Raw genomic sequence first — 142711 nt, 5'->3', positions numbered from 1 at the left:
ATTGTTTATTGAGTGCTTACTATGTGCCAGAGATTTTTTGAACATGGTTTACATGTTTTGCCTCCCAAATCCTCACAATGAGCCTATGAGGCAGGGACTGTCTTTATCGTTACTTTATGAATAGGGACATTGAGGCCCAGAGAGGCTCAGAAACTTTCCTTTGCTCACACAGCCAGGAAGTGCTGCAGCCAAGATATGAACCCAGACAGATTGGTTGGTTTGCTTTTTGAAACTATTTCAGAACATTTCAAGCACATAGAAAAGTAAAGTAGAGAAATTGCACAATGAACCCTTCTGTGTCGCTCACCAACTTCGAGCATGATCAACAGTCTGCCATCTTGTTTTATCTTTCTTCTCCACATTTGTTGTTGTTTTCTGGAATATTTCATTCCTGGGTATCACATCATTTCACCTGTAAATACTTTAGTGGGTTTATGTAACAGATAAGGACTTCTCATTTTTTATATGACAATAATACTATAACCCACCCCCATAATTCCTTCGTATCATCTGATACTCAGTCCAGTTTCAGTTTTCCCTGACTCCCCCCAGGATGTCCTTGTGCAGTTGTGTGTGTGCTCAGTTGCTTCAGTCGTGTCCAACTCTCTGTGTCTCCTGTGGCTCCTGTATTGGCAGGTGGACACTTTACCACTGAGCCACCTGGGAAGCCTCCTTTTGCAGTCAGTCTGTTTGAATCATGGTGCAAGCACCAAACATTGCAATTTCGTTGATGTTCCTTGTCTTCTAACCTGTAACTGTTGCCCGCTCCCCTTCTCATGTCATTTATTGGTAACATATTCTGGATTTCGGTATTTATATCTTGGTGGTGTCATGTAACATGTTCTTCTGTCCCTTATGGTTGTGGTTTAGTCGCTAAGTCGTCCAAATCTTTGCAACCCCATGGACTGTAGGCCGCCAGGCTCTCAAACTGTCTCTCCAAGAAAAGAAAGAGATTAGATGAAATTTAGCCTTTTTACTAATACTCTTAAATTTGGAGAGAAACAGGATCTGTAGCAGAGTAGACAAGAGTAAGTGTTATTCAGTCACTCAGTCCTGTCTGACTCTTTGCGACCCCGTGGACCACAGCACACCAGGCTCTGCTGTCCTCCACTATCTCCTGGAGTTTGTTCAAATTCGTGTCCATTGAGTTGGTGATGCTATCAAACCATCTTATCCTCTGCCACCCACTTCTCCTTTTGCCTTCAATCTTTCCCAGCATCAGGGTCTTTTCCAACAAGTCAGCTCTTTGCATCAAGCTGAAACTCCAATACTTTGTCAGCATCATCCCTTTCAGTGAATATTCATAGTTGATTTCCTTTAGGATTGACTAGCTCTGTGAAATGGACAATGCAATGGTACCCCCACTCCAATACTCTTGCCTGGAAAATCCCAAGGACGGGGTAGCCTGGTGGGCTGCCGTCTATGGGGTCGCACAGAGTCGGACATGACTGAAGTGACTTAGCAGCAGCAGCAGTAGCCCTGTGAAAGGATCCCTTGAATTTGGAAAGCCCTAAATGTCACCTTTAGAGTAGGAGTTGCCAAGGATCGCAGCCATGCAGGAAGCCAGCAAGCACAGAAGTGTGATACAGCCTTGGCTGGTTGCAGTAGACCTTGATTTATGACATGGAGTGGCACCCCAGAAGAGGGAGCAGAGCCCTGGTTTCCAAGAGAAGGCTACTGGCCATGCTCCCTACCCCACAACCCGGCTCCTTCCCCATATTTGTGTCATCAGACTACAGAAGAGTGAAGCATTTAGTAAAATAAACCACAACACAGCTTACAGGATAGTGAGCCTCAGATAATGCAAAAAAGGGGTCAAGGAAAATTCCCCTGCTATTCAGAGGAAAGGTAAGACACAGTGCGGCCATCATGCAAGCTTATTATAGAAAACGACGACAGCAAATGAAAGAAAAGGAACAGAGCTGGGAAAAAAAAAAGATGAAGGGCCTGTCTTGAGTGAAAACCTATTCCAGGAACCATTTATGAACATTCTGGATAATAGAACTTAATAAGACTATAAATGCAGTAAGACAAGACCTTAAAAGTAGGATGCTATACAGTAACAGAATGAGATTTTTAAAAATTTCAGAGCACAGGAAACACACTAAGTTTAAAAAGACAGTGTTGATGACTTTAATAGATTAGAAGTAAGGAATAATAAAGGCACCACTGGAAATCAAATTACTGACAAGGAAGAATTACTGAAATTATTCATGGTAAATACACAGGAAAAAAGGCAAAAGATTAAAGTAGGTTGGAGGAGATATGGTAATAAAGGACAAAGATGATCCAATATAATGATGAATGATGTCTCTGAATTAGGGACCCAACAAATGAAATAGGAAAAACACCACTCAGAGAGAGAAATCATCAGAAATAAAGTCCAACCTGCAGATCAAAAGGGCATAGGAAAAAAAAATACGTTAGTTCTGACATTAAGCTGCATCCTGGTCAAGATATTGAACTTGGAGGGTAAACAAAGACTTCTCAGACGTTCGGGCAGCAGAAGCCTACAAGGGGAAAAAAGTCAGGTGTCCCAGACTTATTAAGACAATGGAGCAATGTCTAGAGTGTTCTCAAGGAAAGAAAGCAAAATCCAAAAGTATTAAACCAACACAAGTTGTTGTGTAAGCAGAAAAGCAGCAGGCACACACGGAAAGAGTCTCTGCTGCAGATATTTTTGCCCCGTCTTGTTTGTGTATATGTTTTTATCATCAAAATAATCTTTTTTCTTTATAAAAACACACGATTATTGCAGAAAATCAGATAATGTAGAGAAAAAGAAAATGTACAATTCCACCTATTCCAAACCAACTTCTGTTAACACCTTGGAGTACACATGTGCAGATGTGTATAGATTGTGTGTAGATGTGTGTAGATGTGTATAGATGTGTAGATTTTCTATATCGATACCAGTTGGGATTTTTTTTTTTTAACACAAATGTCACAGTACCATACCGTTTGCAATGCTGTATGTTTTTCTTCACCTAATTTACTGTGAACCTCTTTTCATGTCATTAAATTTTTCCCTAAAGTGTAACAATTATGTACTGTTTTATGATTTGGCTCTTTATTTTTTAGTTAATTCACTCTTGGCCCTTTAGATGGTTTCCTGTCTTTCACTATTATAATCCACAATGCAGTGAATGTGCTTTATAAATACATTTTTGTGCACACCCATACTTCTTTCCATGTAAAGTTGCTGGGACCAAAGCTAACGATATTGTTAAAAGACATTTGACATATATCAAAATCTGCCATCTAGGAAGCTTGACCAAATTTCAGTCCCACCAGAATATTGGGCTGTTAAAAAGGCATCCTGTTGGTTTCTTAAACCTTCTGATTGGTGAAAAATTGTGTCTGAAAATTGATTATGTTTTCACATCCTTTGATTACTAGGGAGGTTGATTTTTTAAAGTATGTATGCATCATTTATATTTCTTCTAGAAGAACTTCATTTTCATGTTTTTTTGCCATTAAAAAAAAGTGGACATCTGTTTCTTCTTGTCCTGGAAGAACTGCTTATGTCATAAAGATAGTAGCCCTCTATTACAGATTTTCTAAATCACTTTCCTGATGTGCCATTTAATTTTTTAAATTATCCTCTCATCTGTTTTTTCCTTCTTTTTTTAAGTTATGAAAATACGATAACACATTTACAGGAGACTTGAAAAATATAGAACGAAATTACATATAGTTTCACTACATATGCGACATTTAACGTGATTATGGTCTTCTCTATACAGAAATTTTATTTTTTTCCCTACCACCAAATCTGTCAAAATTCTCCTTAAAAAACAACAGGGAAGTATACAGTATAATATACACATTTCTGTTTAATCAGCACGGAAATGGAAAAGCTCAAGCACTTGACCTTGAGGATTTGACCCTCCAGCTCTGTTCTCTGTATTGAGGTTTTAGATCGTCTGGTTCCACGGCAGTTTGCCTTCATCTCTCCCAGCGCCAGGTTGTTGATGACCTGCCCTGATCCATTTCTCTTTTCTGGGGCACCCGCGGCTCACCAAGACCCTGTGGATGGAGAGATTAGAGATGAGCCCTGTGCTTTGGGCACCAGAGCTCTATGCCAGTCCGGTGGAGCTGCCAGCAGGTACCAACCTGAGTGCTGCAGAGGCAGCCCTTCCCCATGGGGATGCCTGTCGACATTCCCACAGACGGGAGGTGTAGGCTTGGGCTGCTGAGGGATGTGACTCTGGATCCAGACTCCATCCCTGGGAGACCCAATGGGGGGCAAGGTGACACTCTAGTGTCACCTTGAAACCCTGGGGGAGAGTAGGAGTTGCCAAGGATCACAGCCATGCAGGAAGCCAGCAAGCACAGAAGTGTGATACAGCCTTGGCTGGTGGGAGTGGACCTTGATTTATGACTTGGAGTAGCACCCCAGAAGAGGGAGCTGAGCCCCAGTTTCCAACATGAGTGTTGGAGAACTCTGGGGATCTGCTGAGAGCCCTGGACCAAAAGAATGACCTGGGTCCCTGCATGGACAAGGAGGTATGAAGAAGCTTGGTCATGAGGAAATAAGCAACATCCTAGGTCCAGAAACCAGGGGTGGTTAAGTTGTGGCATGTGGGCTCAGCAGTTGCTGTGCACAGGCTTGTCACCTCATGACATGTGAGATCTTAGTTCCCAGACCAGGGATCGAACCCAGATTCTTAACCACTGGGCCCCCAGGGTAGTCCCTCCCGACCATGTCCATCTTGTAACTACCAGATTAGCAGCTGCTACTGCTACTTCTCCTTCTTCTCTTCATTTTGATGATAAAGACGACTTCATCGGTCATGTCGTTCATCCAAGCTGGAAGTTACAATGAACTGGAATCACTGAAGAAATGGGGTTTCCCTAGCCATTCATTTTTGTCCCCAAATGAAGTCTGTTGTAAATAAGGACTCTTGGTTTCAAATTAAGAAAACCTGATCCAAAATTATATTTATCTGTAGGCTTTCCTGAGGCTCAAGCTCCAGGCAGGAGCTTACAATAGTACTTCCTTATCAGTTTCCATAGGACCAGCCAGGACTGTCAGTCAAACGTGATGCAATAGTTAAATGAAAATGGAAAGCTTGTGTTTTGCTTGAGCAGAGGCCCCGGGGGACACTTTGCTCCAGGGATCCACTTTATAATGTCACAGAGGGAAGCTTACTCCCTGCAAACTGTGGAGGCCGAGCCAAGACCCCAGGAACAAGCACCCTCCAGTTAGGACCTTGCCATCTCGACTCCTGGGGTGGGCGGTTGTGAAAAGGAACGAGTCTGGAAGACACGGCAAAAGACAGGCATGCCTCAGCCCCTGCCCTGGGGTCTCTGTTTCCAGCTTTTGAAAATGAACCCCAACTATGTATTTTCCTGCATATGAGCTCTGTTTGCCCTTCTCACCGGCACTGACCTAGAAGAACGGGCTGTCCGGCTACATTCACAGTTCAACTCAGGGAGTCAGCGTGCTCTGGTCACTGCCAGGCGTGCATGAGGCTGACCCCCACCCTCCAAGCGGGCCCCTATCCTGCCAGCAGGGGCGACCCGAAGGAAAGCCCACATGTGTGAATTCTGGAGAGAAGAAAGACAGGGGAAAGGCTGGGTTTGCTGAGAAGCCAGTGCTGTAAACCGGAGATCCCCTCGGCCACCAGAAAGGAACAGAAGAGCATTTGTTATTCTTTTAAACGTGTCTTTTAAGCATCTGGCAAGTCACTGTATATAAAAGTAATGCATGTTCCGATGAAAAGAGGGCTTGAGTGAATAAAGCTGCCCATTCACGGTCTGGCCCGGTGTGTTTGACTTGAACGACAGTCAGAAGGACGAGTGCGTACTTGACATTTCTTCTCAAGCCCGCGCGTCTAATGCGTTGCCAATCGTCTCCAGGATGGGCCGCTGGGAGAGACCTCCCCACTGTTCGTTCCCCAGCAACAAAGTAACTTCTACTGACTCACTCCCCATGGAACCACTTTGGGGGGAAAACTCAGGGATCTGAACTTCTCTGTTCTGGTGAACAAGCTGGGGGGTGCGGATTCCCAGCTGCCCGTTTAAGGCAGGCCGCTTGCTATGTTACCATGGGCAGCTTGCTAGGCCTCTCTGTGCCTTAGTTTAAGGACTGGCAAAGAACAGATGGTCAGACCTGCATTTGTGAAAACCTCCTTTAGATCAGGGGTTGGCAAACTATGGCCCACAGGTCAAATCTAGCTTCTGTGTAGCAGGTGAGGTAAGAAAGATTTTACATTTTTAAATCATTGAAAAAGTGCAGGGCTTCCCTGGTGGCTCAGTGGTAAAGAATTCGCCGGCCAAGGCAGGAGACACAGGTTCGATCCCTGATCTGGGAAGATCCCACATGCCACAGAGCAACCAAGCCCACATGCCATGACTATTGAGCCTGTGCTCTAGAGCCCGGGAGCCGCAGCGATTGAGCCCACGTGCCGCAACTACTGAAGCCTTCATGCCCTAGAACCCGTGCTCTGCAACTAGAGAAGCCACCGCTATGAGAAGCCCGCAGCAACTAGAGAGCAGCCCCTGCTCCCCTCACCGCAACGAAAGAAAAGCCTGAGGAGCAACGAAGACACGACACAGCCAAAAAGCAATCAATCAATAAAATTATTTTTTAAAAAGTCCAAAGAAGAATAATATTTTGTGATATGCAAAAATTGCATGAAATTCATATCACACTTAGTGAAATAAGCCAGACACAAAGGGACGAACGTTATGTGATTCCACTTATCCGAGGCACCTTGAGTTGTCAGACTTACGGAGACAGAGAGGTGCAGGGCCACTGCCAGGGCTGGGGGAGGGAAGTGGGGAGTTACTGCCGAGTTTGGGTGGAGTTTCAGTTCAGGACGATGGAAAAGTTCTGGAGCTGGACGGTGATATGGTTGCACAACAGTGGGAATGTACTCCAGGCCACTGAACTGTGCACTTAAAAATGGTTAAAAACAAGAACATCCCTGGCAGTCCACTGATTAAGACTCTGCACGTCCAAGGCAGGGGGTACAGGTTCAATTCCTGGTCAAGGAACTAAGATCCCACATACCATGCAGCACGGCCACAAAAAAAAAAAAAAAAAAAGAAAGAAAGGAAAAAACTGATGAAAATGGCAATTGATGTCACATCTATTTTACTGCCACAAAACAGTTGTGTAGAATTCAAATTTCAGTGTCCATAAAGCCAAGTTCTGTTGGAACACAACCACATGCAGTCATTTCTGGATCTTTTTGGCTCTTTTTGCTATGACTGCACAGTTGAAAAGTGGCACCAGAGATCACATGGCTCACAAAACCTAAATTATTTCTATCTGGGCTTTTGCAGAAAAATTTTGCCGAGCCCTGGTTTAGAGACATAAAATCTGCTGCTCTTTATCAAGGGCGGGAGGCACAGCTCTGTATCAGAACACTAACTCACAAGCTGTATCTCCCCCTATTCAGACGTCTCTGAATTCAGAGTGTCATTCATGGAGGCAGAATGCTGAGACCGAAAGACATGCTGACACCGGGGGCCGAGCTCTGCCATGATGGTCTGGGTGACTTGGGACAAGTCCTTCTTTTCTCAGGACCACAGTCTACTTAGAGGGGTGGGTGTGCATGTGCACCCTGGGTTTGTCCCTCATTGGAGCCACTTCAGAGCTGTTTTATAGTGGATTAGTTACGGCACTAAGTAACTAGAAAGCCGACCACCGAAGAATTGATGCTTTTGAACTGTGGTGTTGGAGAAGACTCTTGAGAGTCCCTTGGACTGCAAGGAGATCCAACCAGTCCATCCTAAAGGAGATCAGTCCTGAATATTCATTGGAAGGACTGATGTTGAAGCTGAAACTCCAATTCTTTGGCCACCTGATGCAAAGAACTGACTCATTTGAAAAGACCCTGACGCTGGAGACAATTGAAAGTGGGAGGAGAAAGGGATGACAGAGGATGAGATGGTTGGGTGGCATCACTGACTCAATGGACATGAGTTTGAGTGAACTCTGAGAGTTGGTGATGGACAGGGAGGCCTGGCATGCTGTAGTTCATGGGGTCGCAAAGAGTTGGACACAACTGAGCAGTTGGACTGAACTGAACTGAGTTAGGGCACTACCCTGTGCCTCAGTTTCCCTTCTGTAAGTGGGGTAATGGTAATCTACCTCTGGGATTTTTTTGAATTCATTGATTTTTCTTATTGGCATGTAATTGCTTTACAATGAAGTGAATCAGCTATATGTATTCATATATCCCCTCCCTCTGGGACCTCTCTCCCATGTCCCCCATCCCTCCTCCTGTCCCACCCCTCTAGATCATCACGGAGCACCGAACTGAACTCCCTGTGCTTTATAGCAGGTTCCCACTAGCTATCTATTTTACACATGGTAGAGTATATACATCCTTCATAATCTCCCAGCTTAACCCACCCTCCCCTCCCTCTCTGTGTCCACATATCCATTCTCTATGTCTGTGTCTACATCTAGAATTTAAAAAATAGTTGTATGTTGTTTGGGATAGTAAGTTCTGAAGATAGGTGAATGTGCTTGGATTCTTTTTCCTGGGTAACACCCAGGCGGCCCAAACGCAGCTTCTGCCTCCCATAGTCCTACCCAGGCCTTTTTCTGAAAGACTCAGAAATCAGTCAGGCCCAAACGACCCTACATAATGAGCTTACAATGCAGAGCTAAAGCGAGATCCTTGTTTGATTTCTTCTAGTACCATGAGCAAATAGTTTCCTTTAGAGATGATTAAGAACATTACTGCTGCATAATTAATTGTCTTAAAGCCAGCTCTTGCAAAGCAGTGACTTACTATTTTTAGTGAGCTTTCCTAGTCTCTTCATTTTGTTTCCAAAATAACTGAGTTACAGATAAGTTATAAGGAGTGACTGGTTCATTGCTTGAAGAGGCTTGCATTGTCTTATGAAAACCTATGCAAGGCCCCAAACCGTCATTTCTAACAGAGTCAGAACAGCAGGAAGGTGGTCAAGTTTCATAAGATTTCTTGTCAAGGTCAGCTTTATCTCTGGTTTTTAAAACCGCTGTAGAAAAATGTTTATGGAGAAGGACAGTTGCACCCTAGCCTTAATGTACTGTTACCTGGAACCCTCGTGCATGGAGACTGACCAAGATGCACGGTAGTGCTGAGATGCAGGGTGGACGATGGAATAGACTCGCTAGAAATTGCACCGCACATGTAAAATGGAAGCTCAAATTTTAGCCTCAGAGGTTTGCCCCAGTCTGGGACCATCCACTGAAACAGTCAGGCTGTAACTTAATTCTGTAAATGAGCGTTCTGTGGAAAGAGCGATTTTCAGCTGGTGGGGGGGCAGGGGGGTCTCTGTGCGTCCGTCTCTCTGCAGCCCCACTTTGTCAGATCTTTAAAGACAGAATTGAGAGCTGGGAAACTTATCCTGTTTAAAAGAAACTCAGTCCATATGTGGACCCCTGACAAGACCCAGGGCATGCTGGAGATGCAAAAATATGTGATGATCACACTTTGTGTGGGACTTGGGAGCGGGGAGTGGAGGAAAACTGGATAACTTTTTTAGCAAGTGAAGGCATGTGTCGGGCATGGATCTGAAAGAGATTCTGTAAGCGCAGTTTTACAAGCAATGGACTAAACAGACTCATATGGGTGGAGGGGGGGGGCGGGAAACGTAGTTGTCAAAAATTCTGTTCTGGATGATACTTGTATCTTTTGTAACTGTGGTGTTTTGACTGCCCACAATCACCAGGCAAGAGCAGAGGTATTGGGAAAAGTGGTAGAAATTTGGGAAGACTGAGTTGATAAAAAGCATGTGACATAAGCAGCCAGGCGGGGTTTGGATTCGGTGCCATATATGCAGTGGTGAGCTATAAACGTCAAACCACTGGTTCTCCAAGAAAAAAAAAAGAAGCCCTGATTTATAGTTTGCTGATTTCTGTGGTGCAAATATTCCCACCATGGCCGAGGCCAAGTTCAAGCCATCCAAGTGAATTCCCTGGACATGGCCTTGGCAACAGGAGCATGGAGTTGACTCCTGCCAGCCAGGCAGAGCCTGCTCCCTCACATGTGTGAGATAAATGGTGATTCTCCAGGATTTAGGAGAGAAATGCAAGCCTGCACAAAGAAGAAAGACCAGGAGGAGGAAACCGATTAGGTGTAAACTAGGCTCTGTTATTTAGGAGGAAATGTCACCCATCACTTTGCACTGGAGGTAGGTCATTTCAGCAGGGGTGTGTGGAGCCCTTTCTGAGAATTTTTTTTTCTTAGAAATTAAAAAAAAATTATTTATTTATTTGGCTGTGGCAGGTCTTAGTTGCAGCACTTAGGATCTTAGGTCTTCATCGTGGTAGGTGGGCTCTGGTTCTCTGACCAAGGGTGGAACCCTGGGCCCCTGCATTGGAAGCACGGACTCTTAGCCACTGGACCATCAGGGAAGTCCCTGAGAATTTTCATGTCTTGAAAATTGGGAAAGATGGGTCCCTGGTGATTCCTGTTGGATTGTCAGCAGTGTGATGGATGCTGAAAATGATAACCTTCAGCACACTTCTGTGTGAGAGGCAACATAATACTGTTGCACTCTCTACAGAGCACAGTCTTTTAGAAACAGGAACAGAAATGGATGTGGGAGCGTGGGGAAAGAGTAGTGAATTGTAACCAGAATGTCTGTGTCAGGCACCAGTAATCAGGATGATCACTGAGCTCTGAAACACAACCAGGGAAGATGCGTGAACTAAAAGCATAAGTTGTTGATTTCACAAATGATGTCAGCGTGCAAACCAGCACTTGTGCTGTTACAGACCACGTAGCTTACACTTCAGTGGGAGAGAGTCTGGGAGATGCCTGCCATCCCGGCATCTGAACATACTGCTGCGTGGCCTTGGGCGAGGTTCTTAACTTCTCTGAGGTTCACTGTTGTCCTTTGCAAAATGAGATCTTGCCGAAACACAATGACAGAGACCAGCACCTCCCAGTGTCTCTCAGCCTTGCTGTCGTTCTTGAGGAAGAGGAATTAGCACCTGCAGTGTGACTCTGAACCTGGAGTCTGCTATGAGGCCATGTCACTTCAGGTCACTCTTAACCTCCCCAGGGCTTCCTAGCTCACTAGCTTCATGTGTCAAAGAAGTAGGTTGGATTTGATGATCTGTAAAAACCTCACATATTAGATAGGAACAGCCAGGGTGACCAGATGCCCTCGCTTGCCTGGACAGTCCTGGTTGATGCCTGCTGTTGTGGTGTAATTATTATAGCTCCATATTCACTGCTAAACATGTCCCTATTTGGGCAATATGGTCACCTTTTAGTAGCTAACATTTTTCAAATACCTATGACTTACCAAATAGTGAGTTATGTAAATGTGATTTAATTTAATCATTTTACTTGCATTTAATCAGTTAAGCTGATGAAGACACAAATGAAGAGAACTTAAGGTCGCACGAAAAATGACAAACAGAACTGAGACCCAGACCTGGATCCTAGATCTTCCTGAAGCCAGTGTCTCCAGCCTTCTTAGCCAGCATGCTTGACTGCACCCACGTTATTTAGTCACTCGACAAATATTTACAGAGTGCCCGTTATTCTATTCTAGTCTTGTGGTTCAGAAGAGGGTTCCAGAAACAAGTTCAAAAAGCTGTGCATGTGAAGTTGGTTATTGCTAATAAGTAAAAGCATCATTAATTAGGCTTGTGCCCAGCACGCACTGGAAGCTTTTGTGCACGTATGGTACATACGAGGCCCATCTAGACCTCAAGGAAGCTTTCACTAAACGAGCTCTGCCTTTTCAGCTTGATGCTTTGGGGAGGCCCAAATAATGTGAAACGTTAGCTTAAGAAAAGCACGAATTAAGTAGGTGTGTTTGGTGCGGGGCATGTTCCAGCTTGATAATTGTTCTTTATCGCACCCAGATGTGGGTCAGATTACCAGAGATGCCCAACCCAGATGCCAAAGAAAATCAGGGAGACCTACAAGAGGCTTAAAGAAATAGCACTGCTTTTCAGGTACAACTGGATGGCTCGGCCAGGGACACGGGACTTAGCAAGGGAAAAAATAAAGGGTCCTGTAAGATCAGTAGGAGGGTGAAGAAGAGAGGTGGGGACATTAGTTCTGTGCTCACGCAGAGCTTGTGTATCAAGCAGTATTCTAGACATCGATTTTGCATGATCTTTATACAAGGCTTCTCTATGACTCTCCATCGCTGTCTTTCCAACTGCTGCAGATTCATTTCTGCTGCACTAAGTTCCTTAGAACTATATGCCATGGCTGACTCTCAACCACCTTCGTTCAAATTCCCAGTGAAGGGTTCTGGTCTATTTCAAGGCTGGGTAAACCATCCAGGCTTCTAGATCTGACTGCTCCTTATGTTAATGATGTCCATTTGCTCTGAAGGGAAAGCAGAGTAGGTGGTGTTGGCTTCTGCACAGTTGGGCCACCAGGACCAAGAGGATGGATGCTTGTCAATGATGTAGCTAGGGCTTGAGTGCCGTGGAGTCCAAACTAGTGCGCTTTACACAGCAGCCTGGGGGGCCCGGGGACTGAGTATAGGTCTCAGAGTCTCAGGAATACAAAGAGACAGATCCAGGAGAATAAAATGGCTGGTGCAGAGATGTGTCTCATGGCTTCAGTCCACACAGACAAGTCCATCACATATCTTCCTTCCATGGTTCAGGTGTCCATCCACACCACACACCTGGCTAGAACAGAATATTTTTCAGGGAAAGGTGGTCCTGGCAGTTGATAGAGGCCCCTCTGAGCTCTCCTATAGCCCCTGTGCTGGACAAGGACAAGTCACTTGGTCAGGGTTGCAGGGAGTGCTCTGTGTTCTGTGGTCCCTGGACCAGCTGTACCGGCATCATTTGGAAGCCAGGGAGAAACGCGGCATCTCAGGACCCAGAACAGCTGAATCAGATTCTGCATTTTTACAAGCAGGCGCTCCACGTGCACACAGCAGTTTCAGAGGCTCTGCTGGGTGAGTGGAGACCTGCTCAGACTGCGGCTGCCCACTTAGATGACTGGGGCTCAGAGGATGACAAGGACAAGGCCTCTCAGGTACTCTTAACTTTCATCACTTTATTTTCCCCCTTATTCCGATCTGTAATTATTGTGTTTATTTATTTACTTGCTTATTGCTTTGTCTCCTCCAGAATGTGAATTTTATGGGGCAGCAAAGATACTGCCCTATTTAATGCTGGATCCTTCGTGCTCTTGGACTCACCGGAAAAGACCCTGATGCTGGGAGGGATTGAGGGCAGGAGGAGAAGGGGATGACAGAGGATGAGAAGGTTGGATGGCATCACTGACTCGATGGACGTGAGTCTGAGTAAGCTCCGGGAGTTGGTGATGGACAGGGAGGCTGGCGTGCTGCAGTCCATGGGGTCACAAAGCGTTGGACATGACTGAGCGACTGAACTGAATTGAACTAGTGTCCATGGGAGAGCCCCGCACAGGGCAGATGCACAAAAATTATTAGCGGGTTGGCTAGTTGGTTGGTTGAATGAATGATTATGGAGAGTGAGGACTAGAGAAGAAAGAGGTGGATCGGCTGCTGTTCCCTAAAGCACGTCTCGTTGACTACACTCACCTGTGAACTGTTTGTCACTATTTGTCGCAAAGTTCCATTAGTAGAAATGTGTGACATTAACAGGTTGATTGGAAGGGATGTAGAACTGTCAGAAGGATCCTTCAATCACCCAGTGCTACATGCCTGTCATGTTGGTTTTTGCAGGGAAAGCCTTGGTAAGTGAAGTCTGATGTAGAAACCCAACCTTGATGACCCACGTAACTGGATGTTCAGTGCCCTGGGGTTCCAGATCAGGGGACGTGGGCAAACCGAGCTGCCACCTGGCCCCCCAGCAGGTGCCCTGCATGGTTGCAGGGTCCTGCTTCTCAGGCTTTGCTGGGGGCTGGCCTGGACACACCCTTGCCTCAAGCCTTGTTCTGATCCTTGCCTTCTTTGGGACACAGCCCAAAGTTCTCCTACTCCTCTCCTTCATCTTTTTTTTTTTTTTTTAATTTTATTTTATTTTTAAACTTTACATAATTGTATTAGTTTTGCCAAATATCAAAATGAATTCTCCTTCATCTTTTAAAAATATATTTAAAAAATATTTTATTTGACTTTGCTGGGTCTTAGCTGTGGCCCTTCTCTTTGTTGTGGGACCTTTTTAGTTGCAACACGTGGGATCTTTAGTTGTGGTGTGCGAAATCTTAGTTGCGGCAAGTGGGATCTAGTTTCCTGACCAGGGATGGGACTCAGGCCCCCTGCATTGGGAGTGTGGAGTCTTAGCCTCTAGACCATCAGGGAAGTCCCACCCCTCCCCTTTCATGGTGGGGCTCCATGGTCAGGGATCTGCCAAAAGCAATCCCACTCTCCCAATGGAGGGGGTCACAGAGTGAAACAGGCAGAGGAGCCTGCCCGAGCCACACAGGGTAAGCTTGGGGCTTCCCTGGTGGCTCAGTTGGTAAAGAATCTGCCTGCAATGCAGGAGACCTGAGTTCCATACCTGGGTTGGGAAGACCTGAAGGAGGGAATGGCAACCCACTCTAGTATTCTTGCTAGAAGAATCCCATGGACAGAGGAGCCTGGACAGCTACAGTCCATGGGGTCGCACAGAGTTGGATGCAACTGAGGGACTAACACATATAAACAGGTGACAGCAGAAGGGTCCCTAGGTCAGCAGTGAGGCTGGGAGACCAGCGCTTGCTCCCCAGGAGGAACTTCCCTGCCTGATGCTGCTCCTTGTTGCTTCTGAAAAGAACTGCTGATGAGAACATGGTCAGCCAGTCGGCGCTTTCCCCATCCAATCTGCAGATGAGAAAACTGCACCCAGAGAAGGGCTGTGATCTGCCTTTAGCTCCCAGTGGCTGAGCTGGGCCAGCTTTTCCTTCACCTCCCTGGGCCAGCCCTGTCTTTCAGCAAAAGAAAAATATGAAGCATGGATGAGTGCTATACAGACTGGAAGTTTGGGTCCCCTCTGCCTCAAATTCATATGCAGAAACTTAATCCCCAGGTGATGTTAGGAGGTGGAACCTTTGGGAGGTGACCAGGTCATGAGGGTGGAGTCCCCATGAATGAGATTAGTGCCCTTATGAAAGAGACCCCAGGGGGGTCTCTTGTCCCTTGTGAGTTTGAGGAGTCGGTGGGGGGGGTGTGGGCTGTGTGGGTGTGAATGACGAGAGGCAGCAGGTCCAGACGTCCTTCTGGGAGCAGGACCCTGGTGGCCTCTGCTGCCTGGGTGTGTGGAGTGGGAGGGGTTAGGTAGGGCCTAAGGTTAGCACTGAAGGGGACAATTCAGGTAAAACAACCCTTGGAGACGCCTGGAGAAGGGTTTGGAGGCTGCCCTGCTTCTGTAAGTCCTCCACCACCAGGCTGTCCTCAGAGGCTGGGGCGGGTCTCTACTGCTTTGAGCACCAGACGGAGTGGTCAGTTTGTGTTTCTAAGCCATGTTGCCAGGAGAAGGAGAAGGGGGTTCCTTTCAGGACCAAGAGGTGCTGGCACTGTGGTGCTCGCTCAGGATTGTGATGGAGGGAGTGGTGTTACCTGCCTGTGACCTCAGGCCTGAAATGCTGGGGAGTGTAGCCTGAGCCACTGAAACGGTCTCCCCTCCCTTCTTTCTCCTCTTCTCACTTTTTCTCTCTCTTTTCTGACCCTGCTCCCTGCTCCCCCTGACCCCGTTTCCTAACTAGAAACCCTGAACCCTAAGTTAATGTGGGGATAGGATGCAGCTCCCCTGAACGGTAGGAAGAGCCTCCATCTGGGAATCAAACCCAGACCCTGGGTCTCTGTCTGTCGCCTACTAGGTGAGACCTTGGCCAAGTTGCCCAAGACATCTCTGGGTTTCTGTTTCCTGAAACCTGGCTTCTGTGTGCCCCGGACTCTATGCCCCTTGAAGGCAGCTGCTGTCATGCTTGGCGTCAGGACCAGGACCAGGTCCTGAGTGGATCACCAATCTCCTGATTCACCAATGAGTGAGTGAATGAATGAATGAATGAGCGGCTGCCTTATGGGTCTCCTGGGGGACCACTGGGAACTGGCTTTGTGAACTGGTGCCATGAGATAAGCGTACTGTCTTTGTGATGGCTGAGATCAAGGGAGGAGGCGAGAACATCTCCAGGTACCTTTTGGACGGACAAGGGGTGGAGCCCACAGTCAAAATCTTCTCCCTTCTTCTCCTGTGCAAGTGTCCCACGGGAGGATGGAGGCAGGGGACATAGGCAGATGCTGTCTAAGGTGCCTCAGAGTCACAATAAAGCGGGGGTGGGTAGGTGGGGGGTGGTCCTGGCTTAGAAGACATGGCTGGCTTCTCACCTGGCTCACCTAACCTCCCTGCATTAGGCTGAGCTGAGGCTCAGGGTAGCGGATGCCAGTGGCCACCTCCTGGGTCATCCAAGAGTCACCTGGCTTGTGCCGGGGCCTGCCTGGACCCACCAGAAGAGATACTAGAAGGATCTGCTGCTCACAGTCTCCCTCCCCCACGTCCTAACAGGGAGCATTTCCTCTGAGCAGAACTTTTACACGCAGGCCTCTGGGAGGGATCCATAAACTGGATTTATTAACCAGCTGAAAGGCGAGTAGCTCGGGACCCAGGGCCCTGACGCTAGGAAGATTCAAACATCACCACGTCTGTTTATTTTTTTTAGGTTTCTGAGCGAATGTATATTCCTGCATGTTTAGAGATTGGCAGCCCTGGAAAATGAAGTTTATTTATCCACCGATACACATCGCATAAACAGCTGCAAACGGTTTCCCCACCCCACGCGGCCATGGCACTAGGCTCTGACCCGCGGGCCTGCGCTTAAAAGCTGGCTGCATTTCTTGAGCGCTCTGCCCCAGGCCCGGTTCCAGGCGATGTCCCTGGGAGATGGAGGCCTGAATCCTGGGACTCAGGTGGGGTTGAGACCCAGCCTCAACTGCCAGCGGGGACAGCTTCCACAGTCCTGGTCTGGCCGCCTCGAGTCCACCAACTTCATTCATTTGTTCCTTCTGCCAACCCATGCTGGTCTCTCCCAGGCCCTGGGCTAGATCCTGGAGGTGCCAAGCTGATCCTCTGCCTGGCCCTTGGGAGCCCCTCCCCAGTAGGTGAGAGCCTCCAGGGACCGTGTCTGGAGGGAGACAGTGACTTCCCTCTGGGGCATCCTTCAGCCCCAAGCGAGGCTGCCTATCTCTTCCGTTCCTCCGGCAGTGACAGCTGTCCCTCGTCCACCCAGCTCCGTTCCCATCTGTGCTGGGGGAAACGAGCTTAAGGACGTTTCCGGAAACGAGGCGAGGTCAGGACGCTCAAGTGTTTGGAAGTCATCCTAGAGAGTGAGTGCTGAGGCCAGCTCTCTCAGCAGACGAGGCTGTGTCTGGGGACTGCTCTGGGTGTGCACGTGCTCTAATTGATTAAACGTGGAGGTACTAAAAAATGGTGTGAGATTCCTGGACTGCTGATGGAATGTATCAGCCCTTTCCTACTTTGCATTTTAGTTCAGGCCAACGTGATATTAACAAATGTGCAAGGGGAGGGTAATCAGACAATGCTCTGTGTGTCCTGTAGACGACCCCCCCCCACCAAAAGACTTATGGCCCCTGGAAGGCTAACTTGGCCAGGGTGTATGGATGTTATTGTTTTTCTTTCTAGGAAGAACAGTTCATGTTTACAAGATGGATTATTATCAGACCGGATAGAGAGACGGTGCAATTTCTTGCTTGAAAATTACTCTTCTTCTGAACCTTCTGAGCCACTGAATCAGCATCTTGCTTTATCTTCATTTCTCCCTTGAGTTTTTGATCCACATCTAATAGGAAGGCTCGTTTCCAGCCAGCTGAGCAGTGGGACTTGCAGGGTGAAATTAGCCTTTCCAGTTTCTCTTTAATTGGCCCAGCCTTCGGAAGGGTGCAGCCACCTGAGAGATGGCCTTTCAGAAAAGGTGGGGCTTGAAGAGCGACCAGGATGCCAATTTGGAGAAGGGAGAGGACATCACAGGCAAGGGGGCAGCCTGAGTAGAGGGCGGGGGTGAAGCTGACCACAGAATGGGGGAGAGATGGTCAGGAAGGCAGGACGGAAGGAAGTGCGGTTTCCAGGCTCCTGCCACACACGCACCAGCTGGCCACATCCATGGCCACGGTCACCCAGAGTGTCTGAGACGTCACTCGTGCATGCCAACTGCTACTGTTTTCTTTGGTTTGTATTTTTATTTACTTATTTTATTTTTGGCTGCATTGGGTATTAGTTGAGGCACGCAGGATCTTCATTGTGGCGTGTGAGCTTGTCTCTAGTTGAGATGTGTGGGCTTAGTTTGTCCCACGGCTTGTGGGATCTGAGTTCTTTGACCAGGGATCAAACCTGTGTCCCCTGCACAGGCAGACAGATTCTTAACCACTGGACCACCAGGGAAGTCCCCCAACTGTTACTGTTGATTAAGCAGAGACCAGAGGTCAGGCTCTATGCCTGGTACCTTTCTGGCATTACCTTGTGTTTGGGGTTGAACTATGTCCCCTGCAAAATACTTGCAGAAATCCTAGCCCCAGTATCTAAAGGGACCTATGAATGGTATGGGACCTAATTTCAAAATAAGGATGGGATTGGGTTGAGGTCATTTGGGTAAGACCCTCATTCAGGATGACTGGTGTCCCTATCAGAAGAAGGAAATCTGGACACAGATACACGGGGAGAGGCCACGTGGCGACAGAGGCAGAGACTAGAGCGACGCAGCTGCAACCCAAGGAAGCCAAGGACTGCCAGTCACCACTGGAAGCGAGGACAAGAGAGAAAGGATTCTCCCCTAAGGTTTCAGCGGGAGCATGGCTCACTGAAATGGTTGGATGGCATCACTGACTCAATGGACATGAGTTTGAGCAAACTCTGAGAGATGGTAAAGGATAGAGGAGTCCAGCATGCTGCAGCACATGGGGTGGAAAAGAGGCAGACATGACTTAATGACCGACCGACAACAACAAAAACAGCGGCTCACTGACACCTTGATTTGGGACTTCCAGACGCCAGAACTGTGAGGCGACAAATTTGTGACAGCAGCCCTAGGAAATGAATATGCCTTGTTTTACACTGAATATTCATTGGAAGGACTGATGCTGAAGCTGAAGCTCCAATACTTGGGCCACCTGATGCGAAGAGATGACTCATTGGAAAAGACCCTGATGCTGGCAAAGATTGAGAGCAGGAGGAGAAGCGGGTGACAGAAGATGGGATGGTTGGATGGCATCACCGATTCAATGGACGTGAGTTTGAGCAAACTCCAGGAGATAGTGAAGGACAGGGAAGCCTGGCATGCTGCAGTCCATGGGGTCACAAAGAGTCAGATATGACTTAGTGACTGAACAACAACAAGTAGGAAATGAATGTGCCTTGTTTTACCCTAAAGCATCACTACCCCATCTGTGGTAGGCAGAATATGCCTCCATCCTCCCCGCTCCAAAGACATTTGTTCTCTAATCCCTGCTGCTAAGTCACTTCAGTCGTGTCCGACTCTGTGTGAATCCCTAGAACCTGGTAATAGGACTTTGCAGATGGAATTAAAATTTTGGACATAAAAATAAGAAGGTGACCTGGGTAGACCCAGTCTAATTACATGAGCCCTTAACAGCAGAGACTTTTTCTCTGTCTTGAACAGAAGAGATGCAGGAGAGGGAGAAGTCAGAGGTTTACTTGCTGTGTTGTTGCTGACTTTGCCAATGGAAGAAGGATGAGGAGAGAGACTCCTGGTGATTGGCCAGCCAGGAAACAGGACCTGGAGCCATGAGGAACTGAATCTGCCAACAACCTAGATGAACATGCAAGCAGATTCTCCCTCACAGAGTCTTCAGAAAGGAGCGAAACTCTGCCAACACCTTGAGTCCAGCTGAGCCCACTGGACTCGAACCACAGAACCACGGCATACTAAATTTGCATTGTTTCAAGCCACTAGGTTTGTGGCAGTTTGCTATAGCAGCATGCGTGCATGTGTGCATGCTGTCTCTTCGGTCATATATGACTCTTTTTGACCCTGTGGACTGTAGCACGCCAGGATCTTGTGTCCATGGGATTCTCCAGGCAAGAATACTGGAGTGGACTGCCATTTCCTCATCCAGGGGAACTTCCTGACCCAGGGATTGAACCTGCAGTTCCTGTGTCTCCTGCATTGACAGGTGGATTCTTTACCCCATGATCTCTGGGGCTTATGTGGGGATGGTACCCACAGCAGATGGCTGACACTGATGGGCTCATAATGAATTGCTGGAAATTCAGCAGGCTTGAGCAGGAGAATCAGCTCTGAGAAACAGAGCCAGGTAAAGTAGCAGGGGCCAGCACTAAACAGCAGCCAGAAAAATGGCCCAGGTGTGTGGGGATATATTCTTGGCAGAGGGTCTGTCCGCTTCCATCTTGGACAGAATTACATTTTGCCCATCAGCTAATCCCTGTAGGATGGCACAGATCAGGTGAGGAAGCACAGGGGCTCAGAGGCCTGTTCTGTCATCACAGGCTTTGTGACTTGTCCACCATGGCGAGCCTCTGCCCCTGGCACTGACCGTAGCCATACATTTTACATACACACTTGATGACAAAGCCTCATGTCTTTTCCAACAATGCAGTCAATACCATAGTTACTATTTAACTCAAGAGGAGGCATGCTTGTTTTTTAAAATATTTATTTATTATTTATTTGGATACACTGGGTCTAAGTTGTGGCATGTGGGGTCTAGTTCCCTGACCAAAGATCGAACCTGGACTCCTGCATTGGGAGCTTGGAGTCTCAGTCACTGGACCATTCGGGTAGTCCTGGAAGCATGGGTTTATAATAGATTATCTTTATCACTGAATATTCAAATAACACTGTCAATACACAAATTCATCAGAAGGAGAAGGCAATTAGTTCCCAATGACCTCTGGAAAAAGGTCCATCTCTCTTGGACTTCCCCGGCCAGGCAACTTGTGGGCGTGCCTTCTACCCAGTGTAGGGTTGCCATATAAAATATAAACCATTCACCTCAATCTGAATTTCAGATAAACAATGAATACTTTTTTCATGTAAGTACATTCCATGCGGTATTTGTTCATGCAATATTAGGGAGTACAAAGAAGTATTCATTGTTTATCTGAAATCCCAATTTAACTTAGTGTCTTGTAATTTATTAAATAGCTAAATTTGGCACCCCTAACCCAGTGGTGTTCTGAAGTGACGCCTTGTCTTGTTTGGAGGAGGCTAACAAATGTCTTGATTCCTGTTTTGGAGCACTCAGAGGACTTTTTACAATGGGTCTTTTCCTTGTCCTGAGAGGATGGGACAAAATGATGCCTCAGTCGGATAAAACAAAGAATCTGCTAGTCGTCATGATGAGCCCACACTGGGATGAATTTCTGTGTGATATTGAGAAGATCTTTAGAAGAAAGTGAGCGATACTCTGCCCTAGACGGCTTGAGCTGCTGTTGGAGTCAAGACTATTAGAGGTGAAACTTGAACTTAGTGACATTCAACGTTCATTACCTATAAATAAGGACACAAGAGGCTCAGGGAGGTGGAGTAACTTGCCCATGGTTTCACAGCAAAGAGAAATAGCAGGAAACAAAGCCAGGGTTAGGGCTTCAAAGAGATAGGTCTTAATGTCTCTTCATTCAGGCTGGAAATAATAATACTAGCTAACACGGACTGATCATTTGCCATGAACCAAGCACTTTACCTGAAGCCTCCCATTCAATCTGTACAAAAACTCTTCTAAGCAGGTGTTAGTATTATCTCTGTCTACAGAGGAGGATGTAGAAAGAGGATGCAGATGATAAGCCCATGGTTGGCAGAGCTGGACTCCAGGGCCCATGTCCCCAGCACTCCAGGACAGCAGAGGGTACAATCTGCGGACCCACTGGCTAGCTGAAAGAGGGGCCAGTCCAAAAACAGGGACAGCTGTCATCATCTGAATGGGATGGCCAACTTCTCTGGGAGCTTCAGAAGAATTGGCCCCACTGGCTTGCATTTCCATCCATTGGCTAAAGCTGCTGCCCCTCCCCTGGACCTTCATGGACCCCTGGATCTTACGTGGCCCCCACCACCAGCTCAGGGTGCTGGCAGCATAAGGCACAAGCGTTTGCTCCAAACCCAGGCTCCCTCCCTCATGACTGTATGACTTGGCAAGCTCTTCATGTTTCCACAGCCTGATCTGTAACATGAGGGTCAGAGTGGTACCTGACCTGTATGGGATAACCTGTAAGGCCACGATCACACTTGCTTGGAACAGAGTAAGCGCCCGGTAAATGTCAGCCACCAAGTACCCTGTCTGTGCTAAGAGTGCAGGGTCATGGTTTTTGCAAATAGGGAGCCACCAAGGCTCTGAGTTTTGAAAGAGCAGGGCGGTGGTCCCCACCTCCTGGGAGAAAACAGACCTGAGGCTGAAGCTGCTCCAGAATCCTAAGGGACTGGGGAGCCAGGGCAGCTGTCCTGATGCAGGAGAAAAACCCAAAAGGAGGGGTGCATTGTAAGGTTTTTCCAAAGACAGTTCAGATCTGGGACAGACTGGCTTTGTTGGGAGGGGAGCTGGAAACTCCCACACTTTAGGGTGGCAGTCCAGGTGGGTGCTGTGGCTGGAAACCCAAACAGTGGGGCGGGAGGTTGAAGCTGAGCTGTAAGGATCAGGGTGCGGAGGCGCTTCTCAGGCTTGAACCAGGTGGAGAGATGCGGCCACAAGCTGGAAATGTGGGGCCAGGCCCCGCTGGGGACAGAGGAAGCCGGATGGAGGGGACACGCCAGCCCAGACCCCAAGGGAGGCCGCCCCCTGCCCTTGCAGGATGCCGGACCCACAGGTGTCAGGGTAAGACATTCTGTCCCAGCGGGATTCCTGCTGCAGACACAGCTCGACATGAATCGCTCGTCAACTGCACAGCCGGAAGGGCTTCAGGGTGAGGCCGGGCGCAGGCCAGATTGCCGTGCTCCCGGAGCACCCCCTCATTTATCCTGGGGCGCTGCCCGCCCACCCATCCACCCTGTCTGTGAGCGCCCGGGACGCGCGTGGCCACACGGGGGCGCCGGCGGCTGCCGCGCGCCTCACAGCGCAGAGTCCGGAGAACAAAGGGAGCCCCTGGAACCTCGGCCTCCCGCACCTGGTCTCACCTGCTCCCCGGGCCTGCGGACCCCGCGCCGCGCCGGCCTCCGGCTCCCGCGAGGGAGTTAATTTTTGCTCAGCTCTGCTCTTAGAAACCTGTTAAAGAAATCGCTTGCCCCTTGATGGACTTTCTCCCCAGTCTGGGGACAAAATACGACCGCGCTGGGACGCTGAAAGTGTTACTGGGTTTGTGGTTTTACGATGAGTCCTGCTCTGGATTCCCCCGCCCGTCTCCTTCCCTAGTTCAGCAGGATCCTGGCCGCATCACTCTTCTCCACTTGGGTTTATTAAAGTGAACTTTTCACTTTTGGACAAGTAGACACACCCTCGGGAAATAGGGTAACAAACGAAGGGCAAAAATCAAGGGGAAAGAGGAAGGCACTATGGAAATCAGGTCTTGCCAGGAAAGGTAACTTCCACTGCAATAACTTCTAAATTTACTTCAGGGACTAGGTGCAAACTCTATGTAAATATTCCCAGATGCCCTAATTAGGAAGCCCCCCAAAGAGGCTGTCACCATCACCATCAACTACCTAGTATCTCCTGAGGACACGTAGGCACAAAGCAGCTCATGAGCTGTCCACGACTAGCCAGCATGTGTGCCCGGCCCTGGACCACAAGAGGGGAGAGGCAGGCTGGGTTTTTCTGGGCCATACGATTTGTGTATGTGTGTGCTTGCTGAATCACTCAGTCATGTGCAGCTCCTGGTGACCCTATGGATTGTAGCCTGCAAAGCTCCTCTGTCCATGGGATTTTCCAAAAATACTGGAGGGGGTTGCCATTTCCTCCTACAGAGGATCTTCCCCACTCAGCGTTCAAACACCGGTCTCCTTCCTGTTCTGCGTTGGCTGGCAGATTCTTCACCACTAAACCACGTGGGAAGCCCTGTTATGATTTAGGGGTCCCCAGTGAACTCTCCTATTTCTGCATTGTTGTCCAAGGTCAAATTCCACAGGGCTTTCTCCTTGGGCACTGCCATCTTGGTTCAGCTGACCTTTCTCCCTCTGGTTCACGGCTCTGGGCACACAGATGTGAATTCCTGGGGGTTTGGGGGATCTTCAGTCCTCACAGGGAGGGACTTAGGGCTTGCAGAAACCCGCACTGGGACTGCTTCAAGTGGGTCCTGGAATGAGGCGGTGATGCTGCAGGCCTTTTCCATCCAGCCAACGGTAATACTGTATCGGTGATCAAAGACCGTCCTGGCTATCTCTGACACTCTTCCATTCTGAAGAGGACCTGTCCCTAAACCCTGCTGGCAACACAAGACGATGGAATGCATGTGGGAGCTGGGGGGGAGATGGGCAAAAGCAGCCCCTGGGGACACCCCTGGTTGAGGAGATCTTCTTGGAAGAGGAAGGGGAAGGCAGGGGGCCTCTCCAGTGAAGTCCATCCTGTACAGCATTCTGCCATGGTGACAATTTCCTCTAAAATCTCCACCGTCCAATGTGACACGTGTGGCTATTGAGTACTTGAAACAGGGCTTGTTCTATCAAAGAGCTGAACTTGAGGTCTTATTCAATTTTAACTTGAAATGATCACATTGGCTAGGAGCCACCGTATGGGACTGTACAGCTCTAGGCAGCGATGGGGAGGGGTCTGAAAGAGGCAGGAAGACCTGATGCTTGATCTCATCCTCATTTGCCCTACACCAGCTAAAGCCACCTGTATGCTTTCTCTCCAGTCCGCTGGGAGGCATTGTTGTGGTGGAGGTGGTGGTTGAATGTGGGATGGGAGTGAAAGGAGAGAATGGAGTCTTGCAGCCAAGCAATGGTGGTGGTGGTTTACCAGCTAGCTAAGTCGTGTCTGACGCTATGCAACCTCATGGGCTATAACCCACTAGGCTCCTCTATCCATGGGATTTCCCAGGCAAGAATACTGGAGTGGGTTGCCATTTCCTCCTCCAGGGGCTCTTCCTGACCCAGAGATCCAACCTGTATCTCCTGCATTGCAGGCGGATTTTTTACCAACTGAGCCAAATGCAGCCAAGCAATGGTGTGCGGTATGTGGTATGTTGCCCTTAAGCAGCTATGGACCAGGGCTTAGAGGACTTTTCTGGGAGATACCATCACTAGTAGATAGGGGTGAAAAGTAGGGTTCAAAATACTTCAGAGTGGATGTAGGCTTTCTGTAACCAGTTCGCTCTTCAGTGATAAGTAAATGACAAGTTTCTCTGTTTCTCTAGAGGCTAGGAATGTTCAGAGCTGGGAGGGGGTGGAGATCATAAACAAATTTGTCTTTTCTGCTTGAAAGGTGAAACCTCAATTATGCAGAAGTGGGTGATGCCAAGGATAGTGGTGGGCGTGGGGGAGGGGCAAGGTGCACATTCAGTGACTTTGCCAGAATCACACAGTCAGTCCTTGACAATGTCAGGATAAAAACCCACGTCTTGCTCTGGTGGCTGCTGAAATGAATCCTAGCCTGATGGAGAGACCAGATTTCTGGGTTTCTCAGCCATCAGCCGGCGTGGTGGCCCTGAGTCCATCACTTCCCCTTTCGGCATCCTGATTTCCTCCCCTGTAAAATTCAGGAGTCAGTATGACGGTAAATTTTTTTTTTTTCCTTTTCTTTTTTGCTGCACCAAAAAGGCAGCATGTAGGATCCTAATTCTTTGACCAGGGATCAAACACATGCCCCCTGCATTGGAAGGCAGATTCTTAACCACTGGACTGCCAGGGTTTAATATATACTGCCTCATCTTTGGACACTGTCTCCCTAGAAAGACCTATCCATATCCCTCAAGCCATTTGGGAATCTAGTAAACCATCGGAGCAAGGCATAGTGCCAGTTTTTATTCAGATGCTTCTCCCATGTTCAAAGATGCTCTTTTTAAAGCCGTTCTCCAGTGTTAAAAGTGTTTTCTGCTCAGCACCATCCCCTCAACCTCCCTGCCACTCCCAGGGACTGCTTCTGGGCCTTGGGTACCAATGAGTGTTGTGATGCTTTCCAGTTGGATGGCCATTTGTATGACTCAGCCATTTCATCTTGGGCTGGGCCTTGGGTAGACACCACCAGGCCTTTCAGCGGGGGCAGAAGTTGTTGTTGTTGTTCAGTCGCTCAGTTGTGTCCAACTCTTTGCGACCTCACAGACTGCAGCACGTCAGGCTTCCCTGTCCTTTACTATCTTCTGGAGCTTGCTTGGACTCATGTCCATTGAGTCAGTGATGCCATCCAACCATCTCATCCTCTATGGTCCCCTTCTCCTCCTACCTTCACTCTTTCTCAGCATCAGGGTCTTTTCCAGTGAGTTGGCTCTTTGCAGCTGCTGCTGCTGCTAAATCGCTTCAGTCGTGTCCTACTCTGTGCAGCCCCATAGACGGCAGCCAACCAGGCTTCCTGTCCCTGGGATTCTCCAGGCAAGAATACTGGAGTGGGTTGCCATTTCCTTCTCCAATGCATGAAAGTGAAAAGTGAAAGTGAAGTCGCTCAGTCACGTCCGACTCTTCGAGACCCCATGGACTGCAGCCTACCAGCCTACCAGGCTCCTCCGTCCATAGGATTCTCCAGGCAAGAGTACTGGAGTGGGGTGCCATTGCCTTCTCCGTCTTTGCAGCAGGTGGCCAAAATATTGGAGCTTCAGCATCAGTCCTTCTAGTGTGGCAGAGGTGGGTTGGGGAATCCAGCAATGGTGGCTCCAGACTCTTTGAAATCCAGGTTTTCATATTATTATTTCATAATAATATCCATGTAGTGCTAGTGGGTTCTCAGCTCTTCACTTAATCACTTAACTTTTCCAGTAGTCTCAGGAGGTGGGAATAATAATTAACAGCTAATGATAATCATTGCAAACACACTGCATTTCTCACGTACCAAGAGTTTCTCCAGAACCACGGGCATCTGGATAAAAAGGTCTAAATGCTGTCACACCTTAATTCAGTGAATGCTTTGCATGACCCTATTAAATTACTACAAGATAGTGCTGCCAGTGTAAGAGACATAGGAGACACGGGTTCAATCTCTGGGTTGGGAGGATCCCCTGGAGGAGGGTAAGGCAACCCACTTCAGTATTCTTGCCTGGAGAATCCCATGAACAGAGGAGCCTAGGCTACAGTCCCTAGGGTGACAAAGAGTCGGACATGACTGAAGCAACTTATCACACACACACACACAGACACAGACACACACACCATTGTTTTCTAAATTTTATAGCTGAGAACCTGAAAGACTCAGATAACTTAAGTTTTTCTCCAGGGAAGTCTTGGCTTGGAAATTCAAGCCCTGTTCTAAGTTTAGAATTATTGATGATGATCAGTACTGGGACTCATGATTCTGTTTAAATGTCATAAGCTCCCTGAAGACGGGTCCTGTCTCTCCTATCCTCCCACCCATTCTGATCAGCACATCCTAGGATTAACAACTCTTAACCATAGTCTTTGGACTATTGTAGATTTCTCCTTTCAAAAGCTTCTTTTATGCTACAGACATTCTTGAGATGTAGCTTAAAGAATGAAATTCAAAGTTTTGCAAGGTGCTCAGAATCACATTAAAAGGGCTCATTAGCACTTAAATGTCAGTAGCCTTTTTATTCCTCCAGCTTTTCCATCGGGTGAAGGGCCAGCCACCCATTAGAAAACAAATTATTAAAAGAGAAATTATAAATCTTTAAAAGAGAGAGGCCCGTGGCAGCCGGGGTCCCCCCACCCCACTGTCTTCTTCCCGGAACGAGTGGGTGAGCAGCAGTTTGTTCTTTGAAACTTGTGGGGCATCAGAGTTCTGGTGTCCTCATTTTCCTTCCTTCCATTGATGTATCATTACTAGAGTGAAAAAAGAAGGACGTCTCGAGGGCTTTTGGAAAAAAAAAAATGCGTGACTACTCAAGACATTTTGTAAAGGGGGGAAAATTGCTAGGAAAAGGGACCTCGGTGGGGGGTGAAGGGCTGTGAATGTGCCCTTGTCCGGAGGCTCTCTCAGCTGAAACCTGGTGCAGGCGTTGGTTGTCCAGTTCAAACTGTCATCTTTAGTTCTCGCTGGCTTTTCTGCCCTCGGCCCTGAACCTCAACAGATTGGGGCTTATTTACCTATTCACACTCGGCCGTGGAAGCTCATTAATAAGCTTATTAGCTACACCATTCACAGGAGGCCATTGACAAAAGGGGTTCCAGCCACTTGAAGAGGGAAGAGAAAAAAACTGTAAAGAGATTATTTTCTCATTCAGAAGCCTCACTGGTGTGAAAGCTTTCCTAGACCCTCTGAGGTCACTTGAAGCCTAAATATGATGACAGGATTGTTTTTTTCTTTTTTTTTTTTAAATTCCAAACATGGTTTTGCTTTTCTCTAAACCAAAGAGTTTGCTGTTGTGGGCTTGTGGGCTTCACTCACTTAAAAATGGACACTCTTAAGGGAATAAGGGGCTTTTGATGGATGGGTGTCTTTTTATTCCTATAAAGAATAAATTCTGCAGACTGCATCTGGACACTGAAGTAGGTGTTCTTATTTGTCATTATCAGCAGAAGGCTTCCTTTTCATTCAGGGTACACAGAGCCACTGATGAACGATGGGTAGGGATGGCAGCTTCCTGCACCAGTAATTTATGTGAGAACGTGTTAACAGCATTTTCAATGGCTGATGGATTCCTTGCAGGATGGGAAAGGAATCTGTCCTGAGAGACTTGAGTTCCCCATTGGTGGGGAATATAAAGTTGTAAGTGCCAGCCTCCAAGCAGGCAGACACTCAGCCTGGTCTGAGACATTGAAAAGCACTGATGTGGTCAGAACAACTCGGGTGTGGTAGATGGCTGAGGTCATCTGGCTAAGGTGTCTAAGTGAATTAAATGATTCTGGGACTGATCCAGGTTAAAAGACTTGACCAAAAACCATAGCCTGCCCCTAAGCATGGGAACTTATTATTTTATTTTGCTTGAGACTCAGACTATTACTTTTGCTGTCACATTTCCAGAACAGAATTTCAGAGCCATTTGCCTGAAGCATTTCAATGGATCTGTACTCCTGGTGTTTCGGTAATTTTACATAAAAGTTCTCTGAGAGGTATTGTGAAGAAGAATGATTTTCTAATGATGTGGCACCATGAAAAAATATTTTCGTAAATGTTGTGAAGTGTGCAGTGTCAATGACCCATAAGCAACTGCCTTTCTAAATGCAGGAAAAGTCGATTTCCCAGGTCAATTTGGTACTGCTGCGCCATCCATCTTTAGGACTCCAAAGCACTTCTGGGTTTAATGACCTTTTCTAAGGAAAAATAATTAAGGTTTTTATCTATATTGTATTGGACTTAAGGCACCACTTCTTGGGAGCTGGATGAGTGGGGAAGGAGAGCAAATATGTTAAAGAATAAATTATCCTGTAGACACAGCCTAGTGGAAAAGGTAAATGGAAGATATGAACTTTAACCAGTTACAGCTTGGCATTTAGTTGAAGAATCTTAAGATTCAGAGAGGAAATGCTTTGCTCAAGGTCATACAGCTATTTATAGCAGAGTTGAGTCCTTAGAATCTTCCGAATTTATTAATCCAAAATTTTTCCCCCTCAGTTTTGAACTTTTCCCTAAGGGAGCCAGATTCAAAGTCAGGCTCAGCTGCTGCCATTACTCAGCTGGTTAACCCTGGACAAATAACATCTCTCACCCTGTTTCCTTAGCAGAAACTGGGAATATTACTCTGCAGGGTGGCTGTGCGGTTGAAAAAGAAGACTCTATTCCGTGTGCCCTGCCTATAGCAGAACCTCCGTAAATACTCGCTTCTTTGCTCATCGTTATCGTTTTGATGGACAGGCAGGCATGCCCCAGGTTACTTTCTCTCGTCTCAAAGTTTCAGTTGCGTTCTATTTCTCCCCCACGCGCCCCAATACCACGCAGATGCATTTTAAAGTCTCTTGGCCGGGGTGGGGGTGGGTAGAGAGCAGGCTTTCTGTCATTTGTTTTGACTTGAATCGAGACAACGTAACGTAACCACCCGGCAAACCGTGGATCAGGCGAACTGCCCAGGGAAGGAAGGGGGCGCGGGCCCCGGCCGCATCCACGGAGGATGCTGCCTGCTGCCCCTCTGGGTCCCGGTGCTGCCCGGGCCCCCTCGCCCTCCCCGCCGGGGTCTCGGGCCGCTTGCAGGCGTCGGGAGCCGCGCCGAGTCGGGGCGGCGGGGCGCGCGGCGCTGATTGGCAGAGCGGGCGCCGCCGTCCAGGAAACGGCTCGGGTTTCAGCGGGGGCGTGACCCGCCGGGAGGGGGCGGCGGCGGCGGCGGCGGCAGCGGAGAACGCCGCGGAGAGCCGAGCGGGCGGGCGGGCGAGCAAAGGAGCGAGCGCGGCCGCCACAAAGCTCGGGCGCCGCGGGGTCTGCGCGCGGCGTAGCTGGCCCGGCGCAGCGACTCCTTTCCAGGCTGGCGGGGCCCGGGCGCCCCGAGGCCGCGGCTTTCCTCCGCGCTCCAAGCGTTCGCAAGTTGCGAGCGAAGTTTGGTGGAGGAAACGCCAAGCCCGACTCCTTTCTTCCTCCCGCTCCCCAAATCCGAGCGCAGCCCGCGGGCGTCATGCCCGCGCGCCTCCGCAGCCTGGGGTGCGCGTGAAGCCTCGAACTTTGGCGCCGGCGAATACCACATTTTTTTTTTTTTTTTTTTTTTTTGCGGGGAGTTGGTCGTTTGCTCCATCCCGACCCACGCTGGGCGCGGGGACAGACCCGATCGCCGGGGATCGTTGCCATTCAAGGTAATCGCCGAGTCGGGCGCCTCGGGGGAGCTTCGCGGGGCGGGACAGTGGGCGCGGTGGAAGCCCGAGACGCCCGGTGCACGGACTCCCGAACGGAGGGCTGGCACTGTGGAGGCGGCTCCCTGTGCCTCCTCTTTGGCTGCATAGGCGATGGGGGAGCTGGGTGCCTGCTGACGGCTGGCGTTTGGGAAGTTCTGCCGCTACCACCCCCATCCAGATGCTGACATCTGCCTCTGGCGTTGACACCCCCCCCGCCCCCGCCCGCCTCCCTGTCAAACTCTGGCTGGCGCACTCCCGCTGGCCGGGCGCGATCCTCCGACCCCGGAGCTGGCGGGCGAGCGGCGGGGCAGCCTCGCTGGTGGCACAGCCCGATAGGTCCCGGACTCGGAGGGGGCATCTTCGAAGGTGCCTCGTTCCGAGGCCCGGGGAGCCCCCATTCCGTCTCATCCAGGCCCGGGCCGGGGACCCTTCCCCGGGAGGGGTCCGCTGAGGTGGGGCTGGCAACACCTCTGTAGGGTAGGCGAGGGCTCGGGGCGGGGGGTGGCGCTCTGGGAAGGGGGCTGCTCCGGTTTCCCGATTGCAGTGCCCTTCGGCTTCCCTGGCCCGCAGCCGCCGTCTCGGCTGGAGGGAGCGCGGCTCGCCTGGGGCTAGGGGGCGAACTGGACCGACTTTTTCTAGTTCGCTGCCTGCTCTACCGGCAGCAGCTCGGAGATGTCGAAAGCACAGGCGAGTTCTAACTTGCGCGCTCATTCTTTCAGCGCCGGGGCCGCGCCGGGGAGTCAGCCGAGGGCCGGGCCAGGCGCTGGCTCCGACCCTCGCGGCCACGGGGCCAGGCGCAGGGGTCCGGCCCGGGGCCGTGGAGCCTCAGTCCCCCTCGCCTCCCGCTCCTTTGCAAACTCTTCTCCGGACCTTCCTTTCTCTCGCCCAATTCAATAAAACCACCCTTAAAGGCAAACCTTCTTTCACCCATTATGTGTTTGGTGTGAAACGCTATCAACATTTAAAACCCCATTGTCCCCTGGGTCCCAAATCCCTGTAAATCTTCCACCGGCCTCGACTCATTTTCATCTGAAAAGCCTGTTTAGTTTGAATAGAAAAGCAATCGGGCGCCCCTCTCTCTCGCCCTGGAATGTCAATTAAAATGCAGATTTCTCTGAGCTCTTTAGCGCCCCGAGAAGGGGGAGAAAATCACTATGTTCCTAGCACACAAATGAAAGAACTGCTACAACTGAAACCGGGTTGGTGGTGTTGAGTTCTCCCGGAGCTGCTGCAAGTTCTCGTTGGCTTGCTGGGGGTTAACGGGGAATAGAAGTGGTCCTGGGTCAGCCTGTATTTTGTCTTGAGATTTCAGTGTGTTGAGGAATTCCCACCCCCACCACATTTGACCCCTTGAGAGCCCCCTGCTCAGTTCAGGCCTGGGGGCCCTAGGGAGGCTTGGAGCCTAGAAGGTGGGTCTGTCCCCTGGGGGCCTGGGCACCCCTCACCTTGCCTGGCACTTTTGACTGATGGGAAATCTGCCGGGAACAAAGCTCCCAAGTGCTTGGGTAGAGACTCAGTTTAGGTGGGTGCTATATTGACTTGTCTTCTTGAAGGGTGGAGGGTTTGGGAATGTACTGTAAACTGCATAGATCTGGTATAGGGACCACTCCCCAGCCAAGCCCTCTCGCTTGTCACTTTGCCTGTCTTTGGGGGCAGGCTTGTGCTGAGGTGAAAATGGACAGGGGGGTTGGGGAACGGGTGGCCAGGAAGAGCCATTCATCACTGGGAGGGTGACAACTCCTCCCGCGCCCAAGCAGAGAAGAGAGTTCCCTTTCAAGGGGAAAAATAAACACGCTGGGGCTTTCACTGAGGCTCAGACTCCAGGAAGGATTATGGTATTGAAGGCAGGAAGCTGGGATTGTGGCCGCCAGAGGCACGCTGGGCCTGTGTTCCCAACACTGAGCCTGGGGACCTCATTATCCCGCCCAGGAGGTCCCTCTGTACCTTTGTCCACTCGGGTGAGGAGTTGTGCAGACCTGCCACCCTCCACCTCCACTTTCCAGAGATTTGGGAAGGAAGCGGGGCGGCCGCGGAGCCTGGATCTGGAAATGGCTACATAAGTCAGTTGCTGGTGCAAGCTGATGGGGTGAAGGGATGGCTTGAGATTTTGCTGAGGTCACTCACTGTCCGCCTCTACCTGCAAAGGAAGCTCCTTAAGGCTGGGACAGGTGGGTGAGTCGGGCTGGGGAAGCAGTCTGGGGCCCACTCTCTTGCTGGGGTTTTCCTGGAGTTGTGTTAGAGGCAAAAAAATTCCCATGCATTCTGGAAATGCTTCGTAAATCAGTGAGAATGTTTGTGTGTTCTCCTCCCATGTGTATGTAGAAATAGATACGGAGTTATCTTTTGAGGCTCTTACCTCGAAGAGGAAAGAAAAACCGGCCAAAGAAATCCTTCAAGCAGTCTGAAAGCACGGGGTGGACGCACGCGCTCTTCTTTTGCTGTGAATCACATGGTTTCACGTGTGCTTTCTTTTGAAGAAGAGGTTTTCTTTTTTCCTTCTCTGAAAGTGGAGCAGCGTCCTCTTTTCCCCTTACCCACTCTAATCCTTAGTCAAGGCTGAAAGTTTTTTTCTGATGTAGCTTTGGGGACGCTCGAGCAGTATTGAAATCCTACGTCATAATCTGAAACATGAGGTCCGCAAGCAGAAAGCATGGGGTTTCGAGATTTGTATATTAAAGGTCTCACCTCCACCCTAAATCCTATAAAATGTGGTTCTTTCATATATAATTCACAGAATCTGATTGGATCAAATTCTCTGAAGCTTGTGCATTTTGGTTCTTATTCTTAGTAATTGATACCGAACAAATGTAAAGTCTTGGATTATCTTAAGCTTGGAAATTTCTCTTTGCTTTTGAATTAAATGGGTGAGCAGACCCATTGAACACCCCCTGGTAACTTCTGTTCTGAAATTTTAGCCAATAAGTTAGCATATTGAAAGTTATTGGCCCAATCACCTACCCTGAGAATAATTTACATATCATCGTCACCATCATCATCATTAATGAACACCCGTGTTATTCAAGGAGCTTGCATCTGCTCCGTTTCTCTCTCTGGTTTGAAGACCTCCACTAGGCCTGGGCTGCCGTTCGTCACAGTGGAATGGGATTCAAGCTTTGAATCTCTTTTTGGATCAGCTGCTTTGAATGTATCGCAGTCTCGTTCATTCTTTGTAAGTGGCTGCTTGGCGAAAAGATTGAAATACATTTCTGCATTTGAAAATGAATCTTGACAAGTGTAAACTGGTGGGAATTTTTGGTCGCCTTCCTGGGGTTCTTTTTATTTTGCTGGTCTCCCTTCCTCCCGAGGGCTCCAGGGAGGGTGGAGCAAGCCACTTAGCTCCAGCCCCCAGAAGCAGACGCCTCTGAAGCCCAGTTGGCGTGAAAGAAATTAACGAGAGGCTGGCTATGCCAGCCGGAGCATCGTTAACTTGGCTTTTGTAGTTGCCCTTGAAACTAAGGTCACGTAGCTTTGGCTTTTGGAGGGCGGGAGAGGTGACAGTGGGTAGGAGGAGAGAGTCCACTTGCCCAGCTGAAGTGGCTGCACGTATCTGGGTCCTATAGCTACTCTTTTTATCTCTGTTTCCTAAGAGTAGGCTTTCTCAACCATCAGCCTAACACATTTTTGTGGACCGGTCTGGTGGAAACCCCTGGGACTCAGGTGTGGATGGAAGGTATTTGCAGATGATGAAAGAGAACTGGGTTGAACTAAATTGGTGTTGGGGAAGATTTCACTGACTCGCAGTGTCTCTCTCCTCTAGAGGCTGCAGCAGCAGCAGCAGCGGCAAGGCCAGCGAGCGGCCGCCGCAGCACCTTGGTTCCTGAGCCCACCGCCGGCTGAAGGCATTGCTGCAGGCAGTCCATGCTCGTAGAGGAAGGGTGCAGATGGGATTAACGTCCACATGGAGATATGGAAGAGGACAGGGGATCGGCACTGTAACCATGGTCAGCTGGGGTCGCTTCCTCTGCCTGGTTGTGGTCACCATGGCAACCTTGTCCCTGGCCCGGCCCTCCTTCAATTTAGTTGACGATACCACGGTTGAGCCGGAAGGTAAGTTATCTCATTTCGCTCTCGGGGTACCAAGTTTGTTTGGGGATTTGTCTGGGGGAAGTGGCACTGAGGTCAAGGCCTGTTTGAGAATCAGCTGCCCCTTGTGTTGTAAAGGAGACCTCCAGGAGCGGAGCTTGTGGCTCTCTGCCCCCTGCAAGCCAGGGATTATAAGAGAAGGTTCTCAGCTGTCACACTGTGGGCCGGGTGGTGTAGTTGGTGGTTTCTTGGCGTGTGCGTTTTCCTCTGTGCTGGGTAAGGGAGGCGGCTGGCAGTTCATCCAGTGCCAGGAGAGCCGTGGCAGGCAGCTCAGAGTTGAATACCATCTACCCTTGCTTACCCGAGAGAGTTTTGCTCACAATGTAAAGGATTGCAATTTGCCGGCAAAAGGAGTCACGCAGGGAAATTGCCAACCTCTGAAATGCTGACATTTTATTTTCATTGTCTAAGGAGAGAAAGCTTCTGAACTTCAGAGTGGAGAGGGTTGAGACATTACATTCTTTTTAGCCCTTGTAATTCATAATACTTAAGCCACACGTCACAGAGCGGCAGATTCTATTTTAGGTCAATTTGAAATGTACCTGGGCCTTTCCTGAATCTCTGAGAACTTCCAGATCTAACAGGGCGTGCGTTGGTGTTTCAGCTATGGAAATTGTATGCAGGCAACACATTATGCCTTTTGGAACATGCAGAAAGGCATGAGGCCAGTTGTGAGCACAAAACTCACAAGGGCTGAATTTTCCCGCCAGGCAGACTTGGAACCTCTTCTCCCGGGTCCTTCCGCGATGTCGGTAGCCCAGCCTCGACTTGGTGCCGCACGAGATCTGTCATCAGTAGGGAATATTGGTAGCTGAGTTATTTTTCGAGTGGTAATCCGAGAATAAAACGGCAGATCCTAGCACTCATCGCCACTTAATGAACCTGTTTGCTGAGAGCCCACCTGGTGCCTGCTGAGCTCAGGGGGCCTGCGTGGGCTGGGGTCAGTCAGCTGTTCTGGAAAAGACACCCTGCTCGGAAGAAGACCGCAAGCCCATCCAGGATCAGACGGGGAGGGGAGGGCTGTGTCCCCAACCAGGGGGGCTCCCACTGAGACCCCGAGTCATGCAAGGATAAAGGCGTATCTTTTTTTTTCTAAAACGGAGGTGCTTCTTACCAAAAGCAGCTCAGCAGTCGCTAGTGGAGGCTTGTGCCCTTTTTCTTACCCCGAGTTACGGAGGTTTGTAGTAACCAGGTGTAGTGACGCTGCAGTGGCTTTCAGGCTTCCGGTAGGGAACGCGGTAGGAGTTTGTGTCTGAAGCGTTCACAGGCTCCGGCTCCAGGGATTATGGAACTGCCTGCTGGTGACGTGGGCGCCAGTGTCACTTGCGATGGGGATACATGTTTAAAGGGCTTAACGTGAGGGAAAAGGTTCCTGGTTTCTGAAAGTCATGCCTGCACGTCTTTAATTTTGCTAATAATTAAAATGGATGTTTCTCTAATTGCCGGTTTTCCCTGGGGTGCATGGCTCAGTACACACACCGAGGCTGCTGAACGGGGGTGTTTCCTGCAGTGTGAGCCCAGGCATGGCCCAGGTTAGGAAGAAAATGTCATTTTTCATTTCGACTTTCAGGGCAGCGTGATTGGGAGTTTATTTCAACATAAAGTGTAAAATGGTCCTGGAGGACTTCTTTTTATCGTCTTTAATTATTGAAGGGAATTTAAAAATCTGTGTGCACATACTGGTAGGAAGAGGTGAGACAGAGATGGGGAGGGGGGTGGAGATGGACAAGGATGCAGTACCCTCGGCAGTTCTTTGTGTAGAAATGTGCATCCAACAATGTGAGTATTGTTGAAGGCTGGTCTTCCCAGCCTGGCATCTGTGAATGCACTTGGGGGTTGAGGGGAGGTGCCTGAATTCCCTGAAATGGTAGGTCATATTTTGGGGTTCACAGCTCCTATGAGGTTTGCGTCCAGAGTTGTGAGAGGTTTTTTCAAACAAAGGTTTAGTGGAAGCTGTGCAAAACCCTGCAAAGAGGTGGCGGCTTTGGAAAAAGCACACAGTCCCCTGAACCTCAGTCTCCTTTTCTGTCATCTGAGGGCTGGATTAGATCATCTTTAGGGTCTCTTTATTAATGTTAAATGAATACTAATATCTTCAGAAGCCTTCTGATGACCGCCTCAAGAAGGTTGCTGGGAGATTTAAGTGGGTCTGGATGCAAAACGCAGTTAGCACAGGTCCTGGTGTCTAATGAGTACCTGGGACAAGTTGTTGTCGTTCTTGGCGAGTTGGGCACGCCCATCTTCCCAGTCCCATGGGCTGGCTGTTCAGTTGCCAACACATCAGGAGACATCTAGGCTTTTGGAGACAGTTGAGAGGAAAGTTGCTCCCTGATGGAGGAGCAGCTGTGTTGGCTTTCTGTAGGGTCTGCACTTCCCCTGTCGACTGATGTGAGCCCTAAGATGAGTTCTTCCAGTGCAGGAGTTTCACTTTGGTGTCAGAGGCTATTAGGAAGGTAATCTAATTATAGATGAGAAAGAAGAATTTTTAGCAACTGGAAGCAGACTGAGTTGGGCAGCTCCAGTTTAGGCTGTGGTCCTGGCGAATTGGAGAGAGACCGACAGAGTCCCCCATCCATGTGTGTCCATCAGTCGCTGTCTGTCCTCCATGGTGTGTTTTAACTGTAGCTTTGGATAAAGTAAGTTCAGCCTTGACTTTCTATCCTACAGGGCTTTATCTTGAAAGACTTTTTAGCTTGCTAATGTGGAAGCTCAGTTTAGATAAATGTGGCCAGAGAAAAATGTGACTAAGTTCCAGGAAGGGGCCCGAGCCCTCCCTCTAGAGGATCCTTTTCCAATTGTCTCAGCTTTGTACAGTATCATCTCATTGATCATCATCCCATCCCATCCATCATCTATCATCCTGTCATGTATCAACATCATCTCATCTACCATGTATCATGATCATATATCCCGTCACCTGTCATGTATCATTTGTCTTCTGGACACGTTCTGAAGTGGTAGCTGTAGGTTTGGGTCTACTCAACTGACTTAAGAAAATAATCTCTAGAAGATTTTAGTTGTTAATATTCCAGACTAAAAAAATGAATATTTTCAGTTGGTCAGTCATTCTTGTCAGGGACCAGCTGTGCAGGGTTTAAACTCAGTTACTGACTCAAGGCGGCCAGTCCTCAATGCCAAGTACTGTTCTGTTGATTAAGGTTCTAATTATTTATAGTCAAGCTTGATTACCCTGTAGCAGAGAGGACTCTAGCTTTCAAATTCTTCCTGACATTGTCACCTACTCTGGTTAATTAAGTCGTTGTTGACTTTAACGACATCTTTGTTTACACCAGCCCAGTAGGAGTTAAAATAAAAGGCCTTTTCCAACCCCAAACCTTTAATTACTTTCCCACCCTCCAGAAAGTGTGATGCTGGGAAGTAACAACCTGGGAAGAAAGTAGTTTGCTTTTTTTTTGCAGTCAGTTTTGGGGCAACCTTCTGAGGTCATGCTGTCCTTAACTGATGTGAATTGGTCCAAAGTTCAATAGCAGAGAGATGGAGCAGGGGATCTACATGGAGACCTCACCACTGTCAGAGTTTTCCAGTGTGGGTTAGGTCTTTTGTTAGAAGTATTGTAAATGCCATAATATCAGCCATACGCATTTAATTGCAAGTTAAAAGGAAAGGAAAAAAAGAATATATCCGCATACCAAGAATGAATGATTTAAAATAATCTTCTGTTTTGTATTATCTGCATCTTTGTTCCTCAATATGAGTGTTAATATTTAAGAGTTGACTGTAACTTGATAGTTAGCATAGGAACAAGGACTTATTCTTAGTAAATTAAACCAAATGCAGGCTTGTGCAGTTAAATACACAATGAAGTACACATTCTTTATTAGTATATAAAGTATTTCACAATTCATAGACAAAGAGCTGTGTTTAATATTATTTCTAGAGCAAAAATTTAGCAAGCCCAGAGCATTGGTATTTGTATACTTTCTCTACTGGTCCGCTGTCATGCAGATTTGAAGTATGTGTGTGTTTTGCTTTTTATTTTAACCAATTAAAGCACTGAGTGGCGCTAGTGGTAAAGCACCCTCCTCCAATGCAGGGAACATGATGAGACTCCGGTTCGATCCCTTGGTTGGGAAGATCCCCAAGAGCAGGGCCTGGCAACCCACTCCCGTATTCTTGCCTGGAGAATCCCATGAACAGGAGAGCCTGGTGGGCTACAGTCCCCAGGGTCGCAAAGAGTCAGACATGACTGAAGCGATTTAGCAGGCGCACACCTGCTAGGTGACTAGCTCCCACTAGGCCATCACTGAAGACTTGTTGCTTTCAAGTCTTTCCCATTAAGTTGAGGGTGAGAATTCATAGAACTAGAGCAAACCCTATGAGATGTTTTCAATATCAAGCTTAATGAATAATTACATGGTTATGAAATAACTGGGGTAGTGTTTAAACAGGAAGAGCTTTGTTTAATGTTTACATTCTCAATAAAATGTGTCCAGGAGCCTTCCCGTTTGCAGTCTCTTGTTTGGGTGTTTACTTATCCAGGATAATTGTTAAAAGGCTACTCCCCCTGGCACACCCCTCCCCCCAGAGTTTGGCTTAATTGTACATTTCCATTAAAAATCCTGTCTTATTTTAGTCTTTAAAGGAAAACATGGGAAATGGAGTTTGGGATTTTAGGTTCCATAGGAAATACAACTTGTGTGTTACTTTCTGCTGTGCTGGTTAAGATTTGTAGCAGGGTGACTTGCCTATGTAGGCAATTCAGAAGTGATTGTTTGGAAGTTTTTCAGGCTATGCCACAAATGGTTTTCTGATCCAGTGCGTTTTACGAGGCTGTGCAAAAGACGCATGGTCTTTATTATTATTTCGTTTTTCTGGAGAGATGACTTTAGCCTTCGATTTTGCATCCTTTTTGTGCTTTTGCTGTATCCAAGTGAGATTTAGCAATGGCTCTTGGTCCAGCTTCCCTGGCGTTGCAGGGCCTGGTGTGGTTAACCATGTCACACTCTCCCCGTGTCCTCCTCTGACTCTGCTGTCTTTAGTAGTAGTTTCTTTAAACTGACGGCGACCGTGTTGAAGGCTGTATGTGCCGAATCATGGACCTAAAGCAAGGGTGGAATGTTTGACCTTAAGCCGAAGAGGAGAGGGGTTTCTGATCATTAAATCCACGATGAACAAACCCTGAAGAACTCAGCTCTGACTTGCTAGAGGCTCTTGAACTTGAGTTTATAAAGTTCTATGCAGCTCGTATTCCATTTTGGGGACAGTGTTTATCTTTATGGGAAGCCTGAAGGCTTTCTGGCAGCCTGAGAATCTGTACACACTGGCCACTTCCTCCTGGTCACTCAGGTGGAACTGGAGTGACCCCACTAGATTCAGTTCTGGTTTTCCTGGATCAGGGAACGTGAGGAGGTGGGGAAGGGAGGGAAGGCCGGTTCTATAAAGAAGTCTGGTTGAACAAGTTGCTGGCCTTTTCATCGTGATGGTCCCCCATGTCCTGGAGATATTTCTTTCCGAAATTAATAGAGGTCACGCTCTTCCCAAGTTTTTTTTTCTCACTTGTTCTGATTGTTACCATCCCATTTTAGGGCATGATAGGAAATCCAAGATGGTAGCCACATCCGTGGTAGGTGGCGGGTGCCGGCTTTCACTGGCCTCTGTTTGTATAACTTCAAGCTTTTACCATTTATAGATTCATGCAAAAGGGTATGTAATGACCAGTTTAGACCACGGTCGTCCTTAAAGAGTGTCAGGCAAAATAGGCATGCTTTAGAGCTTCAGTAATTTGTGTTTTAGGAACTTTGTACACTGATGGAGTTTTAAGATGTTGGGTGTGAGTTGTTGTCACTTATTCCACTTCAGAATACCATAAGTAGTTACGTCCCATCCTGGACTTTTGCCATGTTCATGTGGATATTAAAAATGTCAGCTTCTTCTTGACTGTACTGAGTCAGGGAGCTAAGGTGTGGCCTTCTCTTTCCTTTAACCCCTGTCCAACTAAAGCGTGGTAAATTCCAAGTCGTGTCTGAATGGAATGCGCATAATATAGAATGTCGAGTAGTGGTGAACATGTTTTATGAGGAGGTAAAAAAAATAGCTTATAAGGAAAATACCGATAGATTCAGAATTGAGGACAAGGGACGTATATATTTTGTGATTTATATGCAGCACTTTACTTGAAAGAAAGAGCCCAGTTCTGAGCTCTGACATTAGTACAATAAACTCTGTATAAACTGTGATGATTATTTTCTATGCGAGAACTCCTTCTAAGTTACTATGTGTGACCTCTTTTTAAAGGCCAATTTACTCTTAAGTTTTTCCATACGTGACCAGTTGTAATGTTTTAAAGATATCAAGACATTGAAAAAGCCAGCGTTGTGTGTTGAGGGGAGTGGGAGGCGGGGAGGTGCTGTAAGGTGCATAGGAAGATCTTTGTAGGGGTGAGTTGAGGGTTTAAACTCTTTGAAAATCCTTAAACTTCAGATCGTGAATAGATGATGAGATTGCCACAAAGGAGTGTGACTGCCTTCAAGTCGCCACCTTCCCTTGGGAACTCCTAGGTAGTCCAGTGGTTAGGACACAGCCCTTTCATTGCCATGGGCCCGGGTTCAATCCCTGGTCAGAGAACTAAGATCCTGCGTACTACACGGGTAGCCCCTTACCCTCCAAAGAAGCCACCTCCCTCCCATCCCTCTAAGCCTCCTGACCTTGATCGAAACATGTTGCCTTCTTAGCTGACCCAGGTGGGCACACAATTAATTATAGATCCTAAATATTATAAAGGTTTCCGATTGAAAATCACTCACTCACATCTGTAAAAGACCAGGAATCCTCCACATAATTAGCCTAAATTCTACATTTGCTTTTTTTTTTTTTTTTCATAGAAATGAATAAAATCATTTTAAATGGTATGTGATGTGCTTTCTGGGGACAGAAACTCTCCAAAAGAACTCGGCCTTGAGAGCTAGACAAGGCAGGTTTGACTCTATGATCTACTGGTGCTGTGACCTTGGATTTGTTAGACAACCTCTCTGAGCCTCCCTTTCTTTATCAAAAAGTCTATCTGATAATAAATATCTTGTAAGGGGTACCTTAAGGATTAAATGCAAATGGATGTAAAGCCATCACTGTAGTTCCTGGCAGATACTAGGTGCTCAGTAAGTGCTTGTTTCCTCCCCGCCCTACCCAACTTCCTCCTTGAAGTAAAAACCTGAGATAGGATGTCCGGTCAATATTTCAGGGATGTTTACCCTACTATATAGGATGACAAGTCTTCTGATGAGAGGCTTTTACATTAATTAAAATAGAAAGGGAGCTCTTGGCCCTGGTTTTAGCCAACCCTTTTTATTATCTGGGGCATTTACAAATCTGGACTTTAGAAATTGGATCCTCTTGCTGCTTGCGGTCCAAATAGTTCGGGGTTGACTTTTTTTTCCCTGTCGAAAGAAGTCATTCGCAGCTATGTAATAATAGCGGGATGTGCGCTTGACAAAGAGCAATGTATTTTCTCAGGGAGTTCTGTGTTTGGGGGCTTCCAGATGAAGCATTGTCAAAAGGCCCTATGAAGAAGAATGGGGGGAGACCTCCCTGGCAGTCCAGCAGCTAGGACTTCGTTCTTCCACTGCAAGGGGCATGGGTTCGATCTCTGGTTGGGGAACCAAGGTCCTGCCTGCTGTGTGGTTTGGCCAAAGAGAAAGAAGGATGGAGAGAGGGTTATGGGATTGGTTGGTGGGAAGGAGGGGTGTTGCATTCTCTGCCTGGGTCCTGGCCCTTGAGGGGTGTCCAAAGCATGTTAAGACGGGCTTGCCAGGTTGGTATGTGGTGGCTTCTTCCAGGCGGCCTGCTGGGCCTTCCTCAGTGCACAGGTGTCTGGACTTCCAGTCTTCATGGCAGGGAGCTGGTTATGGTATCCTTGATACTGGGGGTGGAGGGGAGCTGAGTGGTTATTTGTATGTTACAGCCCGTGGGGGTTACCTGACAGGACAGGTGGGGCGGGGGTACGAAGGATGAGGGTGTGAGTAGGGGTAGGCAGTGTGGGTGGGGTCATCGTCTTTTTAGCCCATTCATTCCTTGAGAGGATGAGAATGCAGATGATAACAATAATTCTTATTGTTATCACATCTGTTAAGTGCCTGCTGTGTGTTGGACCTTGTGCGAGGTACCTTGACATATTATCTCTAATCTTTTTTCCCTGGTTTTATTGAGATATAATAGACAGCACTGTTTAAGATGTACAGTGTTATGATTTGACTTATATGTATTGTGAAATGAGGACCACAGTAAGTTTAGCTAACATCCAGCACTTCATATAGACACACACACAAAAAGAAAAAGCAAGTTTTTTTCCCTTGTAATGAACACACTCAGGATTTACTCTCAACAGCATTCATGTATACCGACTATACGGCAGTATTAACTGCAGTCCTCGTGTTTACGTTTTATCCCTGGGACTTCTTTCTCTTGTAACTGGAAATCTGTTCCTTTTGACCCACTTTCCTGTAGATCCTCCTCCCCACACCGTCTCTAATCTTAATAACGCAGCAGACCCCAGCTATTCACATTCCCATTTATACGGACGAGACTCTTGACCTAGACTCTTGGAGATGAAATGATTCCTCCAAGACTCCATAGTTAGTGAGCATGGGCCCAGGCCTTGGGATCAGTTTATTGGTGCAGCAAAGATTCCCCAATGCATGCCTCTTTCCTGAGCAGGAGGGTCTTCTGTGGGATCTTTTGGGGGCCTGCTTATTCCTAAATCTGTCATCTGACTCTCAAACATGTAAGGACACTGCTGGTTAATGCTGTTTCTTTTCATCTGTCCACGTCTATTCCCCTAAAGCTATTTGAAGAAAAGTCATGGCAGTAAAACCATTCCAGTAATTACTGCCTTGGGATTCTTCTGGAACGGCCTCTGGTGGTATGTCGCTTATCGGTAAGAAGCTAACCCTTTCTGCTGCCCAGGAGATCAGAGGGTGGCTGCTCTGAGTCCCAGTTAGTGTCCCAGGCTGAGTCACGTGGCAGGGAGTCAGGACGGCAGGACTTTGCCCCCAACACAGCAGCTCCAGGCCATCCTGTTCTTTTTGTCCCAAGTGCCTTGGGTGGTCTGCCCTGGGACCTGCTCAGTGTTCAGTGTTGGTTCTCCGTTTGACGTTGTATTAAGCTTTTCTTGAGCATCTTCTGATTTGAGATTGGGTCAAGGCCGACCTATGAGACTGCTGGTATACCCAGGGCTCCTGCAACCTGCGGTCGTGGACATGATGCATGCTGGGCCTGCTAATGTCAGAGACCAGGAAAGCAAAAAAAAAGTACAAAGTAAAAATAAAAGGGGGGAAAAATTCCAAGAATGAAAGGGCAGAAGCTCCAACACCTACACTTCCTGCGGCCTTGGCCAGGAAGAATGTCCTAGGGGAAAAAAAGAGGCTGAGGAACAGAGCCCATTTTTAAAGCAAATGGAGTTCAGTTTGATGATTTTTTTTTTTTTTTAAAGTGCTCTCTGAGTGGTTCCAGCTAGACGTGGGGGTGAATCAGGGCTGGTTCAGTTAGCCATACTTTGCACCGATCACCTGCTCGGTGGATGCAGAGGACACCAGTGTTCAGCAGGTGTCTCTCTGTGGGGGAGAAGTTGTATGATGCGTGGCGGGGAGGCAGCACCACAGCGTGTCCCCTCTGAACCTCAAAGCCCTGATGTAGCCGCAGCTTCCAAACCCTAGTGCTGTGGCGTGGCTGTGGCACAGCTTTCACGTTGCAGCATAATCGCTGTGGGTGCGTAGTTTGCCCCTCAATTAAGTTGAGACCCTACTGCTTCCTACTCTGTGCCAGGCTCAGTGGGGATAAGAGTGGCAAGCAAGAAAGTCTCAAGTCCTGTGGAGTGGGGGATGGGGAGATGGGCTTTTGTCAAATAATTGCAAAAAACAAGGGGCCCCTTCCAGCCATTCTGAGGTGAAGGTCCTCAGAAGTAAAAGCGTGGCGTGTCTCGAAGGGGTTTGGGGAGCCCTGACGGGACCGGTGTGCTGGAGAGAAGACTACAGAAGGAGGCCAGGCCACGTGGGGTAGAGGCAGCCTACGTGCCATGTCAAGGATTTTTCTGGGTCCCCCAGCTGTGCAGCTTCCTGAAGCTGGTCTTTGAAGGCAGTGGGTACCCCCTTGACTCACTGGCAAACCCACTACATTGGCCCTCTAGTCAGCCCCAGCCAGACATGCCGGCCAGGTTACTCTGTGCCCAGTTTGGGTATTGTCCTGGCCTCTCTGCCCATCAGGTGAGAGGTTTTGTTGTAGTTGCTATTTAGTTGCTAAGTTTTGTCCAACTCTTTGTGACCCTGTGGACCGTAGCCCACCAGGCTTCTCTGTCCATGGGATTTCCCAGGCAAGGATACTGGAGTGGATTGCCTTTTTCTCCTCCAGGGGATCTTCCTGACCCAGGGATCAAACCTGCGTCTCCTGCACTGGCAGGCCAGATTCTTTACCACTGAGCCACCTGTGCCCACAGTTAAAGTTATGGCGAGTGAGGAGGTCAGGGGCAGCCTGCAGTTGGCCCTTGTATAGGTCGTTTCTTCTTTCCCCTTGTCTATCTGGAGCTGCAGTTTCTTGCTTGACCCATGTGGAAGGAGGGAGATTGCCCAGGAAGCCAGGGCCTGGACTGGGTAATGAACATGATTCTGCTCCCATCTTCGGGGCCTTGCCTGGGGACTCAGAGGTTTGAATAAGGCTCCCTCCTCATGCCCTGGAGAGGGGTGAATAGTCTCCACTTAAGAAAGGACCTGGTATGCCCTTGTCCACATTTCGGGAAGCTAAGATACTGGGGAGCCTTGCACAGCCCTTTCCAGATCAGATGCTCTTGAGGGTTTTGAAAGGCGCTCTGTTGGGAGGTGGATTTCCCCAGTGGCTCAGCGGTCAAGAATCTGCCTGCAGTGTAGGGGATGCTGGAGACTCAGGTTCAATCCCTGGGTTGGGAAGATTCCCCTGGAGGAGGAAATGGTAACCCACTTACCATTCTTGCTGGAAAGTCCCATGGACAGAGGAGCCTTGTGGGCTACAGTCTGTGGGGTCCCAAAGAGTTGGACAGAACTGAGTGACTGAGCACTCGCTCGTGGTGGGGAGGTAGAGACTCTTCAAAGTTTGTTTGTTTTCTTGAAGCCTTCACCTCCATGCAAATAGGCGGCTCAGAGTTGGGGAGAAAGGTTAACCACGGTGGCGCCTATCTTAATTTGGAATTTCCTGAATGAATGTGGTTTCAGTCCTCCAGCCCAGGATCCCCCTAGAGAGACTTTTCTCCGCAAATCACCGGAGAAAAGTGATCCCTGTCCCTTGTCTGGCCTCCCTGGATCCTGCGGGGGCCCAGCCAGCTGGGGATGGGCCCCGCCCACTGCAGAGGCTCCCCGCCCCCTCTGACTTTAGGGGTACCTCTCCCAGGGGTCCTTCTGATCCAGCTGCCCGTTGGAGACCCTGCGGGCTGTGAATCTGTGCTTTTGCCCAAACGCAGTTGCTTCTATGGCCGGGCCTGAACTTGCAGGGCCAGGGCTGCCAGATCAAACCTATGCAAATGAGGAAGCCCATCTGTTTCCTAGTATCCAGCTGCTGTCCCTTCATTTGCAAATGGATGGGATGCTGTTGGGGGAGGGAACCCGTCTAGGGATACATCTGCAGGCTCCTAACCGGTGTTGAAACTGGGGTCCTGCTGAGAGAAGAAAGGACAAGCCCTTTAAGTAAACTTGCTGAACAATACCCCCAAAAGGTCCCCAGTTACAGATGCAGGAGGCAGTCTTGCCCTCTGGGAAGAACTCTTCACCTTCCCTTCCCTTCCCTCTTGCCTCCCCCGCCTCCGCCCCCATTTGTCACTGGGGTCACTTTCAAAGTATTCGTGTATTCAGAATGTACTCACTGAGGGAGGGGCTGGGGAAAATGTCACATTTGGACAGTGATCTGACCATTAAGGGACTTCCTGGTGGCTCAGATGGTAAAGAATCTGCCTGCAATGCAGGAGACTGGAGTTCAATCCCTGGGTCAGGAAGATCCCCTGGAGAAGGGAATGGCAACCCATTCCAGTATTCTTGCCTGGGAAATTCCATGGACAGAAGAGCCTGGCAGGCTACAGTCCATTGGGTCACAAAGAGTCGGACGTGACTGAAGCGACTAACACTTACACTTTAAGGGACTTAGAGGGCAAATGTATCCACTTGAATTGGCACTGGTTATTCACTTTATGTTAGTAATGGGCCCTGTGAGCCACAGATAATGCTAAGGTGGTAAGCTGACCAACCGCCCCTGAAAACTTGTTTCTGGAATGCAGTCAGATTGCTGGCTTTGGAGCTTGCTCCCTGGAATGCTGGCCAATTACCCTACTCGCTGGAACCCAGGGCCTCAGGCATTCAGGATTTTTTTGTGGCCCGCCATGGGGTTGCCATTAGTCATCCATGGGTCGAGCTGGGATCCTCTTTCTTAGGGAGTTCTGTGGGGGTTACTGTGCCCCCCCCCATTACAAGTAAGTCAGATTTGTTGGATGAATGAATAGTAAATGGTATTTTCATAAGCCACAGGCCTCTTCCTTTACGAAAGGAATCAAACGGGTGTTGTACACGGCTGTTGATAACGGTGACTCTTACAAGATCCTTGAATGTTTAGGAACATTCCAGAAATCCCTGCTCCAGTAACTTATATACATATTATGTGGTAGATTTGTTCTTTTGAAAGAAAACTCTGTTTTAAAGTCAGACAAATGCAAATTGAGGTTCCCTCGTGATTTTTTTGTTGTTCAGTCACTCAGTTGTGTCCGACTCTTTGTGACCCCATGGACTGCAGCATGCCAGGCTTCCCTGTCCTTCACCATCTTCCAGAGCTTGCTCAAACTCATGTCCATTGAGTCAGTGATGCCATCCAACCGTCTCATCTTCTGTTGTCCCCTTCTCCTCCTGCCTTCAATCCCACATGATTGGAAAAATATTAAGAAAATCTGCTGATCAGTCATATCAAGCTATAGCCCACAAGAGGAAGCCTGTCCCGTGCTTGAGGGTGGGCAGGGAACCTCTGCTGGGGTGGGGGACTTCTCTCAGAGGTACCCCCACTTGCCAAAGGCCTTCCCAGGCAGCCTCTGGTTTTGTCCCCATGGTGACCCTGACCCAGCCCAGAGGTAGCCAGTTCTACCAAGCAGGACTCTGAGGCTCGGAGCTGTGAAGGGGCTGCCCAAGTGGACTGGGTTCATCACTGCTACAGCAGGCCTCCAGCTTGTCCTGGGACCCTGGAGCTGGGCTTCTCATGAGATGGCCCTTGGACCAGGAACATCAGCATTACCTGGGAACTTGCAAGAAATCCAGAATCTCAGACCCTACCTCAGGTCTCCTGGACTAGGAACTTTGGAAGTGGGGCCCTGGAAGCTATGTCTGGATGGTGTTTATGCAAAGTCTTTATGCAGAGTGCCCGCCCCAAACTCTCACTTGGAATGGGTGGTGGATGGAGACAGACTGTATTCTGTAGGAATATACTAGATGGAGAAACAAAGACCTGATGAATTGGAGATGGGAGCCATGCAGTCTGTCTTAATGGGAATCAGAAGAGTTTTCACAGATGAGATATTTGAGCTGGGCTTTGAAGGCTGAATAGGAGTTTGCCATGCAGGGTATTGGGACTGGGGTTGTAGGTAGAGGGAACAGTGCCCATATGAACAGACAAGCCTAAGCTGTGAGTGGGCGGTGAGAGGCATCTAGGGCCAGGAGCAACCAGGGCCTTAGCCTGGGTGATGTTCTTTGCGTTTTATCTTGTCAAAGTGTGGAGTGGTCTGTGCCCTCTGCCTTTTTTTTTTTTTAAATTAGAGGTAAGATTTGCTTTTCAAAAGATTACTCTAGTGGCTCATGATGAACATGGGGCCTACCACAGATGATGAGAACTGCAGAGATCTTTCAGAGAGATGGCAGAGGCACTACAGAGATCTTCCGGAGAGATGGCAGAGGTCTGCAGCAGTGGGCCCATGGGAGTGACATCTGCCTTTGCTTTCTTTCCAGAGCTGTGAGTCGGGGCACAGCTCTGCAGAGGCAGAGTGAATAGGGGGCGGAGCTTTGGAGATGAGAGGTGAGAGGGAGCATAGGGGCTTTAGGGCAGACGTGGGGCTTGAGTTGATGTCACGTGGAGACTCTATTCAGCAAGAAGCCAGCGGAGGAGGACAAGGTGGAAGGTTACCTGCCTGTTTTGGAGAGGACCTCGGTTGGCATCCAGGTAATGTGTTCCCTCAGGCAGGTGGAAATAGGAGCCTGCAAGCAGGGACTTGAGGGGCACTGGCCTGTGGGGGTGGGAAGCGCTGCAGAGATGGAGATCAGAAAGTAGGCAGAAGGACCGGAGGAGCCGGGGATGGAGTTCAGGGCGCATCCACAGGTATGGGGGTAGAGAAGGGGCTTCCAGAAGGGCAGGAAGGCCTCAGTGCGTGTTCCTGTTCTTGAGAACATGTGTGTGCACACAGACGCACATACAGGCCGATAGAAAATAGAATGCAGCTATAGATAAATGTGCACTAAATTGTGTGTTAGGGGCTCTCTTTCTATCATCCCCACCCTTCCAAGTTGGGACAATCTGGTTTAGGGGGTGTTTCCTCCTTTCAGGGTTAGCCAACTGCAGCCGAGGAATAAGGATTTCAACGGCAAGGTCTTCCCCACAGCTGGTACCTCTGAGTTCTCCCTAAGCGCTGGCCATTGTGTGCGGAACTTTCCACGCTCTGTCTCATGGTCGTTCCTGACCTGCAGGGGCAGAACGCTGAGTGATGAGGAACCCGAGGGCCCTGTCGCGGGTCCCACGCTTTCTAAGTGGCAGAGCTGAGATTCAGGCCTGTTCTAAGTCTGGTCTTTTTAACATCCCAGCCCATTCTCGCCTTTTCTGAAGAGTCACCAGAGAGGGGACAGGAGTGAGACCTAATGCTTGGGCTCAGGGAACAGCTCTGGGAGCTGGAGGAGCATCGGATGAGGAAGATGCCCCCCGCCAACTTTGTACAGGGAAGAGGGCTGCCTGGGGCCAAGGGCTGTCACCAGGATTCGGGGAGGAATGTGTTTTTTTGAGGGTGCAGAGGGTTCTGTTTTCAGGACTGGAGATGATGTGTGTTCATTTTACAGGTGAAGTGTCGGCAAGGCCACCCTTGACCTTAAAGAGGGGGCCGACAAGGCTCGGGCCAAGCCCCTTCGTTCCTTTATCCGTATACCTCCTCATCAGTTCCCCTCCCGCTCCCCTTGTCCCCCTTCCTGCTTGCGGTGACACAAGTACAAAACCTTCCACTGAGAAAACGAGGGAGATTTTCCAGTGGTCTCGGTCAGTAGGCAGGGCCAGCTTTTTGATGATGTGGTTTTCCCTGGAACAGCGTGCCTGAGGAAGCCCAGGTTTTGAGAAGGGCCAGCCTCCTCTGCTGTGTCTGGCAGACGTGTCTCCAGAAGGCAGGAGGCTTGGGGCCTGGACGGCCAGGTGGCCGAGCACATAGGCTCCCCGTCCGTCCAACCTGGGCCGGGGGAGCCCCTCCGACATGACATAGCGCCCGTTTCGGCTTCCTGGGCACTAGATCATCTAATGGCTTATCTCTCTGGGAAATGGTTTTTGAAGAGAGGGCTCAGGTTTGAAGTTCTTGCTCAACCAAAGCTGCCAATATCTGGAGACCTTCTGCAGATGGTTCTGTTTTGATACTCACCTCTTGGTGGTCCAGTGGGGATCTCCGGAATGTTTTTTTGCTCTAATGTTTGATGCACATTTTGTGTCCAGAAGCAAAAATATCTTTTTGTGTTGTTCTTTCTCCCTGTTGGAGAGCACTATAATGAATAGTGTAAAACACTGGATCAAGGGATGCTGACAAATTAGGGAGTGGATATTTCTACATTTTGGGTCCAAATATTAGGCGATAATGGTGACTCTTAAATGGTGCTTTTTTTAAGGCACTTGGACTATTTATGCATTTATTTTCTCATAGGCAGCAACAAATATCCTTTCTTTTCAGACTCAGAGAGCTGTTTGCCCTGTTTCTCAAAGAGAGACCTAAATTATAGGAGGGGTGTGCCTAAATATATAATTTTTAATGGTTACCATATTGGAAGCATTAGCCATCATCCCGCCTGATCAGGGGGAATGCGAGCCAGGCTAGAGTTTCTGGAACAGTCAAGCTTCTGTGGCAGAGGCAGCTATTTATTAGTGGTCGTCCTGGCCCCCACGATACCCACAGGGAGAGTGTTAAGTCCTTACGTGAGTCTAGAAGACACCCCGACCATGGGCTGGAAAGAGGAGACTGCAGCCTGTTTACTTCTCCCGTGTTCCAGGGCTTTGCATTCCTTGAGGCCCCCATTTTTATGTTGGCAGTATTTCTTGAGGTAGAGAACTTTCATCTTTATATTGTGCAGAGTATTTGTGTCTCCCTTCCCACCCCGAAGGAACAAGTAGTACCCAGGCCTTATAAGGCCTCCGTTTGATGTCCGGATTTTGTCTTCTGCAAGCCCGTTCTTGTAAAGGCGAAGCTTCAAGGCTGTCTGAGCTGAAAACAGCCAGCTCTGCCGCTGCTCTCTGGCTGTCTGCAGGGCCCCCGTGCTGGGGAACACAAGGGTGGTCATTTCTGACTCCATGAGGGGGATCCCGGGACCTTTAGATCTTTGTGAAGCTAACTTTGGATGCCACCTAGATGGAAACCGTGCTTTAGAAAATGGGGGCTATGCTCTTCCAAAGTCCCTGTGTTCTAAGACACCACGGGTCACTGAAAAGTGATGCCAGGTGTCTGTCTGTCTGGACCCCATCCAGCTGGTGAAAAGCACTTTGGCAGTGCTGTGTATGTGAGGCGGTTCTGTGTTCCGTTCCTATGGACAGAACGCAGGGTATTGGCCAGTTCAAACTTCTTGCCAGGACCGGGGTGTGGCCGCTGTGGGCCATAGTAAAGACCAGAGGGCGAGTCTGGAACAGACACTTGCCTGCTGTGTGCCCGTGGATTGCCACGTTCCGGGGGCACGTGCAGCTCATCCTGGGTATCTCTTCTGTCAAGACAGTGGCAGCCCCACCGCACGGATGTTTGTTCCTCTTGTGCAAGGTGGCAGAAGGGAACCAAGGCTGGGTTACTATTCTCGCCCCAAACGCGGGTGTTATAGTTCCCAAGGGAGCCCCCGCCGTCCACACCCCCTTGTAGGACATCCCGTCCTCTCTCTCCCTTCCCTCCTTGTCTCACAGAGGGATCTGTTTAGGCATTTCTTTCTGTTTCTTTCTCCCTTTCGTCCACTTTTTTGGAGGAATGTGTTAACGGTTTGGATGCCTCTGACTTTCTGAGATGGAGAGACCTCTTGGGGGACCCCTCCGCCCGCCCCACATCCTTGAAGCTGGAGTTTCCCTTCTTAGCTGTGATCATCCCGACCTTTGAAAAGACACCGGTCCCAAGGAAACCCCAGAAAAGGGTGCATTTGTGAAGTGACGTGGTTTGTTGTCCCTGTGGCATACGCCGTTTCTTCCTTAACAGTTTAAACCTGTCATCCATTCCGCGCGAAGCGATTGGACAGGGCAAGACGCGGGGTTCCCATCTGTTCCCTGTTTGCATTTGGGCGCCATTTCAAAAACCACACGGGCAAAGTTTATAGGCAAACATTATAAAAAGTGACAGTCTGAAGTGCTGCTATGGCTGGTTTGGCAGCGTCAAGTGTTACCTGAAATAGCTCCCCGTTCCAAAGGCGCTCGCTGCTTCAATTGTCTCAAGACGGCCTCCTGATGACACCGGGGAAGAATTCAGCCGGGTGAAGAATTCAGCAGCGAAGTCCCAGAAACCACAGCCTGTTCTGCCTTTTCCAAGACTTCCCCGCCCCTCCCTGGACCCTGATCGCCTCCAGCAAGGACTCCTGTCCCCGTGTGGATTTCCTGAGAGGTAGAGCTGGTGACGTCAGCGTGACGTCAGACCTCTGCCCTGTTGACGTCACACCTCTTCCCTTTGCAGTCAGCCGCCCCTCAGTTCTAAATTCCAGTAGCTCTCGTAGATCAGGGCTCTGGAGTTTCTTAGGGGCGGGAAGGAGATGGAGCTCCAGCAGGAATCACACGTTGACCATAAGCTGAGGCAGCTGTTATTCACCCTGTTCACTTTTTGCCAAGCTGTACGGGTGCCCATCTCTCTCATTTTTTCATATCAGATTACTCCATTTATTGGAAAGCAGCTGCGTGATAAGATGCCGCTGGCGCTTCTCAAGTGTTTGAAACTCATGGGGAGAAAGTTCAGATGATGCAACCTAAGACGCGCACAACTGAGCTGTCCCGGCTGGTTGTGCGCTCAGCAAGTAGGAACAAGTGCGTCTTCATCCTCCCAGAAGGTAAACTCGGCGCCTCGTTTGTCGGGCGCTTTTAGCTGCGGTGACGAAGAACGTCCAGCGCTGGTGCGAGGGTACCAGCCTTGTCGCTTCGTTGTGGATTGTCGTTTACATTACGAAAGGCGTGAAGAGACGTTTTCTGTCTATGGAAGCTTCTGGAAGAGCACTTGCTGTGTAGTAAAATGGCTTCTGGAACCTTCTCCCGTTGTGTTTTGGCGAGAACAGAGGAGGGACGTGTTGGACTACATGCTCCCTGTGATTTCTCCCCTCCTCTGTGAAAAAGAGTAAAAAGTATGCTTCATCACCAGAAAAAAAAAAAATGCAGGAACTGGTAATATTGCCATAAAAGATATCATTTAAATCTTCCAGGGAATACTCTGCGCATGTCAACTGTCCTGTGTTATAGAGCAGGCGGTGCGGCTTGGTGATGTGACTTTGGAAGGTGGTCGCATCCAAAGGCAGAGGGGTTGGTAGGGCCCCGCAGGTGCAGCATTGGTGCTCTGGGGGATCTGGTCCATTGTCCCCTCTGAGCATGAGGAGGGCACTCCCACTGTGGTGGTGTCCGCGGAGCACTGCGGAGCATCTGGTGGGTAGTCACCTGGAGATGGCAGCCCCAGAAGGGAAGCAAGCCCCTGGGGCCACGTGGGAGGGGCAGGGTGAGAACTGCCTCTACTGAGCCAGTCTGGGTCCCTGCTAATAAGTATACATGTTCTTGGCATCTTGGCCTGGGATGGCTTTGACGCAGGACCACGCAAACTGGGCCACAGGAGCTATTGGGTGGCCTGGGAAGGGCTGGGTGTGTCATTCCACCCCTTCCCACCGTAGACCCCACTCGCCCGCCCTCCCTGACTCCTTAAACCCTTCTTCCCTCTTCTCCTTTCTAGTCATCCACCCATCCTCCCTAAAATGTGTCCTCCTACATTATGCGGGAGTATCACAAGATTCTGCTGGGGTTCCCCAAAGATGCCCCAGACCCTCAGATGAGCTTGTTGTGAAATAATCAGCTGGGGAAGGAGGAACACACACTTTCTGAATTCCCCATGGGAGTAGTTAATGGTCTCAGGTCTTGAAGGTGGATGGCCCTATTTTATAAATGAACATCTTCACCCTATTGATGTATATTGGGGAATTATTTTACTATCCTTGAAGCTGATCATCTCAATGGAAAGCTGGGTGATAGTTTTCACGGAAATTAAAATCACTCTTAATAGCTCGTCACCTTATCAGGCCTTTTGAGCTAGGAGCCCATCATTAGTAACATCATTTTACATCCATGGGATGTAGCTCAGTTGGTAAAGAATCCACCTGCAATGCAGGAGACCTGGTTCAATTCCTGGGTTGGGAAGATCTGCTGGAGAAGGGATAGGCTACCCACTCCACTATTCTGGCCTGGAGAATTCCATGGACTACAGTCCATGGGATCGCAAAGAGTTGGACACGACTGAGCGACTTTCACTTTCATAAATCCAGGTAGTCTCTTGATTATCCTCTGAAAAGAGTGGTACTTGTGATCTTGGTAGTGTCTTCAGCCTTGAAGAGTGATAGTGATGGTGACTGGCCCCATAAATTATAGTTGGAAGATCAGGTTCATATTGGATGGCTTGCTGGATTCTCAAAATAATATTGTGTTTGGGGGCATTCCTGAGCTTAAGCAGGAGCAGAGTGCACTTGGGACTCAGGGTGTCGTCTTTTCTCATACAGGTTGTTGTTGTTCAGGCTCGAAGTCATGTCCACTCTTTGCAACCCCATGGGCTGTAGCATATCAGACTCCTCTGTCCTCCACCAGCACCCCTTCCACTAGCATCTCCTGTGTGTCCGGCCTGAATAGGATGTGACCCTCCTCCTGCAGCAGCAGGCAGTGATGTCTTTTTGGTGATATTGGTCCAGCATCTTAGATACCTAGGTTTCAGCAAGATTTTGTGGTTTGCCTGTTTTAGGTGAAGGAGAGGATTCTTAGTGAAAATGCTTTTCTTTGAGAAATCATAATTCTCCCTTTTATCTGGGAGAGAGATTTTTCTGCATCATAACTGCAAGTGTCTTGCCTTTTTTTTTCTTCTTAAAAACAAAAAACTGTCTTAGAGTCTTCCTGTGCCTCCATGAAGTAGTCACATGGCTTTCCCTTTTCTGAGGGCCAGGGGCACAGAACAGAGCAGAATGGGCCACGTGGGTCCCGGGCTGTCCGCTAAGGGAGGGAAGTGTTGCTGCTCTGTCCAGCTGTTTCCTTGCTGGGCCATCTCTTGATGACCAGTTCTGGCTCAGAGGAAAGCAAATTCCACAACATTCTTGGTGACATGCTGATATGCAATGTTGGTCCTAATAAATAGCGATTATTTTATAACTCAGGCTGAGGCAGTGTCAATTCATTCTAACATTGTGGATGCTGTTTCTGTAATCAGTTGTGGGAGACCCAGGACTCAGATGACATCTGATCCTGGCTTTGACCAGCTGTAAAAGGGGGTGGGCCACGTGGCTTTGAGAGGCTTGTCAATTGCAACATTGTGTGGCCCTGACTTTAGGATGCAGGTCTGAGATTTGGGGCCAAACTGACTTCTTTGTTCTCCTCCTCTTCCCCTCTACCCTGCATTTCTCTTCCCATACCTTTTCTGCTCAGGATCCAGAGTTCAGTACCTTTTTATTAGTCATTGAATTTAGCAGCATTATGACTTGAACAACCTCAGGAGGCCCCATTTGAGGACCTTCCAACTAAGTTCATTGCAGTATCTTTTAGGCATCATTTTGCCCTTCCCTTCTCTCCAAAGAAGCCTTCTCTGATGATCCTACACAACAGAAGCTGGCGAATTTTCTGTAAAGGGCAAGACTGTTAATATTTTAGGCTCTGCAGGTCACCAGGTCTCTGTTTCAACCACAGGCCTGTCAACTGTCATATCACAGCAGCCCCGGACATTATGTAAGCGATGAGCATGGCTATGCACCTGTAAACTTTGTTTACAAAAACAGGCCATGGGCTGGGTTTGGCCCCAGGGGCTTGTGGTTTGCCAACTCCTGTTCTGGAGTCCAGAGCCTGCCTCTCTGGATGTGCCCCTAACATGCTATATTTCTTCCTCCTAACACTTGGGATCACTCCACAGACTTTATAGTTTTGTAGATTTTGTATTTGTTATCTGTCACCCCTTGGTAATTAATCACCCACAAGTGCAGGGAGTATTTTTGTTTCTGTTTGTTTTATCTGTTTATTTTTGTATCTGTTCTGTTTATCCAGGATAAAAGCATGTGGCCCATAGTAGGTGTTCAGTAAAATAATTGTTGATTGCGAAAAAACAAGCATTCAAAATGTAACCTGCTTGTCAGTTGGGACTTTCTGCCCTTGTCTTGGGGTGTATGTTTTTCCAAGTTAAATATGACTTCTATTTTCTTCCTTTTGCTGTGATTACCCCTTTATGTTCCCATCCTGTTCAGTGTCTGGGCCCTTGCTGGTGTGGTTGCCCTGGGGGGTGCCCCTCTGGGGAGCCCTGGCCCTCCACAGCGGGTGGTGGTCGGGGGTGGGGGGGGGCATGGATTTCTAGAACCTGATGCGTGTGGCCCTCGCTTGTTCTTGGACCCTGGCACTGAAACATGAAGTAACTGTATTTCAGTCTTATGTGGGACCCTTGTCCAGACCACACTTAAGGACAAAACAATTGCCTTTTGATGCTGCCCAGATTCCTAGCCATCCCAGAGCTGGGAAGCTTTATGCTTTCTGGGCCTGGGCCTCCGGGTACCATTCATAGTGCTCTCTGTGAAGGCCAAAAGCCAGCTCATGGACTCTCGTGGGTCCCAGCCGGCGGCTCTGGCTGTTCTCCTTAAAGACGCGTGGTTCCTTCTCACTCGGTTAGCAGAGGCTAGGTCCTCCCGGGCCTGTTTTGCCCTGCATGTTTGTGGACCGTGTGCATGCTCAGTCTTGTCTGACTCTTTGCGGCCCCATGGACTGTAGCCCAGCAGGCTCCTCTGTCCGTGGGATTCTCCAGGCAAGAATACTGGAGTGAGTTGCCATGCCCTCCTCCAGGGCATCTTCCCAACCCAGACACACGTCTCCTGTGTGTCTCCAGCACTGCAGGTGGATTCTTTACCTCTTGAGTCACTGGGACCGTTATCCGATTTGTAACAGTCGCCTTCCGTGTGCCTGCCTGGGGCAGGGGAGGGGCTCGCAAAGAACCAGAGACATCAGCCCTCCCTCTAGCATCTTGGGCATCTCCTCGGGGGCGGGACAAGTCCATCACGAATGTGGCCCATCCCCAGGAGCTGGTGAAGAGGAGAGACCCACTTCGCTCTGGGCTGGGGTGGCTGGTGGCAGGCTCTCATCCAGGAGAGCGTGCATGATCAGGGGGGGCGTGAAGGATGGGGGGGTTCAGTGGGGAGGCGAGGGAGAAAGGAAAAGCTCTAAAGGAGACAAGGCAGAAGAAGGCTGAGGAGACTGGAAGCTGGGCTGTGTGGTGGGGGCTGGGGAGCAGGGAGTAGCCCAGCTCTCCAGGTGGAGTGCCAGGCCTGCAGGCCTCCACACCTTCCTTTGGATCCATTTAAGTGCGATCTAAAATCCATTTAAGTGGGCTTCCCTGGTGGCTCAAACGGTAAAGAGTCTGCCCACAATGCGGGAGACCTGGGTTCGATTCCTGGGTTGGGAAGGTCCCCTGGAGAAGGAAATGGCACCCCACTCCAGTATTCTCACCTGGAAAATCCCATGGACAGAGGAGCCTGGCGGGCTACAGTCTAGGGGGTCGCAAAGAGTCGGACACGACTGAGAGCCTACCACACAAGTGCGATGGGGACCGCCTCTCAGCTCCCTGGGGCGGCTTTTCTCTTTTGGGCTTTGACGTGAAGGCCTCCAGGCTTTTATCATTTTAAGGAAAACAGTGTGTCCGAGCTTGGCCAGCACAGACGTCAGTCTCCCAGACCAGCAGTTTTCTGATCTGAGCCTGAGAAACTGAGGCATTTCTTTTTAAGAAGCTCAGATTTGTGATAACAGGGGACGTCAGCACACACAAATAGGGAGAGGTATGTGTGTATGTGAGTGTGTGTACACAGCGCAGTCACGTGGAATGAAACCATTTTTGAAAACACACATTTTTACAAATTAAAAATGCCACAACGCTGGACTTCTTCGGGTGTTGGTGGTAAGCAGGCTTTGGATCAACAGTCGACTTTAAACTTGCACAGTGTCCTTGCCAGTCGGGTTTTGGGTTTGTGTTGGATGCTGTAAGGTTTGTTGGAGACTCAGTGGGGCAGCTTTCGCCGGGTGCTTCCTCTGGTTGGTTTCGGACACTCCTCTGCTCCTTGGTGAGGGCAGCTTCCTGGGGTACAAGGAGAGGCAGACAGACACCCCTGGGGCCATTTGCGAAAAGAGAGAAAAACCATGAACTGCTCTCCCGGGAGTCAAGGGGCCTCCACTGACCTTTGTTGGACGTTCTCTCCTTTTCCTCTTTTCCCATCTGTCTCCGTCTTCTCTCTCCCGCCTTTCTGCAGAGCCACCAACCAAATACCAAATCTCCCAACCAGAAGTTTACGTGGCTGCGCCCCGGGAGTCGCTAGAGTTGCGCTGCCTGTTGCGAGATGCCGCCATGATCAGTTGGACTAAGGATGGGGTACACTTGGGGCCCAACAATAGGACAGTGCTTATTGGGGAGTATTTGCAGATAAAAGGTGCCACGCCTAGAGACTCCGGCCTCTATGCTTGTACTGCTGCTAGGAACGTAGACAGTGAGACTGTCTACTTCATGGTCAATGTCACAGGTGAGTCAGCCTGCCAGCCCTCTGCTTTCTCTTCCCCGTAGTCGTTTTTCTGGGTAAAGTGTTATCAGACCAGTGAAGTCCACGGTGGGGTCTGCTAATTGGATGCTGGGCACAGAGCTTCACAGTTGGTGATTGATCTGTTTTTGAAATTCTTCTACGGGACCTGGTATATGAGAGAGGCTGGTCATTAAAATTATGACAGGGTTCTCATGTGCAACATTACATTTTTAAGACCGCACACTTTCCTATAAGTAAAAAACACATCTTTTTTTTTTCTTTTTTAAACTCCTGTACCACTGGCATCCTTGGCATTTAGAACATAGGATTGAAATTTGGATGCCAAAGATTTCTGCTTCCTTTTGTTAAAATTTGAGTTTCTCTCCTTGACTTTTCTTCCACGGGGCAACCAGGTCCCCTTTTGTGGCTGTGTTTAAAATTATTTTTTCAGATTATTAGTAAACAGTCAGAAGACCACAGGGTTAAGTTTTTCTAGGGACTAATTCCTTTCTTGAAGGAGACCCCGAGTGCTGAAAGATTGCGTTGGAAAGAATCTTCAGCTATTATACAATCAGTAAATTTGTTGGGGACTTGAATACCATTTGAAGCTTAAAATCCCTTTTCAGTATATCCCATTTTATAGCATGTTTAAATAATGTGAAAGCAGAACACATGAAGAATCATAATATAGACCAACTGTCATCACGGAGAGAAAATTTAAGCCATTAAAACCATCTTAACTAAACACGATCTCAGACTTTTTTTTTTGCCTGGGTTCCTGGGTTGTTGAATTCCCTTTCCAGGAGGACTGAGTTGTAGATGATTTCAACCTTTTGCTTTGCAAAAACACAACCATGGCTGTGTTCTTTTGAATACAGATGCCATCTCATCCGGAGATGATGAGGACGACGCAGATGGCTCGGAGGATTTTGTCAGTGAGAACAGTAACAGCAAGAGTAAGTAATTGCCGTCTCCGAACGTCCCCGAGAGAGGAGAGCTCGGTGGGAAGTCCTGACTCGTAGCTGTCTCCCTGGCGACTCCTTGGGATGCTGTTGACTGCAGTCCCCACTTCTCCACTGTGTCTTCTCTTCCTGACTTTCAAATCTGAGAATAAAGCAGTGTTACTGTACACCCTTCTGTACTGCTTGTCCTTTCTTATTGTGTCAGTAGCCACTTTCTTTTGAAAGCACTCACGACTTTTCTTTCCTTGGTTTGCTTTTCCCCTCTGGTTCCTCGCTATCTGGAGATGTAAAGCCAGCTGAATCATACGACATCCTGTCTTCTTCCTGTCAATGTTGCTTGGCCTGACCCAGTGGCTCTCCGCCTGGGGGGATTCTCCTCCTTCCCCCTCCCCTGGGGGACATGGGGCAATGCTTGGTTGTTTCACCGAAGGAATGGGGTGATGCTAGTGGCATCAGAGAGCCCAGGGATGCTGCTCATAAACATCTTTTCAATACACAGGACAGCCCCGTAACAAAGAATTTCTTCTCCAGAAGGTCGATAGTGCAGAGGTTGCGAAATCTTGGCCTGCTAAGATAGTATTGCTTGCTGAGCAGAAATAAGGGAAGTGTGCCTTATATTGCCAATAGAAAAGGGGGACACCAAATGCTGTTTGCATGTTTAGGGACAGTCAGCACGGCTTTAACTGACCCTAGGACGCCTTTACTTGGTGAGTGAGAATATGGGCCTCTCAGAGCTGGGCAGCCTCGGTTCAAATCTTGCTCCAACACTGCTGAATTGGGCAAGTAATTTAACTTCTGTGCCTCAGTTTCTTCATCTGTAAAATGGAAATAATAACAATATCTTTGGGGGCTGTTATGAAGGTTAGTGAGTGCATATTTGCACACTGCTCAGAAAAACATTTCTGAGTGCTTATTCAATAAAAGATTAAATACAGCAAGTTGTATTTTCCAGTACCATGGCTGGAATATTTCCAAAGTGACCTTACATTGGTCATTGGCATTCTTGGATGTTATAGTCTTAGATATTATAGTCTTCATTTTCTCAAAAGGATATTAGTCAGTTTAGTAAATTTAAACAAGACCTAAATAATGGGACAATTAGTTATTAAAATAGATCCAAGGCTTTTTCAAGGAAGAAGAGACAATCAATGTGGTTCAGCACCTGGGATAATGTTTTGCTTCAGTGGGGAACTGGATTTGTCTCTGAGTCTCCTAGCAGCATAGGCAAAAAAGGGAAATATTTTGGCTTATATTAGTTTTCACTGTGTGACAAGAGAAAGCTTGCAGTCTGGACCACTAGCATCATCATTACTTAAGACCTTACTAAAAATGAAGATTCTCAGGGCCCACCCGGGACCTCCTGCTGAATTAGAAACTTTGGAAGTCACTCTGATGCACAGTAAGTGTGAGAACCACTGGCTTAGGGATTCACACACACAGGTCTGCCTCCAATAGGAGTTTACTGTTAGAAGGCTTGTTGGTAAAACAGAGGGTGGCAGGAGGAGGGAAAGTGTCTTCAACTGTCATTTGTACCAGCCTTTTAACGAGGTTGTTCTTGTTATTGTGACTTTGTAATAACACTGGTAGATTAGAACATGTCACTCACTTCTTACTGTTGGCTCTGGCACGAGAGGCTGTGAGCCTGATGGTGATGAAAAGGGGCTGCTCGGGGCAGGCTCTGCTCTGACTGCTGGTTCAATCCGTGCCCCCAGCAACCTCTTAAGGTGGAGAGAGGAGTTATTTTTGTGTTTTATTGATTGAGAATCTGTGACTCAATGAACACAAAGCAGAGCTGCAATTTCAGTTGTAGGCTTGTTGCCTGTCTAATCGCTGTGCCCCTCTGCCAGTTCCCAGGGTGATGATGCAGGTGGGGGGAGGATGTTCGCATAGCTGTGGGCAGCTCTAATGTGGTACCCACGTGTGGTAGCCATTGCTATTGACTGGGACATCAGACTCAGCGAGGTTCTGTCGGCGTGCCGGAGAACTTGTCCTGGTGATCAGCCCCCTGCCTGACAGCATGTTACCCAGAATATGCAGGAAGTAATAAAATGTAACTGAAGGTATAGGTGATGTAACAAGTAGGCTGAATGAACTACTTCTCTGTCTGATCTCCCTCTCTGATGACTCTCTTTGCATCCCGAACACTAGTGCTGACTGCCCAGTGCCCAGGTAGTGGGTTGTTCCATTTAATGAATGCCAGCCCACGTTGAATGAATCGCCGTGCCCTCACCTTGCAACCAGGGTTCTTCGTAATTAGCTCTCGAATGACACCAGCTTCGCCCTGAAGTGGGTACTCTGGGGTGATTAAGGACTGGTGTTAGCTGTACCAGGGAGATACTGCTGTCGGGAACTGCCTCTGTTTGGGGCCCGTGAAACATTAGATGCGATTTAAAGTGATAGCAGTTCTTAGCTGGCTGCGTGGCCTCTGCCATCTGTTACTGTGATTAGGCTGGTGTGATTCACAGGTGCGGCCTGGGGCGGCTGAGATTAAGCAGCTGTGGCTGGCGTGGACAGAGGAATGCCACGGCCAGGGTAATTGGCAAAGCGGGGAAGGGGATGTTGCCATTAAAACAATTTTTTGCCACCTCGAGTGTCAAATGCTTGACCTGATTAATAGGGAATACTGTAGAAGCACCAAATTCTTTGCATTTTCAGCCACCTGGAAACCACTCATGCATCCAAATGGATTCCTTCGGTGTCTTCTGATTGTCTGGAAATGCCCCTGGGGTGTGTTTGAAAGTTCCCCTTTAGTGAAGTTAACAAACGATGCTTCAGTGACCCTGTGCTGACAGTGATATTTCTGAGCTTCTCCAAGAAGAGTTTTTTGGGGCTTGGTCCACGTTAGTTGTCCATCATCTGACTTGAAAAATAGATGGCAGGTTACTCCGGTTGCTGATATTCTCGTTTATCTAATTCTGGCAGTGCACTCTAAGAAGGCAATGGCACCCCACTCCAGTACTCTTGCCTGGAAAATCCCATGGACAGAGGAGCCTGGTGGGCTGCAGTCCATGGGGTTGCTAAGAGTTGGACACATCTGAGTGACTTCACTTTTCACTTTCATGCATTGGAGAAAGAAATGGCAACCCACTCCAGTGTTCTTGCCTGGAGAATCCCAGGGACGGGGGAGCCTCGTGGGCTGCCGTCTATGGGGTTGCACAGAGTTGGACACAACTGAAGCAACTTAGCAGCAGTAGCTGAGTTCTTTTTAGATTCTGTACAGAGTACAGAAAACATTGTAGCCAAATATAATGGTAAAAATAACAGTCAAAAATTAAGGCAGATTTGTTGCATTTTGGCCATGAAACTGCTATCCATTAACCTCCAGGTCTAGTTTGATTTTTATGGTAATGTTCTGCAGTGTTCAGGTATATCTGAACTTCTACTTAATCCTATGAGACCTAACTCAAAAGTGGGCTCCTCTGTAGATTTCCTTGTTTATACTGGCCGATTGAGTGGCTTTGAATGTTTGCATGTTCCATCGTACAACGTATGGTATCATGTTCAGTATCAGGTAGCCTCTCGGACCTGCCTTTCCCCTTAGATTACTTCTGAAGGGCAATGACTAGCCCAGATGTTGAATGAATATTTTGTGGTATCACCGTCCTCCCAGAATCTCTTTTACAGATCCCATTAAAAACAGAGCAGTGTTCAGGTTTGGTCTGTACATGAAGAGAATAAGTCAGTCTTTCTCAAAGAATATCCTTGGGAACCCTGGTTCCAAATAATCCTCTGCCAAAAATCAGTTGTATTTTAAAATGAATTTGGAGAATATCTCATACCATAACCCTTTCTCAAAGACTTATGGTGTCTATCAGCCTAATACAAGCTCTGAGAAGTTCTGTAGTAAAACATCTGTTTCTTTTTGTCCATTCCCAGGGTTTTCCAAACTGATTGACCATAAGACCCTTTTTTAAAATATAGCATCTATTAACATCCTGCTGCACGTGCTTTGAAAATCCCTCCAGTGAGCTGATTTGATTGATCTAACCCCCACCCCGCCCCCTGCTTTTAAGTCAGGTCCTTCCATCACAGATGTGAAGGGCATTCTCCGGTCATATTTTAGCAGCTGACTTGCTGATGACATCACACTTTACCAGTGCTAGACGGTTCCCTGAGCAGAACAATCTTGTGATGTCATTACAAGCCTGGCTGCCAGGAAATAATGCTGTTACATATGCCCTTTGGTGAAAGAGACTTTCTCTGGACAGAAAGTTGCGATTTCAAATGCTAATTTTTGAAGTGCATCCAGGTTGAGGATTTTGAAAGGTTCAAGCTTTATCTTTTAGCTTAGAAAAGCATAACTTAACTAGTCCTTGCCTTCCCTAGGTACTCGATATCTTAATGGATTATCTGGCAGCAAATAAGTTTACACATCTGTCTGGTTTTTCAAGGTACTTTTATTACTGTCAGCTTGTGTTTAAGTGATGATTGTCTCCGAAGAGCTTGAGACTGACTTCTTGGGAAGAACATGATTGACAGAAGGTTCAGGTTGACTGCTTAACTAGAGGGAGTTGATAGTAAGACGGGTGTATCAAGTGGAGTGTGGTTCTTACTACTGAGTGAAGAGAGAGAAGATAATTTTCTATTTTGGTTTTATTCTCCTTGAGACCTGCAGCTGCCCATCTTCCATACTAGGGAGAAAGGGGATTTTTTTTTTTTTGGAAGTAACGGGAAAATGAAGGTTCTTGGCCTGAGATTCTGAGACCTACTGATGGTAGCAGATCACAGTCACATTTGCTCTAATTGCGATTGTTCCTTCGTAGAGATGGTCTCTAAGATGGTTTCTTAGTTGTGTTGAAGTTTCCAGGAGTTGAAGAAAATGCATTTTTGAAAAAAACACATAAGCTGCCTAAAGTTTTTGAAATGCCTTTTCAGTGAAACCTCATCACATGGTTTGGGTGTTTCATCACAGAAGCCAGTGATGATGTTCCATCTACTCAGCCAGGCTGAATATCTTTTCTTTCTCAGCCTTCCTCTGGTCCAGCAGCGGTCCCCTTTTAAGGCAGAGCCTGGGGACCTCCGTGGGCAACTGGCCTCCCAGTACGGCTCACTCTGCCTGGTTTGTTTTACAGTGTATCTTACTGAATGCCTTGCTGATCAGCAAGTTGCCGTTTTTAATGAAACTTCTCAAATAAAGCCCTCCTGCCCCCTGCAGTCACACCTTCACTGACATCTTCATATTTTGTTGTTTGTTTTCTCTTTCTCTATGCAAAACTGAAGTCAGAGGAAGTGCAGTCTGTGGCGAGGATAGGGGAGAGCTCTCAGACACATACCCCTTCCCTCATCAAGGGTCAAAGCATTGAAATGTCCTGATTAGTGATATTTTTAAAGGCCCTAATTATAGACTTAAGACAGAGGCCTTAGTGGGGCTTTAGAGAGTTTGTGAGGCTTAATCTAGGAGCTGAAACAGGCTGTGTTTTTTTTTTATTATTTTTACATCAATAAAAATACAGTTGGCAGTCATCAGCGGCCACAGCTCACATAAATCTTGAACTTTTGACTTAATTACCATGGGAGAGTTCAAAGGGCAGCATGGAGTGGTTGAAAGAGCACTGCTCAGGGAGTTGGAGACTTGGATCTAGCCTCGGCCCAGCCTCTGGCCGTGTGACCTTGATCAAATCACTTAACCTTTCGGAATGACATTGATCATACCAGCCGTTGGGCCAGATGGTCAGTGAGGTCTCTTTTGGTACGGTGGTAATATGAGTTCATGTTTTTCCTTTAAACCCCCAGGCTGTATTCTCTCTATTTGGTTTGAGAAAGAGAGAGAACACCATAAACCTTAGATGTTAGAGTGGAGATACATGAGTTTTTGTGGGAGCAGGCTCAGCAGTCCATGTTTTCTCCTTAGGTTTAAGTCACAGGGTCAAAACAAAGCCTCTGATCCCACCATTTGGTGACAGATTCAGTATCTGTGTAGGATATAGACGGATACCTGAAAAGAATGTTAGAACCGGGAAGGGCCTTATCAGAACTTTCAGTTCAACGCCCTCATTTTATAGCTCAAGCTTTGAACAGTTGTCCATCTGGTGTCCATCCATCCATTTATCCATCCATCCATTCAGTAAACACTGGAGTGTCTGCTCCATCGTCTGAAGATGACTTAAGCTGTAACCTCCAGGTGATCTACTCTTGCTGGTCAGCAGACATTGAAAGGGATATATTTCAGTATAGAAATGCCCTGGGCATGGAAACATGCACATAACTGAGACAATGGGGGCCCAGAGCAGGAGGAGGGCGTCTTTACTGGTGGGATGAAGGGGGTTAAGAAAGGCTGTGTGGAGGGAACTTTGAGGGACATTTCTGTGGGGTTATGAGTCTGCTTCACCAGACACATGTGAAGAGGCTTCTCTGTGTTAAAGTTGTACTTCCTTGGCATCGTTACTAACATACAATATCTGTTTCAGTGTAGAAGATGATAATGAGTAGTATGCCTTGAGGATGAGATTGTACTTGTTTATTTTGGCTGGGTCTGACTGTCCCTTTAAGTTGATCATCATTAGTTTTTAATGACTAAAAGAATGTCATACTTTTGCTACATACCACATCAGAAGATTTGAGCGTGTCAGAGCAGAAAGGGCCATACCTATGTCTAGGTCAACTTCTTTACTTCTGATTTAGGTATGATCCATGTTTATGTCATCAGGGGTTTGTACCACAATTCCTTCTCCACTAAATAGATCGCTAAGATTATTCCAGGGAAGGTTTACAAAGTGGAGACCATACACTTCTTTCAGGCAACATGTTGTGGCCTTGGCCATCGATATTGAGTGCCCACCGAGTGCTAGAGCTGTCTCTGCCTTTGTAGATCATTAATTCGTTAACTGAATTCCTTCTGCGAATGGAAGTTGTTCATGCTGTTCACCGCCTTGGATGGAAGAAGGCCTCCTCAGGTAGAGGAGGTTTTTCATGGGCCGGTCCCTGTTTCTCTCCAGCTGCATTGTAGTTTATGGAGTGGGGGCCCTGGCATGTCCACGTGTCCGACACTGCACACACAGTGGGAAACACTGAAGACAGGAAGAGTTTGCAGAGGACATTGATGCTGGAAGCACAGCAGAGCTATTCCTGTAATTATTTTTCTAGACCTTCCAGATTCTTCAAGTTTTGCAAAGCTAGTTTGTTTCAGAAAGAGCCGTTGTAAAACACTAAAATAGCCCCTCCTCTCCAGCATCACACCCTTAATAAAATCTGTGAGCTGGACACCTTGAAGGAAGGCCTCTTCACAAAAGCACATCATGCCTGTGTGATGTTATCACCCAGAGTGGGGTTGGATGGGGGTTGGTGGTGACCCATTGCTGCTACTCAGGGAACCTCGAAACCTTGGCTGTTTCTGTTGAGTCGAGTTTTACAGTTCCTCAGGGAGAGCAGATGTCGTGAATTCAGGTTTCCAGTGGTGGTCATGTAGGCGGTTGGCTTCTACTTTGTTGATTAGATTTCATGGTGCCCCACTCACCTGTGATCTCTGAGCCTTTAGAAGAGAAACACGGCCGTGTCTGTTTTGCACGAGCAGGTTTTATAGGTGCAGTTTTGATGATTGAAATTTCACCCCAGGAAAGTGGCTACCTGCCAGAAGTTCCAGCAAAATTCTTTCACTCTTGTCCTTAAATCATTACTCCGGCGCCAAGTGGAAGGTGCTCATTGCCAATGTACTGTTGCCACAGGCTACAACCATAGGTGCCCATGTGGTGTGGGTGATCCCCGCCCCGGGCAGGTTGCAGACTCACCCACAGCTTAGCCCTGTGAGAGAGGAACAGAGCAATTTTCCTAGTGCCTAAAGCTCAGTCTGCTTTTTAACCCAGGGAACAGGGAAACCGTGCCTAATGGTACACAGCACGTATCTGTTGATTTCTTTTATATAAAAAAAAGAAAAGACATTCCATAGGATCAGGGCAGCTGTAATTGATGGTATCTGAAAGAGTGACTCCATTAATATTTAGCTAATTCATATGAATAGGCTATTGTGTTTACTTAAACAGATGACACGAATGCAGACACCTGACAGCAGGAGGTATGCCTTTCATTTAGGTCAGCTTTGTAAAAGTCTTTGTGTGGCGACAAAGCTCATTATTTATTTTGTGCTCTTAACGCTTTCTTTTTCAGTGGCTGTGGATGGACTTTGCCAAGTAGAAGCTTTTCCAATGAAAGATGATTGAAATTGTTTCGGGATATGCCAGGCCCTGGGAGACCTGTGATAAATAGAAATTGAGTACTCCCTGGGGACCCCCTAAAAAGACTCGGTGTGTGTATGGGCGTTTGACATCCCAGGTCAAGTGGCTACCAAGTTGCCTGCTCATTACAGAGGCAACTGGATGCAGAGGCAAGAACGCGGCTCTGGTGCTTCTGCCCGGGTTCCCCACCCACCCTCCCCTGGGCCTTCTCTCTCTGAACACAGACCGACCAGTTCTGCCTCACTTAGCTGTGCCTTAGCATCATGTCCATACCAGCCATACCTCCCCACGCCGCCACCCTCCACCTTGACACTTAGATAAGCAGATGGATAAAGAAGACACAGCACATTAAGAAACCCTCACTCCACCTTTTATAGCAGGTTTCAAGAGCAAGGTTGAGGCAAAGAGGGGTGGGTGTTCTGAATGCAGTTGTTCCACTTCCTCTTTCTACCACGACAGCCTGGCTCTTAAGTGAAGGGCACTGGTGCCCTGCCAGGAATGTGCTGCACCATCCACAGAATAGGAGAGGAAATTTCTAAATCATACTGGAGACAAAGCCCCTTCCCCCCAACACTGCCTCTGGTTTGTGGGGGGTGTGAACTGTTGCTCAGTCTAACCCTTGTAAGCAGTTATGGATCAGTCTTCTAGAATTTCAGTGTTCTAGAATGTTCTTGGGTGTTCCAGGCCCTGTTGATGGACGCTGTAGGCAGAGGGATATGGGGGTTTTGGTTACATGTTTGCTGGGACAGAAACATGCATGTGAAGAGTTAATCGCCACAAAGGATGTTGTCACTGGAAATCCTGAGCAGTGATAAAGGAGGCAGCATGCCTCCAGTTGAGGCTGTCTGTCTCGGATGCTAGTCCTGCGAGTCAGAGAGGTTAAAGGTATGGATTCCAGTGCTTTGAGAGTGGGTCGGGGAGGCAGACAGTGGGCCCTAGAATCAAACTGCCTTGGCTCAAATCCTGGTTTCACCTCTTCCTAGCTCTGTGGCTTCGGGCAGGTTACTGCTCCGTGACTCAGTTTCCCCATCTGTAAACAGGGGTTATAATTGAATTGTTGTCAGGATTAATAAATTAAATGTGTGAGAACTTTTGGGCCCATGTCTGCAAATAAAAGGGCTACCTAGCTGGCTCAGTGGTAAAGAATCTGCCTGCCAATGCAGGAGACACAAGAAACTCAGGTTTGATTCCTTGGTTGGGAAGATCCCCTGGAGAAGGAAATGGAAACCCACTCCAGTATTCTTGCCTGGAAAATCCCATGGACAGAGGAGCCTGGCAGGCTACAGTCCATGGGGTCTCAAAGAATCAAGACATGACTGAACATGCACAGGTTGAGATGCTAAGCTATACTATTGATCACCCTTTAAAGCGCCAGCAGATGAGTTGATGTGGCTTTTGAACACAATTTGTTTATTTGTACGTGTGATCATTTCACAGGTGCGGCGATCTAAAATGATTTATTTTTGGGGGTGGGGGGAGCTCAGCTGTTCTTACTGTATGTATTGTCGCTTTGTGTCTAAAGCAGCATTTTAAAACATTCATGAATTTACATTCTGGCAGCAAGTACAAGGGAAAGAAAAGTTCCCTGTTAATAAACTCTAGGCAGCCCATCTCCAGGGACCTTCTGGGAGGCCAGCTGGATCAGACTTCAGAAAATGTTTCTCTAATGTATTGATAAATATTACCCCAAAGTTTTGGAAGTGTCGGATCGTTCACATACAAACCTGTTAGGGGTTTATTGATGGAGATGCACCTGTCCATCTATGTACATTATAATGTCGTTTTCCAAAACAGGAGCACCATACTGGACCAACACAGAAAAGATGGAAAAACGGCTGCACGCGGTCCCAGCAGCCAACACTGTCAAGTTCCGCTGTCCAGCTGGGGGGAATCCAACACCAACCATGAGGTGGCTGAAAAACGGGAAGGAATTTAAGCAGGAGCATCGCATTGGAGGCTATAAGGTAGAATGAAGCTTGTAAAATACTTACATGTTTAAAAATACTTAATACTATTACTTAAATTTTTTTTTCTTCATTTTTTAAGTAGTCAGAAGTTAGCAGGAAATAATAGAAGGAATATTCTCTTTTTAAAAAAGTCAGTAATTATCATAATTGATCGTTACCACGTTTGATATTTTAAAAAAGTTGCCTCGGACTTGCATGTGATTTTAAATCATAATCCCCGTTTGTGTTGTTCTTTATATGAAGAGAGTTTAATAAAAGAAGGGTCGAAAGTTGAGAGTCTGTTTTCTATATGTTTTATGGTCTGTAAAACTGGAGCAGAATTTGAGACGTACAGTTGCCCTGTTTGAGCAGGATTGTGTGAATAGTGGATGGACTTGGATGAGAGACTGGGGTATGAAATATTACTTATTAAGAGAGAATGCTTCCAAGATGACAGAGGCAATCTCTCTGTCCTCCATCCTCAAAGATTCTGAAGAGCCCGTTACAGGAGGTGGTGAAATTCAGTCTCATCACTCACTGGAGAGGTTGAAATTGACAACGTCTCCCCCAAGATGCCCCTTCAGGCCTCTGTTCATCCATTCAGCAGACATGGATCCAGTGCCCTCTGTGGCAGGCACCGTCCTAGGCTCTGGGCAAAACACAGCCTTTAGCTCATCAGGGTTCCTTGTCCAGCAGGAAGGCAGATAAAGATCCGGCCATCAGGACACCGATACGGGTGAGATTAGAGGAGTGTACTCTCCGGTGGATGTTCAGTGACGTTGGCTCCTTGAGACACTAACATAAAGGAGATCAGAAAAGGATTCTGGGCCAAGCTGGAAGGAAGATTGTCTCAGAAAGAGTCGGATCTCCAGATCAGTTAGCCTGGAAAGGGAGAGCTTCGTCAATTTAGTATGTGAGGAAGACTTAAGGAACTTTACTGTGAAATTCTTTGGTGCATTTGGAACATGAGTGGGTGTATCAGTAACCCATTGCTGCGTAACAAATTACCCCGAGACCTGGTAGCTTTAACAACATTTATCCACTCACAGCTTCCATGGGCCGGGTATCCAGGTGTGGCTTTGCTGGCCTTCTGTCTCAAGGCTTTTTGCTGCTGCTGCTGCTGCTAAGTCGCGTCAGTCGTGTCCGACTCTGTGCAACCCCATAGACGGAAGCCCACCAGGCTCCTCTGTCCCTGGGATTCTCCAGGCAAGAACACAGGGACTGTAATTATGGTTTCAGTTAAGGCTGGGCTCTTATCTGAAGGATCAACAGGGAAGAATCTGCTTCCAGACTCACTCACGTGGTTGTTGTCAGGGTTTAGTTCCTTGCAGGTTGTTGGATTAGGGCCTCACTTCCTCACTGGCCATGGGCTGGAGGCCACCCTTAGTTCTTTGCCATGTGGGCCTCTCTGTAGGGCAGCTCACAGCATGGCAGCTGGCCTCCTGGGGGAGAACAGACAAGACAGAGGAGAGCATGAGGAAGACCAGGGTCACAGCCTTTGCAACCTAATTGTGGACAAGCCATTCCACCACTGATAGCTGTTTTCTGCATTTAGCAAGTCACCAAGGGAGGTGGTGACTCAGGGCATGAATATCAGGAGACATGAGCATCACGGGACCATTGGAGGAACCTGCGCAGTGGGTAATACAGAGTGTGCACAGACTGAGAGGCCAGGTCCTTAAGAATCACGTGGGAGAGGATTCCTTGGTGGCAGCAAGGTGGTACCTAGGGGACCCTCCCTGGTGCCCTTCTCACTGTGTCAACACACCAGCATCACTCTGGATGACGCACGAGTCCCTGTGTCACCACGTCTGTGGTCAGGTAGGGCTTCTCTCCACCCAAGGTGCCCTGGAGCCCTTTCCTGGAATACCATCCCCAGTGACTCATCTTGAAAGGGGTTTAGTGTTTTCATCTCTAAGAGTTTATGGCTTTTAACACTGAAAGAGGACTTTCTAGAAGCCAAAAGCCCAGAGGATAATTGGGAAAGCCTCCGAGTGCATTTCTAAGTGCACGTGTGGGCAGTTCCTGTGTGGAGTGCATCAGCTGGAAGGCGGATGCCTTTGAAGCCGTGGAGTGGACGCACTCCGCTTGTCTTCCACAACTTGCTCTTTGGGGGAAGCCATAGCAGAAGGGCGGTTTGTCTCTTTGTTCCGTCCTTAGATGGGAAAAGTGAGGTTGGAGTTGGCTTTTTTTTAAAAAAAGGAATGAACAGACACAGATTTCATTAGGCAGTGCTGGTTGTAAAGAAAGGGTTAAACCACTAAAATTGGGCCCTTGGGCTTGTTCTTGGGCTTCCTGGCTGACACCAGTGGTAAAGACTTCATCTGCAATGTAGGAGACTCGGGTTCAATCCCTGGGTCGGGAAGATCTCCCGGAGGAGGGCCCAGTCTAGTATTCTTGCTTGGGGTATTCCATGGACAAAGGACAGGCTTTGTAACCTGGTGGGCTGCAGTCCATGGGGTCACAAAGCATTGGACAGGACTTAGCGACTGACCACACACACATGCAGGCTTGTTCTTACCACCAGACGTTCTCTGGAAATACAATGGATGCAGTTCCAATTATTATTAAAAAAATTTTTTTCATTCTTTCAAAGCATTTATTGGATTTGTTACCATATCCCTTCTGTTTTATGTTCTGGTTTTTTGACTGCATGGCATGTGGGATCATAGCTCCTCAACCAGGGATCGAACCTTCATCTCCTGCATTGGAAGGCAAAGTCTTAACCACTGGACCACCAGGGAAGTCCCTCAATGATTTATTTAAATATAGCTTAAGTATCAGAAAGGTAGTCAAAATCCTGGTGGTTAGCTCACTTCCTTCCTAGGAGATAAGAGTACAAAGGGTCGATGAGCCTCTGGAAATTCCTGTTCTCAAAATAAATAGGACCAACATCATTATTCTGCCTGAGGAGTGTTTTTGCAAGTCTGAATTAGTGATTATAAACACGCTGGAAGCCTGAGGGTGCCTGATGAGGAAGCGCTGCTTGATTTTCACCGGGTGCTGTTTGGTTTTGATTATTGATGATAACATCCCGCTAAATGAAGAGCTGCTGCTGCTGCTGCTAAGTCGCTTCAGTCGTGTCCGACTCTGTGCGACCCCATAGACGGCAGCCCACTAGGCTCCCCCGTCCCTGGGATTCTCCAGGCAAGAACACTGGAGTGGGTTGCCATTTCTTTCTCCAATGCATGAAAGTGAAAAGTGAAAATGAAGTCGCTCTGTCGTGCCCAACTCTTAGCAACCCCATGGACTGCAGCCTTCCAGTCTCCTCTGTCCATGGGATTTTCCTTGGAGTGGGGTGCCATTGCCTTCTCCGAAATGAAGAGCAGCTACGTTCTAAAAGCAAAATGAGCAACCTTTAGCCTCTTCTCGTAGAGGCAGAGGTGTCCCAAGTATTTTGGTTGTTTGATGTTGGAGTCATTTCTGGAGTGAAAGAGGAGTGGAATTTGAGTGTATGGGGACGAAAGTCTAAAATCTGTTTTGCTTTTCTACAGAAAGGGGGAAAGGCAGAGAGTACCACACCTTTGGGCTTCTCTGGTGGCTCAGTGGTAAAGAATCCATCTGCCAGTGGAGGAGACTCAGGTTTGATCCTGGGGTCGGGAAGATTCCCTGGGGAAGGAAATGGCAACCTGCTCCAGTATTCTTGCCTGGGAAATCCCATGGACAGAGGAACCTGGTGGGCTACAGTCATTGGGGTCACAAAAGAGTCAGACAAGACTTAATGATTAAAACACCACCACCACCACCTTTGGAACATGGGTGCTGGCTGGCTCTGATGAGGGTGTATCTCTTACCTGGATGGGTTTTCTCTTTGGAGGAAGGGGCTGGGACAGTGGCTTTGACTGGCCTTGGAGATTGCCGCATTATTGCAAGGGTAGTCAGCCTGGATTCACTAAGGGATTTTCACAACAGTTATGGAATTGGTCATTCATTCTAGAAAATACTGGGCACTCCTAGAAATTCTATTGAGCTTCATGGGCTTCTGGGACTTGAAAAGACAGAGCTCTCTCATCTCCTGGGAAAATGTAGTTCCCTAAAGTCTAAGCCTTGCTAATGCTATATTAGACCCATCCCAGGTCTGTGGGCCTCCAGATTGTGAAGTCACTAAAGGTTACAGAGCTGACCTTCCCCTGAGGGCCACTCCCACTGGTCTGAGCTCCAGACCCATGGGGCTGAACAGGGCAGAGTGGGGAGCAGGGTCATGATGGTGGTCTTTCCCTCTGATGTTCTTTTTGTTGCCTACATACACTTGGAAAGAACTGTGCCTCTGGGATTCCCTGGCAGTCCATTGTTTAAGATTTCACCTTCCACTGCAGAGGGTGTGGGTTTGAACCCTGGTCGGGAAGCTAAGATCTCGCATACCTGGTCTAAATGACCTCTCCTCTCATTCCCACCCATTAGCTCTTTTATTTAATGAAGAAACAAAGTATCAACTTTTCCAAGATGTCTTTTTCTAGAAAGCAACTTGAAATTTTCTGCAAATGCAATTGTGTTATTTCTGCGATTTTTTTTTTCCCGCCTTCATAAATCTCATTCCATAAACCACAGCTGTGCTCCTGTGGCTAACCTGTCTGTCTAGCTCTTCCCACCTGTTGATGGGTCAGGTGCTTTGGCCCTGATCTACTGCGTTAAGCCTATGTGTCCACTGAAGGGAAAAGGAACACAAAAAACCAAAGCAAAGTCGGAGAAAATTATGAAACAGGACAGAAAGCTCATTTTAATTAAAATGGCCCGTGAAACTCCTGGTATTCTGTGTTTCAGTCTTATTTATCAAAGAACTCATGCTGAGCCATTCTTAGGTGATTAAGAGTCAAATTATTGTTTTTCTTAGTATGTGGGCAAAGGCTGGTTGGATGTTATTAATTTATTTATAATGACAAAGCATACTTGAAGCAAAACCACATCTCCCTGATTGTGCTGACGCCTGGGCTTTTTTTTAACATCAGCTGAAAAGTTGGCTAAGCTCTGTACTTCACGTCATCTGTCCTTAAGATGGGAAGTTGGGATAGAAAATCTCCCGTGTTGGATCCTTTCCAGCCCTAAAACTTGTGATTTAGTAGCATAGCCATGATGTAGCATCAGGCATTTTTCATGTTAAATAACTGCACAAATTTTTTATAAGGAGATGGCTTTTTAAAAAATATGTAATTAATTAATTTGGCTGAGCTGGATCTTTGTTGCGGCACTTGGGATCTTTGTTGCGGCTTGTGAGATGTAGTTCCCCTGACTAGATATCGAATACCTGACCCCCTGCCTTGGGAGCGTGGAGTCTTAGCCACTGGACCACCAGGGAAGTCCCAGGAGATTGCCTTTAAGGCCAGATATTTAGTAGGGCTCTGGACAGTTGTCACAGTTAAACGTAGGAAAATGAGAAGATGGCTGAGATAATAGGCCATCTCCATTCCTAATTCATTCCTAGGTAATGATTTAGGCATAGAGGAGAAAAACGTTCTCGAAAACCATCTTTTGAGTCACCAACTGCATGAAACCCATGGAGAGACCATGGGATAAATCTCTCCCTCAACATGACCATGGAATTGGCACAAGAGTCCGTGACATTCAAGAGGTTAGAATTTCCACGGAACCACTTGGCAGAGAGAAGCATTGTACAGCATAGACTATTAGTTTCCAAGTATATTTCAGGTCCAAGAAAAGACAACTTAAAAAAAAAATCATTTTCTTATGATCATAACTGAACTGGTTGTTTCGATGGGTAGATTAGATTTACATTTTCTAGGTTATTAAATGTTATGCTTAACCCCAAAGTATGTTTATTTGGAAAAGTCACGACTAATGTGACTTTGTAATATATTTATATACTTTGCTGAGGTTTTTTTTTCAACTAAGATGTTTCTGCTTTCATCTCAGATCAGGCTGTCTGTGATGAGAAGCAGGTGTAGTTGGTATCTGCTGGCATGTGTGGTCTGTTCACTTGTGTCTCGACTGTTCTGGATGCCCCTTGTGTGCATCACTCTCTGGCCCAAAGAGGTGAGCTGTTCTGCCCCTTTTACAGATGAGGTTTGTCACATGGCTCCTCGGTGGCAGAGCTGCCATTTGGATCCGGGCAATTTTTGCTCCAAAGTTCATGCTCTTATTAAACTGCTTTTTTCAAACATGGTTCCATGTCTTGTTAAAAAAAATGAAATAAAAACCACTGTTATGATAAATGAAAAACAGAGATGGTAATAACTTCCCCGGAGCACATAAATACCAGATGAATCAAAGCGTACTGTTGAGAGCAAAGCCATGGGTCGGGGGTGCTTAGGGGATGATATGATGCTGTTCTTCCAGTTTCCATGACCTGGGAGGGTTTTTTTTTTTTTTTTTTTGGTGTGTGTGTGGTAAAAGCGTGGCATAAAATTTGTCATTTCTTTTCCAAAACTTTTTCATCCCCTAGAATAGAAACTCTGTATCCATTAAGTATTAATTCCCTGTTCCTCCTTTCCCCAGGCCCTGGTAACTTCTCACCTACTTTCTATTTCTGAATTCGCCTGTCTAGGTATCTCATATGAGTGGAATCATAGGAAATTTGTCCTTTCGTGTCTGGTTTATTTCACTTTTGTGTTCAGGGTTCATCCATGTTGTAGCGTGAATCATGACTTCATTCTTTTATAAGGACGGCTGGATAATACTCCATTATATGGATAAGACCACGTTTTGTTTATTCGTTCATCTGTTAATGGGCACTTGGGTTGTCTCCATCTTTTGGCTATTGCTGCTGCTGCTGCTGCTGTGAACATCAGGGTACTAGTGTCTGTTTGAGCCCTTGCTTTGAATTCCTTTGGGTGCATACCTGGGAATGGAATTGCTGGATCATATGGTGATTCTGTGTTTAGCTTTTCAAGGAGGGCCTTGAAATTTTTAAAGAGTTAAGTTCAAAGGGCAGTGGATACCCCACTGGCAGTCTGTCCTCAGAGCACCTTTCTGGGCATTTTTAGGGAATAGACATCTAAGAGAACAGGCTTGCATTTTATATTCCCTTCCTGTCTCCTCCAAAGAGATCCATTGCTTACTGAGTAGAGGGAAGAGTTTCTGCCACAGGTTCCAGAAGATCAGCGCCCGCCCAGCCTGTTCTCTGGACACCACCTGAAAAGCAAACTTGGTGTTTAAGCATTAAACAGGTGTTGGCTCTCACGTCTGCCCAGTGATAGGCAGCAGTACGTGCCCCAGCGCTTGGCACAGGTAAGCTCAGTTCATATATACACATCCCAGAGAGATGATTTGAAATACCCCAGGAACCAGCTGAAAATGGGAGTCTGGCAGGGGATAGTAAGATTTTGTGCGTCCTAATGACAGCTGGTCTGTGTTGAATTACAGTTCATGGGGCACCTTATGACGGCCAGAGTTAAAAGGGAGGGCTGTCCTTCTCTATAATTTGAACCCGTTTGAACCCTGATGCTGGTGGAAGGAAGTTGTAAGAATATTTATCGTCATATGGACACTGCATTCCTCAACTTGGCACAGAGTTCAACTTTCCGTCCAGCTTCTGGGTGTTTATTCTGCTTGTTATTGAACACCTGGGTATTTAGAAATGTCCAGAGTTTTTTGCAATGTGGAAGGCAAACATCCAGGTGACAGCTGGATCTTTGACCTTTCACCCAGGTGTTTTGGTGTCCTCCCAACTCAATGGACATTCCCGGTTGTCAGCTGCAGGCTAGGGGTTTAACAGGCAACTCAGAGGCTTTAGGTAACAGAGGAATTTCGAAAAGGAAAAAAAAACCTGCCTGGGCCACCTTTTGTCTTTGCGATGACAGGGTATGGAATGTTTGTGGGTCTAGTTTTTGGATGGCGAGTCAGAGTGTAGGCTGTTAGCTAAGTCGACTTGGTTCTAGTATTGAAATGTTATTTTTAAAAGTCTTTAGTGAACATTAACTCTGAAACCCCATGCTCTCTCCTTTTGTTCCTTGGCAGATGAAAAATACTGATGAATTCCACAAAGATTTAGCCACAGGCAGGAATGAAAAGAAGGAATTGTGCATGTACTGGTTGATGCAGGATTTTGATTCTCCCAGGCTCTTGAGGTCGGTCTGCGAGAGAGCCACTCGTGCAGTGGATCTGCCGCAGGGCAACTCCTCGCCTAGAGTTTTCGTTCACATTTTCTGTTGTGTGCATGGGGGATTTATGTTTAAATTTAAAAAGTGAGAATGAGAAAAGTGTAAACACTTTTAATCCCATTGCTTTAATTATATATATATTACTAACAATTTAGTATATTTTCTTTCTTATTTTACCTTGTATATAAGTCATGCTTACAGATTCAGACCTATATGCACCTAGAAGGGTGTCTGTGGTGTGTGTGTGTGTGTCTGTATTTTTTACAAAAGGGAGTCATAAATAGACATTTGCATTCAGCCTGCTGCTGCTGCTAAGTCACTTCAGTCGTGTCTGACTCTGTGTGACCCCATAGATGGCAGCCCACTAGGCTCCCCTGTCCCTGGGATTTTCCAGGCAAGAACACTGGAGTGGGTTGCCATTTCCTTCTCCAATGCATAAAAGTGAAAAGTAAACGTGAAATCGCTCAGTCGTGCCCGACTCTCAGCGACCCCATGGGCTGCAGCCTACCAGTCTTCTCCGTCCATGGGATTTTCCAGGCAAGAGCACTGGAGTGGGGTGCCATTGCTACTTGTTTTCATTCATCAATAACTATTAATGATATTTTACCAGCACTGGACAAAAGAAGGCTTCATATTTTTTAGTGGCTGTATGCTAGTCTTCTGGAATAAACTACTCATTATGAATGAGTCTGCTCCTCGTGGGTTCCAAGTTTTTTTTCTGTTACAAGCTGTGCTTGAAGCAATGATTTTGTCATGTGCTTTGAAGTAATTCTGCTCTTTTTTGTGTAGACAAGGTTTCTAGAAGTGGAATTAAGTAGGGTCCCCCCAAAAAATGTCTGTTTTAATAGGTGTGAGTAAATTATTTTACAGAAATATTTTTCTCAACTTTCATTCCTGTTATGAGTCGGTTTCCCTCCACCCTCACCAAGTGCTCAATGACACTGATCTTTCTAATTTTTGTTAATCAACTGGTGAGTAACCGTGTCTCATTATTGTTTTAATTTGCATTTCCCTGCTCCTTAATGAGGTTAACATCTTTTCGTATGTTTATTAGATGTTCACATTCCTCTTCTGGGAATGCAAAGATGGTTTATGTGCGTATGACCTAATTGGCAGAAACGCTGGAGCATTCAAAACCTGGGGAATTGAGAAAAACATATTGAAGATAACATCTTATACATTTTTGTAGTTTCTTTAGGTTTACTCAGATTCTTGGTATGGAAATGGTGTGTGTCATGGCCTTCTAGCTAAGATCAAGTTTAATACGGTGGCTTCCCTGTTGGCTCAGTGGTAAAGAATCCGCCTGCCAATGTAGGCGACACAAGAGATGCAGGTTTGATCCCTGGGTTGAGAAGATCCCCTGGTAGCCTGCTCCAGTGCTCTTGCCTGAAAAATTCCTTGGACAGAGAAGCCTGGTGGGTTACTGTCCATGGAGTCGCAAAGAGTCAGACATGACTAAGCGACTGAGGACATTGTTTAAAAAGCATAGAAACCTTTCTGCCTCTTCCCTATTTTTGTACAGTTACTCTGTATAGGCTCTTAGCTTGTCATTAAGCAACTAATAGTTAATGGTAGGATGTCCTCTACAAACGTGTCAAATTGTCTCCCTGTTGGTGGTTTCCAAGGGCATCCATTTGGAAAATGCCATAGCTCATAACATTTGGGACTGGTGGCAAGTCAAGGAATCAAATATTGGAGCCATGGTGTAAGAAAATAAATATTAGCAGCATCGTATGGCGTAATATTGATTGAGTACCAAGGTCTCTGGAAGGGCAGAAACACCCTGTTTGGTAAATGTGTTTCTCATTGTGAAAGCATTTTATAAATGTTAACTTATTAACATTATTGTCGTGCACCTCTAGGAAGTAAATATCCATGGGAGAACATGCCCTTGTAGAGGGATCTTACGTGCACTGCCATAGCCCTGAGGAAAGATTGCGGCTGACCATATGCCCGGGGGTTAAAAAAAAGAAAAAGGCAGTGGCATGCCGAGCTGCATATGCCAAGATTTAACGTCTGGGCCGAGGCAGACCATGCCCTCTCTGCAGAGTCCAGGTTCAGCTCCATTTGGAATCCGCTCTGTGCCAAATCTGGGTCCAGGCACAAGAAAGACATTGACAGTTTGGACGGGGTCCAGAGACAGGCACTAACCATGATTAAGGGCTTAGGCCCATGACATTTGAGCGGGGGCTCAAAGAACTGAATATTTACAGCAGGGCTAAACGCTGGATTACGTGGCTTGGTGACGTCAGGGCCTGAGTTACTCTGCATGTGACCAGTTCCTCAGAGGCCAGGCAAGTCCCATTCCTGATATTCCTGAGAGCTGGGGGTGAGGGAGGGTCTCACTGTGGGCTTATCTGGCCTAAGTTAAATCAAGCAGTTTCCATGCTTAGAGCCTGCAGCCGCAGGGGAGTCCCTGAGGCCCAGGATTTTGGTAGAGAATTCTCCTTGCACTGAAAATTTTAGCATCTACATCTTGTCCTCTTTCTGAGCATCCCTTTAATGCATGCTTCAGAGAAGGTGCTTATCCCTTCTAAGAGGAGGCATAGCCTCTTGTTCTGGGTCTCCCGAAAGCCTGTGGTCCAGCCAAGGGCAGAAAATGCATCTTCTCCCAACACAGAGAATGGACTGTCTCCACTGTGGTCTGATGCCTGCAAGTTCATTTACTGCCAGACTTCTTGCCTGTGACAGTGAGACCAGCGCCCTATCACCAGCTCTAGGACCTTAGACTCTGAAACGACCTCCATGGTTGTACAGGGGGGGTCGTCTTCAGGCAGTAGCTGAAACAAAGTGACTGCTCAGAGCTCAGTCTTGATGCAGGGCTTGTAGTCTGTTAAGAAGTAGAGTCCAGCGTTCACCCCATGATGCTTCCTAAGACTGTTAGTGATGAATGACCAGCTCGCTTGTTTTTGGACTCAGGATCAGTCACCGCACTCTGCCGTGGTGGCTTGTGCTGCACATGAAGAGAGTTGTACTACAGCGTGTTCGTCTAATCTCTTACCTCTGTTGGCTCTGCTTTTCGAAGTGGACAGCTGCTCTGCCCTCCTGTTATGTATAATGGAGCATTCATGAGATGATTTTCTTTCTTCGCTAATTTAGTTCCTTGAATCACTCATGTGCTTGCAGAGGCTCTGCTGGTATTATCGGTTTTTATGTGATTAAGGCAGAAAACACTTGCTGCGCTCAGGGAATCATTCAGAAGGTCAGTTGGAATTCCTGAAACAATAGTTAACATGAGTAGGCCCTGGCTTTTTATTTTTTTCTTTCCACTTCCCCAGAATGCCTTGTCCAAAATGCCTTTAAAGAATGATATGGATTTGGAGAGAACTATTAAAGCTGTGAGCCTGAATGATGCAATCTGCATTTTGTTCTTAATATGGGGGAAAAAAATCATAGTTGCTTGAAAACCTGAGTCTGTTGAAATATTTTAAAAGCAAAGTGGGCACATTAGAATCTAGCCTGTTTGCATGTTGACAGAACTCGGGTAAGAATCATAGTAACTTATTTTCTCACGTGCTGCTTAACTTTGAAAAGTCTCAAGGATTTTGTAAACAGATGGATACACACCTTAAGTTGCCTAAGGATTCATTGCTCCTATATTTGGAATTCTGAGTATATATCTCAGGGACATGTAGCATCTTATTCAGCCACCCCCAGTGATGGGGCAGGGCGCAGATCTGAGTTTCTAGCTGAAACTTCTTGATGTCCCAATAGCATCTAAGGGCCGCACGGAAAGTGCTGGGAGGTCTTCAAATCAGAAGGCTCCAGGAACAGTAACAGTAGCTACCTTGTGGGTTCCTTGGAGGAGTTAAGGTTAAACTTGCTGAGGTTGAAAGGAGTGCTCAGGGAAATATTGGGTTAGCAATAAAGTTCGTTCGGGTTTTCCCGTAACATCTTTCAGAGTGAACTTTTTGCCCAGTGTAATACCTGGTATCCAGTACATGTTCACATCCCTGGCATTGGCTCTGTGTGGTTCCTTGGTGCCATAAAGTCTAAGGGTTCCCAGTGGATGACCAGTCTGAGGCTCACCTGCCCAGGAACACTGACACTGGGGTTAGTGTTGCGTTCCCTGGCCACTTGGCAGCTTCTGGAGGAACCCTCAAGCCCATGACATGACCGACCTCCTCCACACCCTCTCAAATCTGAACATGTCAATGCCAGCTTGCCAGATGCTCACTGTGATGATAATCATGGTTTTCCTTTGTCACCTGGTCTGAGTCCTTATTATGAGGAAACTTCAGAATTCGGGTGATTCTTCTTTACCTTCCTTGTCTCCCTCACCTTCTTTTCAAATCACGAAAGCACAGCACCTGGTATTCTGTACTAAACTTGTCCAGTAACCGCCTTTCCTCTTTGCAGGTACGAAACCAGCATTGGAGCCTTATTATGGAAAGCGTGGTCCCGTCTGACAAAGGAAATTATACCTGCGTGGTGGAGAACGATTACGGGTCCATCAATCATACGTACCACCTTGACGTTGTTGGTGAGTTTACTTCTCCCTGAGTGCCAGCCATGTGCCATCCTGCTGCAGCTTGGCTCATTTGAAGCTGTGAAAGTGAGCGCTGTTTCTCCCTGTACTTTCAGGAGGGTTGGTTTGTTTTCCTTCTTTCTAAATACAGGCTGTCATTGAGAAGGATGCTTCTGTCGTTTGACATGTGTCCTGTTTCCTGATTAGCTGAGTTACATGCATTTATTGTGGTCCCCTTGGTTCCCAAGCATCCTCTTGTGTGACGTGGATGTGATGCGAAATGTGCTGATGTTCTGGAAGCTGAGATTTCTCTGAAAAAAAAAAAAAAAAGTTAGCATGTGTAGGGAATGGGTCCAGTTAGGCCATGGGGGAACATTGTTTTTGAAAGAAGGTCAACTGTATAATGCTGGCTGAAGAGTAAAGGAAAAGGTATTTTAATGACTGAGCTTATAGCTGGTTGGAGGAAGGTTAATATCAAGGAGCCATTCAGTTCCATCAGAAGAAAGTCGTTAGACACCACAAGTTCAACATCCATTCCTAGAACCTATTTCTTCTGTGAAAAGAGAACTATTTTAATGGGCTGATGGAATACTTTAATGCTTAGAGAATTAAGCTATTTTTAATGAAATATCTTAAGACCACATAGCTTGTTGTCCTGGAAACTCAGATTTCTTCTCAAGTCTGGTCTGTTATGCTGGGTTTTATTGTAACTGATGAAGAAAGGGGGTTTCGCTGTGTTGTTAGAGGATAGATAAACTTACACCAAGGACGTGTCTTGTTTTGCGATGGTGGGTTGAGGTCTTTTCTTTGTAGAAGCCGTCTTTGCTCATTGCCATCTACCTTGACTCTCAAAGTGGCCACTTGTCCGTGAGTCCTTGCTGTGGATTACCTAATCAGTTTGCACATATATGCCAGGTTGCTCCTGCTAAGGTCTCAGGCTCAAAGCTCACCTTGGTTCAGTTTGCCTTGATGTGACCCTCTGTAACCCCACAAACTCATGCCCACCCACTGTGTATCCATAAACAAAGGCCTTCCTCCGTCATTTCCTGGGCATGAGACCCTAGTATTATTTTACATGTGGGCATTTCTTCTCCTTCAATAAAATATAAACTCCTTGAAGAGAGAGACCGCATAGATAAATATATATATATTTTTAATATTTTGGCCATGCTTTATGTATGGCATGTAGGATCTTAGTTCCCTGATCAGGGATTGAACCCACACACCCTGCTTTGGCAGTGTGGAGTGTTAACCACTGGACCGCCAGGGAAATTTCCCCCCCTACTCCGCCACCCATAGATATTTGAATTGCCCAAAGAGCCATTAAGGAACCTTGCAAAAGTTTGATTAACCAAATTACATAGATTTGGTTACTTGAAGTTTTAGGTTAATTGAAAATTAAATAGAAAACCATTTTCATTTTCTAGCAGGTTAAATTAAATTCTTAAGAAACCCTGCTTTAGAAAGTATGATACAGTCTTTTTAAAATTTCCATTTGTGAGTATTCAGTGGAAAAAAAGTAACATTTTATTATTCAGAATCCTTAATGTGAAATTTGAAAGGATTTTGCATAATGTGAATTCTATAGATATTCATAAAAGCCTGAGTTTTATACTCTCTTTTCTTACAAAGATATTTGTGGAATGTTTCTTAGTGGGAATCACCATGTACAGGTATTTCTCCAAAGAAACACAAAGAGAAGTAACACCCAAATACCAGAAAAAAGTAGTTAGCATTTATCTTGGCACTGATGTGCCATAAGTCTGTTGATCAAAGAACATACAACTTGTATTTCACTTTGGGTCTGACTCATCCTGAATTTGACATGCAAGTGTTTCTATTTCAGGAAAGAAAGGTTTGAGGCTGAAAGTTCTAAATACTTAATTTTGAAAATAAGTAATTTATTATGGGAATAAAATCATCGTGCTATAGCAGTCTTTGGGGATCCTGGCTTTGCAGAGGTCTACAAATTGTTCATTAAGATTGGTTGGGGCCATTCCAGGAATTAGGAGTCATATCTCGGCCACTTCAGCCACGGGGCTCTTGCTTATATAGTAGGTTTTAGGTTGAGTTGTTATGTAAAACATTCAAAAGCCCCTCACCCCACCCCCCCTTTCAGCTTTCTGGCAGCTCATCTCTGTGAAGCCCTGAAATCTCTCTTAGCATTTAGGGTTGGATTTGAATTGGGCTGCTGAATAATGGAATTGTGCTGTCTAATGTTAATCCCCTGGCAATCAGTCTTGTTGAAAAGAGCGTATGATTCAGTGGTGTAATGTGGAGAGAGCGTAGAGTGTATGGAGTAATGCAGAGAAAGGCCTGATTATGTCACAAATTTGGGAGTTCGCCCAGCTAAACGTGGGCCAATAATGACACAATGCTGGTTGGGAATATCCATGAAAGCTCAACCCCAATAATTTTCCAAGCCTTGAACTTTCTTTATAAATAGAAGCCAAAAGTCAGTGGAGTCTAAGACATTTTCAGGAAAGATGGAGGTGTGAAATACTCTCATTTTTGCTCAAAAACCCTAGTAATTGCTCTGAGAAGTGGTAATAAAATAAGAATTGAGTCAGCTGAAGGGTCTCAGGCAGTCTTACAGGGCTGGCAGACGAATCGTTCTGAACATCTCGGCAAGTGGAAACAAAAAGGATTCAGGCACAAACACTGAATTTCTGGTGGCCCGCAGGTCCAAGCTTAATATACTGCTGCTTCATAGCAGCCTCTCAGCTACATCTCCGTTTCACAGAAGTTCAGAGACGCTTTCCCAGAGAAAGTGAAGTCCTGTCCTACAGCACGTTCTCTGAGGCTTTATTTTTGTTGCTTTGAGACATAGGCTTGCAGTTTAGATATGACGATGCATCAAACCGGGTGAGATCTTTTTATTGAAATTCTTCCTTGGAAAGGCATTCCCATAAGCATTTTCATGTAGAAGGCGTGTAATTTAAGTGACATTCTTGTGTTCTGGAATTAAACAGCAAGCCATTGTTGTGTGTGAGGGAGATGCTTTGGTTTACGGGAGCCCTTTTAAGAACCTTGCTTGATCCTCATTAAAATTGACACCATTACTTTTCAGCCATTTACTTGCAAGGGAAAATTAGTGTGAAGCTCCACATCTCGGTAATTGTGCTGATAATAAAACGGGCTCTCTTTAAAAGACCTGGCTCCCGGAGTTGGCAAGCGTTTGCCATCGTTCATCTGTGAATGAGGCTGGAGTGCTGGATCCTGCCCGGGGCCCTGCCACCAAGAAAGAAGCTGCAACCTGGGAGAAGTCATTTAATTTTTGGTCTCACCCTTCTTGTGTCTGAGAATGAAGGTGCTGAGACCCACTTTAGATAAATGCAGCCTGGTGTTGTGAGCATAGCAGGTCTGCCCGCCCACACGCTGGGGACTGAGCGACCTGGGACAAGTGATGTAGCTGTTCTGAGCCGCTCGGAGGTGATGCCTGCCTCATCTGTGTTGGTTATCAGTTTCCAGGGTGCCGCTGTAACACGTCATAGCCTGGATGGCTTAGGTACACAAGGTACATATGTGTGTGATCTGTCCTGTCCAGTCAGACTCTTTGTGACCCCAGGCTGCTCTGTCCATGGGATTCTCCAGGCAAGAATGCTGGAGTGGGTTCCCATTTCCTCCTCCAGGGGATCTTCCTGACCCAGAGATCAAGCTCTGATACTTAAGTTGTATTTAAATAAATCCTTGAGGGACTTCCCTGGCGGTCCAGTCGTTAACACTTCACCTTCCAATGCAGGGCATGAACATGTGGTCCCTGGTTGGGGAACTAAGATCCCACATGCCTTGCAGGCAAAAAACCAAAGCATAAAACAACAGAAGCAATGTTGTAACAAATTCAATGAATACTTTGGAAGAATAAAAAAAAAGCTTAATAAATAATTGGAACTGCCTCCATTATATTTTCAAAGAATGTTTGGGGGTTAGAATAAGCCTGTGTGTGTGTGTGGTCAGTCACTCAGTCGTGTCTGATTGTTTGCAACCCCGTCAACTGTAGCCCATCAGGCTTCTCTGTCCATAGGATTCTCTAGGCAAGAACACTGGAGTGGGTCGCCATGCCTTCCTCCAGGGGATCTTCCCAACACAGGGCTTGAACCTGTGTCTCCTGCATTGGCAGGTGGATTCTTTACTACTGAGCTACCTGGGAAGCCCCCAGATGGCTTAAAACAATAGGAATTTATTCTCTTGTAGATTCTGAAGTCAGGGTGTCCACAGGGTTGGTTCCTTCTGGAGACCCCAAGGGTGAGTTCACTCATATCTCTGTCCCAGCTTCTGGTGGCTGTGGGAGTCCTTGGCTTGGGGACATATCACTCCACTTCTGACTCTGTCTTCCCTTCCTTTCTGTGTTTTCTCAAATCTCCTTCTGCCTTTTCTCTCCTAAGGATGCCAGTCAATGCATTTGGGGCTCATCTTCAATCCATGGTGATCTCCTCTTGAGATACTTAACTTAATCACAAAGACCTTATTTCCAAATAAGGTCACCTTCACAGATTCCTGGGGTTAAGATGTGGGCTTATCTTTTCTGGGGCCACAGTTCAACCCAGTTTGGTGGTTTGAGAAATTCGTTGGCCTAACAGATGAAAACACCCAGTGGGTACCTAGGTGGCTAGCAACAAATACTGCTACTGCTTTCTTTTTTTGCCAAACCAGAAACTCCTTTGAGAATCAGAAGACATCCTAAATGGCTTTTATTGACTCAATCGGAAGTCTTATTGACCAAACTGGATGGCACGTTGGGACCGATGAAACTGGCCAATGGCTGGCAGTCACTTATTCTGCTGAGGTGTCCACCTTTGGTTAAAGATGTTGTTGAGGCTGCCCCAGGAATGAGATAGTTGCTTGAACTTGCAGAAGAAGGTTGTAGAGTTTTGAGAGCTTTGAGTTCGTCGAATTGGTCTCGTTACTTCCACTTCCACCTCTCACCCCATTTTATAGTCGGGGAAATCCCAGTTCCAAGTGGGTAAGTCATTTTGCCAGCATCTCAAAGGGGCTCCAGAGCTGGGTCTTCTCAAATTCTAGATTAACGCTGCCTGCACCCTCTCTGATGTCTCTGTTTTAGGATTACTGTAGTGTAGACCAGCAGCTGCTGCAGCCAGGCTCAAGAAAGGTGAACCCCATGTTCAGCTCTTTGTTGCCAAAACCCCCAAAAAGTGAGAGAGAGAGGGAGCAAGGGAAGTGTTCAGAAGACCAGTTGCTCCTTCTTACTCATAAAGACCCTTTCTTTGGCTTTGATTTATGAGCTTGGTGTCCGATCCCTGTCCAGTTTTGCATTCCCAGAGACCAGCGGGTAACTTGTGAGCTTTGCACCTGGCCTTGGGTATTTGGCGGGGGGGGGGGTTGGTAACTTGTAGCAGTGTTAGTCTCTCAGTCATGATTGACTCTTTGCAACCCGTGGACTGCAGTCCCCCAGGCTCCTCTGTCCATGGAATTTCTGGGCAAGAATACTGGAGTGAGTTGCCATTCCCTTCTCCAGGGGATCTTCCTGACCCAGGGATCAAACCCAGGTCTCCTGCATTGCAGGCAGATTCTTTGCTGTCTGAGCCACCAGGGAAGCCCACAGACAGCAGAGGTGGGAACATGTCCTCTGGATTTGCAGAGGCCAGCCGTGCCTCCTGTGAATTGGCTTACCAGAGACTCATCCTCCCCGGGCAAGAGCCGTAAGCAGATGACAGTGTCTTGGGGGACTGTTGGGAGCCATTCAGGGGCCAGGTGTCCCTTCTGGCTGTGAGGGATCACTCAGTCCCCTTCGCCAGTCCCGATGTGCTCAGTGGCAGATCACGATGGCGCTGGCCACTGGCCCTTGACATCAGTCCACTGTAACTCAGCCTGAAAGCAGGAAGGACTCCATCGCAGTGCTGCCTGTCCCTCAGGTGTGTGTTGGGAAGGAATGAAGTCTGTTACTCTGAACGCTGACTGATAGGCCTGCCTAAGGGGCTGACACCTGGTGTGCAGCGCTTGGCAGCCTGTCGTCATGGAGAAGTTGTGTCAGTTGTTTATTGCTTGGGGCAGCCCCGTCCTAGGAAGACAGAGGACCCTGTGTGATCCCTGGGCCATAGGGAGGAGACTGGGACAAGTCAGGGCCCCTGCAACCACACTTCTGCAGGGCAGTGGGCCTTTCTTTTGGTGGGGAGAGGGGGCTATTGGAACAAAGTAGGCTTTAAGAAAAAAGAAGAAATGGTGTAGTTTGTTAATTAACTGGCTGGATCAGGTTTCCCTGATAGTTCAGTTGGAAAGAATCCGCCTGCAATGCAGGAGACTCTGGTTCGATTCCTGGGTCGAGATGATCAGCTGGAGAAAGGGATAGGCTACCCACTCCAGTATTCTGGCCTGGAGAATTCCACGGTTTATACAGTCCATGGGGCCACGAAGAGTCAGACATGACTGAGCAACTTTCACTTTTTGGCATATTACTGAGGCTCTCAAAATTAGGATCACTCCCAGCCACTTGCTCCTTACAGAAACCCTTCTGTGTCCTGGCTTCCATCATGCGGTGGCTCCTGGATGCTGCTTTTGTTTTTCTGTGTGATGAGGGCAGCCACGGCCCAGGTAGCATGAAACAGCGCAGCACCGTGTATCTGGAGATTTAAATGCTCCTGACACCTGACTCTCGCCTTCCAACTTACAGCTCTTGTGCATTTCCCTGGCACTCGCCAACCCTCGGCTCCACAGAGCCCCTTGGGGTTCTTAACTTGAAGCATCTTGACCTAGAAGCTTCCTGGCCAGACCTCATTTGATTTTCCATATTCATGATTTTGCTGCCAATGAATTCTTTTCCATTTCTTGTTCTAAGTTTAAGACTTGGTGTTTCTCCTGATGCTGGTTTTGTGTGCCAGCTCAACGTTGTGAAATCCAGCTGGAGGGGGGCAGAAGGCCCCTCTATTGACGATGGATGAAGGTGCCGTGCCAGGGAATAGGTCACAGTGGTGCATTCCTAAGTGGGCCTGTTAACACTGACATGGAATCTTGGAGCTCCAGTGGGGATTGAGTAGGAAGCAGAGTCTCACTGCTTTTGTGGCTTCAGCAGCCAATTCCTCTTCCTCTTCCTAACCTTGCTGTCACATCAACCCTCAGGGGTCTCCACTCCTTCGGGATAGCACTTCTGGAGGTTCTTGTGGGAATTACATGAGTGAGTGATTCAAATTCTGTTTGCCTCCTTTGCTAGCTCTGTGGCCTTGAAAGTCATGGAACTTCTGAGCCTCGGTTTTCTCATCTGTAAAATGGGGGTGATGATATGCTTTTCCTGTAGCACCACTGGGAAAGTGCAGTAGGTGAGTGGTGCTTTTAAATAATGGGACCCATGTGATTGCTAGTCTTGTCATTAGGGGGTCCCACACCTTCTCTCACAGCTCTAAGCTGAGACATGCACACTCAGCCCAGCCCTGGCTAAAGGAGTGGTTGGTCCTCTCCTTTCCTTCAGGACAGAGATTTCAAAACTTCCTTCAGTAGCTACTGTTTAACGAGCTTTCTGGTTGCTACAGAGCGGGTTTTCATACCTATTTCATAACAGGTATTCCAGGGGCAAAAGCTGCTCAGTGGGTGGCTATATTAGCCCCGGATATACTGACCAGCAGAAAGTGCTTCCTGCAGGACTAACACCAGCTCGAGGTGACTCCTTCCAGGCATTGAGAGCAGGTGGTACCCATGGCTGCCAGCTCCTGGGGTTGGAGCAGGCACATGCTGGCCTGGATGGGGCATGTTAGAACTTTGCCATATCAGCCTATTTGTCATGTTCTCTGCAACCCATCAGTTGCCCTCTGCCCCAGAGTTGAAAAAGGAAGCATTATTGATTGTTTTTTATTCTGGCAGGGGGCCTAGCTTAGAGGTGGCTGGGGAGAGGGCTAATATTTGATCTCCTGTTTATTCTTTGGCATTGACTCTGTGATGTGGGCAAAGAGGATGTAGACGTGTTAAGGATAAGTGTATGACTTAGAGCATTTTGTAAGAGGGTCTCTTCACCATAGCTGGAAATGATTCAGGTGGGGGCAGAGGGCAGAGAGAAAGCTTGCTGCTATCAGGGTGTGGGCAAGTAAGCATGGCATGAAGATGTAAATTCATCAGTGGTAGTCAGGGTGCCTAGTAATTGAACTAGAACTTAGCAAGATTTTGATCAGTATGTGCTGAACTGAAATAATAAGAAACAGTTGGAGTTACTTATATTTGAGAGTTTGTGATTCTTAACATTGCGTGTGTGCATGCTTAGTTGTGTCCAACTCTTCGCGACCCCGTGGACTGTAGCCCACCAGGGTTCTGTGTCCGTGGAATTGTCCCGGCAAGAATACTGAACTGCAAATTCTAATGTAAGGAATCTTCCTGCTGCTGCTGCTGCTAAGTCGCCTCAGTCGTGTCTGACTGTGCAACCCCATAGACGGCAGCCCACCAGGCTACCCCGTCCCTGGGATTCTCCAGGCAAGAACACTGGAGTGGGTTGCCATTTCCTTCTCCAATGCATGAGAGTGAAAAGTGAAAGTGAAGTCGCTCAGTCGCGTCTGACTCTTAGCGACCCCATGGACTGCAGCCCACCAGGTTCCTCCATCCATGGAATTTTCCAGGCTAGAGTACTGGAGTGGGGTGCCATTGCCTTCTCTGAAGCAATCTTCCTAGTTTCTCTCTAAGCTCACACAGCTTCAATTACCGATCACCTTGTTAAACAAAAGACCTTTGTTGGGTTGTATTATGCCTATTCTCATTAAGATGAATGTAGAAACACCAACAAATCCTTCCCCTTTGAAACAGTAGTTCCACCAGAATTCGTTTGTGAATTCCCCCACCCTTAGAACACCCTGCTGTGCATTGGGGTCTTGCGTTTGGTTTCTTTTCATAGTCAGGAAGCTAGGACAGAAATGACCTGTCGTAATAAGGATGTGCTCCCAACTTCAAGAGCAGGTTTGAATTGGAAATGTGGCATCTTGGGGTACCGACACTCTTTCACCATGAGGAGATCAGATGCAGGTGGGAAGTGGAGAAGAAAGGGCTGAAGGGAGGGTGTTAGTGTTTCTGTGGGGAAGTTTTTCTGTTCCTCCTTCTGAGAAGAGAGAGATGTGGAGGTAAGAACATCATTGCCTTGGTCTGGAGGGAAAGATCATTCCACAGGGGTCATGTCTATTGATTGTACTGTAATGATTAATCCTCTATCTGTGGGGCATCTGGTGCTTGGCCTAGAGGGTGTTTGGGACAATCGGTTGAATGGAACATGTGCTTTGGCCTCTTGGGGCCGTCAGGTCAGTTCACAGTGCAAACCCCCCCAAACTGCCACAGTGAGGTGATTAAATAGAAATGGAGCTTCCTGGATCTTAATAGAACTCTTTTTTCTTTCTCCAAGAGCCTCCCACTTAAGAGAATTCTCTCAAACAAAGCCTACAGGAATTCTGTCCATCCAAAATCAGTGTGCAAATCACAGGTCAGAAGGTGCCCCAGACATTCTCTATCGTCTGTGCATGAAAGTGCTCTTTTTAAAGATAAGCATTGGATGTTGTTTTGGAGGAGTCTTTTTGGAAGTTGTGCTTTACTGAGAAAAGGAATTCCTCATTTTGTTTGGTTCAGTATACATTCTGGACTATAACTGAAAGATGAAGGATTTAGTCCTTTAAATTTTTACATTTTGGCCAAACGAAACAAAACCACCCTGAGTGTCAACCATTACTGAGTGATCGGTGGGCAGTGGGCAGGGCTGGCCTGAGGTCTCTCATCTGGCTTGGTTGGTGAAAAGAGAAGAATTCAGATTGGAGCCTTTTGTGACCTGGGTGACTATTTTGAAGCTTCTCTTTAGATGCTGCTGCTTATGAGCAAGGAACTATTCTCTAGAATCACTTTTATTTTCGGGGCCTGAGTTTGCCTCTAAAAAAACAAATGAGGTTTTAATGTCCAACTTCTCCTGTGGTTCGTTACCAAAGAGAGGCATTTCTTGTTTGCTCAGATGGGCTGAAAGCTTTTGCTTCTGCTTGAACAGCCCCAGGAGTCAGGCATCTGAGAGATGAGCATGATAGGTTTTTCTGGACTTCCTCTTGAAGTCAGGTTTTTTAATGGTGAAAGTTGATAAAACCATCAACATTATTACTGTGGACATCTTTCCATGTCTGTGCGTAGCTTTTTGCTTCAGTCTTTCTAGTGGTCTGTATATTGTCTGTTGTGGACGTAACTTATATAATTGTCCCCTTTTGCTGAGTATTTAGCTTATGTTCATCTTTTGCTTTCCAGTTACAAGAGAGGCTCCACTGACAAACTTTGCTCACACCTGTTTGTTGGCCACCTGGGTTAATTAATATTTTTCTAGGACCTATTTCTAGACGTAGATTCACTGGATCTTTTTGGATACCAGCATCTTCATCCTAAACAGCTTCATTCTGAGCACTGCTGTGTTTGGGGACTCCCCCATGGTTTGGTGGTTTTTTTTTTTTTTAGCTTTTTTGCAAATCATTTGGGGGAAAAAAAAAATCTAAATCAGAGTTCCACCTGTGTATTAAGAGAGTATATTTCGGTCCTGTATTTTAACATTTCCAACATCCTCTTCCCATGAAGGGAAGCCAGCTCTGCAGACACCAGCTGATAACCTTGTATTCCTGAAAGATGTTGCATGGACTCTAGCAAGTGGCAGGGTGCTGAGGCTCAGTGATGGAGCTCCCCAGCATGACTGTGCTCAGCTGTGTTTACCCCAGCTCCTCAGGAGGGAGACTGACGTCTGAGTTTTGCATCAGCCTGAAAACCAAGCACAATACAGGCAGGGATCTTGTGCCTGGTGAGAGGAAAGCCTTCATTTAGTCAACTGGACAAGATAAACATGCTTAACTAATGGAGAAGGCGGCTTTTCCAGGATCCCTGGGACTAGATCTCACCCTGAGATTGCCACCTCTGCCACGATTCTTTAAAAAAAAAGAATTAAGGTAATATATACATAACATAAAGTGTGCCATTTTAGCCGTTTCTGAGGATACAGTACAGCATCATTAAATACAGTCGTTACTGTACCACTCTCCATCTCGGAACTTTTTCATCGTCCCAAAGCCTTTTCACAAAAGAAAGGGCATGTTTGAACCTAAAGTTGGCATACCTTTGTGGCTGCCAAAGCAGTTTCACATCCAGTTTAACTTTTTGAAGACACAGAGATCAGGGTATCATAAACATTTGGGGTGTAAATAGCACACGGCCCTGCTCCCGTAATTTGCCCAAGAAGACTTAAATTAACACCCAGCTGGTAGAAGCCACTCAACTCCCAGCCAAATAATACCATCTATGACATTAATTAGGGAAGGCACCATGCCTCCGCCTGCTTTGGGCTTCCCAGTGCATCCAGCCTCAGCCAGCGCTTCACCCTGCATCTCCACCTCATCGAGCAAGCACAAAGGAATTAGTGGTGTTTTGCTTCTAGCATTTCACATAGCACAGCCTCCCTAAGTCACTGAGGAACCTCAGTGCTGGGGAGAACATTTTGGCTTTTCCCAAACCAGCTTGCTCCCTAGACTTTGCTCTCTGCAGAGACACACGTATGTTTTGGAGGAAGTTGGCTCTCCAGGCCACTTTGTCTAGAACCCCCAGAATCAGATATCCAAGCAGGAGGAAGATGAGGGTACATGTAGAATGGAAAGAGAGCAGCAAACTAGTCACCTTCCACCAAAGTGCGTTTTTCCTTTTTTTTTTTTAAAGTAATTTCTGATACCCATCATCCCCCAGTCCTTTCTGGAAGATGACAAGCAAAGTCCTGGCTACAGATGCGTTGACTATTTCTGAGACACCAGCAATCCTTCTCATCCTATGTCCTAACTGTCCCTTTTCCTCCAGATTACTTTTTGGTTCTGACCTCCTTTCGTGCCAGTCTCTAGATGCTGGAGGAAGCTTAGGGAAAAGAAAACCCAGAACCTAGTTAGATGTAGCCTGGCTGTTTAGAGGGCATTCAGCAGAGTCTTGACAAGGCAATGAACTCATTCTACTAATTGTAATTCACGTGAGGTCTTTAGCAGGTTCTTGGGCTCCTCAAACATCAGAGGCTTTTGATCGGTTCTCCTAATAACCAGGCCTCATGCTAACTGGTTTAATGCGGGTTTTTTTGTTTTGTTTTTGTTTTTTATGCAACAAAAGCCACCACTGCCTACTCTTGAGAAAAAAAGCAAGGCTAGGCTTTAGGAGCAAGAATTCTCAGTTGTTTTCACGTGTCCTCCAAGTTGCAGAATGTTCTTTCCCTATTCAGCCCCTTGGAGTTGCTAAGAAACTGCCATTTCAGAGGAGGGGTAATTCAATTTTGATTTTAATTTAAAGACAGGGCAGGCAGGGTTCTTCACGTTCCTGAAATGAATGGGTGCCCGAGAAGGAGGAGGCTCACTCTTTCCAGATCGGTCCTGGGCATGCACTGTGATTGGAGTCTCTCGGTGTTTTGCCGCCAGAGAGTGTGGCTTTGAAATGGTTCTTTGTGGCAAGCGCTGCTGAACTTTGTGGAGAAATACTTAGAAGACCAGTGTGTGCTGGGAAACCGGCGACTCCGGGCTTGATTAATTTATAGGTGTAATTTAAGAAGCTGGTTCTCCTCCTGATCCTGGGGATGTGTATTTACGGAGCCCATGGACAGGAGGCCTCTCTGCCCAGTGGACGTTCTTTATGGCCTTTGCTATGTTAAAGCAAAAGTTGTAGATCTCTTACAAGCAAACCTATTATTATGTCCAGAGGAGGGACGGGCATGTTATAAAGTTTCAAATGGTCAATTAACAAAGATTTATTCTTTGTCACTCAGGTATTTTCTCTCTCTCCTTCTCAATAATTACCCCTTGGAATGAAACAGGCTGTTTTCTTCCTGCAGCCTTGGTCCCAGCTCCAGAGTAGGATTTGAGAGAGCCTGCCTCAAAATTTAGACTCTCAGCAGCTGGGCCTTCTGCTTTGGTAAAGTCGACTCTTGGCGTACTTGACAAAGGGAGAATACGGGGGAGAGAATGTGTTTTTTAAAGCACTCCAGGCTGTGCTTACTACACGTTTATTTGGTGGAACCTCATTCCAGCAAGGCAGCCAACTGTCCCATAGGCCGCAGCCGCACCCTTTGGACTGCCTTCCGTTCTGTCTAAATTTGGAGCTTACGCAGGGACCTCAGGATCTCTACTGTAAGGGTGCTCATCTTCTTTCCGGCCCATGCACTGTGCATCAGCAACCTGCTGAACTCAGAATATGTATTTTTAAACATTTCAGTAAAAACACAGATATGAGATGCCTGTTGGCTTTTCTGTACATGTATATTGTTCCCCTTATAAAGAGCAAAATCTGGTTTCTATAATATCTGAGCGTTAAACATGCTGTGAGAGACCCCTTGCCTAAAAGGAAATCCTTCCTGGTAGAGGAGATATGACTTCTGTGATTACAAAAGAACAGGAGATGGGCCAGCTCTGGGTTTTATTCTTTCATCCAAAGATAATTCATCGACTGATTCTTTTTATGGGCTTCCCTGGTGGCTCGGTGGTAAAGAATTCTGCCTGCCAATGCAGGACACGTGGGTTCGATCCCTGGTCCAGGCAGATCCCCGGGAGGAGGAAATGACAACCCACTCCACTATCTTGCCTGGGAAATCCCATGGACAGAGGAGCCTGGTGGACCACACAGTCCATGGGGTTGCAAAGAGTCGGACACGATTTAGCAGCTGAACAACAACAAATTCTTTTCATATCAGCTTGCTGCCCCCAAAAGTTGCAGACCCAAGGGCATTGGAGTACCCCCAGGGCTGAGGAGAGCACGTTCGCTCTTGGAGGGGCTTCATGCCCACTGTCCTGGCCCTGGCCCTGTCTCGCTTTCCCAGTGCCTGCTGGCCTGGGCCTCGGAGGGACTGCCCGCTTCCTGGGGGCTGCCCCCCAGCCTGCTCTCCTGCCGGCCATCTGCACCCTGCGTTCACCTCAGTTTTTCAGAAGTTAGAACGGGAGTCCAGGTGCTGTCATCCTCTCACTGGTGATCCCCGTTCTTGGGGGTCTGATGGACACAGGGAAGAGTGGTTGCTGAAGGATCTGAGAAAGGGGAACGCCGTTCTTGGCAGAGCCTGGCATCCTGGGATCTCTTCCAAGATGCTTCAGGCCTCGTTCTCCGACTTGTTTAAGGGCAGAGAATAAGGTTGCAAAGGAAATCAAAGCCTGATGTGGAGAAACGAAACATGAGGCCTACTGACTTTTTAAAAACATTTTAAATAACATTCTCTAAGGTTTCATTTTATACTGAAGGCAGCTGTAATAAGTTTTGGAAGGCAGTGTAAGGTTTCGATTACAGAGCGATCCAGCTTGCAGTTTTTGTACCTAAAGTGAGAAAGGGCCGAGGGGGAGAGGGGGTGGCTCAGAGGTTATTTTGTATAAGGTGAGAAAATTTGAAAGGATGAATTCACCACTGTAAGCGGTAACATTTGGTATGCTGTAATTTGCAAATGCAATAACATGAAACCATTGCGAAGATGGTGCTTTTTTTTTTTCTTTTTTTGGGTGAACATAGTCCGGATAGCAATGGAATAACTTAATAACTGGAGCACAGCAGCACGTTGACCACAAGTAAAACAAGACTGCAGCTCCATCGTGGGCCCTGCCAGTGTTGCCCCAGTGATGAAGTTCTCTGCTGAAGCCTGGCGCAGACCAGGGCTGCGGTGCCGTATGAAAGCCCTCATTGTTCACGGCATCATTATTTGGTATTACATGCACAATGTTTGCTTGTGAAACGATTTATGAGAAACAAGCATGTTGAAGAAAGGGGACTTGGTTTGAAATTCAGTTGATCTGGCTTATGACATTTAAGATTTTATAGTACCTTTGTTTCTAAGAATAAATATTTAGGTCCACTGTAAATATTTATCTTTTGAACACGCAAACACACGCGTGCAAAACTGGAAAACTGAGCCAGAGAAGGAACTGATACCTAACATTCACTTCTCTGTGGGAAGGAGTAAAGCGCCTCAGTATTTGATAGGTGCAAAGGAGCCTGTTTTGTGAGCTTGGCCGGCAGTGTCCAGCCCGCGGGACCAGTGCCCCTTGGGCTGTTAAGTCTCTTAGGAGGAGGCCTGGTGGGGAGAGTGTGTGTGGACTTAACTCTGTTCTTTTCACATGCATGGGGTAAGCTGGGGTTGAACCAGAGCGCTGTCCCTGCTGGCCTCTGGCGGGTCCCTCTGCATCCACCTGGCCACCAGGCCTGACCAGGAGGCTCACAGTGGCCCATCACTGGGATGGCGTCTTAGCCAAGCAGTGAGTGTTTCTAGTGATGCTTGAAAGGATTCCAGCTTTGGGATTTTCTGCCCCCACGACTAGGAGCCTCGACTTCCGGGCTCTTTGCTTTGCCCATGTGGGTGAAACCATGGCAAATGAATGCCTTCTTTGGGCTCTGCAACCCTGTCTTTTTAATGCAAAAATAAAGGTGTTTGTGAAGTGATGGAAGATTCTAGAATGAAATGTGCTAAAGAGTAACTGCTGGCACTTTTTCTTTTTTTTTTTTTAAGTTTTTAAAGGCCAGCCACAGGCTTACGCAGTAAAATCAATTTGCACATGGTCTGGCTCCTGTCCAACAAATTCCACTAAATGACATTTTAATCTGAAAGCCCCAATATAGAAAGGCTTAGATAGCTGTCGTTTTAATTTGCTGTTTCCAGTGCGATGCTTAAGGATGCTCAGGCGTGGTGTGGAGACATCTTCGGTTTATCGAGCTGGTTGGGATGTCCTCATTTCCCTTGGTGATGTTTTAGGCTGGAGGTTAAAGGCAGCAGTACCCACAGTGTGGGGAGGGAGACAGGAGCAGGTACGTGCAGGTAGGTGGGCATGGGGTGATATTGGTGCATGGACTCTTTCTGTGTGTGACTCTTGACCGAGCTGCTGTGTAGGGAGGCTCTGGTCCATTTGTGATTCTGTGGACTATCTTTGTAGACAAGATCATGCAGCAGGCTGGTCTGTTACTTGATTCTTGAGGAACCTTATGTAGTCGTTCCTGCATCTTGATGCAGTTGCCTCTGCAGAGTTTCTGCAAAGACCACCCCTGAACTGGAAAGTTTCCCTAGAGAGACGCAGACAAGCGAGGGTGGAAAGTAATTGCTGGCTTACCCACTGTGGGGCCTTTTTTAAGACGGTCTGAGACGGTGCCGGGATTTGTGAACCAGTGTTGCTTTGTGTTTCTTTTGGTGCCACATCTGAGTAAGCTGAGGAGCGTCTGCCTGTGCATCTAGCATGGGACAGACAGTGACCCGGAGTACTTACAGGGAGGTGAACGGCGCGCGGGACAAAGAATGACCAAATGGAGTGAATTCCACAGCAAAGGGATGAAACCAGTTGTTCGTTACTTTGGGCTTTAGATTTTAGTTTATTTTCTTTTCAAAACAAGGGCTGTAAATCTTCCCCAGAGCATCTTAGAAAGGTGCGGGGAGACACTGCCTATAGATGCCATTTTGGAATTCAGGGTGACCTCAAAAGTTAGTCCCTGAGATGTTAAGCTGATGATCAAGGTGAGTTTCTGAAATGGTCCCAAATGAAATAAGTGAAGAGGCACTCTTTCCCTCACCATTTGTCTTTTAGATCCTCAAAATAAAATCTTATTCTTGTTCATTAGGTGGCCATGGACAACAATGACTCGAGAATGTAGTTAAGTTCTTTTCTCAGCTCTCTAAATAAGTACTCTTTTTACAAGGGTCGCGCTCCAGCCCTCTCCTTTGAAGTCGTTTTTTGTTATGCATCGGGCCATGGTGTTATTTCAAAAGAGTCAGCCAGCAGACTCAAGGCCTTTTTGGCTTGAGTTCACTAGCAGCCTTCTGGACAACACGACTTATTTGTTCATCTCTCCGTGTCCCGTCCCCGCTCCCCCTTCCTTCTGTGTCTCCACCAGAGCGATCACCACACCGGCCCATCCTCCAAGCCGGGCTGCCGGCAAATGCCTCCACTGTGGTTGGAGGCGATGTGGAGTTTGTCTGCAAAGTGTACAGCGATGCCCAGCCCCATATCCAGTGGATCAAACACGTGGAAAAGAACGGCAGTAAATATGGGCCCGACGGGCTGCCCTATCTCAAGGTTCTGAAGGTGAGCAAGTTCTGAATCCAAAGATACCCACGACTGGGTTTCCCCTGATGAGTTTGGCCACAGGTTCATTGATTTCCTTTTGAGTTTGAGAAGATGACTCTTGTATGTGTTCAGCACAGAGTATGTTTGAGAATTAGCAGATCATTAGGCTTGCTAATAAAATCTCAGGAGGGAGCCATGGGGCAGTGGGAGGACTACTAAAGTTGGAGTCAGAATAGTTGAGCTGTTTATCAGCCCAGAGATCTTAGATGAGATGTTTAGGCTTAGCTGCACATCTATAAAAGTGGGGATCGTGATAGTATCTCCCCCACAGGGCGCTGTGCAGATCAGTGGATTGGAGTAGCTGGAAAGAGCATTATAAACTCTAGGTGTTGTCGCAACGTTTATTGTTCCACTGACGTTGTTTTTTCTTAATATGATGTTAGGATCAGATTTTAGTAGCCACCTTTTAGAAACAATTTAGATTTTCCTTTTAAAAGAAATCCCGTAACCTTTGAAGTTCTTTCACACGTGGTTTAGATGATAAACTTGAGAAGGTATTTCTGCACACGTGAAATGTAGAACAAGGAAACCTTTTTCCCCATGGAGTTCTTCTTTGGTTCCTTGCAAGACCCAGTTTTAATAGCACCAGCCTCTTTATTTTTTAGATCTGTCTTGCTCTTCAAGATGGTGATAGCAACCGGTAGCTGAGTCTGCATAAATACTTCTGAGCACACTGCCTGACACATCTCCCACATTGAGTTGCTCATAGAGAATGTCCTTAAGAAGAACAGTCTTCCAGTAGAACCATAGGTAGCTTAGCTCAAAACATTAAACCACCAAAGTGTGCTCTCCAGCTACAAACACCCAGGATCCAAAAAGCTGGAAAGAGATGCTCCGCTTGGGGAACTGTGGGCCCTTTCTTCAAGGGAATTGATCACACCCTCCCTCCCCTCTCCACTGGGTCACTTCCACTGTCCACCAGTTGACTTATTTTTCTTCCTTCTAAACCCACAGCCCTTTGATGCTGCTGTTTAGATGAGATGGAGGTGGTTTTTTGGTGGTGTGTTGGTGGTGGGACCTTGTGAAGTCCTTCCGGGTTGGCCGTTATATTGTTCTCCTGTGTCTATTCCAGCACTCGGGGATAAATAGTTCCAATGCAGAAGTGCTGGCTCTGTTCAATGTGACTGAGGCGGATGCTGGGGAGTATATTTGTAAGGTCTCCAATTATATAGGGCAGGCCAACCAGTCTGCCTGGCTCACTGTCCTGCCAAAACAGCAAGGTAACAACGTTTTTGTTTGTTTTTTTTTTTTTGGTTTTTTTTTTTAAAAGAAGGCTGGATATAGAAGCTGAAAAGACCTGGTGCTTTGGGAGATTGCAAGCAGCTTATAGGGTGATTCTGTGGTCTTGGTATATTCATCATAATCTTTCTTCCGTGATGCAGCTGGTAGGATGCCAGCAGCCATGGAAAAATACCCACACATGTTCAAAGCGCTTGCTCTAATTTCTTTTGAAGATTGCCCTTCGCCCCCCACCCAGTTTTGAAGTTGTTCCTTCTGGTTTTTCTTGTTCAGGCTGCACATCTCCCATCATTGTTGCACATCAGCACTGTTGCAGACACACACCAGTGTGCCTGTTGCGCGTGGCATTTGCATAACAGCAGAATTTGATACCTTCCCAACCGCAGATTTTTAGAGAAATATCATTGGTTCAACAGAGCACCGTTTTCTCTGTTACCTAATTGATACTTACAGAATACTGTCCTTGACCTTGTTATCCCAAGTTCAAGGATATCCCATCTCCGTGAATAAATGTACTGCTGACTGGCTATAAAAGACAGTAGATTGCTTTTCTCAGTTTTTCATATGAAAGGGACATGAGTCAGTCATGTCTGACTCTTTGTGACACCATGGACTGTAGTCCACCAGGCTCCTCTGTGGAATTATCCAGGCAAGAATACTGGAGTGGTTAGCCATTCCCTTCTCCAGGGGATCTTCCTAACCCAGGGATCGAACCCGGGTCTCCTACATTGCAGGCAGATTCTTTACTGTCTGAGCCACCAATTTGTCATGATTCACATGCAAATGTTTTTGTTGCAAAAAGAAAAAAAAAGAGCCCAGTTTCTTTGCTATCAATATCATGTTTTCTTCCATTTTCTTTTAATGCAATGTATGTCAAGGTGGTTGTACAGGAGTAAAAGTAACCAGAGCCTAGTAACCAACACAGAACCCCACCCTGGTGGTTCTCACAGGCCTGGAAGGATATGCCAAGTATCCACTTGGACTAACCTGCAGTGTGCTGTCTTGCAATACAACAATTTAGACAGAGCCATCCTTTTTTCAAGGTGGGAGTCTGCAGCCAACAGGACCAGAACCCAGCTTGGACTTCTGGGTGCCCTACTTTTGGAAAATCACTCCTCCATCCAAAGCAAGCAAGCAAAGACCCAGAGAATGGATCTCTGTGGGTTGATTTTTCCATGCCTTTGATCGCATGCATGTATGTCTAGGTGGTGAAGCCGGTGTGGTGACGGGCCTGTGGAGGTGAGCTGCTCCGTGTTGCTCAGTGTCTCTTGGTTGTGGGCTTTGTGGATGGGCTGCGATTGGAATCTTCCGGTGGCCGGTACCCGCTGGAGGTCCCGGTGCAATGCCTCGTGGTTCCATGGCCCCCTCCACAATCATTCCTGTGTCGTCTAGCCTTTTCTCTTGCTTTCCTTGTTTTCTAGGCCGCCGGTGTTAATACCACGGACAAAGAAATTGAGGTTCTCTATATTCGGAATGTAACTTTTGAGGATGCTGGGGAATATACGTGCTTGGCGGGTAATTCTATTGGGATATCCTTTCACTCTGCATGGTTGACAGTTCTGCCAGGTATATACTGCTCTTTCTCTCCATGGTTTTTTCCCTCTTCTTGGTTGATTGCTATGAAATTAACACAGCTTCTGTTCTCAGGAATGGTCCCTTTTCCCCTCACATAAAGATTTTTCAAAATGTTTAAAATTACCCCCCTGGGAGAAGAAAGTTGCCTTGGAAATTCACTTGCAATGAGATCCCACCCGCGCATTTATTTATGATCAAGTGAAATTTTACCCTTCAAACCCCGAGAGATCTTATGTTTTTAGTGAGTTATTGAGTCAATGTGTAAATTCACCCATCCTGGTTTCTTTTAAGGAAGAAGTTGAAATCACTCTGTAAAATTCAAAGTGATTTTTCTCATTTCAAATTCCATTTTGTTAAAATCCCATATGTACTTAAAAAATTTTTTTTTGTTCCACTTCCTGTTTTTAATGAGATGTAAATAGATGGGTGTATGTTGAGGCTCCTGGGCAGAAATACCTCTGTGTGTAGGGTGTTCAGAAGCAGTGTGTTATCTACTTGGGGATCGGTGGCTTGCTGCATGATGTAATGGAACAGACTCTTTTACTGCAAAGCATGCTCTTGCCATCTTGGGCTTGATGTTATTTCTACCCTACAGAGAAATCAACATCACTGAAGCCCTCTTGCCTAAACACTGCCACTGTCTAAATCTTTTAACTGACATCTCTACCCTAGTCAAGTTTTAACTACTATCTTCTTTAATACATCTGTCTCTTTGTCATTTCCTTTGTGAAACTGCATAGACTATGGTTTGCCAGCTCATAATGTTCCACTCCAGTTATTAATTCCTTATTTTTAGAGTTTGGTGCCTACCTGCATGCTTATATCTAGCAAAAATAAATTGATCATTTCATTTTGTGCTGTGCTGCTAAGAGTTTTGACTATCTTGCGAATAGTTTTCTGACTCAAATGTATAAGCTTTAAATAATGCCATTGCATTCATTTTTCCTTTTGTTGTGAATCCGCTCTGAGTATTTGCTTTGCGACAGTGAGATGCCTCGTGTATTGAGCTTGCTTTTACTTGCAGTATTGCATTTTACAAGTGCCCGACTGGCACTTCTTAACCGATTTGCCTGACAGTACGAGCACATTAATTAAGAATGCAGTTTGAGAAAAGTACTATTTGGAAATACACTGCTTGTCGATTGATCATTGAGGACCAAGGAGGGAGCAGATTATTGGAAGTTAGTGTAAGAGTTTCTAACTTAAGCAGTTTTATGTGCCCTCACATGTGACATCATCTCTGTTTTTTCTTTAAAAGTTGTGACATGTGTATAACCAGATACACAAAAACTTAAATGGTTATTAAAGAATGTTACATACTTTTTATTGTATAGACATAATGATTCTGTACTATAACCAATTCAGTCTTTATTATTAAAAGCATTTGTTTAGTTAAATAATCTACTGGGCTATATTTAGAAATATGAACCTTTTCCAACCAGCCCAGTAGATGAATAATTTTTTTGTTTGCTTTGAAACTGTGTTCTGGGCAAATGACTTGGTCACATCTTCCTTTGGAAGAGCTCACCCAAATAAGACAGAGGCATTCTTCCTTTAGAGACAAAAGTGGGCACGTTCATATTTAAGAATTTTTAAATGGTTTGCATCAGAGACCATCAAGGGAGAAGGCAGCCCTTTTGTCGTGGTGTGGGTGACTGTCCTACCCTACCCATATGTCTTAACGGAATGTGACCTTGTAACCTGACCCTCGTACCTTGGAGTCAGCCAATCCATCATGATCTGGATTCCGGAGGTCCGTTGAGGTAGTGATAAGACACTACCTGGGCCCCAGTGGTAAAACAAGGAGCCCAGAGTTATTCACTTTTGTTTAGAAGAGGTGCACGGCAGGCCCACAGCCCACGCCTCTTGCAGCGCTGAGCTGTTGGGAGGCCCATCTTGCCTTGGGAATGATTGTCACTTTTTGATTTCCTGTAGTTACGCCAGGAAGCATCAGTGCAGTCTCCTAACTCTGTGGCCTGCTTATCTGTTCCTCTCCTGTGATCTGCAATCTAGCTCCTGTAAGAGAAAAGGAGATCCCAGCTTCCCCAGACTACCTGGAAATAGCCATTTACTGCATAGGGGTGTTCTTCATCGCCTGCATGGTGGTGACGGTCATCTTGTGCCGGATGAGGAACACGACCAAGAAGCCGGACTTCAGCAGCCAGCCGGCTGTGCACAAGCTGACCAAGCGCATCCCCCTGCGGAGACAGGTAACAGAAAGTAGATAAAGAGTTTGAAGAACTTTACCACTCCCCAAGCCCAGCCAGCTCTTGGGTCTCTTCCTCTGCTTCTGTGCTTGTATTTTTGGGAGCATCCCTGTGCTAGTGGTTCTGACCGGTCTCTTAGTGGGCGTCTGTCCAATCAGTGTCTGGAGCTTGGAAGGTCAAGTCCTGGTGCATTGGTAAGGTCAGCTGAGTCTAGTTCTGAGGGTGAGAAAGCCCAGTGGTGCGAGACTCTGAGCTCATCTGCAGGACTGGAAATAACCCAAGAGGTAACACCCTGCTGTGTTTGGTGGGACTCAAGTGCAGTGGCATAAGCCCTCGTTGTCCCTGTGATCGAATGCTTTTTTTGGCGATAGACTGATGCCTGTTGGAAAGGAAGGGATTCTGGTTTTCTTGGACTTACTTTTTTTGAAGTCAAGGTCAGAAACCTGTACCTGGAGGTGTCTGAACTACTACCCCATGAGGTCTGTCTTAACTGGATTCGGCTTCCACCTCTGATTCTTAAAATAGAATCCTGTAGTCCCCCCAGTGGCTCAGTGGTACAGAATCTGTCTGCAGTGCAGGAGATACAGGTTCCATCCCTGAGTCAGGAAGATTCCCCGGAGGAGGAAATGGCACCCCACTCCAGTATTCTTGCCAGGAAAATCCCACGGACAGAGGAACCTGGCAGGCTGCAGTCCATGGGGTCGCATGATTGAGCACGCACACACACACATGCCTATAATATATGTTCTGATTAGGTGTTCCCATGAGCGTGACTGTGGATTTGGTGGCAGAATGATTTGTATATTGAACGGGCAACTAGTTGTTACCCTCGAGCTTGTTAACCTCAGTTTTGTTGGTTGCTTTTTGATCGTCTGTGCCTCCCGGTGGGTTTACTTTTGCTTCAGGCAAATGGGACAAGTTGGAGCCAACACCTCTGCCTTAAACCAAAGCCTGGCACAGCTGGTGGGGCTGGAAGTGCTCGCGAAGGTGGAAGGGGAAGGCAGGTGTGAAGGCAGTGTTTCCAAAAGTATTTAGTACTTGGTTCCAATAAGGACATGAGTTTTGAAACAGTGAGGAAAATGGCTAACTCACAGGCTCTAACTCGGTGTGTACAGCACGCTTGTTAAAATGGCAGATTCCTTACTTGTAGCCCCAGAGATTCTGGTTGAGTAGGTTTTGAAGAGGACCAGGAATCTGCATCTGAAGTAAGTCCTCAGATGATTCTGAAATGCACTCTGAGAAACTCTGGATTAATCCCAGCCTGACTGCAGGTGGCAATGATATTTTCTGGACAAGGCATTAGGAAACATTAGGAACCAGTTGGTCAGCAGTGGTTTTGGCACAGATATGGCTGTTCTCAGCCCAGCTCTGAACTCTGGGCTGAATGGGTCCTTGTTGACTTCGTTGAATCTATGTTTCAAGCAGGTCTTTCTAAATGGAGGCTAAAAAAAAAAAAAAAAGTGGAGGCTGAGGGTAGCATTTGGAGTGTGTCAAGTATAGGGCAGTGCCCACATGGTCTTAAGAGTGGCAGTAGGGTGAGGCAGGGGAGAAAGTTGTCATTGGTTCCCCCTGCCTCCAAGAATGCTGTTTTATTAAAGTGGCACATTGTCTCTCGGGGCTTCCCTGGTGACTCATCGGTAAAGAATTCGCCTGCAACGCAGGAGATGCAGGTTTGATCCCTGGGTTGGAAAGATCCCCTGGAGGAGGGCATGGCAGTCCATTCCAGTGTTCTTGCCTGGAGAATTCCATGGACAGAGGAGCCTGGTGGGCTACAGTCCATGGGGTCTCTGAGAGTCGGACACAACTGAAGCGACTGAGCATATCTTTCTTGGGGCCAGGGAATTGATGATGAGGCCACTTGCCTGACTCTGGGAGAGTTCAGTCTTAAGATGACTCTTATAACATGGTACCTTCAGTGACTTTCAGGTGGTGTGGCCGCCCCTCCCCGACCCTCAGGACCATTTTTTACAGCCATTTGGACCATTTTTACAGCTACTATCTTGAGATCCTGACTCTAGGGACTTGAAAGAGGGAGTGGTATTCCCATCTATATTATTTTTTTTTTCTAATAGGGAAAAATGCTACCTTCTGGAAGAAACCTTTAATTTGGTGTAGCTAGACCATTGTCCTGTAATTATTTCATCATACTTTTTTTTTCTGCAGCTGTTATAGTGCTCTTCTTTTTATTTCATATAGAAGAAGCAGATGCCTTTAAAATCCCCTTGACTCAGCTCTGGTCTTTGTGCTTTTTCTCCCTGGCTTACTGGTGTTCTTCATTGTCCATCTCAGTCTAAGTTGCTCCTTTCTCCTCTCCTTCCCTGTGTGTAACTGAAGGCAGCATTCTAGTTCTTCCTCCTTGTTTATCCCTCCCGCCCCTCCTTTCTTCTTAATTTTCTGAGTGCTTAGTCTAACACAGGTTTCATGCAAGACGTGGCCTGTGGCCTTTGCCAATGGCTCCAAAGTTATTTGGAGGCCTTCATTTGAGATGCAATGGCCTTGTGTTTCAGTAGGGTCAAATAGTGTAAGAGAAGCAGTAGAAAGTGGGCAGGTACCAGTCCCCTGGAAAAACAAATCTCTGGGCGTTTATTTGGGGGGATGTTGACACATCTCAGCTGCACATGTGGGACCCACTGATTCTTCACAAAGAGCCGTTCGTCCATAATGAGCATGGCCCCTTTGGTGGAAGAATGCTTATCAGATACCTGGATAAAAGAGGGTTATTGGACTGTGGCTGGAATGAAAAGCCCCAGAAAGGCCTGCAGATACGTTGATGACAGAGAGCATACCACAGGGATGCCAGGCATGCCTTTACCTGGCGACAGGTAAGCTGTAATTAGATGTCTTGGGGATGGACTGTTCCTCAGTATTTCCTAGGCACTTGCCGTCCTGCATGTGCCTGGAATTTCATCTTCTTGGCCCTGATCCTTGCCCCTCCCAAGACATGCAGAGACCACATCTCACTAGATCCATCGTTGCTCCCTTTTTAGAACAAGAGCAGGTTTTAAAAAAATTGTTTTATCCTTTTGTGGATTTTTTTTGTTGACATTTACTAACATGTACTGGACTTACCAGTGTAAGACCAACATACGAGTTTGTTATTTGTTTTTGACACAAAAATATTTTTCTCTGGTACCAAAGAAGAAATTCCTTGTGATCATTTCCTGGTAACCATGAGTTTGTTGAGGCTCTTTATGGATTTTGATGTTTGGGGAAAGAGAAATAGCTTTTTGGTGGGGGAGGTGGGTGATGTAGGGCGTCTCCCCATTTCCTTTGGCAGGGATCCTTCCGTGTTCTGAGCTGGGGCTCAGACAAGGGGACCAGCAAGAGCCAGCCCAGAGAGGGTAGTCTGCCCCAGCCTGTTGGCTCTTGTACAGGTCTCCAGGGCTGCTAGTGGATGGTGTGGCCATTGGGAAGTCTTCCTGACACATCCATGAGTTGCCGGGTGGGCTGTACTTTTCGTGTGTTGCACACATTAGTTCTGTGGGGGCAGAGAGGTGTGAAAGGAAGTGAGCTGTTTGTTCAGGAGGTAGGCAGCATTGCTGGGTTTGTTGAGTTGGTTTCTCAGTGAGCACGTCCAGGTCTTTTTCGAGAGCCAGACTCTTCCGTAGGGCGGGATGGAGATACACTTGCATCAGCAGATAACCCCTCACATGCATGCACCTCATGCTGGCTCACCACCAGCATCTCAGGACGGGGCAGCAGGGTTGGTTTTTGGTTTTGTTTTTTTTTTTCTTTCCCCAGACTTTAATTTCACCCTCTTGATTACTGGTACAGATAGATCAAAAACCAGAGAAAAATCAAGGTCAGACAAGGTCATGTTTTATAACAGTATCTTTGAGGCAAAGGACACATTCCCAGGGACATCGTGAATGGGTCAAAGATGGCATGTGTGGTTTGGGAGCCAGTTCTGGGGGCCGTGTTATGAAACCCACTGAATTCTGTGAAGGGCAGGCCCACATCTAGAAGCGCATTTGCTGCCTAGCAGCTAAACAGCGTGATCTTGGAACATTCTCTGTATTTTGGTCACTCAAGTGGTCTAATGGAACTGGCTGGTTCCAGCAAGCATGTAGGTAATCGGATGGTCATGGATGGCTTAACTGGAATTTGCCCTTGCATGTGGGCGCCTGGCCCCCACTTGGCTGTTCTCTCCTCTCAGCTTCCAGAAGACACGAAGTTCAGCTAAGATCAGACCTGGGTTTGGGCCGATGAGACCGGTCGGGGTTTGATAGAGTGTCTCTGGGGAGAGGTTTGGGGAGGCAGAGACTTGCTAAAGGAGGAAAGTAAGTGTCAAATTAGCTCCCCTACCTGTTTACCTAAAATTTGTCATGGAAGGAAAACAAATCCTCCCTTCCCCCCATCCCTTGACCCTTTATCTCATCCACCAGCTCTAGGTGGTGAAGGCACTTTGTTTGCTATTGGGGAGTGATAGGCGGTACTTACAGCATCACTGTGTTAGCTCTGGGGCCTCGTGCTCTGGTTTGAGAATGTGGATCCGTGGACTGAGCGTCAGAGGGTTTCTCTGGCTGGCTGTGGTCCACGTGTGAGTCCTCCTCCTCCTGGCATCTATACCTCTGCCTGCCCTGTTCTCTGCAGGCCCCCCTCTCATTGATGAATCAAATCTAGTATCAAAGGACAACACAATGTCTTGGTGGCCCTTTAAAAAGAAAAGAAAAAAAAAAAAACCCGCTTCCTTACCTAATCTCCTTTATGTGCTGTGGAAATAGGAGAAAAAACACATTTGGTTAAGAGCTTGATTTATGGCACGAGGAATTTATGGTAAAGAGATTCCGGAGAGAGAGGAAGCTGAGTGGAGACTGTGGCAAAACATGATGGAAAAGGGCCTGCCAGGATTTGGGAGTGGGGAAACAGCTTATTTTAGAGTGTTAGTGTTTATTGTTTTAAGTAACTCAGTGATCACTATCAATGGGATCTTTTAAAATCAGAGGAAAAGAAACCTGGAACTGGAGGAGCATATCTGAGAGGGAAGGTTTTGATTTTGTTCCCACCTTCCCCCCCCAAAAAGAATGATTACCTGTGTTGCAGAAGCAGGATTCAGAATGAAATTCAGTGGAATTCCTTAGAGAATGTGGTCCAAAAGAGAGAAGCTCTAGAAACACGGTGTTCCTCAGAGGAATTGCCTGCAAGGGATTGGGCCAGCCCTGCAAACACGTTAGCGCTCAGAGTAAGATGGAATGAAGAGAAAGCCAGTCATGTTTTACAGTCCCAGAGGGGATTTTAAAAGCATAGTAAAATGCATGGAGGTAAAATTATGATATACCTTCCGTAGACAGAGGGATTGAATTCTGTCGATTCTTCCACTCGGGACATTTTCTTCTCTTTTTTTTCTCTTTGTGTATTTTTTTTTAAACAGAAGTATCTTCCAGATCTGTCCATGGAATCTAAACCTCTGCCCTTAATCTGAACAAAGTTTCCATAACCTTCATCCTAGTGACAGCAACAAAGTTGGGGAAGGTTTTCCATTTTCAAAGCTTTCGCATTAAAACCTTGTGGGAGACACTCTGTCTGTGGGGGAAGATGTGTATGGGTGTGAACTCTTGTCACGGGTTTGTGCAAAGATTCCTCTGGGGTCACAGGTTAGCCGCGGAGCAGTTAACTTCTGACTGAATGCTTCGTTTTTCTTTCTGAGGCAGCCAGTAAGCCCTATTTGTCATGAGGGCTTTCTTAACTCTCCAGCTTTCCTCCTGCCCTGGGACTGTCCCCTGACTCCTTAATTTCTGAGGCTTGCTCTTCTGCCCACTGGACCCCTCCAGCCCTACCCACCCACCCTGGCTGTGAGCAGAGGGTCTCATCTGTCAAACCATTAAGGCAAATCCTACCCGTAATGCGGTGGAATTGCTTTCTCCCTGCTGCATGCCGTCTGACAGACAGCATCTCACACACAGAACAATGCTAAGCTGCAAGTCTGCAGGCTTCCCCAGAGAGAGGGATCCTCATAAACTCCCATGAATCTGAGCAGCAAATGACTCTAAAAAGAGGCTAAGGGACCTCCCTGGTGGTCCAGTGGTTAAGATATCACCTTCCAATGCAGGGGGCATGGGTCCGGTCCCTGGTCAGGGAACTAAGTTCCCATATACCACTGGGGTGTAGGCAAAAAAAGAGAAGATGCTAAGAGAAGCCATTGTGGTGTTGGTAGCAAACTGAGCTCTTAGCAGGTGCCAGGCTAAACGCTTTGTGGGTATGACCTCATTTTACCCTCACAGTAATTCAGTGACATGGGAACTGTTCTCAGTTCAGTTCAGTCGCTCAGTCATGTCTAACTCTTTGTGACCCCATGGGCTGCAGCATGCCAGGCTTCCCTGTCCTTCACCAACTCCTGGAGCTTGCTCAAACTCATGTCCATTGAATCGGTGATGCCATCCAACCATCTCGTCCTCTATCATCCCCTTCTCCTCCTGCCTTCAATCTTGCCCAGTGTCAGAGTCTTTTCTAATGAGTCAATTCTTCACATCAGGTAGCCAAAGTATTGGAGTTTCAGCTTCAGCATCAGTCCTTCCAGTGAATATTCAGGACTGATTTCCTTTAGGATAGACTGGTTGGATCTCCTTGGACTGGTTGGGTCTCCTTGGATCCTGGTTGGATCTCCTTGTTCTGGCCTCCTTTTAACAGACGAGGAGACTCGAGTTTAGGAAGGTCAAGTGACTAGCTGAAACTCTCACAGTTAGTGTTGGAATAGGGACCCTACAGCTCACAGTGGGGCACTTGGTCCAGGTGGGACTGCCCCTATCCCCACTCAGGGTCCCACATTGTAAACAGTTTGCAGGGGAAGGGTGCCAGCTAGGATTGGTGGCACCAGCTAGGCTGGGGGAGTCACTGGGGACCCACCTGGAAGGATGCAGAGATGCCCCAACACCCAGCCTGTAGCCCAGGGAAGAGATGAGAGCCAAGATCTCGTCATTTTTGACTCATTTTAGACATCAGTATATTTCAAGAATATGCCCCATTTTCCATGCCCCCGACTCCTGCCCATGACATGCCTCAGCCCAGATCCTTCTCATTCTTAAAAATATTTTTGTCATTAAGGAAAAGTTCTTTGTTTTTCTAGAATGTAAAAGAGATACATATGCATGGTAATCAAATGCAAATGCTTTAGAAGGTTCTGGAATAAGATATATTCCACCCCCTCCCTGCTCAACTTCTAACCCGTCTCCCCGGAGGTGACCAGGGCTCAGGCTCTCACAGATCCTTCCTGAGACTTGTTTTCAGTGCCCGTGTCCTCTAACCTCCTGTGGGAAGGCAGCCCCCGCTCACCGTGTCCTGGAAACCTCACCGATACCAGAGAAGGCGGGACGGGCCTCCTCACCCAGAGCCGCTCCCCCCATCACCACCCCAGGGGTTTCTCCGTCTCCAAGTTCCCTGCACACTCTGCACAGGGGTTCTAGGATCCCTGAGGTCCAGCGAGCAGGGCTACGCTACTGGCCTTGGAGAGGGTGTTCTGGCTGTGGACTCTGCCAGACCTCGTCTGGTTGGGGCCTGTCCTGTCTCATTGCCAGACTGACTCTGACTGCTGTTCCCAGTCTTCTGGCCTGTGACCTTCAAGCTGGGTTCCCACCGTGATGAGTGGTGATTTGTGCTTCTTCATGTGGGAGACCTTTTCGTCTGCGAACACCCATCTCCTTTGGCATCCATAGCTCATGACCTGATGCAGGGCGTTAGGATTTGGGGAAGTGTTTTTAGCCAAACCTGTTCCTTGAAATCTCTCTGAGTCCTTCCCTGCAGATGGAGCTCAAGACATATATGGGGTCAGTGGAGGCTGTGGAGATGGTGTTACTGGTGGGCCCTGCAGCTGAGGTCAGCGTATTGCGGAGGTGGATTCTGCAGGCTTTTCGTGTTTACCTTTGTCTTTTTTTTTTTTTTTTTACTTTTTTGTCTTTTTGCTTCTGCTCTTTGCCTCTGTGGCCCAGACACTTAGGTGTGAAGCCTCTTAGAACTTTATCTGTCCATGAGGCCCCTCTTAGCTCCAAAACTAATGACTGCTAACTTCCTTTAAAATATATATATGTATATATATCATTAAATACACACATAAATATATATATATGTTTACTATGCTCATGGTGAGTAAGCATTGATCATAGAGTCTACATAATAAAATTTAAGCATGATTCCCTTTGACAAAAGACTGCTCAGAAGGCTCAGAAATGTTTTCATGTACATTTAAAAAGATGATAGAAATTCTATGTTAAAATTTGCCTTCTTCTTGATATTATAAGTAATACTAATACCAGCTTCCTGTTCCTGAAATGATCCCCGCCCCCAATCTATTCTTGGATATCTCAGGTTTCCTACCTGTTTTTAAGGGCAGTCTGGGTTTAAGGAGAGAGTCAAGTTTTTTTAAGTAGGACGTTCCCAGAGCAATCTTCTGGTTCCCTGTGGGAATGGTCCAGGCTCCGCCTTGAAAGTTCATCCTCATTAAATTTGTTCATCTTGATCCTTGCCATCTTGATTTTAAAAATGTTTGTAAGCACTGCTGGGGAGAAAGGTTGGTGTGAGAGTCATGTAGGGGACAGAGCCACGTTTGAGGGGTCACGTCAAACCCGATTCCAGTTCTCTTGGGCCGGTCTTGTTCATGGTTTAGAATAAGGTGATGGTCAGGCAGCCCGTAATGGTATTTTCCTTTACAGAAACCAGCACAGAGAAGATGATATATTTAAGAAATAGCTATTTTTTCAAATGCAGACTATAATGAATGAGCGTAAACTGAGAACACTCTGTAAAGCCTTGCAGGCTGCTGGGGGCGTTGGGGATGGGGAGGGGAGCTTTCCCACAAGATTGTGAATAAAGAGGTATTTTTCTTTCCCTTGACTCTTTGTTCACTAGTTTCTGAAACCAAAGTTGACCTGGTCATCAGCTAGTTCCCAGAAGGAATGGGGGAGAAGTAGACAGTGGTCCACAGTGCCTAGGTCTCTGGTTACCCTTGAATAAAGGCACTTGTTGCTGCCAGAATGCTTTTCCCATTCAAATTCTAGAGCTAGATCCTTGACATATTCACCTTTACATTTCAAAAGATAGAGCTGATTGAGGAGCCGATTTTCCAGAAGCTTTTGTGGAATGTCATAAGCGTAGCATTGATTCACCATCTGAGCTGGTATGCCAGGAGGAGATTGCTAATCTGGGGCTCTGATACAAGCCCAGGCAAAAAGGCAAGAATGAAGCCTGTGGGGGTCTAGCTCTGTGTTCTCAGATGATATGTTGACTGTTTAGGGTGGAAACAAGACTTTTTTTTTTTTTTTTTTAAATCAAGCAATGTCTAAAAAATGTTTGGACGTCTGGTTTTAGGAACATACAAGCTGGATGAAATCTAGCACATACTGCCTGGATAGGAGGACCGAGGAGTTGGAATCCAGCTCCTAAATGTTTGGTCCTAAATTCATGACTTTGGCCAACCCACCCTCCCCTTGCTTTCTAAGAGCTGACCAATGGCTGGGCTCTGGCCGGCTCCCAGTCTTCTCAGGTGGAGCCAGGATTACATCTGTGTCTTTGCATTTTGTATCCAGGTTTCTGCTGAGTCCAGCTCCTCCATGAACTCCAATACCCCGTTGGTGAGGATTACAACTCGCCTCTCTTCAACTGCAGACACCCCCATGCTGGCAGGGGTCTCCGAGTACGAGCTGCCAGAAGATCCCAAATGGGAGTTTCCAAGAGATAAGTGAGTACTTGAGTGGGGACACTTCTCCCAATGAAGACTTAAGTATAAATGGGGACATTGGGTTGACGTTTTCTGTTTATGATGCTTAATTGCCAAAGTCTTGTTGTGATGACATCAACAGGAATGGGTAAGATTATATTTTTAAATAATCAACTCCAGGAAAAATAAAGAACTGATTCTGTCATGGGCTCTTTTTTAATAGTTCTTTTAAAGCAGAGCTACTAAGCCATGGCTAGTCAGCAAACAAAATGGTACCTTGTTAGCATTTTTTTCTTTTCTTTTTTTTTTTTTACTTTCTAGATAATTTAGATCCAGTCAAATGGAATATGAGTGGGATTATCCCATTTATAAAACAGAATTGACATTCTAACTTCTGGTTCATGACTGTCCTATGGTTCATTTCTTTAGAGGGATTAGATATAGAATATAAATTGCCTTAAGAATCTTCACCCAACAGTGCTGTTTTTACTAGTTATTAATATAATATTGGGCTGTAAATCTTCAAATATGGTACCTGCCATTGAATTTCTTATGGTCCATAATATTTTCCTTATTGGGTGATATAGAGATGTTGCAATAAGATCAGTCCAAGTGTGGCCACCTGGGCTCTGGTGAAGGCATTGTTGAGAGCTGTATATTTCTTGGTCTGGCATCAAGTTCATGGACTTTGGATTCTCTTGGGCTGGATTTGAATCTTGGCTCTGCCAGCAGTGGCTGGGCAACCCTGTATGAGTTACCTGATTCTTTTTGAACTTCATTTCTATAAAATGAAGATCACGGTACAGACCTCCCCAGACTGAGCACAATTCTTGGCTCCTGTGAATTTCCCTTCATAACCGGTGAGATCTGAACTTCAAATCTCAGCAAGATGGACATCCAGCCAGTGGACAGATCTTGGGCTACCAGCCCTCGATCTTCCAGCCAGCGGCCAGCCCCCAAGTCTACCTTCTGAAGTGAATATGATGGTCATTGAAGGGCTGTCAGCTCATTTCCAGGGTCTCTCTTGTAGTGGTTAGAGTCTAAACAGCTTGAGAGTAATGGAAGGTAGAAATTGCTGACTCTACCTCTGCATCAAATCAACTGGAATAAGCTTTTGACTTGCTTATGTACAGCTACCCTATTGGTCTTGACATTTGCTCTGTCTTCTTGAGATTATGTAGGAGAAGTGTCTAATGACTAGAGAAGGAACTCAGGCACAGATTTGGAAATACAAAGATAAGCTTTTCCAGAGATTGGATGTGATGAGGAGCCTTTCTTTGGAAGGAGAGGTAGCTTACATGGCACTTGTAACTTTGACTCACACAACTCCAACCAGTTTTGTTTCCTAACAGCTCATATAGAGATATTAATATATGCCATAAATTAGAGCCAAATTACTGTACTGGTATCATTTTGTTAGAGTGTTAACGGAAGTGATTTCCAGTTTGTTTGTGTGCTGTTTGTTCATTCATTCAGGACTTATTTACTTCATTCTTACCAGTGAGGCACCAGAAAAAAACCAAGAATGATTTCTTCACCTGTGGAGTGTGAGAAGGGGGTGTTTCTCACGAGCCTGGGCTTGACTAAACAAGTTGGTGGGTTCTTGTGCACATTCCTATGGATATAGGACTGAGTCGGGGAGCTGTGATCATATTTTAAGAAATTGTAGCTCCCAGGTTCAAGCCATAGCTTTTGCCACTTGTGACACCACCGGCAACAGTGGGAGTCTGTCTGTCAGCTCCCACCCAGAGTACCCTGAGTGCGGAAAATCTGAGTGCTAAGCGTTTCAGAATAGTGTTTAGCACAACCATAGGTGGAACAGATTTCCAATGAATGAAGGCTATTTAGAAGCAGTTTATTAGATTGGAGGCAGACGTACAAAGAAAGGATTGTTATGTTTGTAGTAGCAGGGCAATAGGACATAAATTAGCCATTTTTCCAATGCAAATGTTTATTTTCTGCCAAGATATTAAATTTAATTTTAGCTCAGGGTAGGAAGGGAATGACCTCAGCATAGCACACGCTGCCCTTGGTCTTTGCTTTAACTTTTTCAAACCATTGCGTACTTAGCAAAAGTACTGCTTACTAGTGGCAGCTCAGTACTTTGCTGTGTTATACTTAAATGAAAACCCACATTTGTAAGTATTCCAAAGTCGCTTCCATTCTGTTGGTTTTTGCGATGTCCAAGGAGTCTATATGGCTATTAGCATGATGCATGTAGCACTTCTGACCTTAGAAACTTAGTTTGTTGTGTTCACTTTGGATTTTCTTCATTATTAATTTTGGGTAGTCATAAGGATTTCTGAACTAATATGTCAGAAAAATCCCCCCTCTCTAGAGTTCTCTTTTTCCTTTAATGAAAAAACAGAGATTCCTTGAAATGTGTTTAAGATTCATATCTTGTAACTTGGCCCAGAATGTGACCATAAAATCCATTGGTATTTAAATAATAGTGATTTTTAAAGACATCACTTCACAGAGACAAAAAAAAAAAAATAACAGGTTTAACGGTTTTCTTTGAGACATTCTAAATTACAAATATTCGATGGGCTCAAGATCAAAGCTTCTCCTCATTAGCACTTAGGAAAGCTGACCACCTGACTCGCAAGGATACCTTCCTTAAAGAAAATAAATCAAGAATACAAATGTGACATTCAATAGTTGTTCCAGCAGTCACTGACATTCCCTAAAGCGTCACTAAGAAAATACTCAGACGCGTGTGTTCCCCAAGTCTCATTAGTTCCATATGATAAATGCTCCATGCTTTTGTAAGCTGCTGAAAGATTTTTATATTGAGTTCTGGAATTTCCCTCGCTGTACCAGATGCCGTGTACTAATCCTCCCTTTACACATTCAGGCTGACGCTGGGCAAACCCCTGGGAGAAGGTTGCTTTGGGCAAGTGGTCATGGCTGAAGCAGTGGGAATTGACAAGGAGAAGCCCAAGGAAGCAGTCACTGTGGCCGTGAAGATGTTGAAAGGTGAGGGGGTGGTGTGGGGAGGGAGGAGAAAGGGGTTGCCTTATCAAGAATGTTCCTTTTGTGTGAAGTCTATCATGGTGCGGGGTCAAAGAGCACATAGTTGACCTAGGGGTTGAGAAGTTTTCGGTATAAATCAGCATCTCGGACAGACTATTTATCTTGAGCAGTGTGCACTTATAAAAAAGAAAAGCCAGTTCTGTTAGAAAGTGGTAGCTCATTCCCTTTATATTTGGAAATGCTTAGAAAATATTGACTCACATAGAATTGATTAATTTAGATGAGTGTTGGCACGTTGGATGCAGAACACAAACCTTAGCTTACAAATAAAGGGAAGTTGGCCTTTTTAGGGGGAGCCAAGAAGGCTCAGAGAGAGGAGGCCAGTCCTTCTCCTTTGCAAGAGGCACTGAGCAGGAATGGCCCTGGTCTGGGAGAGTTGCTTAGGAAGCTAAGAGGGAGCGCATGGCATTGATGCGGGTGTAGAATTGCTCACATGTTCAGGGACGAGTGAGCAGTGACCCAGAGATGTGAACGTCGAGAGGCGTTCGTGGGAGCCTGAATATTTATGTGTTAACCTTCCAACCCTGCTCATGCCTACAGCCAAAGAGCCTAAAGACCTTTTAACCATTAACTTCATCTTCCCACAGCATTCTTTTATGAGAAGAGTTATAGGAAACGGTTACATTATAAATCCCATTGTGGGCATCTCAGAAAAGACACCCCAAGCAGAGTTTTTCCCACATGTCCTGGCAGACAGGTCTGTTCTCAGAATGTGTGTGCTTGGGCAGTGGTGGGGAGTCTCACGCATTGTGGACACCCAGGGTCAGGCTTTTTCTTTCTTTCATGGGATTTTGAGTCATCACGTCTCTTCCTGAGAGGAGGGAGCAGGGTAGAAATCGTTGGAAAGGTGTTGGGTGTTTTGTTGGTTGTTTTTCCTTAGCTCTGGATCTGAATGGCTCCCCAGGAAAATGAGGACATTTTGAGCTGCTCCCCACTTTGGGTGTGATGCCTGGGAAGACCACAGACATCAGCCGTGGTCATTTTAATAGCCAGTGGGCATCTCAGAGCTTAGAGAGGACGCCGTGTGTCACTGCAGTGGAGCCTCGCCCTCTGAGGGGCAGGTGTGCGCTCCTCCATGGGTGTCCGTGTGGATTTTACACTCCAGGCACTTCTGTTGCTCTTCCTTTTGTGAAGCCAAAGAGCTTTATGCAGCATGGCTTCTATCCATGGCCTATCCTCCTTTTGGGGTGAGCTCAGATTTTCCCATATTGAATTAGTTCAATTCAGGTACCTGAGGAAGAATCTTGCCACTTTTTGGAAGCTTAACTGCAAGCCAGGATATGCAGGACCTAAGCTGTTCTTGTTTGAAATTATGGAGCAGAGAGGTTTTAAAAACTTTAATTATCTTAGTATGGGAATCCCAGCCCCTTGGGAAGCCCATAGAAGGCGAGAACCTTCAGCCTCTCAAGATGCAGGAGCGGGCACACACACACACACACACGCACGCACACTTTTGTCCTTGGTATGGGAACTTTTGTCCTTGTCTGAATCCATCTGTGAGTGCCCTGTGGGCTTTGAGGGCTCAGCTTAGCAGCCTGTGATCCAGAGACAGTCTGAAGTATGTGAAATGCCCCCATCTTCCTCCCCTTCCTCCTCTTCCACGGAAGTCCTCACAGTTGCTTTTAGGTCCCATGAAATTTTATGTGGTTTTCTGAGATACCTGTGATCTGCCAGAGGGTGGAATTATTTCCTGGTAGAGAAGAATGCCCCCATGTCTGTGAGGTTTGCTGGGAAAGAATTGGCCTTAGCGCCCAAGGCATATATAGTTGTCTTGACTTTTGACACTATTGACCCCAAATTAGCTATTTGACATGGAGGAGGGCAGTTCTCTGGGCATTTCCTTCTTCACCAGTAAGATGAGAGAGGTGATTTGGAAAGTCTTTTCTGGTTCAGAAATTCAATTTCATTCTGTTTCAACCAAATGTTCATCAACCAGCAGTAGCAACACTGATCTGTAACTTACCTAATGTTCTAGATGATGCCACTGAGAAAGACCTTTCTGATCTGGTGTCCGAGATGGAGATGATGAAGATGATTGGGAAACACAAAAATATCATAAATCTCCTTGGAGCCTGTACTCAGGATGGTGAGTAGGAGGAAAAAAATGCATTCATTCACATAACCCAGGGTTCAGCATCAGCGTCATTTTAGAAGCGTACGGTTGTTTAGATCTTGCTCCTAGAGCCTCCTAAGCACATGTTTAAAGTTTTTTATAAAACCCACTTCAGGAAGGCGCTCCTGATGACCATGCCTGGGGTCTAGGGGGAAAGGTGGATGTTGGGCGACCCTGGATGGGAAGGCCTGTAGCGTCCTGTTGTTTTTTGGACATAACCTAGAGGGTGTTTGGAAAAGGCCATCTCATTATGTTTAGAGAGAGAGTTCCCAATGTAAGATCCTGCATTTTGGTTGACAAGTTCTTCCCTTGAAATGGGATTGAGGAACCATGTCTTGCTATGGGTGAGTCCCCAGGAGTGGCCTTAAAGAGGGGACAGGAAGGACATGTTATCTTCCTCCGGGGAGTGAGAACCCTGGCTTCTCTCATAAATGATCTGTGTCACTTTGGGAACCAGTTTGATGATAATTAATAAACTTGGAATGCCTGTTTTTTGCCTCGGCAATTTCCCTTTGAGGTCTCTACCGGGAGTCAGGAGACTGTAAAGGGTTATTGTAAGTATTTTTGGCTTTGTGGCAGCCACCCACCTCTACTGCTGGAGTGAGAAAGCTGCCACAAACAATACAGAAATGAATTGGCCTCGCTGTGTGCCAGTAACATTTACACATGGAAACAGGCTGGTCTGTGCCATAGGGACATTATCGCACGCGTGTGTAAGGAGCCATGCACTGGCTTGCAGAGTTCGTCGCACAACGTGGGCAATGGCCCACGCCTGAACACACCCATCGGGGGAGTGGATGAATACAGCACGGTATATTTATATGGTAGAATCTATGTAAGCGTTAAACGGAATGATCTGGATCTATTTTTTATCAGCCTGACTGGCTTCCAGAAAGATCATGTGTGGGGGGAAACTGTTGCAAAGCTGTGTCTTTATTACTTATTGATGTTGCTAAAAATAATACATCGTTTATTGATACACATGTGTTTGTAAAATTGTTAAAATTAAATGAGAGCAGCAAATTTATGGTAGCCCTTGCTTTCTAAGAGGGGACATGACAAGAAAGGGGCACTCATGAAGCATTTCTGTTTTATTAAAGACTGTTGAGTCTACCTCGACCGGGTGTTCGTTGTCATTTGGGGGGAGATTAGAAGGCAGGTGTTCTGTTTTTGTGTGTGCCGTTCTGTATGTTTAAATTAAAAAAAATAATAATAAAGCACTGAGTTGTAATAGCTACGAACTCCTTGGCAGAGCTGCCCCAGGGCAGCTCCGGGGTTCGCTGCCTCTCCAGCTCGTGTTTTCCATCCACAGGGCCGCTCTATGTCATCGTTGAATACGCCTCTAAAGGCAACCTTCGGGAATACCTGCGCGCCCGGAGGCCACCCGGGATGGAGTATTCCTACGACATCAACCGCGTTCCCGAGGAGCAGATGGCCTTCAAGGACCTGGTGTCGTGCACCTACCAGCTGGCCCGGGGCATGGAGTACTTGGCTTCCCAGAAAGTGAGTCCTTCCCCTTCTCCTTGGTTGGATGGATTCCAGTGAAAAATATGTGAAGAAAACAGACCATTTGGATGTGCTCGTTTGCCGAATCAAGCCCTGGCCTGTCTTGTACAACCTGGAAAATATGTCTTGCATTATTCATACTGGGGTTTGATGAACTCTTTAACAGCCAGAGTTGCGTCATAGACCTGTAGCAGCGCCGCAGAGTTGAGCAGAGAAGATGTCTCTTCTCAGAGATGGGCTGGCCGGCACCCTTTGGGGAACCAGCTTTCCAGGTGGACGGCAGCGGGGTTAGGGGGCGCTGCCTTTGGTGCCGATGATCTTTTGGCTTTGTTTTGTGGTTCTTGAGTCTCTGGATGTGGACTTTGGGTGTCGTCTCTGTGGTTTGGAGTTTGAAATCAAGTTAAAGATTCTAGGAACGGAGATCAAATGATGGGATGTTATGGTGACATCGAGAGCCAGGTATTCTCGGGATTTATTTTGTCTCATTTCGTGAGGTGACCCTCTGCGGTTAAAAGTTGGCCAGGTCCCCTGAGGTGAATCACTTGCATTCCGAGCATGCCGCATGCAGTTGGAACTTGAAACATCTGAATTATTCTGAAAGCAGTTAGACGGGTGCCCAGATGTCCCCTGGGGCATTTTGGATTGGCCCCAGATGTCCTTCCCTGGCCCACACTTCGGGGACGGTCCATAGCTTCTTCCTTGGGCAGAGGTGGGTCAGTTCTTATCTGCTCTGGCATGTCATGAAACATCAGTAATTCCTCGTGTCCCCAAAGAAGTAAGAGCCTCTGGTGGGCGTGGACCCTCTGTCCCCCCGCTGGATCTTGGCCATGGCGGTCATTGACGGGGCAAGGTGGCCACTGTCGCATCACACCACGTAGCGATTCAGGAAGGGCCCCGCTGCAGCTCGGCCCCTGCTGTCTGTAGTCAGGTGGGAACACAGCCAGAGTTACCACGTGTTCTGGTTTTTTCTCCTTAGCAAAAGAGTCCAGAGTTGAAGATTTTTCAAAAAAATATTTTTTCCTATAAAATCTCCCAATGTATAGATTTTAAGAAACCAAGACAGAGTGAAGTTGTGTGCATGTGTACGTGTGTGTGTGTTTGCAGCAGACTTTGCCAGCTAACGTGTCAGACAATCAGATCCAGAATGTGGGACATTTGACAAGACATTGCTTCAAAATGTCAGAGTCACAAAAGATTGAAAAAAAAATCCTGCAGAGAGGGTTCCAGATGAAAAGAGGCTTAAGAGTCATGACAACTAAATGTGTGATCCTGGACTAGGTTCCTGTTCTGGGTGGGAGGTAGGGGGACAGCTTTTGTAAAAACCATTTATGAGCATTTAAAATATGTGTATGGACTGTATATTAGATAATGTGACTATTTCAGTGTTAAATTTGGGGGCAGTGATAAAGGTCTTGTGTTAAGGTAGGAGATACCTGCTAATGAAGTCTGCAACTCATTTTTAAATGGTTCAGCCACAAAAAGTGTGTGTGTGTGTGTGAGAGAGATACAGAGAGAGAGAGAGAGAGAGAGAAAGTGGGGGGAGTCTGGGTATAGAGAGAAAGAGAGAGCAAGGAAGCCTAAGAATTGAATCTGGCAAACATGGATATCCATTGTTCTATTTTACCTTTCTGTAACTTGGAAGAATTGCTAAGTAAAACCCTGGGAAGCCATCCTGCCTGCAGGCTCCCCCACATCTGACCCTCCAGTCCTTCTTGCTCTGTCCTGCTGCTCTGGTGTGGAGAGGGGATGATTTTGGGGGCTCAGCAAGGAGCTACTCCTGATAAAAGTGGTAGAAGGCTGGCCTGGTGCTTTCATTAATCCTTCAGCAAATATGCCTGAGTGTTCCTGATTCGGATGCCTGGTGCGCTGGGTCAGGCTCCCTGTGGGTGACTGGAATGGATGCCATCCTCAGCCTCTTGGAGAGGGCACTGTGGGGGACAGCAAGTGAAATCAACAATCAGTTCAGTTCAGTTCAGTTGCTCAGTCGTGTCCGACTCTTTGCAACCCCATCAACTGAAGCACGCCAGGCCTCCCTGTCCATCACCAACTCCCCGAGTTCACCCAAACCCATGTCCATCGAGTCAGTGATGCCATCCAGCCATCTCATCCTCTGTCATCCCCTTCTCCTCCTGCCCCCAAACCCTCCCAGCATCAGGGACTTTTCCAGTGGGTCAACTTTTTGCATGAGGTGGCCAAAGTATTGGAGTTTCAGCTTTAGTATCAGTCCTTCCAATGAATACCCAGGACTGATCTCCTTTAGAATGGACTGGTTGGATCTCCCTGCAGTCCAAGGGACTCTCAAGAGTCTTCTCCAACAGCACAGTTCAAAAGCATCAGTTCTTTGGAGCTCAGCTTTCTTCACAGTCCAACTCTCACATCCACACATGACCACTGGAAAAACCATAGCCTTGACTAGACGAACCTTCTTTGGTAAAGTAATATCTCTGCTTTTGAATATACTATCTAGGTTGGTCATAACTTTCCTTAAAGGAGTAAGCATCTTCTAATTTCATGGCTGCAGTCACCATCTGCAGTGATTTTGGAGCCCCCCAAAATAAAGTCTGACACTGTTTCCATTGTTTCCCCATTTATTTCCCATGAAATGATGGGAGCAGAGGCCGTGATCTTAGTTTTCTGAATGTTGAGCTTTAAGCCAACTTTTGCACTCTCCTCTTTCACTTTCATCAAGAGGCTTTTTAGTTCCTCTTCACTTTCTGCCATAAGGGTGGTGTCATCTGCATATCTGAGGTTATTGATATTTCTTCCGGCAATCTTGATTCCAGCTTGTGCTTCTTCCAGCCCAGCATTTCTCATGATGTACTCTGTGTATAAGTTAAATAAGCAGGGTGACAGTATACAGCCTTGACATACTCCTTTTCCTATTTGGAACCAGTCTGTTGTTCCATGTCCAGTTCTAACTGTTGCTTCCTGACCTGCATATAGGTTTCTCAAGAGGCAGGTCAGGTGGTCTGGTATTCCCATCTCTTTCAGAATTTTCCACAGTTTATTGTGATCCACACAGTCAAAGGCTTTGGCATAGTCCATAAAACAGAAATAGATGTTTTTCTGGAACTTTCTTGCTTTTTCCATGATCCAGTGGATGTTAGCAATTTGATCTCTGGTTACTCTGCCTTTTCTAAAACCAAGACTAGCAAGGAGAGATAAGAAAGCCTTCCTCGGCAATCAATGCAAAGAAATAGAGGAAAGAAACAGAATGGGAAAGACTAGAGATCTCTTCAAGAAAATTAGGAATACCAAGGGAACATTTCATGCAAAGATGGGCTCGATAAAGGACAGAAATGGTATGGACCTAACAGAAGCAGAAGATATTAAGAAGAGGTGGCAAGAATACACAGAAGAACTGTACAAAAAAGATCTTCATGACCAAGATAATCACCATGGTGTGACCACTCACCTAGAGCCAGACATCCTGGAATGTGAAGGCAAGTGGGCCTTAGAAAGCATCACTACGAACAAAGCTAGTGGAGGTGATCGAATTCCAGTGGAGCTATTTCAAATCCTGAAAGATGATGCTGTGAAAGTGCTGTACTCAATATGCCAGCAAATTTGGAAAACTCAGCAGTGGCCACAGGACTGGAAAAGGTCAGTTTTCTTTCCAATCCCAAAGAAAGGCAATGCCAAAGAATTCTCAAACTACCGCACAATTGCACTCATCTCACATGCTAGTAAGGTAATGCTCAAAATTCTCCAAGCCAGGCTTCAGCAATATGTGAACCGTGAACTTCCAGATGTTCAAGCTGGTTTTAGAAATCAACAATAAACGTGGGCACAAAAGTAAGCATGTTGAAAGGCTGAGAATCGTGCTGTGGAGGAAGCCCCTGGCATGGGGGCAGGAATGGGGGGTTGGAGGATTTGGGGACCAAACGTGATGGCTGAGCCCTCCTGCAGAGGGACAGGCTGTGTGGAGGCAGGCCCTGCTCATTCCGAAGCTGACAGCCCCAGGCAAGACTCAGCTCTTGGCGCTGGGGAAGCCTCCAAGGGGCTGCTGCTACTGCTGCTGCTAAGTCGCTTCAGTCGTGTCTGACTCTGTGTGACCCCATAGACGGCAGCCCACCCGGCTCCTCTGTCCCTGGGATTCTCCAAGCAAGAATACTGGAGTAGGTTGCCATCCTTCTCCCCTCCAAGGGGCAGTGATTTGGATCAGGTTCACAGTATAAAGCCGGCTACTTGTGACCATGGTTTTGGCTAAGGTTTATTGGCTCCGACAGATACCAGAGAAGTAGATTGCTTTGGGATATATTTTGCCATCAGGACAGTTAAAGGATGGAGTAGATACGGGAGGGAGAGGAAGAGGGACCAAGGATGACTGCTGGATTTCCACCTTGAGAAACTGGACGGCGGTATGATGGTGGTACAGCTTATCAGGATGAGGAAGATGGGAGGGGCAGGGGCGGTGGCAGGAATTGATTCCGGTGGGAAACCCCAGGTGCATTTCCAGTATGTCCGAGGGTCATTCAAAGGCAGATGTCCGCCAGGAAGCTGAAGGCTGCAGCTCAGCTCTGGGGGGCTAGGTGAGGCACTGGAGCCAGTGAAAAAGGTATAGGTTCAGGGCACAGGAACGGATGAGTTCACCTTGGGCAGGGAGGTTGGGGAGAGGCAGAAACAGAAGCTTGGAGTCAAACCCTGAGAAACCTCTCAAGTCCACAGATTGACTTAAAGCACAGGAAAAGACGGAGGAGACACCCTCAGAGGAGGAGGAGGAAACCCAGAATGTGGTTTAGAGGTCCAGAGAGGAGTCTCGGGAAGGCAGAAGGAGGAGACAGAAGATGGTTGAGTCCTGCCCCACCACCCGCATCGCACCCTGGCCTAGAGGATCAGAGCCTTCCTGCTTTGCTGTGTGGTGTGGTGGAAAGAGAACAGAGGATCAGATGAACTCAGCAAAATGGGGAAAAGAATACATTTTAGAATGACAAACTGAAAGTACTCTTATTAGGAGTACTGTAATCATAATTACACTACTAATCACTACCACTTTTTGAGAGCTTAATGTCCAGCAGGCCTGGGGCAAACATTTTACATACAGTATTGTCCGCAACCCCAGAATAACTCAGAAACAGGTGTGTTTATAATCCCTGTCCTCTGGGTAAATATGCTGGGGGCTGTTAGGAAACTCCAGGAAACCTTTGAGCCCAGGTGTGTGTATGTCACTGTGCTCATTTCTGAGATGAGGACTCGTCAGTTCAGAGAATAAAGAGGCTGGTCCCAGACCTGGCGTTTTGCTTTTCTACTCAGCTATCTTGCTCTCAGATATTCCTGCCTCTCTGGACCAAGAAGAGGACCGCTGGAGAGGCATTGGGAGTTGAAATAAGAAAGAACTCAGGAGGAGTGTAAAGGATTCTGTGTGTATCACAGGTGTATATAAAGAAGACCAAGAAGATGAGGAGAAATGCCATGTGCTGGGGCTTCATTTGCCAACCCAGGGTGGAATTGAGGGGACAGAGTCTGTTTCCTAAGGCTTTGCAGTCGTGTTTCCAAAGCTCTTTGCCAAAGGCCACCTGTAATTAAAGACCTAGAACAGGTTTAAGCAGGTTCTAGATGAGGATCTTAAGGATGGTGCCCTGAGTGGAACCTGCTTCTAAAACTGGAGGGCTTATTTCGGGTAGTGGAAAATGGAAAAGCAGGGGACAGGTCAGATCCTAGCTGTGCCACACGGATTCTGTCCCAGTGGAGGGCAATGTGTTTGTTAGAGACCTGAGGAACTGTTGGCTGTGACATCTGGCTCATTGCTGATGGAGTGTAATTAGAAATTCAGCTGAGTGGACATTGATGGGGTCAGGCTCTGTGCTGGGCGTGTAGAGATGAACCTGCAGTCCTGCGCTTAAGCTGGAGACACTGGAGATGGACAAGTTAAGAGACACTGTGATGTGTACAGTAACACAGTGGGTGACGTGGTATTTGAGCCTTATCCTAGTTATGCAAGCCTTTCTATTTTTAGTGTAAAGTACACTAATTTTTCTTTTTTATAAAATCTTAAGGACAGTTAAACCTCCAAGGTGTTTAACTTTTAACAGCTGTTTTTATTTTTGCTGGTTTTTTTTTTTTTTTTTTTAAGCTTAGCTTCCTCATCTTTATAATGGCTATGATAACACCCATCTCATAAGTTGCCTTGGAAATTTAATGTGATCAGCTGTGCAGAGGCACCCAGCACACTGTCAGGGTCATAGAGGTACTCGTCTTCCTTCCCTTAGGGACCCATTGACCTTCGTTTATTTAAAGAAAAAAAAAGGAATACCAGATATTCCAAAGAGCTCTAGTTATATAAAACGGCCAGCTCTTTGCACTGGAGAACAACTCAGATTTCTGCAGATGATGGAAGTTTGGCTTGACATTGATTATTTTCTTTTTCTTGGGTACTGGTTCCAAGTCTCTTCTTGTTCAGCCCAGAGGGTGGGCTTTGGTGTTTCCCAGCCCCCTGGGACGCAGGAGGCTGGTGATGGATTCTGGCTTTCACAGTGAAAATGGAGGTCGCCATCACGGTGACTCGGAGTTGAGCCCTTATGTGTGGTCGGAGCCCCGTGCACAGGGAGCCAGATTCTTCTGACCGCATGGCTTGCCAAACGCACAGAGTCTTGTCGGCGGGGAGCACACCACCGGGAGAGTTTGGCCCAGGACTTGGAAGTTCCATTTGAAGAGGCCTCCAAAACCAGGAACCCGGCTCCTGCCCCGACCGGATCCCCGGGCGGCTTCTGGGAGCTCTCACATTTCCTGCTTCCATTCTGGCCGGGCACAGGCAGCGTGTGGGCTTCTCTTGCTTTCTCTTCAATGACCTTAGCCCATCCAGGGGGCCACAGACGGGGATTAAAACAAGGACTAGTTGGAGGGTGGGTGGAAAGAAATTATTCCTAATTCATTCTTCAGGGAGAGTTTGGCTTGCTCCTTTTTTAAAATGGCCTGTTTCTTGTAGTATCTATCTAAAATCAGCCCCATCTCACCCATATCAGAGGGGTTGCTAGGAGTCTCTCCTTCATATAATAGTTTTGCCTTTGCCCAGAACCTGTGTAAAAGGCTTTGTTAGGGATGTTTGTTTACTTCTGTCTACCTTACATTTCCAAAAACAGGAGGTGATGATTTGGGACCCCAATTACTATGTATCCTGATGAAATTTTGGTATATTAAAGTACAACTAAAATGCTTTCAACAGCTTACAAAAGCATATCATTTGAGAAAGGAAATATAGAAGTTACAAGAACTAGAGCTTTCTGAGACTGAAGAGATCGCATCAGTACCATGAATCGACTGCCCTGCAGTAAGCATCTCAGTGCCTGGCCCCTGTGTATGTGGCAGATATAGGTTGGTCCCTGTGTGGGGGCCAGGTGTTGGGTGAGAACTGGACAGAGAATTTGGATAGACAGGCAGTGATTTTGATATAAGCCCGGAACAGATGTGACCAGCTCCTTCAGAAACGAAATTTGAGGGAAACAGAAAAAAAGATGCAACAGGGCTAAGTCTGGAAGCACAGAGACTGCCGTGCAGACATTGTGGCCTCCTGTGGGGCACGGGGGTGGGCAGTGATGAGACCCCGGACTAAGCTGGTGGCAGTGGGAAGGGAGCTGGGTGGACAGATCGGAGAGGCATTTGGGAGTTGAAATCAAAAAGAACTTGGGAGGAGTGTGTAAAAAAGTCTGGTGTGTATATCACAGGTGTGTATGAAAAAGACCAAGAAGATAAGAGTAGAGACCTTGAACTTAAGGTGCCAAAGGGATGTGGCAATGTCCTGTAGCCTGATAAAAGTGAGAATCTGGATCCCAGGAGAGAGGTCAGGATAGAGATAAGAATTTGAAGGTCTTTCCTATGTAGCTAAGAATGGGAGCCATGAGGATGTATGGAAATATACAGAATTAATGGGACAGGTCCTCTGTTTTGAGGGAGAGAGGAGTTAAGCCAAGGAATCTGAAGGGGTGGGGAGAGAGGAGGAGAGTGAGCCAAGAGAAGGGATGGGGTGGAACTCAGCAGGGGGACAGCCTCAAAAATGAACAAGAAAACAGGGTCCTGAACTGCAGAGAGGAAAAAATTCCATTTGAGTCTTCACAATGTGAAGGATGCCAGTCAACTGAAGTTAAAAAGGCATGTGGTTTCTTATCTACCTTTGCTCTTTGAAATAGTTGGGGCCTTAGTCTTTAATTAGAAAAGAAACACCAATTTTTGACTTCAGTTGTATTTTCTGTCTACATTGTAAGAAGTACTTGTGTTACCTTTTTATCCTTACAGCATTTTGAAAAAAGTTTTTTTTTTTTTTTTAATTTCAGTGCATTCATCGAGATTTAGCTGCCAGAAATGTTTTGGTAACAGAAAACAACGTGATGAAAATAGCTGACTTTGGACTGGCCAGAGATATCAACAATATAGACTATTACAAAAAGACCACAAATGTGAGTCTACGGTGATGATTTGGTGGGAGGGTGTTGGGGGCACGGAGCATTCCAGGTGAAAGATAACGTTCAGAACTAGAACAACCAATGCCTTTTTATTCCTGCTCGTTGGCTTTACTCCTTACAAACTTCTCAATAAGCAAATTCAGGCTTAACTCTTACTAAGAGTTAAGACTCTCTCAGTAAACCTGCTCGTTGGCTTTACTCCTTACAAACTTCTCAATAAGCAAATTCAGGCTTAACTCTTACTAAGAGTTAAGACTCTCTCAGTAAAAGTGAACCAGTCTTATATACTGAATAATCAGCCTCTAGGATCTTCACAAGGCTCCTCATCCGGAAATTCCCTAGCAAAGATTGGAGCTTGTGAGTTTCTGGGTTAATTTTCACCTAGAAACGGGCCAGGGTGTGTCAACGTGCTGGGGAAGATGTATGATCAGGAGGAAACGACCCTTTATCAACATGTCCGTATCTGTGCATCACCCACACTCTGCATAGTCCCTTTGGAGCGTATTTTTTTCACTAATGACTCTCCAGCAAAAACCATTAGAGTGTCAGCTCTTAAAATAAACAGGGCACAGCCCAGTGGGGGCTGCTAAAGTAAAGTGGTTTTAGTACACTGGGTTTGACATTTCTTCCACGCTCGCAGGGCCGACTTCCGGTCAAGTGGATGGCTCCCGAAGCCCTTTTCGACAGAGTGTACACCCATCAGAGCGATGTGTGAGTAACTCCCTTGTCGCTGCCTTCTCCCTGGGGTTGACTTGCAGAAATCTTGTCCGTTCCTCGCCTTCCTTCCTTCTTTGGTGCCTGCTGCATTTCACACACGCAGAGAAGGTGCAGGAGCCAGCCTTAGAAGGGACGGATTTTCTGCTAGGCTGGTAACCAATGCTCTGTTACTAATCTGCCTGGCTTCAAAGCACACGGGAGGTGGAACCGCTAACCTGCTCCTGCCAGAGCGGAAGCTCCCCCCTTGAACTCACTCACGGATGTGCAAGTACAAAGCTGCCATCTAATTTGCCAAGCTGTTGGCATGTTCTTCGCGCTCTTCAACTTTTCCTTCTTGAGAGCGGTTTGTCGTATTTTCCCCATCCTAGGTTTGTCCTAACAGGGAGGCTGGTTGGGATGAGATCCACTCAGGGGATCTCCACAGAGCCTACTCCCTGTTTATCCTTTGAAAAATGTCCAACCTCGTCTTTGCAGCCTTGATAACATTACAGCAATAGAGTGAAAACTCTACAGTATTTCAATTATGATACACTTAAAAATACCATCAGGGCTAGGCTCCAAGCGGTATTTTAGAATTCTAGCTTTGGAAATCTGGTGGAAAGATGTTACCATTGTGAGAAACTGGGTGAGAGGTACAGAGGATCGCGCTGGTCTATTTTTGTAAGTTCCTGTGAATCTATAATTATTCCAAAAGTTAAAAAGTTAGCTGAGCTACTCTTGTGTGGGCAGGAGGGTTTCTGGCGCAGGCATGGAGCCTGTGCCACGGCCACTGGTTCTCTTCAGCAGTCCTAGAAGGAGAGCCTTGTGGTTTCCAGTTTTGCAGTGAGCTGCTTCTCTTGCTGTATACAAAACTGAAGTCAGTTTCATTTCTGAAACTCACCCTAATAGAATCAGTGAGGGTGTGTTTCCAGCATAGAAGCTCATGTTGATAACACTGCATAAAGACAAAGAGTTTTATTTGAAAGTGGTGGACGGAGGAAGAAAGAACCAAATTTCCATCCCTTGTTTCCCCTTCCCACCCTCCCCCAAGAGTGATGGTTTACCATCACTTATCTGTTGTCTGCTGATGGAAAATTCCATCAGAATATCTCCTCATTGTCATCTGGGGATGCTTTCTGGGGGCAGGAAGGGGCAGGTTGGATGAACTGCAGGAGGGCCCCGGTCATTTGTCTTTGAATGTAAGAAGCACGGGGGAGTTTGTTTTCTTAACTGGGTGTGTTTAGGTTTCTGTGATTCAGATGGGTTACTAATGCTGTTTTCTCCCCTCTTTGCAGCTGGTCCTTCGGGGTGTTAATGTGGGAGATCTTCACGTTAGGGGGCTCGCCCTACCCAGGGATTCCCGTGGAGGAACTTTTTAAGCTGCTTAAGGAAGGACATAGGATGGACAAGCCAGCAAACTGCACCAACGAACTGTAAGGGCTCTTGTCTCTCCTGATGCCCCAAGGGGACCCACCACGCCACTAACGCTTCTCCTGGCTGGTTCCGTTTTCTTAGGCCCCCAGGTTTCTAAATACGTCCTGAGAAAAAGAATAGCGGAGACTTCTGGGCTCAATCCCAGAACTGAGATAGAGAGTTCCATGGACAGGCCTGACTGTCCAAAAGAAAGAGCATCCTCCTGAGGTGGTGTGGCGTGAGCTTTACCCCACTGAGGTGTTGAGTGCTTGGCCGAGGGCTCCCAGCCATCCACAGTGAGCCCCCACAGTAATCTTCCTGGGCCACTGTGCTGTCCTCGCTGTGAGAGGAAGATACATCAAGCCTTCCCTCATGCACAAGCCTGAGACCCATGGGGCTGCCTCCATTTCTTATGAGTGGTCTGTGGCCTCTGCACTGTGAGTAGAGAGTGGGTGCTTCTGCAGCCTCTTTGTGACCATTGCTATTATAGATGGATTTTGACCACAGCCCTCAGGGTGAATGAACTAGTGTCTGCTTATCTATATTTTAGCCATATTTCAGTGCAGAGGATTAAAAATTTGTCCAGGTGCTAATATAGTCTGACTGTTAATCCTGATCTGACTATAAAACTGGTTTCGAGCAAAACCTAGCCTGTACTTTAAGTGGAATTACTTGTGTTGGTGACAAGCGTCTTGTGCAGTAAAATCAGCGCTTTGAAAAGGTGTTTCTCCTCCCAGCTCCCAGTGTCAACTAAGAAGAGGGATTGTTCCAGAGACTGCAGTCTCTTGGGTATTGTTTCATGGGGATTTTATATCAGTAATCCCATGAGTGCTTTTCGGTGCACAGTGGGCATCAGATGAATGGTCACATTTTATAGTATATTATATAAAGGCATTTATTGTGCTCCTTGTCATTCCTGGGGCTTTTTCTACTATAGAGGGTCTGTCGAAACCCATTGTCAAGATAAGGCCTGGGAGCCTAAGCCTGTCCAGGAGTTAATCAGGAAGTGAAGGCATAGCTCAGTGACGACAGATTAATTCATAAGAACCTTGCCTTAATGTTGTGCTTTTCAAACTTCAGTTTTTCAAAACTGAGGAACCTTTGTCCAGAGTGTCAGGCAGATAACAGTAGAGCAGCTTTGGTCCTGGCAAGGGTGTGTGGGGAGGGAAAACTGGATTCCCACCCGCCCCTACCTGGCTCTTCCCACAGTGTCCAGAAGTGTGGAAATGTGATGCCCTGTTATAAGTCACTGCCACAGGGATACCGGAAGTCAACCAGGAAAACAGAAGTGTCTTTTTGGGTTTTTGGCCGTACCACATCGCTTGTGAGATCTTAGTTCCCCAGTTAGGGATTGAAGCCCAGTCCTTGGTGGTGAAAGCGCTGAGTCCTAACCACTGGACCACCAGGGAATTCCCAGAAGTGTCTTTTTTGATGGTGTAGATACTGTCCTAAAGCATTTTGCATAAAGTGATGTTTTTGTAAATCAAAGTGCCTTACAGAGAAACTAAGCAGTGTTCCTTTGGCAGAGTGGATCACCACCTCCTAATTCAGTTGCTAGGGCAGTTCTGATACATTTTCATAACTGAGGACATCTCTCCATACTGACTGTTAAGAGTGGCTTATAGCCACACCCCTAGTCCTCAGGGAAGTAACTCACCAAGGAAATCCATCTCTTCCAGGTATATGATGATGAGAGACTGCTGGCATGCGGTACCCTCACAGAGACCCACCTTCAAGCAGTTGGTAGAAGACTTGGATCGAATTCTCACACTCACAACCAATGAGGTAAGAGCCTCCTTCCAGAAGCCAAGGGTCCTTGCTGGGGAACCCCCGTATAGCTTTTGAAATGCAGCCTCCCCAGTGGAAGTCTGGGGTACAGTTTATCATTGTTCCAGGGCTCAGATAGACTGAAACCATGTTTCTCCCAAACCCTGACTTTTCTTGGAACTTCATCTTGAGAGTTGCGACTCACAAAACCAGACACAAAGGGCCCCACCTGAGGCTGCCCCTCACTGTGGCATGTGGGTGGTGGGTCCACGGTGTGTGTGTGTAGGAAGATGGGGAAGGGGAAAAAGATGTCCAAAACTGCAGCATTTAGATTTGAGTGGGAGGGAGCTGGGGTTTCTGTGCTGGTTGGATTCCTTGCCCTGCTCATTAGCATGAGGGCTGCTGGTCATTACTCTGAGGGCTGCTGGTCATTACTCTGAGGGCTGCTGGTCATTACTCTGAGGGCTGCTGGTGGTCCATTACCAATGAACTTGTTGGGATGAAGTGAAGTTGTGCCATTCCAGCTTCTATATAACGCAGGATGGTCATAGTGTATACATACAGAGTCACTCCTTTAATGAGTGAAAACTTTTGATAAAATATGTATCTTCTATAAAACAGTTATAACCTATAACAACAAAAGAAACCCCCTTCTGTCACTCACTGTCCACACTCAGCCATGTCAGTGGCTACTTCATGCAGAGAGAGTGATCTTTGGTTGTAGAAAGAAAGTGATGTGAGCAGGAAAGGTGATAAACCCATCAAAGCCAGAAAAAAACCCACAATAGAGAGAAATAGTGAATTAATTAGAGATATTTAATGAGGATATAGAACAGTGTTCCCCCAGACAGGGGGAGAAAACCCCCACAATTGTCTTAATAACAACAGAAAAGATTAAAACTGCCTAAACATTTTAGAAGGAAAAGAATACATTTATTTTAAAATAATGTATTTAATAGTTTCAGATTGATTTTTTAAAAATAATTAAATGTTGTGATTTGAAGCCTTAAGCCAGGAATATTATCTGTGTGTCTGACTGTGGCTGATAAAGGGAGAGATTGCATTTAAATGAATACAGCTGACCTTCAGAAGTTGAAAGGAAAGGAACAGTTCAAGGGGAAAAAAAAAAAAATCAATCAACTTTCTTCTCCTGCCAAAACTGTTGTTTCTAGTATAAGTTCCTTTAACCCTAGACTTGGAATTCACTGATATCTCTAGGTTTTTTTTTTCCCCTATCAGATCTGAACATTTATGGCTTCAGTTAGAAACTGAAAAAGCACTAAAGTTCCATTTTAATGATCCTGTATCCATGCTCTATGCCATTTATTTATATATTTACATTTAAAGTGAGCCTGTTTTCACCCTGAAACTTACATCTAGCATCCTAAAATTGAAAAAAAAAAAAAAAAGCAGAATGCCATATTGTCCAACGGATATAAAAATCGAAGTTCTTTCCTTCTGAAAATCATTACCACATGCTGGAGAAAAATGGTTCCATTTAGGACAAAATTTCATTTTTTATCATTGTAAGCAAAAAAGTTCTCTTTTGATGTGGTGGGTGTGTTTGTTTCCAGTCGTGTGGTTCATGCTGATGTTGTTGGAGCTGACACATCCCCCATTCTTGGATGGGGACTCTTTTTCTTGCCAAACCTGGTGATGAATTATAGGGGTGGGTTGGGTTTTTTTTCCTTTTTTCCTGTCTGTTAAAATGTATAGTTGCCAACATTCTGTGGGCCCTTCTCTGATAACACCAAGGCTGGTTGTGCTGTGGTCTACACCTTTTTATCCCCTTCTCAGCAAAACCACGCATCATGGTATACTCCTTGGCTTTTGGGGGTGTGAGCAGAAGCACCCCAACATGCTAGCCTGGATGAGGCAGTGAGACCCAGTAGGGCCCCAGTTTAAAAATCTTTTCATAGTTTGCAAACCTTTTATGTCAAGGGCCAGACAGTCAATATTTTTAGCTTCATGGGCCTCTTTGTGGATCTCTGTAGCAACAGGCGCAGACAATGTGTAAATGAATAAATAAATGTGTCTACGTTCAGATAAAACTGGATGAACCCTAAAATTTAAATTTTAGGACATTTTACATAGTTTAATACCATGAGATGTTATTCTTCTTTTGATTTTTTTTTTCCCCTTTTTCCCAACCATTTCATAAAGTTAAAAGCCATTCTTAGCTCACGGGCTGCACAAGAGGAGGTAGAAGATTTTCACCCTATTTTAAGTCGAAAGAAATATTATCTGGGGGCCATTGGGTGGGTTTTCCGAGAGCAGCACCAGCTTCAGGGAGCAGAAGAGCCCTTTTTGAATTTCAAACCTGCAAAACTTTGAAATGTAGCCTGCGTTTTCCTGAACTGTTCTTTTGCTGTCCATTATGGATGTAACACACATGAGTCTATCCAAGCCTTTTTTGAACCTGTTTACATTTTCAACTCAGAGAGCTTCTGAGAGTAATGAATTGCATCTGTGAAATTACCCGCTGAATGAAGACATATTCCCTTTAAATTATCCTAGAAGCTACAATAGTAAAATGTAATTCGTGACATAAATATTCAGGGTCTCAGCACTGGAAGGAGGTCCTGGATTTCCACAGCTTCTTATATCTTCCCCATTTTGCTCGGCATGGATTTGAACCATGTGGTCTATCAACGAGTCCTGGGGTCTGTGCCCATCGAGGTGACCATTCAGCTGGGTATTAGGGTTCCCCACTTGGCAATAGTTTGTAACTATTGAAGGGTAACCTAGAGGAGATAAAGTCAGGGTCTCAAGGTGGTCTTTGTGGGAGCTAGGCTGGGTGGGTATCTCCCTGCTGGGGGTGCCCCCATCCTGTCCTGACTCCCATATCAACATCCCAAGAGCCTGTGTTTGAAATAAAAGTCTTCTCTTCGCTTCTTTCAGGAATACTTGGACCTCAGTCAGCCTCTCGAACCGTATTCACCTTGTTATCCTGACCCGAGATGAAATAAAACGTCTCTCTTCCCTTCTTTCAGGAATACTTGGACCTCAGTCAGCTTCTTGAACAATATTCACCTAGTTACCCTGACACAAGGAGTTCTTGCTCTTCGGGAGATGATTCTGTTTTCTCTCCGGACCCCATGCCTTACGAACCCTGCCTTCCTCAGTATCCACATAGAAACGGCAGTGTTAAAACATGAATGGGCCTGTCCCCCTGTCCCCAAACAGGGTGGCATCAGGAACTTAGCTGTACTGAGCAGGGGGGGCCTTGCCTCCAGGAGCCTGTTGGCTTGGCTTGTATATATGGATCAGAGGAGTAAATATTTGGAAAAGTGATCGGCACACGTGTAAAGAATTTATCCAGTTGGAGACTTGTAATCTTCACCAGGAGAACAAGAAGGTTGTGGGGGCAATGGATTGCCATGGGCCACCACGTGCTTGTGACCCACCGTGGGTACTGGCTGTGGACCAGCCGGACTTGAGGCAAACACCCGTTCTGCCTGCCTTGTGAATTTTGTAATAATTGGAGAAAATATATGTCAGCGCACACTTATAGAGCACAATTGCAGTATATAGGTGCTGGATGTATGTAAATATATTCAAATTATGTATAAATATATATTATATATTTACAAGGAATTATTTTTTGTATTGATTTTAAATGGATGTCCCAGCGCACCTAGAAAATTGGTCTCTCTCTCTTTTTTTAAAAAATAGCTATTTGCTAAATGCTGTTTCTTACATAGAATTTCTTAATTTTCACCGAGCAGAGGTGGAAAAGTACTTTTGCTTTCAGGGAAAAATGATATGACATTAATTTATTAATGAATTGGTAATATACAAAACAATCGTTTTTTGTGGTTTTTTTTGGTAATTTAAGTGGCATTTCTATGCAGGCAGCACACCAGACTAGTTAATCTCTTGCTTGAACTTAACTAGTTACCAGATCCTCTGAAAAGAGAAATATTTACAAAATGTGACTAATTTGGGGGAAGTGAAGTTTTGATTTATTTGTATTTCAGCTCTGCTGTCAGATGATTGGTCTTTAACCACCTAACTGCCCGTATGAAAGAGCCCATTGATGAGAAGGTGTGTTGTCTTGGTGGAGCTTGGTCATTGGGCCCATAAACCTTTCACTGGGCTTCCCAAGACAAACGGTACCAGCGTTCTCTTAAAAAGATGCCTTAATCTGTTCCTCAAAGGAGGAACTCTCATCGAGATGCTAAAAGAATGTTCTGTCCAGCCGCTGGCCTTCTGTCCCTCTCCCTGCCAAGTTGCACATTGATCAGATCAGCCTGCATTCTCTTTGGCGAATCTTCATCACAGCTTCCAGATTTACTGGCAACAGAGAAGTCTCTTAGAATCTTCACGCCCTGTCGGAGAAAATGGAAACACTGAGTTGTTCTGCTGATAGTTTGGGGGATCCTTCCATCTTTTTAAGGGATCGCTTCCGCCTCCTCTGGCAGGACCTCACCGAAAGATCCTGCCCTATGCCAATGTCATGTTACTGCCATGGTGTTCGTTCTGTATGAACGTGTTGTGTTTTGCTTTCAAAACACCTTCTCACTCTGCTCTGGCTGTGCAACATGAATGCGGATGACACTGATTTTTAACGCGTTATGAAATTGGAGAAAGTATTTAATAAAACCTGTTAATTTTTATACTGACAATAAAAATGTTTCTACAGATATTAATGTTAACAAGACAAAATAAATGTCATGCGGCTTATTTTTTTAACCCTTGTGTCTTACCAAGTGGTTTCCCGTGCTCGGAGGCGCTGACTCAGTGCTGCGTGGTGTGATCGCCCGGAAGGAAGGCAGAGCTAGGGAGGTCTGTGTTTGCTACAAACAGGTGACTTCTCAGAGGTCTTGGCCAGGACCCAGCAGTACCTGGGACAGGTGGATCTAGTGGAAAATCAGAAAAGGCTGTTCAAATCCTGGCTTCATTGCTTCCTAGGACCCCAGAGTAGTCTGTGTTCCTTTCTGGGCCCTCGCTGCTCCCAGAGGAGCAAATGAAGGGCATGGGAGAGAGCTTTGTGGAAGCGCAGCTGTTCTAAGGATGGGAGACCATCAGAGGGGAGATATTTAGAAGCTCTGGATACTGGGCGCCTTGAAACCTTTGAAGCTGTCTTCCTCATGATGTATGGAAACAACACTTTGCTTCAAATTTTCAAAAAGACAACTTGAGCAGATTTTTAAAATAATTGTACTGTTCCCATGCCACCAAGAATCTGAAGAGGGAAACGGCATTTTGCCTGTTAACAAATATGTATCTGTGACTCTTAAGGCCTCATTAGATCAGCTTGTCAGCCTTCACACCAGCAGAAGAAGACAAAAACAATCTGGCATCTGAACTTAAGCCACGGTCTCAGAACCCTCTGGGGCTGTTGGTGGTTAAAAAGTGCCGTCCTTGGCCAGAACTCAACTTTTCAGTTCAGAATAAAATATTTCTCTTGGGTAAAAAAGACAAAGGGGATGCTGTCCTTGGCATCTTTGTTCTGTTTGAGGCCAGTAGTGAAGCGAGGGTCTCACCAGCCAATTGAAGAGTGACCTCAGCCCTCGTTCTGCACTTGGCAATCTCCTGCACTATTTGTTATCAGGACAGGGGTATAATACCACCTAAAAGAATGGGATTTAAAAAAACAGGATAATATGGGAATTCCCTGGCAGACCAGTGGTTAGAACTCAGCACTTTCACTCCTGTGACCTGGATTCAATCCCCAATCGGGGAACTAACCCACAAGCCACATGGCACAGCCAAAAAAGAAAAAGATAACATTGTAAATCAGCTAAACTTCAATTTAAAAATAGGTGAAAGCAGCCTTTTTAAGGAAGTCACGTGTATACAGGAAGACTTCTGTAGCCCTCTGGCCATCTTCACCAGTGGGCTGTGCTTGGTTGGCCAGGCTTTAGGAAGGACTCGATGCTCCATGTTCATGCAATTTCATGATATATCTTCTATATTTTTGAGACTGTTTAGGGGCAGTTTATGGCTTTTACAATGTAAATTATATTGTTACTAGACGAAGTAAGTTGTTATCCTATACCAGCTGATAGCTATTTTAGTTTTAGAATTAGATTTCATCATCAAGGGGGCGCCCCTCGTGGCATAGACAGTAAAGAATCTGCCTGCAATGCAGGAGATCAGGGTTCAATCCCTGGGTTGGAAAAATCCCCTGGAGAAGGGAATGGCTTCTCATTCCAGTATTGTTGCCTGGAGAATTCCATGCACAGAGGAGCCTGAAGGTTACAGTCTATGGGGTCGAAAAGAATCGGACATGGGAAGGGAAGAGAAGGAAGGTAATGTGGTCCACAGGAAGGATGAGAGGTGCTTTTTTTGAGATGCTTTTTGACATAATTTTTTTTGAAACCTGCTCCTAATAAACACATAGGCAGGACTTGATAAGAATCCTAAAGCCTGTGGCTGCCCCCGCCCTCTCACCCTAGGACCGAAGGAAACACTGGGAATTAGTTGAACCGCTGTGTGACTGTCATCGAGACATGAACAAAAGTCAGGCATGCTGGTGAGGAAGGAGGGGTACCTGACCTTGCTGTCTCCAGCCTGGAAGGGGGCAGATTCAAGAGGTTGCCTCAAAGTCCGGCTGGTGGTGGCCTCGGACAGGGTGGGCAGGTAACGAGTGGGGAGGAGAAGTTGGGCCTTCAGTGGATTGCCTGAGAACCAGGTACTCTGTTCCACACTCAGTTTCTCCATCCCTGGTAACCTCAGGTAGCTTCCCTCCACCAGATGCGTGTCTTTGATCCCACGCATAGGAGACTGAAACGTGCAGTTGCGGTAAAACATATGGCATATTTGAACAGCTAAGGATTGACGACCAGCCCCTGTCCTGGGAACCAGACAATGATCTGCTAGCTTGTACTATATAACAAACAGACTCTAGCGGGGCCAGGTACAGAGACCTCCGCTATTACAGATTAGGAATTTGAGGCTCTACTTGAGGTTCCTAGGAAACACAAGCAAGGCAGCAGCCTTCTGCAGTCCAGAAGAAAGACGATGGATGGTGGATTGGGAGGGAACTGGTTTGGTTTATTTCTTAGAGCGGGGTGATGTTGGGCAAGTCATGGATTCTATCTGGACCTTCATTTATTTCCTCAACTTTAAAACTGATTATCACCGGCCTCATGGTCTTACCATAAGGGCTGCCTGTAGGAGCTTAGCTCAGCCCTGGCAATTGCTAAACTATTAATAAACAATTTTCTCTTCCTGAGGATTTGTATATTTGTGATTTTTTGGTTTTGGTAGATAGTCACAAGATGGTGCAACCATTATCACCATCTATAACATTTTCCTCACTCCAAAAATAAGCCCGGTACCATTTGGTGGTCACTCCCTACTTCTCACAGCTCTGGCAAACACCAATGTACTATTTTCTTATTCTAGCTATTTCATATAAATGGAATCATATATTGTGTCTTCGTGTCTATCTTCTTTCACTTACCATAGTGGTTTCTAGTTTCACTCATGCCGTAGCATGTATCCATACTTCACTCATTTTTTATTGCTGAATCATATTCCGTTGTGTGGATATATACACATTTATTTATCCATTCATCAGTTGGTGGATATTGGGTTATTTCCTCTTTTTGCCTATTAGGAAAAGTGTTGCTATGAACATTTGTGTAAAAGTTTTTGTGTAGTCACATGTTTTTATTTTTCTTGGTAGTCTACCTAAGCAGTGGAATTTCTGGGTCATAGATAATTCTGTGTTTAACCTTTGAGGAACTGCCAGACTGTTTCCCAAAGCAGCTGCAGTATTTTAGATTCCCGCTAACAGTGTATGAAGTTTCCAATTTTTCCATATTCTTGCCAACACTTGTTATTGTTCATACTTTTTATTATAGCTAGTGGGTGTAAAGTGTCTTCTTCAAGATTTTAAAAGTTGAGGAAATGCTACTTAGATCATGGATCAAAGATACATAATACATAAATACAAAACTGGCTAGCTTTGACATCTATAAAACGGCCAATATAGCAAAGAAGCATCAGTGGAGCTTCCCGGAGTGGAGGGCCTGAGAAATTGATCAATTCCATCTCTCTCCTTTTGACTGAGAAAGGAAGGAAGCACTCACAGATGCAGAGGGATAGAGACACTTTTTGGCTGAAATCCTTGAGTGCATCTTTCCCCAGGTCCCCAGTTTTATAGCAAATAAAGTCTAGTGAGCTTGAGAATCCCCTGGGACCGATTAATGCACCATTACTTATGTATGCACATTGGAGCCTTCCTTATCCAGCCTGCATTTTGATGTTATTTATTTTTTGATGTTTTTGAAGATGAAAGCAGAGTTTATCTTCTCTCACATTTCATTCCTTGGAAGCCTTGAAATGACTCAGCTGGGCAGGGGCTACAGAGCCTTCCACGTCTTAAGTGACATTTTGGAATGGGGCCTTTCTGTGTCCTCTTTTCCTCAGGGTTTCCAGGGGGTTTTGAAGAATGCTTCAAAATTGCCTCCAAGTCCTGTCTCAGAGGTCACATGAGGGGCTACAGAAGACGGTAGATGTGAGCACAGTCAGTGCCAACTATCTGGAGCCTCCAGCAGCCCTGGCCATCCTCCCGACACCTTTGAAATAAAAGGCAGTGGATTCCTTTCATTTGCAAAGTTGAATTCTAGGGTATGTAGTTCAATGACGGAATTAGGCTTGAAATACGTTTGCAGGTAAGTGATGGGTCTTTCTTCCTGTGACTCAGAACATTGCCTTCTTTTCGAGTTGATTCTTTTGAGTGTGTTTCTCCCCTCAAATTCTTTTCTTTTCCCTTTGATCGGAGTATAATTGCTTTACAGTGTTGTGTTTGTTTCTGCTGTACAACAAAGTGCATCAGCTATTTGTATACGTATATCTGACTTTCCAGGTGGCTCAGTGGGTAAAGAATCCGCCTGCAGTGCAGGAGACAGGAGAGGTGGGCTCAGTCCTTGGGTCGGGAAGATCTCCTGGAGGAGGGTATGGCAACCCACTCCAGTATTCTGGCCTGGAGAATCCCATGGAGAGAGGAGCCTGGTGGGCTGCAGTCCAAAGGGTTGCAAAGAGTCATACATGACTGAAGCAACTGAGCACTCACATACATATATCTCCTCTCTTTTGAGCCTCCCTCCCAACACCCAATCCACCCATCTAGGTCATCACAGAGCGCTGAGCGGAGCCCCCTGTGCTGTACAGCAGGTTCCCGCTAGCCATTTATGGTACGCGTGGTAGTGTGTATATGTAGTGTAGTGTGTATATGTAGTGTAGTGTGTATATGTCAGTGTTACTCTCCCAGTTTGTCCCACCCTACCCTGCCCCAAGTCCACATGTCTATGCTCTACATCCACTTTTCTGTCCCCTCTAGTTCTTTAGCTGATGACACTTAACTGAATCTTGCCTGCATCCCTTACGAGTCAAAATCCTCAGCAAAATGTACTTGGAAAGGGACAGATTCATGGATTTATAAATTAAGAATAATGGAGGAAGTGTTTTCTTGGTCTGTAATTGCTGTTGAGTTCCTCAGTCATGTCTGACTCTTTGCGACCCCATGGACTGCAGCACGCCAGGCTTCCCTGTCCTCCCCTATCTCCCAGAGTTTGCTCAAGCTCATGTCCATTGAATCAGAGATACCATCCAACCCTTTCATCCTCTGTCGTCCCCTTCTCCTCCTGCCTTCAATCTTTCCCAGCATCAGGGTCTTTTTGAATGAGTTGGCTCTTTGCATCAGGTGGCCAAAGTATTGGGGCTTCAGCTTCAGCGTTGATGAACATTGACGAGTTGATTTCCTTTAGAATTGACTAGTTTCAGTGGGGCAAATGATCCCCTTCTCAAATAAGAG

General features: G+C 46.7%; 1 protein-coding gene and 1 long non-coding RNA gene across 15 annotated transcripts; one reads left to right on the top strand and one right to left on the bottom strand.

The window, feature by feature from the left end:
* Positions 1-30189: 30189 nt before the first annotated feature.
* Positions 30190-137634, top strand: FGFR2 (fibroblast growth factor receptor 2). 14 transcript variants are annotated; one of them, XM_061403672.1, is made up of 18 exons: positions 30190-30638; positions 34435-34724; positions 58451-58717; positions 59593-59670; positions 69639-69808; positions 82204-82327; positions 99113-99303; positions 100418-100565; positions 104173-104369; positions 113882-114033; positions 116870-116991; positions 119024-119134; positions 120474-120664; positions 128935-129057; positions 129704-129774; positions 131055-131192; positions 132852-132957; positions 135933-137634. In XM_061403672.1, exons 2-18 carry the CDS (start codon positions 34559-34561, stop codon positions 136095-136097), a joined length of 2520 nt encoding a protein of 839 aa, XP_061259656.1. In that variant the 5' UTR covers positions 30190-30638; positions 34435-34558; the 3' UTR covers positions 136098-137634. The 14 variants fall into 14 exon arrangements, with proteins under 14 accessions (XP_061259656.1, XP_061259660.1, XP_061259659.1 ...); XM_061403676.1 differs by lacking the exon at positions 100418-100565 and adding an exon at positions 102006-102150 and having other exon boundaries at positions 30194-30638; positions 135841-137634; XM_061403675.1 differs by having other exon boundaries at positions 30194-30638; positions 135841-137634.
* LOC133239486 (uncharacterized) lies at positions 69968-74364 on the bottom strand. The gene is made up of 3 exons (XR_009733849.1): positions 73585-74364; positions 70838-71232; positions 69968-70672 (listed from the first exon to the last, which is right to left on the bottom strand). It is a non-coding gene; the product is annotated as an uncharacterized LOC133239486 (long non-coding RNA).
* Positions 137635-142711: the final 5077 nt, after the last annotated feature.

This window comes from Bos javanicus, chromosome 26 (genome assembly GCF_032452875.1).
Source record: "Bos javanicus breed banteng chromosome 26, ARS-OSU_banteng_1.0, whole genome shotgun sequence".
NCBI classification, from domain to species: domain Eukaryota; kingdom Metazoa; phylum Chordata; class Mammalia; order Artiodactyla; family Bovidae; genus Bos; species Bos javanicus.
Note: the sequence above shows the minus strand (reverse complement) of the source record. Positions and strands in the feature narration are given on the sequence as shown.

Coding starts and splice junctions, on each gene's coding strand:
- FGFR2 (XM_061403668.1), top strand. CDS start 34,559: ATGGGATTAACGTCCACATGGAGATATGGAAGAGGACAGGGGATCGGC. Junction 69,809..82,203: donor ATCGCATTGGAGGCTATAAG/GTAGAATGAAGC, acceptor TCCTCTTTGCAG/GTACGAAACCAGCATTGGAG. Junction 116,992..119,023: donor GGCCGTGAAGATGTTGAAAG/GTGAGGGGGTGG, acceptor CTAATGTTCTAG/ATGATGCCACTGAGAAAGAC.